Below are 144,179 nucleotides of genomic sequence, written 5' to 3'. Positions count from 1 at the left end.
TAAGGCTAAAATCCCTGGGCAGGACGCGACTTGGCTTAGTGGGTCGTGACATGCACCCAAGTCAGAGACCAAAAATCCAAGTTGTAGGGGAGGTGGGCCGCGACATGCCTCTCTAAGTCGCCCCCACCTCAGAGAGCATCCCAGGGCCAAAATGGCCACACACGCTGCGGCGCCCCAGAGTTGGGTCGTGGTGTGCCCTTTCGAGCCCAGAAATTTTGGGTTCCTTCCACAAATTTTCTAGCCAATTAACCCAGAAGTCAAACTCAAAAGAACCTCCCAACCACAATCAAGCTTAGCTATAGGTTTGGACCTTTAATGACCTATTTTAATCATAAAATCACTACAAAACAGATTGAAGTTTCTACCCTAATTCATCAGCCATTATCACCCAAAAACCCAGTCTAATTATACTCAAATACCAGAATTCCTTTACATAATCAATAATAAAGAACTTACCTCAATTGTTATTGATTCTTCCCAAGCTACAACCTCCAAGCCTTGAGCTTAAATTCTAGCTAAACCCCTTGGTTTCCACAACTTTAACTCATCTAAAATCCCTTCAAAATCCCAGCTTCAAGCCTAAGTTCTTCCCCTTAAACTCGTTCAGCTCCAAAGCTCAAGTTCTTCTATGTTCCTTCCTTAGCTTCCAAGGCACAATGAGAGAGAGTGAGAGAGAGTGTACCCAAGAGAGAGATGAGATGAGGGAGAGTACTGAAGTTTCTGCCACTTTCTAAATTAATCCTAAGTATTAATTGAGTATGTCCCTTGCCTATCAAAAGACTATTTTGCCCTTCTAGGTTTACCAGTCCTCAAGTTGTCCCTAGGGGTAAAATAGTCATTTTCCCCCAATTCCCGCTAATCCCTGAAACGTTCCTAATATTTAACAATTAATCCCATCATCCATTTAATTACCATTTATTTATTTAGTATCCAATAATTCCCAAGATATTCTCTAAATTCCCAAAAATACCCCTAGGCATTTCCCGAGCCGGGTATTAATTCCCCGTTGTGACTATTCTGCTAATCCGCTCACTAGGTTCGTCTCGAGCCATACGCTACAAATATATCCACATAATAATGTGGTCTCAACAATTTATCACATATTATCACATTTATGCCCTCAACGTGCCAAAATTACAAATATGCCCTTATAAGCTATAAATGGCCCACATGCATATCTAACACTCACAAACATGTATGTCATGTAGTCATATAATCATATAAATCATGCATGCCACATAATCATGCATTAAACCATTAAATCACACATATACCAATTATGCCCTCCTGGCCCGCTAATCAAGGCCCTTTAGCCTTATTAGTGATTTTGGGTTGTTACAACTATCCCCTCCTACTGAGAATTTCGACCTTGAAATTTACCTGAATAACTTGGGATACTGATCTCGCATCACTGACTCAAGATCCTAGGTCTCTTACTTGACCCTGCTATTCCTCCATATAACACTTTGACTAGAGGAACCATCTTGTTCCGTAGAACCTTGTCTTTCATGTCTAAGACCCGAAACGGTCGCTCCTCATAAGCCAAATCTGTCTGCAATTCTAAGTCCTCATACTTCAACACATGAGCTGTATCTGAGACGTACTTCCAAAGCATAGAAATGTGGAATACTTCATGAACTCCTGACAACGACGGTGGCAGTGCCAATTTATAGGCCACCTGATCGATCCTCTCCAAGATCTTAAAAGGCCCAATGAATCTAGGGCTCAGCTTGCCCTTTTTCCCAAACCTTCTCACCCCTTGCAATGGTGAGACTCGCAGAAACACATGGTCCCCTACTTGGAACTCCACATTTCTACGCTTAGGATCAGCGTAGCTTTTCTGTCTGCTATGCGAAGCGGGCATCCGAGCTCGAATTTTCTCGATAGCCTCATTAGTTTTTTGAACCATCTCCGGTCCTAAGTACTTCCTCTCACCGATATCATCCCAATGAATGGGCGATCTACACCTCCTCCCGTACAACATCTCATATGGGGATACTCTAATCGTTGATTGATAATTGTTGTTGTACGAAAACTCAATCAACGGGAGACACTTACTCCATGACCCCTCAAAGTCTATCACACACGCTTTAAGCATGTCCTCCAATATCTGAATCGTTCTCTCAGACTGTCCATCAGTCTGAGGATGAAAGGCCATGCTGAACTTCAATTGAGTCCCCATAGCCTTCTGCAATCCACCCCAAAACTTGGAGGTAGAGATAGGATCCCGGTTTGATACTATAGACTTGGGAACCCCATGGAGACATACAACCTCCCTCACATACAACTCTGCATACTGTTCCACGGTATAAGTCATCTTCACTGGCAGAAAGTAAGCTGACTTGGTGTATCTATCTACTATCACCTACACCGGGTCATGAGCCCCTTTATCCCAGGCCACCAATACAATGTCTGTAGATCCTGATACATCTTCGTGGTGCCTGGATGGAGTGAGTACATCATAGTATGGGATTCGTCTAATATCTCACATCTAATCCCCATATCATTCAGAACACAGATCCAATCCTTGTATTGTAGCAAACCAATCTCAGAAATGGAATAGTCCTTAGCCACTCCCGCTAAGACATTCCCTCTAACTTCCTGCAACTGTGCATCAACCATCTGATCCTCTTTAATCCGCTCTAATAGGGTTGACCATTTGATCCTTGCAATGGACATCTCCCCTGCCAATTCCCTCGATATCTGTGCAAAGATAAACAACTGTCCCAGGCCCCTCTGGCTTAACGCATCTGTCACTACATTGGCTTTCCCTGGGTGGTAAAGGATATCACAATCATAATCCTTCACTAACTCCAGCCAATGCCTCTGCCTCATGTTCAGATCCTCCTGGTTGAAGAAGTACTTCAAACTCTTTTGATCGGTGTATATCTCGCATTTCTCCCCATACAAATAATGTCGCCACACCTTTAGTGCAAATACCACCGCTACTAATTCCAGATCATGGGTAGGGTACTGCTGCTCATACTCCTTTAGTTTCCATGATGCATAAGCTATAACCTTCTCATTTTGCATCAACATGCATCCCAAACCCAACCTCGATGCGTCACAATATTCCACAAACTTCCCTCCACCCGAAGGGAGACTCAACACTGGTGTTGTAATCAGCCGTTGCTTCAATTCCTGGAAGCTATTCTCACACTTTTCTGAATAGACGAACTTCAGATTCTTCCGTGTCAATTCTGTCATCGATGCAGTAATCTTTGAAAATCCTTCCACAAATCTCCTGTAATAACCCGCTAATCCAAGAAAGCTCCTACCCTATGAGGCATTCCTTGGCCTCAACCAATCTCTCACTGCCTCCACCTTAGATGGATCCACCTCTATCCCATCCTCACCAAAAATATGTCCAAGGAATGTCACTTCTGGTAGCCAAAACTCACACTTCTTAAACTTGGCATACAAACGATGCTCTCTTAATCTCTGCAAGACCTGCTGAAGATGTTGTTCATGCTCTGCCTATGAACTGGAGTACACTAGGATGTCATTGATGAAGACAATCACAAACTGATCCATGAAGTCCTTGAACACCCTGTTCATCAAGTCCATAAATGGTGCTGGGGCATTGGTCAAACCAAATGACATGACCAGAAACTCATAATGCCATACCTCATTCAGAAGGCCATCTTTGGCATATCCTCGTCCTTGATCCTCAGTTGGTGATAACGAGATCGAAGATCAATCTTTGAGAACACTTTCTTTCCATACAGCTGATCAAACAAGTCCCCGATCCTTGGTAAGGGGTATTTATTCTTGATGGTCAACTTATTCAACTCCTTGTAGTCTATACACATCCTCAGAGTCCCATCCTTCTTCTTCACAAAAAAAACTGGAGCACCCCATGGCGAGTAGCTAGGCCTGATAAACCCCAAATCAAGAAGTTTCTGCAACTGTATCTTCAATTCTTTCAGTTTCACCGGAGCCATCCTATATGGTGCCCTCGACACTGGCTCTGTCCTTGGCGCTAAATCGATGACGAACTAAATCTCTCTGTGTGGCGGCAGCCCTGGTAAATCTTCAGGAAACACATCTAAGAACTCACGACTAATCTGATATTTCCCAACCTTGTTGGAAAAACTCTGGTAGAATCCACCACACTAGCTAGGAAACCTATACAATCTCCTTGTAATAGGTCCCTAGCTCTCAATGCTGATACCATGGGTATGCGGGGTCCATGTACTGCACTCACGAAAACAAAGGGATCCTCTCCCTCAGGCTCAAAAGTCACCATCTTCTTCCTACAATCAATGGTAGTCACATACCTGACCAGCAAATCCATCCCTAGAATCATGTCAAAATCATTCATACCTAACTCAATCAAGTCTACTAATAGCTCCCTGCCATCAATCATCACTGACAGTGCTCTAATCCATCTCCTAGACACCACCGGTTCCCTTGTGGGCAGTATAGTCCCAAATCCTGCAATACAATACTCACTAGGTCTACACAACCTATCAATTACCTTACTAGAAACAAACGAATGTGTAGCACCAGAGTCAATCAATACAATAAAAGGAGAGCCAGCGCTAGAAAGTTGACCTATCACCACCGAGGGACTAGCCTCGACCTCTGCCTGTGTCAAGGTGAACACTCGAGCTGGAGTCAAGCTCCCACCATCCCTACTTCCTCTTTCTTTACTGTTGGGTAGTCCTTCTTAAGGTGTCCCATCACCCAACACACATAACAGGCCTTTGCCCGACATTCGCCCTGATGGCGTCTTCTGCTCCTCGTGCACTCTGGGTAGCTTCTCCATGTTTCGTCGCCTCTCTGGCGCACACCCTGAGCACCTCGATCCCTCCTATTAGGACCAGTAGCGATCGAAGTGTCAGGGGTCTTCCTCTTTAGATCACTGGGGCCTCCGCCCCTACCAGAACCTGAATATGGAGGCACCATCCTGTGAACCTCCTGTCTCGCAGTGTTCTCCCTCCAAATCTTATTCTCTGCCTCCTCAGCGGTAAGAGCCTGGGAATAAGTCATGCCCCCTGGTACTATTGTAATTCTCACATCTCGGGCTATCATAGCATTAAGCCCTCTAATTAATCTATCCTGTTTAGCTGCATCAGTAGGCACTAGGTCTAGTGCAAACTTTACAAGCCTATCAAATTTCAGAGCATGCTCTGTAACTGTCATGTTGCCCTGTACTAACCCCTCAAACTCATTCACTTTCGTCGCCTTGACGGCAACGTTATAGTACTTCTGGTTGAACAAGTCTTTGAACCCATCCCAACTCAGAGTAGAAACATCCCTGGTCTGTGATGTCACTTCCCACCAGATATGGGCATCCTCCCTTAGCATATAGGTGGCACAAGCCACCCTGTCATTACCTTCCACCCTCATGAAATCTAGGATAGAAGTAATCATACCCATCCACTGTTCGACCTTCAGTGGATCTGGTCCTCCCTCAAAGGTTGGAGGATACTGCCTCCTGAATCGCTCATACAACGGCTCCCACCTGTTCCCAATCTCAAGTGCATGTACAACTGGTGCCACAACAGGTGGAAAAATAGGTGCAGCACTTCCTGATGGAGCCTGCTTTCTCAAAAGACAGATCTGCTCTTCCTAGCTTTATAGCCAGGCTTGCATGTCTGCAAGTATCTGCTACTAGTTCTCAGGGATTGGCGGAGGGTTCTGGCCCTAGTCATCATTTCTAGCCTTAGACCCTATGTCGGCTAGCCGTATAGATCGCCTTGGACGCATAGGTATCCAAGTTTATCTACAATCAACGACTCGACGGTCAGGCAATGATGACTGGGTAACAGTCTTTCCATAGTCCACCATTGGAACTCAACCAACCACAAGAAATCAAGATGCAAATAATCATTTCAATATTCACTGACATGCAACAACGATGCTAATAAGGAGGCCTCAATATCATCACATGACAACCAAGGGCCAAGCCCTATCAGTATCTCATGCTTCCTATTAATCATGTAGTAAAGCATTTATATTTCATTCAAGTGCTTAAGCATATAATCACATGTATGCAATTACCAAACCCTGAGTCGAGCTTGTCATTAGCGGCGAGTGTACATGTCCAGCCAGTCTTCATGAACCCTTAACCTAGACCGCTCTGATACTTAGTAGTAACGCCCTGGATAACCAAGACCATTACACTGTGTATTTAAAAAAGTTCCAGACTTGCTAATCAAGTCATTTGAATAAAAATGTGATCCTAAAGTCATAATCAGGTTAGGGTTAAAAGATTTTGATCATAAACGGTTAATTTTAACTAAAATAAATGTTTGGAACATGGGATCCCAAAAACAGGGTTTAAGGAACAATTTAACAATTCTTAAAAGTATGTACAAATCAGAGGCCATTCTAATGGAAAAATACACATTTTAGGTTCTGTCCCTGTGCAATCCCTCAGTCGTGGTGGATGAGCAGCTGACAATGTACACCTTGCCCCAAAGCTCTAAAACTCATGGTTGGTCCAGCTTACCCTTGCCTTTACCTGCACCACGTAGCACCCGTGAGCCAAGGCTCAGCAAGAAAACCACAACAATAATACATAATCAATGATGATAATCAATTAATTCAAAAGACAATTAATCATACATTCAAGAAGCCATAGCATCAAGCTAACAACTGTAACGATCCAAAATTGCTAATAAGGCTTAAGGGCATTGATTAGTGTGCCAGGAGAGCATAATTGGTATCTATGTAAATGAATGATTAAATGCGTAATTGTATGGCATGCATGATCAAATGAGTATATGGATATGATTAGATGCATGACTATGAGATAAGCATGCTTATATGATTATATGAATATATGAGTGCATGACTATGGGTATTAGTATGCATGTAGGCCCTGACTAGGTTATAAGGGTACAATTGTAATTTTGGCTTGTTGAGGGCATAAACATGATTATTTGTGATAAATTTCTGAGACCACAATATTATGTGGATATATTTGCGATTTGAGAATCAAGGAGATCCTCGTGAGCGATTTAGCGAAAAAGTCACAGTGGGGATTTATACCCGGCTCGGGGGGCCTGGGAGTATTTTTCGGAAATTGGGAAATATATTGGAGACTATTTGCTACTGGGGAAAATAATTGGTGACAAGTTAGGTGTCGGGATGTAAACGGTAATTATTAGGGACACTCGAGGAATTAGCGGGAATTGGGAGTAATGACCAAAATGCCTTTAGAGTGTTTTAGAAGGCTTGATTTAAATGGGAGGATAAAAGAGACATTTGCCTATTAAGAGATATATTTGTTATATCTGATTATTTGGAGTTAGTGGGAGTTGTAGAAGGTTATAGAAACTTAAGGAAATAAGAGGAGAAGGAAAAACAGAGACCTCTTTCCTCCATTCGGTTAGCCATCTCTCCACCATTTCTTATGGCTGTTGGAGCTGGAAACTCAGGGAAAAGGCTAAGCAAGGTCTTGGGGGATTTGATTCTTGGAGGTGGTTGAGAGGATAACTGGAAATAACAGCTAATTAAGGTAAGGATTAAGGGTTTCAACTGAATTTTCCTGGGTGTGTTAGGTTGAATTCTGATTTTGGGTTATTGATTGAAACTATGGGCTTGAACATGGGGATTTGAGGAGCTAAAGTTTGGAAGAGCATCTAAGACAACCTAGGGTTGAATTCACCCAGCTAAGGTAACTAATTCTAACTTTGAAGTTCTGGGTTTCTGGTTTCTAGTTTCTATGGTGTTCTTGAGTTCTTGGGCTCAAGAGTGATTTTTGTGTTTGATAATGTTTTGGCCGAGCTTTTGATGTTGATGGGTTGTCTTGGTTGAGTTATAGTGGGTTGTAAGGTAAATTTTGAGGTTGGGTAAGTTTTGGAGTGGTTTGGTAGAGCTTTGGCTCAGGGAAAGTTTGAAGGAAAAACTCAGAAAGTGGGTTGTGCTGGTTGTAGTGCTATAGCGCTAGCAGTAGGGCGCTACAGCACTACACTTCGTGTTCTAGGGGGAATTTTGCTCTGTTTGTAGCGCTGTAGCGCCCTCCTTAGGGTGATGTAGCGCTATCCTGTTCCCATAGGTGGGTTTTTGAGTTATTTCTTAGGGTTTTTGCCCGGGGGCTCAGGGTTTGATTCCACCACCCCGTTTGGTGGAATTAGGGATTCCCGAGGGCTCGGGATTGGTCCTGAGGCTAGGTTTTGGAATTGAAGTTCGGTGATGATCCTAATTTGTGGCTGTGACTAGGTGTACGCTAGGGCTCGGACGAGATCATGCTTGAAGGTCAATTTTGCTAACCAAAGCTATCAGAATCTAAGGTAAGAAAACTGCACCCGGTTAGGTGGTTAAGTTGGGACTAAGTGTTCCCTATATTTGTATACATTACTTTATGATTGTGATATGTGATTGTTCTGGGACTAAGAGTCCCCTTTATTTGTATATAATGTCATGAGGTGGTATTGCGCCACATGGACATATGATAATCGGCCTAAGAGTACCGAAATCAATATTTGTGCACAGGGTGCGACTCAGCCACTAGTAGATGAGGACAACTTATTAATCACTGAGCTCGGTTAAGCTGGCCGAAGTTAGTGGGTATAACACTGGGGGCAGCCTAAGTGAGCTGAAGACAGTGGGTTAAATAGAGGGTGCGACCTAAGGGCACCGACCCTGAGAATCATTTGATGGTTGTGATAAATTGTTGATTATGAATGTGATTAATGTTGTTAACCTGCTGAATATGATATGTTGATTATTTGGATGATAAATTGTTAATTTGTCATTTGTTATCATTGAATAGGTGAGTTTTATGAATTGTTAAATATTTGGTCATGCTTGTGAAGTATTTGATTATTGATATTGACGGTGTAGCGACATTATGTTTTCTTGCTTGGCCTCGGCTCACGGGTGCTATGTGGTGCAGGTAAAGGCAAGGATATGTTGGATCAACCATGAGTTGGAGAGCTCCGGGGGCATGATGTACATTGTCAGCTGCTCGGCTGCCACGGTCGAGGGTTTGTACAGGGACGGAAACCTAAAATGTGCATTTTTCCATTAGAGTGGCCTGAGTTATTTACGACTTCTGGAATTTTTGTAAACGTGTCTTTTAAACCGTGTTTTGGGATCCCATGTACTAAATAATCTTTTTATAAGAAAATTTACCTATTTATGACTAAAACCTTTTAATCTTTGCCTAATTATGACTTTAGGATCACTTTTTCAGCTATATGACTTGATTAGCAAGTCTTGCACCTTTATAGCCACACAGTGTAACAGTCTTGGCTATCCAGGGCATTACAACTTGGTATCAGAGCCGTCTAGGTTTAAGGGTTCTTGAAGACTGCTGGACATGTACACTTGCCGCTGAAGACAAGCTCGACTCAGGGTTTCATAACTGAATACATGAGATTATATGCTTAAGTGATTAAATGGAATATGAATGCATTAACTTGTGTGAGCAATAGGAAGCATCAGATTCTGATAGGGCCTGGCCCTTGATTGCTGTGTGATGATATCAAGGCATGTTGATTAACATTGCTATTGCATGTGGATGGATATTTGGATAACGGTTTGTATATTGATTATAAGTGGTTAACTGGTTAAATGGTTAAATTGAATTTGCGTGTTTTACCTGTTTAATGGTATATGAAAAGCATGATGAACATGATTATATTTAGTGGCAATGAAGTTGTTAGTTAATGCATAGTAATGTAGATTGATGTTTGTTATGTTTTATATGTGTATGGCTATTGTGATTGTTTGGATATGAACATCAGGGCTGAGGGGTTTAGTCGGTAATGGCAGGCAAATTCAGACTGTTTTTGCTTAGAATGGTTAAATGGACTTGGTAATGATATGGTAGGAGTTGCAGAAGACAGATAAGGAGTTGGAACCCTCCATTTTCCCCTGAAGGTCGCAGTGGATGTTCGCAGGTATGTAAGTAAGTTGTGAGGTCTGGTAAAGAAGACTAGATGGGTAAAATAGCAGGTTTTTGGTTTGGTATAGTGTAACAGCAGGGGCACAAGTATTGGTTGACTTGAAGACTTGAAGATAAAGGCATAATTCCCTGGTTTTGAGGAAGGGTTGGAGTTTCCTAGGAATTGATTAATGGATGAGCATAGCTAATTCCATCCTTGGTTACATAAAGATGATAGGCTGTGATAGATCGGTTGCGTCAAGTAGTTGTGGCAAAAGAATGCACAAAAATGGTACCACCGACGTGGTCGGAGCTTCAAGGACTAGTAAGTTTATGAATATGGTTTAGAATGGTAAGACAAAAACAGAGTAAGTCCACAAGTTTGGTGAGTTAGTCAATCTGCTTTGGAAGTTGACACAAGCGGATGTAACCAGAAATGATGACTCACTTAAGGATTAAACTCTGGAATGATCTAGAGCATCAGGGCCGCTCCGGTGAATGAGGTTTTCATTAGTGCCTGGGCAGCAGGGACGACCATGGTATCTGAGATATAAGGAATGAAGTATGGAGCGTGAGTGTTGAAGGGGAAAAAATACGGATGACAGTGCTTCCATTGGTGGAACTCGGTCAGGGCAGATACTCAGTGATCAGAATAAAAGAACTTCTGACAGTTCCCGGTCTTTTGGTTTTGACAGGAAGGGGTATAGTTTACAAGATAGTCGTCAGGATGGTGACAAGGCTTAGTGAAGATTAATCAGTATGCACAGGATGCAGGAGATGCCAACTGGAAAGATATCAGATAAGGACACGTTCTCTACATGGAATGGTTCAGTACGTTAGGGCCGAGTAGGGATTGCCCAGGATTAGAGAATGGAGGATTGGAATGCCTTGTTACATTTGAAGCCCGGGGCTAGTTCCTTGGAGGTGATCGGTTGACTTGATAATCCTTGTTTCTGGTTACATAATGGGCTGAAAGGGTTCGGTGTGGTGTATCTCCCAGGAAATATTTCTATATGAAGAACATGCCTCAAGGTTATCATACAAGTGGCTAGAGATATTAGCGTTTGTTGGAAATGAATTAGAAACTTCTAAGAGAAGAATGTAAATGCGACTGATAAAGATGTTTATAGTGAAAGCGATTGAGCCTGCCATAAGAGAGCCAAGTGAGAGCTAATTTGTTAAGAGACAACCATGAATTACGGGGGACATTTGTTGAAAGTATATAAGTTGGATTGAATGGAAACTGAAGTGATCAGTAAGGATTCAAATGGGTATGTAAGGAGTTGTTGAGTATGCTTCAGGAGTCGCCTAAGAACAGATTCAGTATCAGGGACAGTGTGAAGAATGGTATCAGGTTGGTAGAAAGAATTACTAGTTCAGCGGAGGGAGTATCTGGTTTAGGGATGAATTAGACAGAGTGTTGTACCGGGGAATTCATTGTTATCATCTGTTAAGAATGAGGAGTTAAATGCCCGGTTACAAGACAGGACAATGTCTTCAGAAATTGATCTTCGATCTGGTTATTACCAGCTGTGGATCAAGGAAGGAGACATTTCAGGAGTTATCACTTGTACCAAGTAGGGTGTGATGGATTACCAGTAGAGATTCTTGACTGACTTGTCAAGAATGCATTGAACTACTTTCCAGCTTGAAGCAGAATGCGAACAACTACTACAATAACGATACTAAGACTGAAGAAGCAGGGTAATAGGTAAGGCTCCAGAAAGTGTCAGTTACAATCTCTCGAAGGGTATTCAAGGTCATGCTACAGGAAGAGAAGGGATCGGGTATGAGGAGGTTCAGTCAAAAGCCACAGAGAGATTACTGAAGAACGTCTGAAGGATAAGAAGCACAACAAGACTGGTGAATATGTCATCTACTACATAGGTATCTTTGGAGGACGGCCACATTAGAGATTAGAACAACAAAAGAATCTAAGGGTAAACTGAATGGACAACTTTGTATTAGATTTTTGGAAGGCGGAATAAGGATTGGTTAACACCTCGTGATATAGAATCCCGTGTGTAACGAATGGTTACAAAAGGGTAGTGAGAAGGGACTTGACTTTGTGTAAAAATATGAAACTGTGAGCGGCACATCAAGTTTGGGACATGCCCAGATATAGTTTGAAGAAATGATAGTTTGAGCCTCGCGGTAGGTGAAAGAAATAGAAACATGGCCGGTGTACAGAGAATACTCAGTTGACAGTGAAAGTAGAGCGTAAGAGATTTAAACGCTTGGTTGTTTGTAAAGGAATAATTCTGTGACCGGGATCCGGTGAGACTTACTGGGTAACTTGCATTAGAAATCCTTGACTGTGTAAAAAGGAAATTAAGTTGGAAGTCGATCTCTTACTGGGAATGGTATGTGTTAGATAGACATGACGCTGCAGGTTATAGCAAGGTCAGATACAATAACAATGGGGATTGGTATGGTGCCGGTGATGGATTGTGGATAGGTATATGTCTCGATGGGCAATGAAATTCAGGAAGAGAATTTTATGAGAATAGTTAAGAAACCTACCATTGTGATATGAGTTAAGAAATAAAGATCGGGTGAGTGATCTGATGGAACTCAATGTTAAGGTGAAGATCCTAAAAGTAACAAGGTATAGTGGTGGATCATTAGTGTGGACCACGTTGGACTATAAGTAGGGTAATTAGACCTGAAAGGTTATAACTCAACAAATTGAGTTAATACAGTTTGGTTCGTATGAATGAGTGACATAGTGTGACAATTGATGTTAACGGATGAGACTCCTTAATTCTCCAGGTTCTGGAAAGAAATTAGAGAACGAAGGGGATAGGATTGGATCTTGGAGTTGATGGTTGTCTACGGACAAAATGACAATCTAAAGGATCGATGGCTATTTTATAAGTGCGTAAGTGTTTGGAATATTAAGAAAACTATAGCTCTTTGGTGAGTAGCCACAGTGATGAATGCTGGCTTGCAGCTGAGGTAACACAACATAAGATATGGTAAGATAGGAGGCATGTGGTGTTGATTCTAGATAAGAAAACGAAAGACAAAGAGTGTTATGGTTCAGTATTGGTTCGAGGGAAAACCAGCGAAGTTATGAGAATTGTTAGGGCAGGAGCATCTGCCTGTCCGAAAGGACAAAATGGTTCGCAAGAATCAAGTGTCGGAGCACGAAATTCTAGAGCGGGAGACTTGTAAGTCTCCAAGCAGTGCAGACAAGAAAATGTATGATGGTATAAGAAAGAAAAAGGGAGTTTGATTCTCGGTTTAACAAGAATTCTGAGAGCGTACCAAGAATTAGGCCAGGGGCCTACAAGTTTGTCTTACCCTGGTATGGGTAATGACTTATGGGTTTTATTGGTGTCAATAAAAACACGGAAAATGATCACTGATGAGAGGAGTAGACTTTGGGGTTCAGCAGAGTTTTCGAAGCGAGAAAAGGTTAATGAGATTACAGTTATAGGATAAGATCTTGTGGAACAAGACTGTCACTCTTGTAAGAGGGTTTTTGCGGGATCAAAGGTAAAGAATTGGACTCTGGAGTTATGGTCAGAGGTATAGGAGTTGTCACTTGATGGGGGTTCGAATAAATTTCAAGGACGAAATTGTTATAAGGAGGGGATAGTTGTAACGACCCAAAATTGCTAATAAGGATTAAGGGCATAATTGGTATCTATGTGAATGAATGATTAAATGCGTGATTGTATGGCATGCATGATCAAATGAGTATATGGATATGATTAGATGCATGACTATGAAATAAGCATGCTTATATGATTATATGAAAATATGAGATGCATGATTATGGGTATTAGTATGCATGTAGGCCTTGACTAGGTTATAAGGGTACAATTTTAATTTTGGCCCTTTGAGGGCATAAACATGATTATTTGTGATAAATTTCTGAGACCACAATATTATGTAGATATATTTGCGGTTTGAGACTCAAGGCGATCCTCGTGAGCGATTTAGTGAAAAAGTCATAGTGGGGATTTATACCCGGCTCGGGGGAGCCTGGGGGTGTTTTTCGGAAATTGGGAAATATATTGGAGAATATTTGATACTGGGGAAAATAATTGGTGACTAGTTAGGTTTCGGGATGTAAACAGTAATTATTAGGGACAATCGAGGAATTAGCGGGAATTGGGAGTAATGACCAAAATGCCCTTAGAGTGTTTTAGAAGGCTTGATTTAAATGGGAGGATAAAAGAGACTTTTGCCTATTAAGAGATATATTTGTTATATCTAATTATTTGGAGTTAGTGGGAGTTGTAGAAGGTTATAGAAACAGAAGGAAAGAAGAGGAGAAGGAAAAACAGAGACCTCTTTCCTCCTCCATTCGGTTGGCCATCTCTCCACCATTTCTTATGGTTGTTGGAGCTGGAAACTCAGGGAAAAGGCTAAGAAAGGTCTTGGGGAATTTGATTCTTGGAGGTGGTTGAGAAGATAACTGGAAATATCAGCTAATTAAGGTAACGATTAAGGGTTTTAACTGAATTTTCCTGGGTGTGTTAGGTTGAATTCTGATTTTGGGTTATTGATTGAAACTAAGGGCTTGAACTTGGGAATTTGAGGAGCTAAAGTTTGGAAGAGCATCTAAGACAACCTAGGGTTGAATTCACCCAGCTGAGGTAACCAATTCAAACTTTGAAGTTCTGGGTTTCTGGTTTCTATGGTGTTCTTGAGTTCTTGGGCTCAAGAGTGATTTCTGTGTTTGATAATGTTTTGGCCGAGATTTTGATGTTGATGGGTTGTCTTGGTTGAGTTATAGTGGGTTGTAAGGTAAATTTTGAGGTTGGGTAAGTTTTGGAGTGGTTTGGTAGAGCTTTTGCTCGGGGAAAGTTTGAAGGGAAAACTCAGAAAGTGGGTTGTGCTGGTTGTAGCGCTATAGCGCTAGCAGTAGGGTGCTACAGTGCTACACTTCGTGTTCTGGGGGGAATTTTGCTCTGTTTGTAGCGCTGTAGCGCCCTCCTTAGGGCGCTGTAGCTTTACCCTTTTCCCATAGGTGGGTTTTTGAGTTATTTTTTAGGGTTTTTGCCCGGGGGCTCGGGGTTTGATTCCACCACCCCGTTTGGTGGAATTAGGGATTCCCGAGGGCTCGGGATTGGTCCCGAGGCTAGGTTTTGGAATTGAAGTTCGGTGATGATCCTAATTTGTGGCTGTGACTAGGTGTACGCTAGGGCTCGGACGAGATCGTGCTTGAAGGTCAATTTTGCTAACCAAAGCTATCAGAATCTAAGGTAAGAAAACTGCACCCGGTTAGGTGGTTAAGTTGGGACTAAGTGTTCCCTATATTTGTATACATTACTGTATGATTGTGATATGTGATTGTTCTGGGACTAAGAGTCCCCTTTATTTGTATATAATGTCATGAAGTGGTATTACACCACGGGGACATATGATAATCGGCCTAAGAGTGCCGAAATCAATATTTGCGCACAGGGCGCAGATCAGCCATTGGTAGATGAGGACAACTTATTAATCACTGAGCTCGGTTAAGCTGGGCAGAGTTAGTGGGTATAACACTGGGGGCAGCCTAAGTTAGCTAAAGACAATGGGTTAAACAGAGGGTGCGACCTAAGGGCATCGACCTTGAGAATCATTTGATGGTTCTGATAAACTATTGATTATGAATGTGATTAATGTTGTTAACCTATTGAATATGATATGTTGATTATTTGGATGAAAAATTGTTAATTTGTCGTTTGTTATCATTGGATTGGTGAGTTTTATGAATTGTTGAATATTTGGTCATGCTTGTGAAGTATTTGATTATTGATATTGATCGTGCTGCGACATTATGTTTTCTTGCTGGGCCTCGGCTCACAGGTGCTACATGGTGCAGGTAAAGGCTAGGGTTGGATCAACCATGAGTTGGAGAGCTCCGGGGGCGTGGTGTACATTGTCAGTTGCTCGGCCGCCACGATCGAGGGTTTGTACAGGGATGAAAACCTAAAATGTGCATTTTCCCATTAGAGTGGCCTGAGTTATTTACGACTTCTGGAATTTTTGTAAATGTGTCTTTTAAACCCTGTTTTGGGATCCCATGTACTAAAAAATCTTTTTATAAGAAAATTTACTTATTTATGACTAAAACCTTTTAATCTTTGCCTAATAATGACTTTAGGATCACGTTTTCAGCTATATGTCTTGATTAGCAAGTCTTGCACCTTTATAATCACACAGTATAATAGTCTTGGCTATTCAGGGTGTTACAACAACAGTAAACATTTATATTCAACAGTTTATCTCAATCAATATGCAATACTCAGGGTCAACACCCTTAGGTCGCACCCTCTGTTTAAACCACTGACTCTGGCACGCTTAGGTCGAGTCCAGTGTTTATCTATTTTACCCCGGCTCACAGTGGCCGAGCTGCGTCCTGTGCGCAAATTATCAACCCCCGGCTCTCTTAGGCCATTCATTTCATGCTCACATGGCATTATCATAATTATACAACATATGTATTCAAATACAAGGAATATCAGTCCCAGCATAGTCATACAAGGGTGCAATTTTCTTACCTTTAATTTCGAACAGAGATAATAGAATGGTCCCAAGCATGATCCTCAGTCTTGAGCCTTGGCGATAAACCTAGTCATAGTGTCCAATGGGTGATTGTTAACTTCCAATCCAAATAAATACTTAGGAGACAGAAGCTAGCCTCCGGGACCTCAATTTCTACTAAACCGGGTAGTATAAATTGTCACGAATGCCTAGGTTTGAACCACCATGCCTTACCAATTCTAAAAATCACTCTAAGGATAAAATCCCTGGGCAGGTCGCGACTGGGCTTAGTGGGTCATGACATGGCCCCAAGTTAGAGACCAAAAATCTAAGTTGTAGGGGAGGAGGGCTGCAACTTGCCTCTCTAGGTCGCAGCGTGTCACGGGCTGACATTTTGACAGCGGAAATGCCCGTGCGGCACCTTGACTCCTTTGAGCCAAGGTCAGCCTTCCAACCATTCGAATACCAATGGGCACATTTTTCGCGCGACCGTGTGCCTCTGCACACTTCCGTCTCTCGAACAACTCTCGGTGAGTCATGCTCTCAAGCATCTATGAGTGTAATCAGGCATCAAGGCTATCTAGCCAAGACTAGTAGCACACACTAGACCTCTGTCCTGCTCAAGCATAGTGCACCCTCCAATGCTTGCATGCTAACAAGTCCCACGAATGACTTCCCGTGCCATCTCGTGTAGAGATTCATGGCCATGGCACGCCATGACATCTCTCGAAGGTTTAGGCCACGTTCCATGCAAGCGGCATCCCGGCAAGCCAAGGGAACCGTACCCTTAAACCTTTGGCAACACACTTTGACGCACTACCGAGGCGGCCCGGTAATGTGTCCCCTTGTGGTAATGTCCATGAGTACTCCTACTCATGGAGACATATGAGTCCCCTCGTGGTCCTCATATGCCCGCCCTACTTGTCCTCCCAACTAGTAGTAGCTCACTTGACGCACCTGCGCCAGGGGGTGGTGGAGAGCTGACACCAGGTGCTCCCCCTACAAAGAGCCTTCTGAGCTTTTAGCCTTCTACCAGGAACATATATGATTTTTGCTTGGGAGACATATTTGGCTTCCAGCTCGCCAATTCTCTGAATCTCCCAAATCCGATCATACCATTGCGTTCATTGACCTTTCAATATGGAACCTACCAAGTCCCATCCATTTCCGGGAAATATTGAAGATATTTACGAAAATTCCACTTCAATACAAACTAGGCATCAACATGCTCACCAGCCTGCACCCTCGCGTGTGCATCTGACCGAGCGCCATCCTAGCTTGTAACATGCCCTCAAGGCCGGCATGTTACACTCTCCCACACTTTAATTGTCAATGCCCTCATCGACAGACCGCTGGCCAATCTTCCTTCCTCGACTCCTAAGCTCACTCCATGCTTCTTCCGAATCTTGAGTCTGCACTAGTCCCTCTACCACTGTAGAACCACTAACTTGGTGATGATCTCCCACGTCCACCCTTGGACTCGATCAAGGACCCCATGCCACCGTTGCCATTCAGAATCCTCCCATGAAGTAGTGCTGCTGCACTCGAATACTCCTTGCATACATGAACTCCTCCGAGTCCATCACGATGTCCCTCCAGTCAACCAAGCAGCCCTTGCAACACTGACCCCAAATCCAACACATCTTTTGATTGTTGCTTTCCCGCCAATTTTACAATGCCTACTCTCTTATTGACAAGGAGAAAATTAAGGTGCACCCCCCTCAGGGTGAGGTTCGCAAACCAACGGCACCTACGAAACATCCTTCCATTGAAGGCATGTCTCTCTTCAACATGGCACTCATGCCAATTGTAGCCTTTATGCAGTATCTAGTGCATCCTTGCACACAGACTTCGCGAAGTAGTCTCTCAGACTTTTGGCCCTCCGGCCTTACTGCATACCCATGGCTTGATGCTAAATGGCCACTCCTGACCATAACCATAACTGCTACTCTGAGCTTCTTCAATGTGGTCAATGATCTGACATCATTCGAAATCACTGCATTGCCTTCTGGCTCGTGCTCATGCTGACTCTCACCATCGTGCCTCAAGTTCTGCCCCCAAATCAACCTTGCCTAACTCTAGAAGGCCTGTTGAATCTTGATCAACTTAACTGCACTTTACCTCACCCTTGAGGTCTGAAGTTGTCCCAATCCGCTATCTCCCTTCATCATATGTTCTCTGAATCATTCGGCTTGTGTTCCCATAAACATGTGTCCCCATAAAACACTAAGCATGTCCCATAATATGCTGCAAAACCTGCCCAATCTTGGTCTCAGCCTACGCCCATGCATACTGTCTATCTGCAGTTTCAATTGGTCGCCTGACCTACTCGCATCAGTCATGCATGTCTTCGCACTGTACAACCCTTCTGTTGTTGTGTTTCTCTCTAGATTCACACACCAAAATTGAACAAGTACCCTGATCCTTCGAACATATGATTTAGTGGGCTCCCCCACTTCAACTTGGGAATAACTTCTCTTCTCAAGGTATAGCTCACAAGCTAACCGCTTTTCTCGTGCGGTCCCTCGTTCCATTTATCACTTTTGAAGATGATGTTGAACTAATTGTAGGAAAAACATTACTTATATAATACTTGAATAAACGCAATATGATAAATACAATATTTATATCTACTAAATTAAAGATACATAAATATTATAATTATAAATAATACAATATAAATAACTTATAATATATATAACAATATAATATTATAATTATAAATAATATAATATAAATAACTTATAATATATATAACAATATTATAATTATAAATAATATAATATAAATAACTTATAATATAAATAACAATTATAATTAATTTACACAATAATTATAAAGAACAAAATTAAAAGCCGAGGCCTGTGTAACACACAGTTTCCTTAAAACAGATTCGCCGCCTCTATGAGGTTTCGACGTCTATCTCCCAGGATACAACGGTGAACGACAAGTAACTTAATTACTTCGCCGAACCAAATATACCCGAACTCTATCACACTAGAACAGATCTAAGAACTCTAAAGAGTAGAAAGGAAAAAATAATATTGAAAATATATATATCTCACTCTTCAAAGGAAGACAAATATATATAAGTATAAGTTTTGGTGTAATTTAAACTAAGACCACTAATCTCTATATATAGAATTTTCCGAAGGCACAATTTTATTCCCAAGCAATGTGGGACAACAATCCAATTTTCTTTTTCATTCAAAATATCCAACACTAATGTCTCGGCCATTTTGACTCTTCGCTTCTCGACATCTCTATGTTGCCTTAGTACCTACGTCCTGTTGACTTTCACCTTAGGCAAACGTTGCACTGATGTTACCTTAGTACCTGAGTCCTGACAACTTTCACCCTAGGTAACTGGCTCTGTCTTTGTCTCTGAGTCTCCTTGACTTTGCATTCTGAACAACTAACGATCTCCATGATAACTCATCTCGATGCTTTCGTAATGGAACATTGGTCTGCTATTTGGATGTCTGAACCATGAAGGTCTCTCCCCCACTTCAACTGTTGGCGTCCTCGACAACTTGCCCACACGCAAGAATTCGTGTAGCACCATTGTCGATTCCCCTATGCGTGAGCTCTCCACATAGCTATCCATCTTCTACATACTAGCATCTTGCCCCTCCGGGTAGCTTCTCTAGGCTTCTATAGTCACTAAATCCCGATAGCAAGGCCCTCCGGCCCACATTTGAACTCCAGCACCATCTCTGCCTCCTTAAGCCTTCTTGTAGCACTAAGTTTCCTTGACGCGGCCCTCCAGCGCTCTCGAAACTCTAGTACTATTCTGACCACTGCGCGCGGTCTACTCGGCCTTGCTGGCCTTTGATGCATATATTCCGCAACTCAGCATCTCCCACGATGCCACAGCGTTGCCCACACAGTTAATCACTGTGAGGCAACACGTTCCACTCAATTGTCTCGGCGCCTCCCTTCTTGGGCGAAACAAGTTAACATGTAGACACCTCCAAGTACGATTGCCCTCTGACGATCGCGGCCACGGCCACCTTGGTCTCCCTGTGATGCCATTCGGCACACAAGTAGCAACTGAAGCATTCCATGTTCATCTTTATCTAGTTCCCCAAAGCTATCCACTCTCGACTTCTGTCGTGACTGACAAGCGTCTGACGACCACTATTATGCTCACCCACTCTTGCGTACAAGTTCCCTTTTCAACAACAGTGCTCCACGTGACTTACACTGTCACTCAGGCAAACCTGAACTAGTGAACCAAGTATAAAACCTTGACCTCTCGATCAAACCTTATCTCATGTCAATGAGTTCCAACTCTTTTGTAGCACCTCTCAACAATTGCACGTGGTTGTTGTCTTTCTAGCATCACTGAGCTTTGATTCAAAGTAACCATAACTTGTCCCCTCTCTAGGATGTCCAGTATTCCCACGAAGAAGAGCAACCAAGTCTCATCTCGTCTTAGCCTACTGATCCTTTCTAGGTGACAAAAAGGCTCAACGACATCTGTCCAAGCATTCAGGCCTTTATGGTCCTTCAGCACGCCTACCTCCTTTTTAGGATGGGCCAACCAGGTTCACCCCAACTTGAGATGAACTTGGCTCTGATACCAACTGTCATGGGCTGACATTTTGACAGCGGAAATGCCCGTGCGGCACCTTGACTCCTTTGAGCCAAGGTCAGCCTTTCAACCATTCAAATAACAATGGGCACATTTTTCGCGCGACCGTGTGCCTTTGCACACTTCCGTCTCTCGAACAGCTCTCGCTGAGTCATGCTCTCAAGCATCTATGAGTGCAATCAGGCATCAAGGCTATCTAGCCAAGACACTCACACTATCCATAGGTTCTTACTATGGCGAGGCAAATCCCAACACCGATGCTCACCCAGACATTCGCAAGTCAAGGTAGCATGTGTGGCCAAGAGCCAACACCAAGCTGACGTGCCAACACCTCTCATCATGCCCCATTCGATACTATCCGATTAGCTCACATCACAGACCAAGGACTTTAATACGTCCATGGTCTAATCCTCAAGGCACCATACCATCTTGCATGTTGGCAGGCCCTCGAGACTGGCTGCCAGACTAGTAGCACACACTAGACCTCTGTCCTGCTCAAGCATAGTGCACCCTCCAATGCTTGCATGCTAACAAGTCCCACGAATGACTTCCCGTGCCATCTCGTGTAGAGATTCATGGCCATGGCACGCCACGACATCTCTCAAAGGTTTAGGCCACATTCCATGCAAGCGGCATCCCGGCAAGCCAAGGGAACCGTACCCTTAAACCTCTGGTAGCACACTTTGACGCACTACCGGGGCGGCCCGGTAATGTCCATGAGTACTCCTACTCATGGAGACATATGAGTCCCCTCGTGGTCCTCATATGCCCGAACTACTAGTCCTCCCAACTAGTAGTAGCTCACTTGACGCACCTGCGCCAGGGGGTGGTGGAGAGCTGACACCAAGTGCTCCCCCTACAAAGAGCCTTATGAGCTTTTAGCCTTCTACCAGGAACATATATGATTTTCGCTTGGGAGACATATTTGGCTTCCAGCTCGCCAATTCTCCGAATCTTCCAAATCCGATCGTACCATTGCGTTCATTGACCCTTCAATATGGAACCTACCAAGTCCCATCCATTTCCGGGCAATATTGAAGATATTTACGAAAATGCCACTTCCGTACAAACTAGTCATCAGCATGCTCACCAGCCTGCACCCTTGCGTGTTCATCTGAACGAGTGCCATCCTAGCTTGTAACATGCCCTCAAGGCTGGCATGTTACACAGCGCGCCCCCATCTCAGAGAGCATCCCAGGGCCAAAATGGCCACATGCGCTGCGGTGCCCCAGAGCTGGGTCGCGGTGCGCCCCTTCGAGGCCAGAAATTATGGGTTCCTTCCACACATTTCCCAGCCAATTAACCCATAATTCAAACTCAAAAGAACCTCCCAACATCAATCAAGCCTAGCTACGGGTTTGGACCTTTAATCACCTATTTTAATCATAAAATCACCACAAAACAGACTGAAGTTTCTACCCTAATTCACCAGCCATTATCCCCCCAAAACCTAGTCTAATTCTACTAAAATACCAGAATTCCTTTACATAATCAATAATAAAGAACTTACCTCAATTGTGATTGATTCTTCCCAAGCTACAACCTCCAAGCCTTGAGCTTAAATTCTAGCTAAACCCCCTGGTTTCCACAGCTTCAACTCATCTAAAATCCCTTCAAAATCCCAGCTTCAAGCCTAATATCTTCCCCTTCAACTCCTTCAGCTCCCAAGCTTAAGTTCCTCTATGATCCTTCCTTAGCTTCCAAGGCATAATGAGAGAGAGTGTACCCGAGAGAGAGAGAGAGAGAGAGAGAGAGAGAGAGAGAGATGATGGAGAGTACTGAAGTTTCTGCCACTTTCTAAATTAATCCTAAGTATTAACTGAGTATATCCCTTGCCTATCAAAAGACTATTTTGCCTTTCTAGGTTTACTAGTCCCAAAGTTGTCCCTAGGGGTAAAATGGTCATTTTCCCACAGTTCCTGCAAATCCCTTAACACATTCCTAATATTTACCAATTAATCCCATCATCCATTTAATTACCATTTATTTATTCAATATCCAATAATTCCCAAGATATTCTCTAAATTCCCAAAAATACCCCTAGGCCCTTCCCGAGCCGAGTATTAATCCCCGCTGTGACTATTCTGCTAATCCGCTCACTAGGACCGTCTCGAGCCATATGCTACAAATATATCTACATAATAATGTGGTCTCAACAATTTATCACATATAATCACATTTATGCTCTCAACGGGCCAAAATTACAAGTATGCCCTTATAAGCTATAAAGGGCCCACATGCATATCTAATACTCACAAACATGCATGTCATATCGACATATAATCATATAAATCATGCATGCCACATAATCATGCATTAAACCATTAAATCACACATATGCCAATTATGCCCTCCCGGCACGCTAATCAAGGCCCTTAAGCATTATTAGTGATTTTGGGTCGTTACACGTTTGCTCTGAGTAACTAGCCATAGAGCTAGCCCAATACCTTTGGTTTTTCAACGGCCCTATGGTTGGCCAACGTAATACTACATTGCTGATTTAGGCCTAAGCCTTTCGACCAGCGTGCACTACGCTTTTGCCGTCCTAAACTAATAAGTCAAACCCTGATCCAGGTATTCAAACTTCAAAATAGAAATAGATATAAATAGGCATATCCCAACAAACCGAGCATGTATGTATGTTAAACACATAACACCATCGAGTAACTGTACTCATAATACTATTCATACTTATTTAGTGGGGCCTCAGGCCCTAACCATAGAATTCATACAACAAACATGAAACACTTAAGCAGGTATAGAATATTCAGGTAGGATCAATCGACATGTGAAACAATAGCTTAAACATAAACGTTCTCAGGGGCCCAAGCCCTAATCATAATAATTGATAACAGTTGGGTCAAGCCCTGATCACATTTAACACGTATTGGGTGCAGTTTTCTTACCTCATGTCCGAGTATAGCGTAAAATAAGGACAACCCTCGAGCACGATCCCGGTTCCGAACCCCTAGTGATAACCTAGTCACAACCATAATATAGGATTCCATCAATAACGAACAATAAAGGCTACCAGACCGATTCCTAGCCTCTGGGGCCTCGAATTCCACTAAACTAGGTAGTGGAATTGATCCTTGAGCCCTAAGGAAAAGGTTCTCGTCCTTAAAAACTCCCCAAGGCCGAAATTGCCTAGGCGGGCCGCAACCTGACCTTGAGGGTCGCAGTGCGCCCCCTCTTATTCAAGGCCCTCTCCCTCTGACGAAGCGATGCAGTCCATGACCTGCCCAAGAGGGTCGCGACGCGCCTCCCAGGCAGAGGCCTCCCAGGGCCATGGGTTCAGCTGAGTCGCGGCCCTTCAAGAACATAGCCACGATTTGGCCCTGAGAACCCATATATTCTCCATTTCCCAACAGCCAAATCCAACCTAAACTATCCCAATTTCACCACAAAACCATAATTAAATCACCATAATAGTTCTAACATCCTCCCAGCAGAAAACCCAACAAGAACCTAGTTATGAAACTCATTAAAACACCAAATTCAGCACTTGAGCTATAAAGTTCAAGAACACCTTAAAACAGCCAAACCAACACAGATATTCAATGGAAAACATGATCTAAAGCTTACCTCAACTGGAAGTTAATCTCTCAAGTTGCAACAAAACTAATCCCCCAAGTTTAGGCCTTCAATTCCCTAGCCTTCAGCCAACAATTCTTCAAGAAATCCTTCTTAATTCTCCCAAACCAGCTTAAGGAAGCTTAGAGAGAAAGAGAGCGTGAGAGAGAGAGAAAGCGTGAGTCGACCAGTAGAGTGTTTCTTTTTTTTTTCCTAAGGTTAAGTTTCACTTTAGTTAATCCCGAGGCTCGGGGTACCAAAACCATCCCCGAGGGAAAAATTGTCAAATTCCCTAGTATTCCCTCCTAAACTCACTAACTTCAAATATATCCCCAATTAGTCATTTCGATTACCCGATAACCCAATTAAATGCCAAATACCCAAAATACCCCTTGACTCGCCCCGAGTCGGGTATTGGGTCCCGTTGTGACTTTTCCGCTAACTTGCTCCCTAGGATCGTCTCATGCCGAGTAACTCAAATAAACCCACATAATACTGGGGTATCACACACACACACACACACACACACACACACACACACACACACACACATATATATATACAATTATGCCCATAATGGGCCAAATTATCAAAATTGCCCTTCTAATAAGAAATGGGCCCACATGCATATTTAATACCCTTAAACATGGAAACTACTTATATTATCACATAATTCACATAATCACAATAAAATAAACATATAATTCCATATATTGTCCTCCTGGCCCCATAATCAAGGCCCTAGCCGTATTAGTTAATTTTGGGATGTTACAACTATCCCTTCCTTGTAAAAATTTCATCCTCGAAATTTTACCTGAACAGCTCGAGATACTAAGTCTGCTTGCCTTTCTTACCGAACCTACTCACTCCTCACAGAGGTGAAACCCTAAGGAAGACATAATCTCCCACTTGGAACTCGACGTTCCTTCACCTTGGGTCTGAGTAACTCTTCTGTCTACTTTGAGACGTGAGCATCTGAGGTGTAATATTCTCGATAGCCTCAGTGTTCCTCTGAAATGCATCAGGACCCAAATATTTCCTCTCACTCATCTCATCCCATTGAATGGGCGATCTGCACTTCCTACCATACATCATCTCATAAGGTACCACCCCAAAGGTAGACTGGTAGTTGTTGTTATAGGAAAACTCTATCAGAGGCAAATATTTACTCCAAGACCCTTCAAAGTCCAACACACATGCTCTCAGCATGTCCTCCAATATTTGGATAGTCCTCTCAGACTGGCCATCGGTCTGAGGATGATAAGTTGTAATGAACTTCAGCTGAGTACCCATCGCCCTCTGCAAACTTCCCCAAAACTTGGAAGTAAAGATAGGGTCTCTATCTAACACGATAGACCTCGGAGTCCCATGAAGTCGAACTATCTCTCTCACATAGAGGTCTACATATTGGTCAACTGTATAATTCATCCTCACTGGTAGAAAATGAGCTAATTTTGTATACCGATCCACGATGACCCAAATAAAATCATGCTGGCCCACTGTCCTGGGCAATCCTACCACGAAATCCATTGTGATATCTTCTCACTTCCACTCTAGAATATCCAGAGGCTGTAACAGCCCTGCCGGCCTCTGATGCTCAGCCTTAACCTGCTAACAGGTCAGGCACCTTGTCACATACTCAGTCACATCCCTTTTCATCCCAGGCCACCAATATAGAACTCTCAGATCTCGATACATCTTCGTGGTGCTCGTATGTAGAGAATAGGGGGTAGTATTAGATTCATCCAGAATCTTTCATCAGATTCCAGTATCCATCGGAGTGAAAATCCGATCCTTATATCTCAACATGCCCATGCTTGACACTGCATAGTCCTTAGCTATTCCAGCTAGAACGTCTCCTCTAATCTACCCCAACTGTGGGTCATCAAATCGCTTCTCCTTGATCCTCACCAAAAGAGTAGACTGCAGGGTGATGTTGGGTAGTTGGCCCACTACTAACTCAATTCATGCTCTTGTCATATCATCAGACAACTCCCTAGATATCTGTCTAGCACTATATAAATGTCCTGGACCCTTCCGGCTTAAGGCCTCTGCTACCACATTGGCATTCCTAGGGTGATAGAGGATCTCACAATCATAATCCTTTACCAGTTGTAACCAACGTCTTTGCCTCATGTTCTGATCCTTCTGGGTGAAAAAGTATTTTAAACTCTTATGATCATTGTATATCTCACACTTCTCACCATACAAGTAGTGCCGCCACACCTTTAGTGCAAAAACTACTGCTGCAAGTTCTAAATCATGGGTAGGGTATCTCTGCTCATATTCCTTCAGCTGACATGAAGCATAGGCAATCACCTTCCCTGCTTGCATAAGTACATAACCCAGACCCTGCCTCGAGGTGTCACAATAAACTATAAACTTGCCTCGATCTATAGGAAGGCTCAAAACCAGAGCAGTGATCAAACTCTTCTTGAGCTTCTGGAAGCTGTCTTCACACTTGTCTGACCATACAAACTTCTAATTCTTGCATGTGAACTCTGTCAGTGATGATGCAATCTTGGAGAACCCATCCATAAAGCATCTATAATACCCTGCCAATCCCAAGAAACTCCTGATCTCTGAAGTGTTCTTCGGTCTTAGCCAATCTATGACCGCCTCAATCATTGATGGATCCACCTTTATCCCATCCTTACTGACTATGTGGCCTAAAAAAGTCACCTTTGGCAACCAGAATTCACATTTCTTGAACTTCGCATACAGCCTGTGTTCTCTCAACCTCTGTAGTACCAATCTGAGGTGGTGCTCATGCTCTGTCTCTGTCCAAGAGTATATCAATATATCGTCAATAAAGACAATCACAAACTGGTCCAGGTAATCTTTGAACACCCTGTTCATTAAATCCATAAATGTTGTCGAGGCATTAGTCAATCCAAACGACATCACCAAAAACTCATAGTGCTCGTACCTGGTACGAAAAGCTGTCTTCGGTATATCCTCTTCTCTGATCCTCAACTGGTGATAACTAGATTGAAGATCTATCTTAGAGAATATTGTTCTACCCTACAACTGATCAAACAAATTATCAATTCTTGGCAGTGGATATCTATTCTTGATAGTCAACTTGTTCAATTCCCTGTAATCGATACACATCCTCAGAGAACCATCCTTTTTCTTCACAAAGAGAACTGGTGCGCCCTATGGTGAGAAACTGGGCCTAAAAAAACCCAAGTCTAGTAACTCCTGTAGTTGAACCTTTAGTTCCTTCAGCTCAGCTGGAGCCATCCTATAGGGTGCCCTAGACACTGGCTCTATCCCTGGCGCCAATTCAATTACAAACTCAATTTCCCTATGTGGAGGTAACTATGGCAGATCCTCTGGAAACACGTCCAGAAACTCACAGACTAGTCGAGTTTATTTTGGTCCCACTGGTATGACCTAAGTGGTATCCACCACGCTAGCTAAGAACCCTATGCATCCCCCCTGCAATAGGTCTCTAGCTCTAAGTATTGATATCATAGGTATACGGGGTCCACCCTCAGGCTCAAAGGTTACCATCTTCTTTTGCAATCTATCGTTTCCCCATACTTCTCTAGCCAATCCATACCTAGAATTATATCAAAATCTGTCATCACCAATTCTACCAAATCAACTGATAATTCCCTGCCATCCACTGTAACTAGTAGTGATCTAACCCATCTCCTGGAAACCACTAACTCCCCAGTAGGCAACATAGTACCAAACCCCACAGGATAGAAGTCACATGGTCTACACAATCCATCTATAATCCTACTAGCAACAAAGTCACATGGTCTACACAATCCATCTATAAATCAAAATAGTATAGAAGGTTCCAGCACTAGAAAGTTGACCTGTAACTACCGAGGGACTAGCCTCAGCCTCTGCCTGGGTCAAGGTGAACACTCGAGCTGGCGTCAGGTTATCCACTTTCTTTAGCTCCTCCTTTTTGGCTCTTGAGCAGTTTTTCTTCAGGTGCCCCACACTACAACAAACAAAGTAGGCTTTTGCCCCAAATTCCCCATTATGGCGCCTCCTACACCGAGTACACTCTTGGAATGCTATCCTGGTCTCACTGCCCCGTGGCCTCCTATCTGGCCCTGTAGCTGAAATTGTATCTAGAGTCTTCCTCTTCTGATCACTGGGGCCTCCGCCCCTACCAAAACCTGTAAATGGAGGTCAAGGCCTCCTAGAATCCATTCTGGTTTTGTCACGCCATATCTTGTTCTCTACGCTCTTAGCTGTAAGCGCCTTCTCCATAGCCTGTGTATAGGTTGTCAATCCTGGCACAGAGGTAATACGAACATCTCGGGCTATCATAAGTTGTAGCCCCTGAAGAAACCTCTCTCTTCTTGTCCCATCAGTGGGCACCAGATCCTCGACAAACTTTGCCAATCTGTCGAACTTCAGGGCGTAATCAGTCACTGTCATGTTACCCTGAAGTAACTTGCTAAATTCCTCAGCCTTCGCAACTTTAACTGCGTCGTTGTAGTATTTCTCATTGAACAAGGATCTAAACTTTTCCCACTCAATGGTGGTTACCACTCTAGTATGGGATACCACCTCCCATCATATTCGGGTATCCTCCCTAAACATATAAGTGGTCTAGGCCACGATCTCGTTACCACATACCCTCATAAAATCCAGGATAGTGGTTATCATGGTCATCCACTACTCAACCTTCAGTGGATCTGAGCCGCCCTCAAAGACTGAAGGATGTTGCTTCCTAAACCTCTCATATAGGGTGTTGACGGTGAGAACTCATCAACTAAGTTAAGTTGGAAAAAATTGCAAAGTAAAGATTATCAATAGAAAAGCCTTAGAAATTTAAGTATCAACTCTAAGAACAATTGCAGAAAAACAATGGAGAAATTAATTTTCATTCACTATGGTGCACTTTCTACGGTAAATTTTCCAACCCCCCCATAATGTGGAATTGGGGTTCATTTTATAGGGGGCTCTAATGGCCCCTGATACATGGTGGTCCAGGGGACCAGATGGTACATGAGTACACTAGTAGGAGAGTGGTTCCAGGGGTAGTGGTGTCGGCTCCAGTACATGGTCAGAATCCGTGGGGATGTCTCCACTATCTACTGAGTACGAGTGTCAGAGGTTGTCTGGTGTATGCCTTGATCCTTGCAGGCAGGTACGTACCTATCTAGAGGTACCTTGTTTGTACTTCTTGTCTCTTGTGGGCTACCTTGAACGACATACTTGGTTGGGCTTCCATATTCTAACCCGATACCAAATCATCTCGGGGTATTTCTCCTATCTGTGAGTTAGTCCTCCCCTTGCACATATTCATGGAGTTCCAGACTTGGTACCTCGTAAGAGGTCCCGATTGGCTGGATGGAAAGGGTTTACCTCGTTGGTGGCCCCAACATCAGCGAGTGGTGTAGGGCCTTTTCAACGAGGAGAGAGGTGCATGCAACGAGGCTAGTGAGATCTCATACGGACGTGGGGAGGAGAGACCATGGACTCTTTCATGGATGCTCAGAGGCGAGGTTCAACGTTTCTCATGGACATAAGAAGGTCCTGGCACTGTATGCACTCGTGAGGCGTGAGGCGTCATATGCACCTACAACGCAACATGGGCGCGAGGTGCTACATGTACTCGCGAGGCACCGTATGCATCAGTGAGGCACGAGGCGCAATGCACGTCCGTGATGACGTGGCCTCGCGAGGCGCTTGGGTGTGTGAGGCATTAGTAGTGCACGAGACCCATGGAGGCGTGCGAGGTGACGAGGCTTGCAAGGCGCTTGGAGCGCGCGCGACCCATGTAGGGGTGCAAGTCGACGAGGCTCGCGAGACGCTTGGGGCGTGCGAGGCGACGGCCTCGCGAGCCCGGGTGCGGCTGGTGTGCGGTGGTGTGAGGCTGAGCCTCGCGTGGGCGCGCGCGGAGAGCGAGGCGGGGCCTCGCGTGGGCGCGCGTGGAGAGCAAGGCTGGGCCTCGCGTGGGCATGATGAGAGCGAGGCGGGGCCTTGTGTGGGCGCGCGCGGAGGAGCGAGGTTGCGCGCTGACGAGCGAGGCTGGGCCACGCGTGACCCCTCGGATCTCTTGGTGCATCTTCATCAAGGCTTCCTTTGAGACACGGGCTGAGGGAAAAGTATCGAGTGGCTCGGATTTCCTGAGGCTAATGAGGGTCGACCTCCATATTTTCCCTTGGTGGAATTTGAGCATCCACAACTTGTATTCCAACCATGGACTTAGATATTTTTTCTTTTTGGTGGATTGTTGGCATCCACACTTGCCCCCCAGTCTATAGGGAGACCTTTAGGCGTTCTTGTAGACTCTTCTCTTCCTTTTTATTATCCCTCTTTTTTTTTTATCATGCTCGAGGTCCTTTGGAACCCACGCAAAAGGGGGTTCGATAGGTCTGTCTTTGGTGCACCTTGATCGTATCTATAAGGATATGTTGACCCCTTGGGTTCTGGTTGTCCTTTTACATACTTTTGCGAGCGCTTATTTTTTCTTACGAGAAGCGTCCTTCTCGTCATTAGGCATAGTACTATTTTTGCAAGCGTCTTCTTTGAGACCCTTTTTCGTAAGCGTCTACTTTTGAGACCCTTTTTGGTGGCGTCTACTTTTGAGACCCTTTTTGCAGGCGTCTACTTTTGAGACCCTTTTTGCAAGCGTCTACTATTTAGACCCTTTTTGCAAGCGTCTACTTTGGAGACCCTTTTTGGAGGCGTCTACTTTGGAGACCCTTTTTGGAGGCGTCTGCTTTTGAGGTGATCTCCCCTCGGGTAGGGACTTTCATGGCTAGATGGTCTTCATTTGATCTCAAACTTGGTCAGTGACCCCTCTAGCACGATGCCCCCTTCTATATGGGATCTCCAGACTTATTGGTAGTATGGCCACTGGAGGAAGGTTCACTTTCTTCGACATGGAAGTTTTTATGGCCCTTTTCCACACGTATGTACTTCTGTGCTCTCTCTCGAAGTCATCCAAATTCGAAACTTCTCTTTTGAGCATGCTACCCCATAACTTGCTTCCTGGACGAACTCTGGCTGTAATAGCCATCTTGAGCTCCGCTTTGGTTAAATCTCCCACCTTTGTTGCTTCTATACTGAACCTATGGATGTAGTCCTTCAGACTTTCATCCTCGCCTTGTTTTATGTTAGCGAGGTTGGTAGTTGGCATGACGTAATCACAGGCTGCATGGTGCTGCTGAAGAAATTCATTAGAGAATTGTTGCCATGACTCGATTGTTCCTGGCCTTAACCTCTTGAACCACTTGTACGCCACTCCTTTAAGCGTAACGGCAAAGCAATGACACTTTGCCCTATTGTTGACCCCTCTTAACCTCATCAAGTTATTGAAGGAGTCTAAGTGATATTTTGGGTCTGTAGTACCCTCGTACGGAGTCATGCGAGGCTCTCTGAAGCCAGTGGGCACTTGCTTAGCCTGAATCTCCCTTGGGAAGGGTGAGTCACGGTCGAATTCTTCATCATCCATGTGCCCCCCAGGGGCAGTGGTGATCTTTCCCCGAGGGCTTCACATTTTGGTGTCTAGTCCCCTCCTCTTTTTGCATAAGGAGTCTTGCGGGTTCTCGGGCTGATCCCTTGCCTTGGTTGTGTTCCTCGGGGGAACCGTGGGGGGTGCGTTTCTTACTTCTGACCTCTTCCCATGGAGCTCTTTTCTTAGGCCAGAGGGTGCCTCTTTTGAGGGGACTTCGGCCTCGTTCTTATGACCATCATCTCTTCTCTGCCTTTGCTCCTGGGGACATTTCGTTGGCCTAGGTCCCCCATGGTACTTTGTCTGGGGGGTTTTACTGGTGGAAAGTTGGGTTCCCCCATCGTCTATGGGGACAGTGTTTTCCCCTTTTTCATGCTCCTTCCCTTTACGCTTTGGGAAGGGTATGCTTGACTTCCCTTGCAGTAGGTCGTTTAAAACCTCCTGCATGTTCTCTATCATGGTTTCCAGCCTTCGAGTCTTTTTATGCAACTCGTGAATCTCATTCTTGTAGAAGCGAGTCCTTGAGCAGGAACTTACCGAGCGTACCCCGGGACCCTTGCCTGGCCAGTGCGTCGAGGGACTTGGGTCCTGGTGGCCTGAGCGTGGTGTCAACATGGGCCGATTAAGTGGATACACTAGTGGCTCTGAATGACCTCCGTCGGGCTGGATAGCTGGGGACGATGCTTCCCTCTCCTTCCCTGGGAGAATAGGTTCCTTTGGTCTATCTCCATGCTTAGACGGAGGGGGATCTTTCTTGGAAGCCCTCCGCTCTACTTCATTCTGGCGAACCTCATCCTCTTGTATTTGCCGTAGGCGTTTTGAAGATCTTAGCATCTTTCTTTGTTGGAAGTGATGGAAGAACACTGGCTTGATGCTTGTTCTTCGAACAGACGGCGCCAAACTGTTGACGGTGAGAACTCGTCAACTAAGTTAAGTTGGAAAAAATTGCAAAGTAAAGATTATCAATAGAAAAGCCTTAGAAATTTAAGTATCAACTCCAAGAACAATTGCAGAAGAACAATGGAGAAATTAATTTTCATTCACTATGGTGCACTTGCTACAGTAAATTTTCCAACCCCCCCATAATGTGGAATTGGGGTTCATTTTATAGGGGGCTCTAATGGCCCCTGATACATGGTGGTCCAGGGGACCAGATGGTACATGAGTACACTAGCAGGAGAGTGGTTCCAGGGGCAGTGGTGTCGACTCCAGTACATGGTCAAAATCCGTGGGGATGTCTCCATTGCCTACTGAGTACGAGTGTCAGAGGTTGTCTAGTGTGTGCCTTGATCCTTGCAGGCAGGTACGTACCTATCTAGAGGTACCTTGTTCGTACTTCTTGTCTCTTGTGGGCTACCTTGAACGACATACTTGGTTGGGCTTCCATATTCTAACCCGATACCAAATCATCTCGGGGTATTTCTCCTATCTGTGAGTTAGTCCTCCCCTTGCACATATTCATGGAGTTCCAGAATTGGTACCTCGTAAGAGGTCCCGATTGGCTGGCTAGAAAGGGTGTACCTCGTTTGTGGCCCCAACATTTGCAAGTGGTGTAGGGCCTTTTCATCGAAGTGGGAGGTGCATGCAACGAGGCTAGTGAGATCTCGCACAGACGTGGGGAGGAGAGACCATGGACTCTTTCATGGATGCTCAGAGGCAAGGTTCAACGTTTATCATGGACATAAGAAGGTCCTGGCACTGTATGCACTCGTGAGGCGTGAGGCGTCATATGCACCTACAAGGCAACATGGGCGCGAGGTGCTACATGTACCCGCGAGGCGTCATATGCATCACTGAGGCACGAGGCGCAATGCGCGTCCTTGATGACGCGGCCTCGTGAGGCGCCTGGGTGTGTGAGGCATTAGTAGTGCGCGAGACCCATGTAGGCGTGCGAGGCGGCGAGGCTTGCGAGGCGCCTGGGGCGCGCACGATCCATGTAGGCATGTAAGTCGACGAGGCTCGCGAGACACGTGGGACGTGCGAGGCACTAGTGGGAGTGCGAGGCGACGGCCTCGCGAGCTCGGGTGCGGCTGGTGCGCGGTGGTGTGAGTCTGAGCCTCGCGTGGGCGCGCGCGAAGAGCGAGGCAGGGCCTCGCGTGGGCGCGCGCGGAGAGCAAGGCGGGGCCTCGCATGGGCGCGCGCGAAGGAGCGAGGCTGCGCACTGACGAGTGAGGCTAGGCCTCACGTGACCCCTCGGATCTCTTGGTGCATCTTCATCAAGGCTTCCTTTGAGACACGGGCTGAGGGAAAAGTATCAGGTGGCTCAGATTTCCTGAGGCTAATGAGGGTCGACCTCCATATTTTCCCTTGGTGGAATTTGAGCATCCACAACTTGTATTCCAACCATGGACTTAGAGATTTTTTCTTTTTGGTGGATTTTTGGCATCCACATAGGGGTTCCCACCTATCTCCCCCTGCCTGGGGCTACAATACTACTGGTACCTCTGGCTGTATCACTCCCGGTACCGCGGGTTCTGGGTTCCCTGCTGGAACCTGTTGCTATCTCAAGAGGCATATCTCTTCATCCTGCCTCTCTAACCTAACTTGCATGTCAGCAAGCATCTGCTGCCAGTTTTCTAGAGTTGGCGGTGGGGCCTGGCCCTGGCCATTCCCTTCACTGGCCTATAACTCTTGGCCAGCCAATGCAACGCCCTGGATAGCCAAGACCGCTACACTGTGTGTTTATAAAGTGCCAGACTTGCTAATCAAGTCATTTAATTAAAACCGTGTTACTAAAACTGTAAAGGAACTAGGGTTTAAAATGGTTTGGTCTCAAAAGCCACATTTTCATTAAGAAACATTATTTGTTTACACGAGATCCCAAAAATATAAGTTTAAAGTTCGTTTACAAAAGTTATAAGATTCAGATACAATAACCAGCCATACTAAGGCAAAACAAGCAGTTAGGTAATCCCTGTCCTGATCCACTCCTCGACCATGATGATCAAACGGCTGGCTATGTACATTCCACCTCGGAGCTCTCCATCTCAGGCTTGGTCCAGCTTGCCTTTGCCTTTGCCTTTACCTGCACCACGTAGCACCCGTGAGCCAAGGCCCAGCAAGAAAACACAACAACAGAGCATAAGCAATCAACAGACAAATCCATATCCCACGTTGCATCACAAGTTCTCAAACATGTAATCATTCAGCATGACCAAGTATTCAACATACTAAGCATATCAATTCATATCACATGTCACTGCACAAATGATAACCAGGGCTAGCGCTCTCAGGCTGCTCCCTCCGTTATCCCACTGGCTCCGGCCCACTTAAGCTGAGCTCAGTGAATATTCTCGGCTACCAGTGGCCAAGCCGCGCCCTGTGCGCAAATACTATGTACGACACTCTTAGGCCGCTTTTACATGTCCCATGGCGTGATACCATCATTGACACGATACAATTCTCGGGAGCACTTAGTCCCATCACAAACACATAATCGGGTGCAGTTCTCTTACCTTTCAATTCACTAGCTTTGATCCCTTGATTCCTTGAGCACGATCCCCCTCGAGCCCTAGCGCTCACCTAAACACAATCATGGCCAAAGTCATTATCGAACCTCAAGTCCAAAACCTAGTCTCGGGGTCAATCCCGAGCCCCCGGGAAGTCCTAGTTCCACCAAACAAGGTGGTGGAAACAAACCCCAAACCTTAGGTCAAAAACCCTTGCAAATAACCCTAAAATCCCCTTCAGGAAGCAAGGTAGCGCTACAGCGCTCAAGGAAGGGCGCTACAGCGCTACAGACAGAAGCCAAAACCCCCTCAGCACCATGGCCTAGCGCTACAGCGCCCAAAGGCTAGCGCTGTAGCGCTAGTCACAGACAGACCAGCTCCAATTTTTCTCTTCTGCGATTTTCTCAAACCAACCTCAACCAAACCTCTTCCAACTCCTTCCCAAACTCAAAAACAACCTTATGACCATACTCCACTCATCCCAAGCATCCCAAATACCTAGAACTCAAGCTCATGCATCCACAAACTCATAATTCACCATAGCCACTCCTAAGCTCTAAAACTCAGTAAAAACCAGCTGAACAACAAAGTTAGAGTTTAGAGTTTATACCTCTGGTGGAATTTCGACCTCAAGGTGCCTCTAGACTTCTTTGGCTTGCTTCTCCACAACCCTTGGCTCCAACTTCCCTAGAATTCCCATCAACACAGCTTAGACAACTTGGCTAGGAACCCAAAACCAGAGTTGAAGAAACTTACAGAATTTTACCTCAAGTGCTAATGAACTCTTGCTAAACCCTTGTCAAATCCTCAACCTTAGCTCAATAACCTTGTGGCCTAATTAAACTAGCTCTCCTCTGAATTCTACTCCAGAAATCCTCAAGAAATTGGTGAAGGAAGCTTGAACCGACTCAGAAAACTCCCTCTGTTTTCTCTCTTTCTTTTCCTTCCTTTTTCTTCTTTTTTCAGACTTCTATAATATTCTACAAATCCCACTAACATAAAGCCTTAGTAATACCCATCTCTAAAAGCCAAATGACCTTAATGCCCTCCCTATTAATTCTAAACCCTTTAATCCACTTAGGGGCACTTTAGTCATTTTACCCAATTCCCGCTAACTCCTCGAATGTCTCTAATGTTACCCGCTTAATTCCCGTTACCTATTTAATCACCAATAATATTCCTCAATGTCAAAATAGACTCTAGTATATTCGCTAAATTCCCATTTATACCCCTAAGCTCACCCCGAGCCGGGTATAAATTCCCGCCATGACTTTTCCACTACTTTGCTCACTAGGATCGTCTCGAGTCACAGATCACAGATATATCCACATAATAATGTGGTCTCGACAATTATCACATATATCAAAGCAGTTATGCCCATAATGGACAAAATTACGATTATGCCCTTCTAACCTAATCAGGGCCCACATGCATACTAATACACATAGTCATGCATCTCAAATACTCAGATAGTCATATAACATGCTTTAACTCATAATCATGCATCTTAATAATTAAAACCACACATAATTCCCAATATACCCTCCAGGCACACTAATCAAGGCCCTTAAGCCTTATTAGTGAATTTGGGTCGTTACAGCCAACGTCTCCGACCTTCGAGGATTCATACTGTTACTCAATCCACCCTACAGTGATCAAATCGATTGTTAGGTAAGTAATAATTATACCTCTTACCGCCTGACAGTCCAAGATCAAACAGATAAACAACAGTGCAATGCTAATAAGCATGCCATCACTCAACATATTCATTCATAGTGCTAATAAGCACCTCCTGATATCCATAAGCAAATAAGAATGCACATATACATATCCAAGCATTTACACAAGTATAACATTGCTAATAAGCATGTTCTTTTAATCCCTGCTAGTGTTAACAGTGATAATAAGCATTTCCTGACCTATAAACAAATAATAACGCTAATAAGAGGTTCCCTTGCATTCACAAGCAGTAACGATGTTAATAAGCATGTTCTTTATCATTCATGCAGCAGTAAAGGGCCAGGCCCACCAGATTATCTCATGCTTCCTAAATAGGCATGCAGATAAGGCATTCATATCATGTTTAAACATTTAAACACACAACCACATAATAATTACCGAACCATGAGTCGAGCTTGTCTTTAGTGGCAAGTGTACATGCCTGGCCAGTCTTCAGGAACCCTTAAACCTTGGCAACTCTGAAACCAAGTTGTAACGTCCTTCTAATCCAAGAACGTTACACTGTGTACTTTAAACTGTGTCAGACTTGCTAATCAGGTCATTTGGCTTAAAATGTGTAACTATGGTTAATGTCAAGGGTTAGGGTTAAAATTTTTGGTCAAGGGAATCGTTGACTTTTATTTAAAAAGTTTCATACATTCGTGGGATCCCAAAATATTACAACCAAATTATTAAAGAAGTGTAGGTATATCAAAAATTACATCAAGCCGACCTAAGCAGCAAAAACAGGGCTACAACCCTTGTTGCTCTGAGATATCCTCGGCCGTAGTGGTTAAATAACTGCATATGTACACGTTGCCACCGAAGCTCTCCAACTCATGGTTGCTCAAGCTTTCCGTTCCCCTTACATGCACCACAAAGCACCCGTGAGCCAAGGCTCAGCAAGAAAACTATACATGTGCATAAACAAAACAATACAGATTCCTGGATACTTATCTAGCATGTCCAGCAATAATAACCTACACATACAATCATTCAGTTACAAACAAATGGTCATTAGACCAATTTGGGGCCGCTTCCCTGAACGGTTGACCACAGAGCCAACCCCGAGGCCTATGTCGTAGCTATGTGACCATAGAGTCACTTGGGGCCCTTGCCCTTAGCTCCGAGTAACTAGCCATAGAGCTAGCCCAACACCTTTGGTTTTCCAACGACCATAGGGTCAGCCAACGTAATAGTACGTTGCTGATTTAGGCCTAAGCCTTTCGACTAGCGTGCATCTCGCTTTTTCTGTCCTTGATTAATAAGTCAAACCCTGAACTAGATATTCAAACTTTGAAACAGAAACAAATATAAATAGGCATATCCCAAAAAAACGAGCACGTATGTATGTTAACCACATAACACCATCGAGTAACCGTACTCATAATACTAATCATACTTATTTAAAGGGGCCTCAGGCCCTAACCACATAATTCATGCAACACTTAAGAAGGTATAGAATATTCAGGTAGAATCAATCAACAGGTGAAACAATAGCTTAAACATAAACGTTCTCAGGGGCCCAAGCCCTAATCATAATAATTGATAACAGTCAGGCCAAGCCCTGATCACATATAACACGTATTGGGTGCAATTTTCTTACCTCAGGTCCGAGTATAGCGTAAAATAAGGACGACCCTCGAGCACGATCTCGGTTCCGAGCCCCTAGCGATAACCTAGTCACAACCATAATATAGGATTCCATCAATAACGAGCAAAAAAGGCTTCCAGACCGAGTCCTAGCCTCCGGGGCCTCGAATTCCACTAAACCGGGTAGCGGAATTGATCTCGAGTCCTAAGGCTAAGGTTCTCGTCCTTAAAAAGTCCCCAAGGCCGAAATTTCCCAAGCGGGCCGCGACCTGACCTTGAGGGTAGTGGCGCGCCCCTTGTTATTTGAGGCCCTCTCCCTCTGCCAAAGGGATGTGGACCACGACCTGCCCAAGAGGGTCGCGGCACGCCTTCCAGATAGAGGCCTCCAAGGGCCGTAGGTTCAGCTGAGTCGCGTCCCCTTAAGAATAGAGCTGCAACTTGGCCCTGCAAACCTAGATTTTCTCCATTTCCCAACAGCCAAATCCAACCTAAATTATCCCAATTTCACCACAAAACCATAATTAAATCACCATAATAGTTCTAACATCCTCCCATCCACAAAACCCAACAAGAACCTAGTTACAAAACTCATTAAAACACCAAATTCAACTCTTGAGCTATAAAGTTCAAGAACACCTTAAAACAACCAAACACCCACGAAATTTCAATGGAAAACATGATCTAAAGCTTACCTCAACGGGAAGTTAATCTCTCAAGTTGCAACAAAACTAATCCCCCATGTTTAGGCCTTCAATTCCCTAGCCTTCAGCCAACAATTCTTCAAGAAATCCTTCTTAATTCTCCAAAACCAGCTCAAGGAAGCTTAGAGAGAAAGAGAGTGAGAGAGAGAGAGAGTGTGAGTCAGCCAGTAGAGTGTTTCTGAGTGTTTTTTTTTGTTTCCTAAGGTTAAGTTTCACTTAAGTTAATCCCGAGGCTCGGGGTACCAAAAACGTCCTCGAGGGCAAAATGGTCAAATTTCCCAGTATTCCCTCCTAAACTCACTAACATCAAATATATCCCCAATTATTCATTTCCATTACCCGATAACCCAAATATCCAAAATACCCCTTGACTGGCCCCGAGTTGGGTATTGGGTCCCATTGTGACTTTCCCGCTAACTTGCTCTCTAGGATCGTCTTGTGCCGAGTAACTCAAATAAACCCACATAATACTATGGTCACACACACACACACACACACACACACACACACACACACATATTTATACAATTATGCCCATAACGGGCCAAATTATCTAAATTGCCCTCTAATAAGAAACGGGCCCACATGCATATGTAATACCGCTAAACATGCACACTAGTTATATTATCAAACAATTCACATAATCACAATCAAATATATCAAATAAACATATAATTCTATATATTGCCATCCTGCCCCCTAATCAAGGCCCTAAGCCTTATTAGGTAATTTTGGGACGTTACACGCAGCCCTTTGGTAAGCGCTCCGGCACTTGAGAGCCTTAAAAAACACCTACTCACTAACTTCTTTGGAGCTGTGACTCTATTTCTAGGCATCGCGACTCAAAATACCATTTTTTAAAATTATTTTTATGATTTTCACAGTTCAAAATTAAGAAACTAAAGATTACAGTGTAAAATTTAAACCTTCAAAACTAAGCGGAAAAAAAAAAACAAAAATAGTTCCCAAAAATCCAAATTGATCATAAATTGTAAAGCCCCCTATTCTATTACTTTGTAAAAATGTTACTTATCTCATAGATAATTAAAAAAAAATATCACTTAAAAGATAAACTCAGTAGGGCCTTGATAAAAGATGCAAGTTTGGGCCCAATAGTTTAAAATAAAAATAAAGTATTCATATGCAATGTTTAAAGAAAATAAAAGTTTAAGTCCCACTGGCATATTTAAAAATAAAAGCAGTAACATAGTTTCTTTAAATCTCGGCGCTTATATTGATCGTTTATTCGTTCATAGGAAACCCACACGCCATACACACTCAGATGTCGAAACTCCCCAGATCACAGCGCATGCCAGAGAGAAACCCTATTATTTACCTGAAAAGTGGAAAGTAAGGGGGTGAGCTAAAAGCCCAGTAAGGAAGTACAAAAAAATCAAAGAAAAGACAAGAAAGACATGTGTTATATAATAGGGCAGTTCATAATATCATCATACCCATATCTCATAATCATAAATGAAACATAGTCATACATCACATTCATTCAACATAAGAATACTCTTTGTGATCATGACACCTCTGTTGTCCGTGTCACATCTTGAGGTAACCAGTATAACTGGGTTGGTAAAACCTCCTCTATGAGGTAAACAGGATCTCAGGTCCTTGAATAACCTCAGCGCTGTCTGCCCTTTGAGTTACATCATATCCTTAGTAACTCATTTGTTGCGTTGCATTCAACACAATTGCAACTTTTTCTTTTCATTCATCATACAAACACATGTAATCTAGTTCACATCAAAGCAAAGAAAATACATGTTGCATCATACTTGTCATAACATATCAAGATAGAATTCTAATATTCCATATCACTTGGTTTATCATCAAAATGTAGCATCATAATTTACATAGCACATTATTTCTTGTAACATACAAGTCTTACCATTTCATACCATAAACATAGAAATTCTATCTAACTTCATTATCTCAGGTCCGAGCAAAGCAAAATGAGAAAACTTCACAACGAGCCTATATTCATAACCAAATGTTCGTCACTTAGAATCACGTAAGAATACTTATGCCCAACATATATACCCCACGTGTACATCGGCCATGCACATGTGGCACGAGTTGCACTACCATTGTAAACATACAATAGTTTCACATAAAATCATAAAAGAATAATGTTAATTCTATCTATTAATCCTTCATGGTTACAAAGTAAAAGTCATGTATTTGAACAATATGCATATATTTGAACGTAAAAATGCATTTACATGCAACATGCATACGTGAGAGCGTTCTTAAAATTTAACGTTTTTAAAACGATGATTTCTACATGCTTATTTCTTGCCTCTATAAACTAAATTCAGCAACATACTTTATTTACCATTTAATTGTTTCTTTAACCACAAAATTTTTATACAAAACTTTAATACAACATATTTACATTATAAGATAATCCATTTAGTCTTTTCTAATTTCTCATAAAATAATAATTAATTTATTATTTAAATAACATTTAAAAAAATTGTGACAAAATTGTAGCTATTTAGTAACTAAATAAATTTCTTGTTCTTTATTAGAAAAAAATAATTTTTACTAATCTATAAAAAAACTGTGTATTTAAAGATGTGAAATTACATGAATAAAGTGTGAAAATATTACATGTTAATATATAAAATTTAAGACTAATTTATTGGAGTGTATGACTAACTTATCATGATTTAAAAGATATTTTCTTGTAATAACCCAAAGTTTTAGCAACTAATAATTTGTTTAAAATCACAAATGAATTTAAACCATAATCTTTTCACATTTTAAACAAACAAAAATCTACACATATATAATAGTGTGAAAATACATATTTACATTTTGAAAATATCATATTCATCATATACATAACTTAAGGTTCAATTTATCTGATGCACTTGTTTTACTTATCTCATATAAAATACTTTTCTTACTATTAACCAAAAATTTCAACAACTATTTTATTAAATTAAAATCACACACTTGAATTAAAACTATATTTTCTTTCATAAAAATATACAAAAATCTACATGTATTTAATTTGATAAACACCATTAACATGTGAAATAATATGTCTTTTTGTTTTCATAAAATCAAATACCACTTTGAAGGGTTATATGTGCATTTCAAAACATTATTTTACCATTACCATCATAGTATAATAATAAAAAAAAAACAGCAAGCGTAAAATCACCAAATCATGTTTAAAAAATGCTCATAAAATATTTTTATCCATTTAATAATTGACCCTAACATTCTCCTACACTTGTACACCGCACTATTATATTTAGCATGAAATTTAATCAACACAACAATCAAACATCAAATATGACCCTATGCCGAAACCCTCATGATCAACATCTCATATTTCTCTTGCATTTTTACAAGAATATTTAAAAGACAGCATTATCATAACATAGGCCAAACCAAACTTAAGCCCTACCACGTGTCTATTAGCATTCTTGTTACATAAACCATTAGATTTAAAACAACCATGAAAACATAACCATAAGATCCCATACTTCATGCATGCCCAAAAATTTCTATTCATGCTTGCCTATATACACCACACACCCAAGCATACTCAAACACATAAAATCATAGATCCCACATGCCTAGGCCATATACACTTCATAGCAAATCCTTTTGTTATCCCCATTTCCTGGAAGGGCTTCGGGCCTTCGCCCTGGCCCGCGGTCAGGGGACTGACTCGGCATTCGAGCCTGGCCCAGGAACTCCAGGTTGGGCCCGTTTGGAAGGGTCCGGGATGTCCCTCCGGGTTCATCTTCAGCTTGGAATGTCCCGGGGATGTCCGGGGCGCCCGGAGCGTCGCGGCCTATGCGTCTCCGTCCCGGAGCCTGGAATGGTCCAGGCCCGAGATAAATGTAGCAGGCCAAAGGTAAACGGACCTGGATCGCCTCCTCCCCAGTTGAAGGGCCGGGCGCCCAGGATCCTGAGACCGCCTCAGTTCGCGTGGGCATTGTCCCCCCACTTTTCGCCTGCAGAAAAGGCAGCATTGGGTTTGTCCACTGATGTGTCAGGACTGCGCAGCCAAGTACCCTGACCGGTCTTGTCTCCTGAATCAGCCTCGTGACTCGAAGTGATCAGAGCCAAAGCGTCGTTTTGTCGGGCGAAGGCTTGTGTCTCAGGTCAGCTAATTGGGCCTTAGCTGGTTTGTATTTTGTGCATTGTATATCTTTTTGTGTTGGGCCTTCACTAGAAAAGGCCCCTCTACACTTTCCTCTGATGGGCCTGGGTCGGATCCGGCCCAGACCCGATGACCCCCTCAGCTTATAAATATAAGCTGTAGAACAACATAAAAGAGGAGGGAGAAAAAAGGGCAGAAACTCTGTCCAGATATAGTTAGAAAACTCCATTGTAAAAGCTTCTTCTTGCTCTAATATATGGACTCGTGGACTAAGGCTAGTTAACGCCCCAACCACGTAAAAACCTCGTGTCGATTTCCCATTTTCATTATTATCACTAGCAAACAGTATTCATTAATATAGTTGCCGAAAATCTCGGTTAACACCTTTAATGAACTACTCAAACCTAATCAATATGCATATTCTCCAAAATGCTCTTATATACATCAAGAAAGTAAATATCAAAAGAGAATAATGAACATAGACCAAAAACCCTATCCATTGGCCGAAACTCAAACCATAAAACACAAATATATCTTCAACATATTTCCCATCAAATCATGGATTCATTTACAAGGAAAAGAGTATCCACAACACATATTCATCACCCAAAACCAATATTACAAATCAACATGCTTTTTCCATGAAGACCACTCCAATCAAAAGAACACAACAACACATCAAGTAAAATATAAGAGCACTAGAATCTCCATTACCTCCTTTGATAGAAATCAAAACCCACAAATAAATGTAGTCACCCTCTTGATTGCTAGCCTCCAACACCTTATCATCATCATCACCAAACCATTAAACCATCTAAACCAAAATCTCATATCAAGCAACATAAAGGACTAGATAAAAAACTTACCCTAGTAGGCCGAAAGCCTAGGCCAACGCCTCCCTATGCTCTTGTGAGATTAAATCCTAGCATCACCATGAATTCCACTAAACTTAGAACCAAGAAGAGGAGGAAAAATGAAATCATAAACCCAAACTCATACCTTAGGGGATTCAAAGCCTCCTCTTCCCTTCTTCTTTTCTCCTTCTTCCCTCTAGGTTACGGCAGCCACAAGACCCAAACAAGCCTTCAAGCTTTTTTCTTATTTTCTATTTAAAGGCCCTAATCACCAAACCTAGCAAAGGAAAAGGTAATTATCATTTTCCTTTATTTTCCACAAATCAAAAATAAAATTAATTAATAATTATAATCAGCCAATCAAATCCCTTTGACAATTGACAGCCCACTAACTTCTCTCTTTCCATCATTGTCACACCACACTAATAAGGAAAATTTTAATTTTTGTAGTTCTAGGGTCCTGCCACTTGGGACTCGAATTTGACCCTTATTTGTTGCATTTTAGGGAAAATAATATTTGAAAAAAAATTATAGATAATTTAATTAACTTTCTAACGGTACCAATTTTGTCTAAATCAAATATCTACAGCTCAGGTTATTACTATTTTACTGAGGGTGGGTCCAGGGTTACGAGAATTCAAAATGACAACTCTATCTCTTCTTACCATTTGTTTCCCACTACTTTCTTGTGTGAACACAAGCCTTCTAGAGCCTTCTCTCTTTATTTCTCCTATTATTTTCCTTTTAATTAAATAAAAACTAAATAACAAATAACAAATAAGATGAAAAATCTAGAATAATGCATGGGAAAACTACTGCATGCTCACCATGCAATCATGCACATGCACACACACAAGTGCTAAGGTGCATTTCTACTAACCATGCACCTTGGTGGATACAACCAAAACTCATTCACTTACAAATTTAAAAAAATTAAATAAATAATTAACAAAAATAAATTCACATAATTTCTACCAAACAATTAAAAAATAATTTCCTAACACTTAACAATTAATAAAAAAAAATAAAGCACAAAATTAATTAAACTATAAAAAAATTTGTGCGCTACAATAACAAAAACTTAACTAAAATTAAAAGTATCCATTAGGATGCCTCCCAACTTCACTATCGTTAATGTCATTTAGTCGGACGTTGAGTTCATCTTTAGATTCAACTCGGATCAAGTCCACCCCTCGAGTCCTTAAGAGCCATAGTGTCAGAGGTGGAAGCCCGTCTTTTTATGTTGCAAATATTAGGATCCTTCCACCGCTCATGCAACATTCAAATCATCCCACTAAAGAACCTTTTCAAACGATGACAAACTGCTCGACCTTAATGCCACCTCCTGTTATCACATCCACTCTACAGGAAGTTGGAATTTCAGTTGTTGCAAAAACATTAAATGTTACCTCGTCTTGTTGCACACGCGGCTTCAACTCCCCTTTTTGTACATCAATTAGCACCTTTCTGGTAGCTAAAAATGCCCTCCCTCGAATAATCAAAATATTTTCATCTTCCTCCATATCAAGAATAATAAAGTATGCAAGAATGATGAATTTGTCCACTTTCACCAATACATCCTCAATCACTCCACGAGGATGTTTAACTGAACGATCCGCCATTTGTAGGGCACGGTAGTAGGGCGAGCTTCTCCCAATTTCAACTTGCGAAAGATCGATAGAGGCATTAGATTCACACTAGCCCCTAAATCACATAAAGCCTTTGTCACCACTGGGCCCCTTATTGAGCATGGAATAATGAAACTTCAAGGATCTTTAAGCTTTGGTAGTAATTTCTTTTGCAAAATTGCACTACATTCCTCAGTAAGTGCAATTGTCTTGTATTCCTCCAACTTCCTTTTCTTTGATAAAATTTCCTTCAAGAATTTAAGGTAAGTTGACATTTGCTCAAGTGCCTCAGAAAATGGAATATTTATGTGAAGCTTCTAGAAGACTTCTAAATATTAAGCAAACTTCTTGTCAAGATTATTTTTGAGGAGCCTCTATGGATACAAAAATTTTATATGGTGCTCAAAACACACTGGAAGCTTCTTCTTCTCTAGGTTCTCAATAACATTTTCTTCTACCATAACCTCTTTCTCAGAATCCATTTTCAGTGGAAGACTAGACTTCTCAACTGGCTCTTCCAACTCCTTATCGTTCCTTAAGGAGATTGCATTGCACTGCTCCTTAGGATTTAACTCAGTAGTGCTAGACAGGTTTCCTTTAGTCCTATTTGTCATCAAAGTAGCCAACTGACCAATCTGAGTCTCCACATTTCTAATAGATGCCCTTGTTTCAGTCATAAATTGATTCAAAACATCAGGTTGTGTGTCAAGTGGCTTCATCATAGGTTGCGGCTGTGCTGGCCTAGCCTGTGGTTGATAGAATCCAGGAGAAGGTTGTTGGAAAGACTATTGTGGGAAAGGTTGCTTGTTTTGCGGGAAAGTCTATTGTGCTGCTTGATTATCTTTCCATGAGAAGTTAGGGTGGTTCCTCCACCCTTGGTTGTAGGTCATAGAAAATGGGTTATTGGCTGGCCTTTGGAAATTTCCTATGGCTTGAACTTGTTCCATAGAGATATTGTTCATATCCACACCAGGACATTGATTTAGTGGATGGGCGCTCCCACAGGTTTCACATAAATTTTGTAGTTCCATGGCCTGGGCTGAGAGGTTGTTCTGTTGTAACTGTTTCGTCAACGTTGCCACTTGAGCTGTAAGCATTGAGATGGCATCTAATTCAATCATTTTAGCCACCTTCTTTGTATTTCCTCTCTTAGTAGGCCATTGGTAGTTGTTTCATGGGCATCAATAAATGCTTCATTAGCACTCTTACTCATGAAAGCACCCCCTGTTGTTGCATCAATGATGGTGCACGTAGTACCACCCAACCCATTGTAAGAGTTGTGGACCAACATCCACTTCTCAATACCATGATGGGAGCATTTCCTTAACAACTCCTTGAAGCCCTCCCATACATCTTATAAAGACTCCCTGTCATTTTGATGGAAATTATTAATTTCACCTCTCAACTTTGCAACTTTAGTCAGAGGGAAGAACTTGGCAAGGAACTTTTGGGCTAGTTCCGCCCATGTCATGATTGAGTTGGCTTGTAGCAAAATTAACCAACTATTTGCTCACACCCTTAATGAAAATGGGAACAGTCTCAGTCGGATTGCATTGTCACTCACCCCATTCATCTTAAACGTTGCACACAACTCTATGAAATTAGATAACTGCAAGTTTGGATCCTTAGTAGGTAATCCACCAAATTGGATGGTGGACTGCACCATTTGTAAAATTGTCAGCTTGATTTCAAAGTTGTTAGCGACAATAGTGGGGTATTGGATGCATGAATGCATTCCCGTGACAGTGGGAAGTACATAATCTCTTAGTGTCCTTGGTCCTTGTTCAACAGGGACTTCTGCAGCAATTGAGATCTCAGCAGCAACTGCTGGCCCTTGAACATTAAAAACAACATTGTTTGCTGCATTCCCTTGATTCTTAGCCATGGTAGTCTCCAACCTCTACTTATTTTGGTTCTGTCTGCAAGTTCTTTCTGTTTTAGGATTCACTGGTAGCATTTCTCGCTATTTAACACGTCGCATAAACCAATAGTTCCCGAAATCAAAAGATTAAAACACCAACCGAATTACAACGATAAATAAATAAAAAAAACCAAGTTAGAATAAAAATTAACTATTTTGATATTAATAACACAGTCTCTGACAACGACGCCAAAAACATGTTGTGGATTTTTTAATACACAAGTGCAAGCAATCGAACAAGTAGTATATTTAAGTAAAGTGTCAAACTCGCAAGGACTGTTTACTAATTACCAAGAATCAATATTTATTTCTAATTGATTTAGAAAAGATTAAATTGTAGAAGATATTAAATAAATTAAATGAAATAAATATCAAGAACATAAAAGAACTCAACAATAAAAATCTAATTCAATGGACAAAATATAGGGTTATCAATTTCATCAACAATCCACCTATGCTACTTTAACACAATTTCCAGAATTCCTATCTCTATCGTGATAGCGGATTTCAATTGCAAATTATATTCTCATTAGGACATATAACTCTCTACTCTAAGAAAACTTCCTACATCTCTGTAGTAAATTAAACAAATTAAAGGCATTAAACACATAATCCCTAAGCTACACAAATCATACAGGTACTCTTGTCCAATACAAATTTATGATTATTTGACTAAAGCATATTTAACCTTCACTTTTCAGATTTTAGGTTAACATCATATAAATCCTGCAGTTGGAGGCCAATCAATCACAAGAATTAAACACAAATCAAATAATTCACAATATTGACAAGAAATTCATAAAAATTACATTAAATAATCATAAGGTTTCAAGAAGAATCCATTAACACCCTAACAAGAAAATCAGTTCATGTTGAACATAATAAAATCCATAAAAATAGATCTAAACATCACTATAGCAGAAAATAAGGGAAAAAGAGAAAAAAATAGTGAAAAATATTGAATCTTCAATCCTTAGCCTCCGCCGAGCGTTTTCTTGAGTCTCTAGGTTTTCCCCTTCAAAATTTGACATAATGAAGCTTATATAGTTGCCCTACGTGTTATATGTGAAATACCATTTTTCCCTAGCTAAAAATGTCATTTTCTGTACATTCACAAACTGAAGCCACTCAACTCAATAATGAAGCGTCGCAGCCCGTCTACGATATTGAAAATACCAATCGTCTCTGCCTCAATAAGCGTCGCGGCCCTTAAGTGACTGCGTTGCGGGTCAAATTGCTCAAACAATACTGCCACAACTCAAAAGTCCAGCACCACTGCCCTTGTTAAACCCAGATTTTTGCCTTCTCTGTCTTCCACATCACCGTGGCTCTAAAGACACAGCGCCGCGACTCAAAATCATTTTTTCTAAAATTTTCCTTTTCAATCTTGAGAACCTCACCGAAGGCCAAAATCAATCCAACAAAGATCTCTTAACCTCAGTTTCTCCAAATTAGGCATTTTATGCTTAGACACCCAGGATATCTCCATATTTTTGTCCATTTATTTATTCCGCATCGGATCCTAAAAACACTAGCAAACACAAGCATCATACTACACAAACACAACCAAAAAGGCATATGGACCCCCTAAAATTGCTCTCCTAAACTCTGTAAAAACAATCCTAACAAACCCCACACAAATATGTTACTAACTTTACAATCAATTCCTAGTTTAGTTACTTAGATACTAAATTTGTTAGTTTGATTGTTCGAAGTTTGACTTTTACTACAAATGTATTTTAATTATGTCTATTAATAACTTATAGTTTAATTTAAGCATGAGAATAAAAGTTGTAATGCATAAATAATATTGTTGGTGCCAACCTACACAAATAAGGTACCAACTTCACAATTAAATTCATAGGGAATGACTACGGTGTTGAATTTTTTTTGTTTTAAGCATATGGATAGTTATAATCCCATTTTTTTTTATAATATTGTACATTATAGTAATTTAGATCATCCCACAAAGTTTGAAGAAATTCTGAATAATTTACGGTGCCAAGAATAAGGTTTAAACACTTGAATTTTCTACGCGTGCCTCTTTTTGAGTGCATGTGTGCAACAAGTTGTTTGAACCTTGTTTTCGGCAGCGTAAATTATTCAGGATTTCTTGAAAATTTGTGAGATGTTTTAATGACAACAATATACACTGTCATAATGAAAAATTAGAATTTATAACTATCCACATGTCGAACCCAACTTTTGTCAACACCAGTGTTGACAAAACACTCTCAACACCGTAGTTGTTTTTGTTGCTTAGTTACCAAATTAGTTAGTTTAACTATCTCAAGTTTGACTATTACTACTAAGATATTCTAATTATTTTAACTAATGACTTGTAATCTAATGCAAGCATGGAGATATGAGTTTCAATGCATAAATAATAATATTGGCACTAACCCCACAAAAATAAACCAACTTCAAAATAATTATTCCTATTTTGATTACTTAGTTACCAAATTAGTTAGTTATAATGTCCCAAATTACCTAATAAGGATTATGGCCTTGATTAGGGGGCCAGGAAGGAAAACTATAAAACACCATAAACTACTACTTATCAAAATGTCTCCATACTCATAAAATTATAGAGGAAAACTACTTAACATATGAAATCCAGTGGGGCCTTCATAAAACATGCATTTTATGCTCAATAGTTTAAAATAAAAATAAGAGTACTTATGCAACGTTTAAAATAAATAAAGTTTACGTCCCACTGATAGTTTTTAAATTTATGTCCATAACATCATTCTTTAAAATTCGGCATTTAAGTTGTTCGTTTATTCATCCATAGGATACCCGCACGCCATACACACTCTGACGTTGGAACTCCTCACATCACCACGTGTGCCAAAGAGAAACCCTATTTATTACCTGAAAGGGAAAGTAAGGGGGTGAGATAAAAGCCCAGTAAGGAAGTACAAACAACATACAAAGAAAAACACAACAAAAGTATAATCATATTGTAAGTCTCATACAACATCATATCCATACATCGTCATACATCATACTTAAACATCATCATCATACATCATACATAAACATTATCATCAGTCATCATCAATATACATCATACATCATTAGCATATTCAAACATCATCATCATAAACATCATAATCATAAACATCATCATCACATCATACATCATTAGCATTTCCAAGCATCAACAACATAGACATCATCATCACATCCTTGTGAACACGGCCCCCTCTCTTGTCCATGTTACATCTTGAGGTAAACAAGAGGCTCTGGTCCTTGAATAACCTCAGCGCGCCCGCCCTATGAGTTACGTCTTTATATCCTTAGTAACTCAGGTTACGTCTTATATCCTTAGTAACCCCTTTGTTGTGTTGTGTTCAACATGCTAACAACCATTTTCTTTTCACACAGCATACAAAACACATGCAATCCAGTCATATCAACACAAAGGAAATACATGATTCATCAAATTCATCATATCATCTCAAAATATCATTTCATACTTCATATCACATATTACATCATCATACATAGCATATCTTAATCCTCATACAAACTGTTTACCGAGTTTTTCGGAAACGAATACGAACGGAATAATAAAAAGACAAGAGCTATAAAAGTGCAGAAATATAAATAAACAAACAGTGTTTTTACGTGGTTCAGGCGTCAACGAGCCCTAGTCCACGAGTCGATGTTATTATACTTGTCGAGAATAACAGTCAAATAGCTGGTGTATAAGGAACTCACAACCTCACAGTGTTTCTCTCGGGTTCTCTTGGAGAAGATGAAGCTAGAGAGATTTTAGTAGAGTTCTTGCTATGTAATTTGTTGGCCGTCCCCCCTATTGTAAAATGAGGGGGTCTTTATAGCTAGGGTTTTGGATTAGGGTTTTTCTCTACCTCCATGAGTCTCAATTACACCAGCCATAAATAGGGGATACAATTACTGTAGTAGCATGGCTACAAGACTCTATGTGGGTATATTTACGTGAAAGTATGGGGAATACACAAAGTCAGCCGTCTTTTCCAAGTTGTCAGCGGAACAGTAGGCGAAAAGGTACCCTTAGGCGTGCTGGGATGTGTGCGGCTTTGACCTGTCGGGCGTGTCAGCCGGGATCCTGTGTCAGGTGGATATCATTCCAAATATGCCTCCTCCACGACTCGACCGCCTGGTCTTGTTCCGTGCGAGGCACGGAACTGTTTCCGTGAAGACCACTTGAAGAGCTTCTCCTGGAAGGAGCTTCCCCGAAGGATACCCCTTCGGGAGCTCCGGGAGAGTTGACGAGCTTCCGTGTCGCGTTTGCTTGAAAGAGTAATCCGGACACTAAACGGGAGAGGCGAAGCCTTTCTGTCCATCCGCGAGCTTTGGTCACCTACCGTGAAAGACGTTGATAATTCTGCTTCCCCGAGGATATCCATCTAAACGCTATACGGAAATCTGGATAACATTTACCCCCCAAGGTCACGGAGCTTTGAGAGATCCGGGAGCTTGTACAGTCCTCCGGGTATTCCGGTTTCTTAGATTAGGCGAGGGGCCACCTTCTGTGTTCCCGGAATTGTTCCTTTTTCCCGCCTGAGTGTTAGTATGAAAAAGGAAGGGAATTTTTTATGTTTGAACTCAAGTACTCAAGTGTGGCAAGGGCCACGCGTCATGCCAGGAATGGTTCTGCGACCAAGACGTGTGCGTGAGGCGACTGGTTGAGTATGCGTGCGTCAGGCATCTGAGTAATGATTTGACGGTTTTTAATGGTACTCCGGGCCCGAGGTGGTATAATGATGGGAAATAAATACTTTATTCCCATCCAAGGATTCATAAATAGGATCGTCGCTTCATCTCCAGCCGTTGGATCTGATGCACACGGAATGGGAAGATCAGGACCGTTCATTTGAGGAATTCGAAATGACTTATTCCCTGCTATAAAAACGAGGGAACAGACCTTTCTTCCTCTTTACGCTTTCAAATTCTCTATCTTTCGGATTTTCAGATTCCCAAACCTTCGAACTCTCAGGTTTCCAAGCTTCCATTCCTTCGAACTTGCCACCTCTTTTGGTAAGGGATCTAGAAACTTTTCTTTTGATTTGGCAGTGGGTTTATTCGCCGAAGTTCAGGGTTTGAATCGCCGTTCGTCTTTGCAGGTTTTACTTCTCGCGATCGTGCTGTGCAGCGATCCGGTTACTCCTTCAACCTTCAACTACCCGAATACCAGTAAGTATTTCTACTTTGCTCTTTCCTCCCAAACCTTAGGTTGTTGGTAATTGTTAGAGTTGAGGTTTCTGCCATTATCGCCTATGTGCATGCGTGAATAGGGCTTTGATAGGCATGCGATTGATGTGAGTCGATAAGTAGTCTCTTTTGCATGCTTTGACGATTTGCGTTTGGAAAGTCGTTCCTTGTCTTGCTTGCGTTGTTCTGGTTTGCTGTTTTAGGGCATAAGCATGAACGCCTTTAGGGTGTCTTTCTCTGGAGAAACACCTCTCTCGGCGGGCTTAGGCTCGGAGTCTGAGTTTGGCTCCTTGCTGTCCTTCGGGTGGCATGGTGCCAACCCTTCGGCAAGCTCGGTGGGAGCCTCTCCAAGCAGTTTTCGGGGGGGGGGGGGGTCTCCCCGACGCCTTTGATACCACTAGGGTATGACAAGGGTGCTGACTGCTTAGAGTGTTTTCTTCTTTGTTTCTTTTGTTCAGTGACGAACGTCTCAAAGGAACAACTCCTCGTTGTGGCGGAGGCTGATTCTGCCCAGGAGGAGGGTTCCCTTGTCGCCGGCGCAAAGGGGAAAGGAAAGACAAAAGTGGTCGCGGCTAGCCCACCAACTACCAATAGTTCAATCTAGGAGATGGACCAGAAGCCGAACCTGTTCAGGAACTACGGCATGCTGGAGCTGTACTCCTCAGAGGCAGGCCTGAAGAACATCCCAGGCCTGATGTGGCACCGTCTGTCGGTGCTGGGCGAGTCGGCTAGTCAGAGCCACGAGGGTTTTGGTGCCTGGAGCTGGGCACACATAGTGTGTGGGGCGCACTTGCCCCTAAGAAGTTACTTTGCCAATTTCTGTGTGAAGGCGGGGATTGCCCCCTTCCAGTTGATTCCCCCCAGCAACAAGCTCCTAGCGGGGTGGTTCATCTTTTGCAAGTCCCAGAAACTGGAAGCTCCTACTCCGGAGGAGGTGCTGTACTTCTACGGGTTGAAGTCTCAGCCCATGAGGGGTCATTCAGACAAGGTGGGATTTTACAGGCTGGAGAGGCACCCGGACGTGATGTGTCCCACCTGTCATACCGCGAGGGTTCCAGACCTCCGGGAGTACTGGTTCCTGACGACTGGCTTCCCACTGAAGAGGGTGCCAGCCCTATCTTTGGACTTCAAAATCCCTGGTAAGTGCTCCTTCCTCTCCTTTTCAACTTTGTTTCTTTGCTTTTGCTTTGCCTTTCGGGAGGATCTCTAATGCTTGTATTTGAATTTTGCAGAAGTCGTTCCGCGGACACCTCGCTGTGCGGAGATGATAAGGAGGTCCAAGTTCTACGAAGGGCTCTCGGAGGAAGAGTTGAAAGTAGAGGGGCTTGTGACCTCCGAATCTTTGAGGGAGTATGGGCTACTCGCCTCTTTCCAAAACATTGAGCCAGTGAGTGGCAGGGGGCAAAGTCAGGTGTCAGCTGACATCCGGGAGCAGATTGCCCTGGAGCTGTCCAAGGTGATCAACCAAGCAGCCCGGGACGAGAATACTTTATCCCCTAGTTGGGCGGAGAGGTTCCCCGACCCTCAGCCGGAGGAAGAGGAGATCGAGGCTCGCCACGCCGCAGCTTACCCTAACGAAGGGACTCCGGGGGCTGGTACCTCCGGGAGAGGTAAGACTAGTTTTTGATTGATCCACACCCCCAGCCTGTCTGAGGTTTCCCGGACCTCTCAGATGGGGTTCGATCCTCGCTTCCTTAGGCTAGATCCGCGTAGGATACCCTTTGACAGATATTGCGATAGGGTAGATGAGCTCCTCGGGTGTCTGAGTGACGGTAGTCTGGCAGAAGGTGTCATCATGGTTGACCCTTCTTCCCTCAGCATGTCATTCCCGGACTTCAAGGAGTACGGGAGCTTCCTGGAGCAGGAAACAGTGTTTTGTTTTGCTCGGGGAAGGCCATCCATGTTTCTCGTGCATGGTCGTCCCTTTCAAACTTTTCTTTTTCTTGTTTCTTGTTCCCTGCTGGCGGACTTGCTTGTGCTTTTATGTTGTTGATTGTCTTGTCTTCTGCTTATCTTCTTTTTCACTGCTTGTTGGTTCGTTAACCTTGCTCCGTATGTTTCTTGCAGAGTACCCAGAAGCCAAGATGCTGGGGAGAGTCACCTTGCTCATTAAGAAGGCTGCCACCAGCCAAGACCCGTCCAAGGGGAAAGGACGGAAGGCCCAGGCTGGTAGGGGAGGTAAAGCTGCCACCCCCAAGAGGACAAGTGGCGAGGCGCAAGCGTCTCCGGGGGTAGAGAAGTCTCCTGCCGACAGGCCTTCCGAGACCATGATGGTCTCGAGTAGCAGCAGCGACGGGGAAGGGCTTGTGTTCCCCGTGAAGACGACTAGGGTGAGCAAGCGTCCCGGAGGGGATGCTGAGGGCGCCAAGAAGAAACGCCTTAGACACTCTTCTCCTGGTCGAAGGCAACAACAACAGCAACGACAGCAACCACAACTACAACAACAGCAGCAACAAGAACAACATAGACAATCACCAACGCCACAGCGGCAGCAGCAACAACATCCAAACCAGCAGCAACAACAAAGGAAATTACTTCTGTTGCCGCAGCAGCAAAGGCAACAACAACAACAAAGGTAGTCACCTCAGCCACCGCAGCAGCAAAAACAACAGACCGGGGCCTTAATACCCCGTCTGCCTCCTCCTCCAGCCCAAAGGGAGTCCACCCTTTCGGGGTCTCCTTCTTCTCAGCAAACAAACCTTCCTCTGCCTGGCCTGAAGTTCCACTTCCCGCAGAAACCAACCCGTTTCCCCACTGCCCTCCTGGAGGGTGTAAGACGGGCCGATAATTTTTTGAAGAGGCGGTTGGAGGCTGAGAAGGCCATTACTCAGGGAAGGGCAGACAACTTGTCTGCCGTGAAGAGAGCTGAGTTGGCCGAGGGGGTGAGGTCTCTTCACCCGGCTGGAGCAGTTTTGGATGGCCCAGCCTTGGAGAAGAGGCTGGTGCCTAGGCTTGGACGTGCATTGGCGCCGTTCGGAGCGGAGATGATGGAGGACATGGCCCTGAGCTTGTGCGAGCTCAATTCTGAGAAATGGGCCATCAGTAGCAGCAAGGATCCGCTGCTGCTGACACATGCCGTGAAGCAACAATTGTCCGGGGTAAGCCGTCAGTTAAGCTTTGGGATCATCTGTCTTAGCACATTTGGTTCTGCTTAACTCATTGCGTTGTCTTTCCGTGCAGGCCTCTCTGATTGCGGAACGCTCGTTCCGGGAGGTGGGTGCAGTTCCGGTTCAGCTGGAGGAGAGCCAGGTGGCTCGCCAGGCCTTGGAGGCGGAGAAGCAGAAACTGACCCAACAGGCCTTGGAGGCTTCGGAGAAGATTGACCAGGCCCGGCGCACGGCTGAGGAAGAGGCGGACAAGAAATATCTCGCCAAATATCAAGAGTACCGGGCCAACGCAGAGAATGAGTTCAGATAGCGGTCGGATGAGATGAAGGCCGAAAACTCCAAGTTTCGGGAAGAGCTGTCCCAAGCCAGGGTGGAGAAGGATACCTTGGAAGCCCGCTTGCAATCAAAAAATGATCTCCTCCTTAAGCAGCAAGAGGAATATTCCACTCTTCAGAGTAAGCTGCACGAGGAGGAGTAGCTTCATAAGAGGAGCAGGGATCTCGTGTCTATGCTGAAGTTGGGGCTCGCCGAGAAGGATAAAGAGATCGGAGCCTTGCAATTCACTGCCAGGGGGCATGTGACCGAGAAGCAATCCGTGCTGAACCAAAATAGGGAGCAGCGCAAGGAGATTGATTCTCTTAAGGGAGAGCGGGATGCCTCCAAGGCCGAGATGGACAAACTAAGGGCTCAATTAGCTGTCGCGGAGGCACAGCTGGCAACCTCCGAGGCGGAGCGCTTGAAGGAGAAGGAGGATGCCGAGGTGATACTGAACAGGACGATTAATATATCGCATGTGGTCCTCATGCATCAACTCTGGAAAGTGAACCCGGAGGTACTAGGCTATCTGGGAGAGGATGCCGACGCCATGAGGGAGAAGCTACAGGTGTGGGATCAAGGCCCAGAGGCGTACGTCCAAACTTACAACATTGACGAACGTGCTAGAGCCCCTGAAGCGGGAGATCCCGGAGAGGCGGGGACCTCTGAACCTTCCCGTGACAAAGTTCCGCCTTCCAATGAGCCGACTCCACCAGCCTCAGTTGAAGCCGATGTCCCCGAGACCGCGGTCGTGGAAGCTGCAGCTACCCCCAATGCTTGAAGGGGTTTTATCTTTAATTATTTTTCATTTGAGTTTTTCATTGCAGACATATTTGCCATACTTATAGCATTCTCCTTTCTTTTCTGCCGAGTTCTTTATTTAACTTTGCGTTTAGGGTAGACTTTTATACGGTAGAAACTGTTGTAGGGGCGCATGAGGTTTTGGTTCCAACGGCCAGAACCTATGCACATCCCACTTGAGGCTCTAACGGCTGATGTCTTTTCCCGCGTAGTTTCTAGGTTACGAAGGTTTCCTGGTTCCAACGGCCAGACTCCTTTCACCGTATTTTATCTTTCCTAAGGCAAATAGCCAATCCTAGGACTTGTAGTTATACTGTTCGCTGGGATTGCTAAGGTGAGCCGTTCCATGGCTCGGAATGGGAGTTCTTTTGGTGAGCGTCGCTAGACTTAAGGTTAGATCTTTGCGAAGAAAAACTAACTGTCGTTGCGAACCTCATGGTGGCTGGCTTCAGGGACCTGGCACGGAGCTCTGCGAAGCAAGGCTCGTTGCTGTCGGGGAAATTGCCACGCCTACCAGGTGCGATCCCGGAGCAGGGGCTTTGCGAAGCAAGGCCTGCTGTGAGTGGGGGATTGACCATGTCTGCTCCTGGAGCAGAAACTTGCAGTGGTCGAGGAGCTCGCCATGCATTATTTTGTGAGATCCGGAGCTGAAGCCTGCGAAGCACGGCTTACAACGGTCGCGGATCTCGCCATCTTTCGCCTTACGGGACCCGGAGCTGGAGCTTGCGAAGCAAAGCTCTACAGCGATCGCGGAATATGTCTGCAAAGGACTTGTCAGGGAGTTAGGGGTGTTTCGGCGTAGCTCTCTGAATGTGCCCCACCCCCCAGTCCTGTTCATCGCTGTGCTACACAGGAGATAATTTTCATGATGCATAATGGCAGGCATTTCAATGGCAATTTTCACATAAACACATAATTCACGTAATGCAAACATGTTCATGGCAACAAATTAACCTAAGCTTAACAATTTAAAAATTTCAAACACAATGCTAGCACATAAGTGGTGTTCTGTGTATGTTTTGTTCAAGGGGCGTATGGCTATGCCTTAGCCATGTATACCCCCCCAAGTGAGCGTGGGGTCCGGACGTCTCCGGACCGCGTGGTCACTTGTTAAAACGCAGCTTTGAACACAAGGATAAAAAGTGCAGTAAAATTGGAGTGAATCTCTCCGTGTTTCATTAAATTAGCCTGCTAGGCACGTGTTTTACAACAGGGAGGATTATTTCCACATTTTTCACTTTTGCTAATTTCACCAAGGACTTCCGACTAGATCGCCCGGGGCCTACTGGTAGTAACGGCGGAGGTGCTCCGCGTTCCAGGCGCGTGGGACTTTAGATCCGTCGAGTCTCTTTAAGTGATACGTCCCATGGCCCACTTTTTCTTGAACTTCATAGGGGCCTTCCCAGTTGGGTCTGAGGACTCCCACTCCCGGATCCTGCGTAGCAGGAAATACTCTCCGTAGGACAAGATCCCCAACTTCGAATGTACGGCTCTTGACTCTCGTGTTAAAGTGTCAGGCTATCTTGCCTTGGTACATTTTTAGTTGGACCTGCGACTGCTCCCGGAGCTCTTCGATCATGTCCAGGGAATCCTGGAGAAGGGCGTGGTTCCGGGTAGGGTCGTAGGTATCCTGCCTGTGAGAGGGGATCATAGTTTCTACTGGGATGACGGCCTCGCAACCGAAGGTCATGGAATAAGGCGTGTGCCCCGTCGAAGTTCTCTCTGTTGTGCGATAGGCCCAAAGTACTCGGGGAAGTTCTTCCGGCCAGTGAGCCTTGCAGGCTTGGAGTTTTTTCTTCAACGTGGTCTTTAATATTTTGTTTACAGCCTCCACTTGCCCATTAGCCTGGGGTCTGGCGACTGCGGAAAAGCTTTTGATAATTCCATGCGAAGCACAGAAGTTCGTGAAGTGTTCACTGTCAAATTGCTTCCCGTTGTCGGACACAATTTTTCGTGGAAGCCCAAAACGACACACTATATTCCTGATGACAAAGTCCAGTGCTTTTTTAGATGTGACCGTGTTCATAGGTTCAGCCTCAGCCCATTTGGTGAAGTAGTCTACCGCGACTATGGCATACTTCACTCCACCCTTTCCAGTTGGGAGGGAACCTACTAGGTCAATGCCCCAAACGGCGAACGGCCAGGGGCTGGTCATTAAGGTAATTTCTGTAGGCGGCGCTCGCGGAACCTTGGGGTACCTCTGGCACTGCTCACACCTTCTGACATAATCCACACAATCCTTCTTCATGGTGGGCCAGAAGTATCCTTGTCGAAGGATCTTTTTGGAGAGGCTCGGCCCGGAGGTATGGTCGCCACAGAAGCCTCCGTGAACCTCATGGATGATGGCGCTGACTTCGGTTCCGGCAACACACCTAAGGAAGGGTATGGACAACCCCCTGCGGTAAAGCTTTCCATCCATAACCACGTATCAGGGAGCTTGATACTGGAGCTTTCTTGCGTCAGCTTTATCAGTGGGGAGCTCTCCGGTGGTGAGAAATCTGAGGATGGGTCCTATCCAGGAATGGGAATGGTCGATGATGGCATTTACCCTCTGTGTCTCGGTAGTGGGTGCTTCTAAGTGCCCGATGGGCACCAGGCCATATTGTTCAATCTCCGGGTCTGTTGCAAGCTTGGCCAGCGTGTCCGCGAGTGAGTTCTGGTCCCGGGGGACCTGGCGGATTTGGTAGCCTTTGAAATGCTGCAGTAGGCCGCGGGAGAGAGACACGTAGGCAGCCATTTTTTCGCCTTTCGTCTGGTATTCCCCGGATATTTGGTTTACCACAAGTAGGGAGTCGCTGTATACTTCGATTTTTTGGGCTCCGACCTCTCTGGCCAGTCGTAATCCAGCTAACATGGCTTCGTGCTCTGCCTCGTTGTTGGATGCTGGGAACGCGAAATGGATGGCGCTCTGGAGCTGATGCCCTTGGGGAGATATTAGGATGACCCCTGCTCCAGCTCCTTTTTCATTTGAGGCTCCGTCTACGTAGACCTTCCATGTGGGAAGTTCCGGGACAGGATCTTCCGGGAGGTCATTCATTCCCGAGCATTCCACAATAAAGTCCGCGAGAGCTTGTCCTTTTATGGAAACACGTGGTTGGTAGTGGATGTCAAACTGGCTCAGTTCCATGGCCCACTTAAGCAATCTGCCAGAAGACTCTGGTTTCTGCAAGACTTGTCGGAGAGGGTGGTTGGTGAGTACTTTGATGGTGTGCGCCTGGAAATATGGCCTTAGCTTCCGCGAAGCAATTAGCAAGCAGAGGGAGAGTTTTTCGATCATTGAATATCTGGACTCGGCGTCCAGTAACCTCTTGCTTACGTAATACACAGGGAGCTGGATACGGCCATCTTCTCGGACGAGAGCGGCACTCACTGCGTGTTCTGTCACAGCTAAGTATAAGAACAACGCCTCTCCTTCGACAGGTTTGGACAGAATGGGAGCCCGGGTTAAATGTTCCTTGAGGTGTTGGAAGGCTGCTTCGCATTCGGGGGTCCATTCGAACTTCTTGTTTCCTCGCAACACATTGAAGAAGGGGATACACTTGTCAGTGGCCTTGGATACGAAGCGGCTGAGAGCAGCTATCCTTCCGGTAATGCTCTGGACATCCTTATGCTTCCGGGGGGAAGGCATATCTATGAACGCCTTAATTTTCTCAGGGTTGGCTTCCACTCCGCGGGAGCTGACAATGAAACCGAGGAACTTCCCAGACGAGACCCCGAAAGTACATTTCTTTGGATTCAGTTTCATTCCGTACTTTCGGATCACGGTGAAAGCTTCCTCAAGGTCGTCACTGTGGTCCCCGGAGGTCTTGGATTTTACCAACATGTCGTCCATGTACACCTCCATGTTCCTCCCCAGTTGATCCTTGAACATCCTGTTTACTAGACGCTGGTACGTCGCACCAGCATTCTTCAAACCGAAAGGCATGACCACGTAACAGTAGACACCCTTGTCCGTGAGGAAGCTGGTGTGTTCCTGGTCCACGACATGCATCTTGATCTGGTTGTATCCGGAGTACGCATCCATGAAGGATAAGAGTTCGTACCCGGAAGTAGCGTCTACCATCTGATCGATTCGCGGAAGAGGGAAACAATCTTTCGGGCAGGCTTTGTTTAGGTCCGTGAAGTCAATGCACATTCTCCAGGACCCATCGGGCTTCGGGACCTGAACTGGGTTGGCCAGCCACACGGGATAGTGTGACTCCTGGAGAAAGCCTATGGTCATCAGCTTGTCCACTTCAGCTTTGACGGCTTCGGCCCTCACTGGGTCTAACGGCCTCCTCTTTTGGCGAACTGGAGTTGCAGATGGGTCTATGTTGAGTGCATGGCACGCAACATTGGGATTAATCCCCGTCATATCAGCGTGGCACCATGCCAGGATATCCTGGTTATTCTTCACAATGGCCACGATCTTTTCTCGAATGGCCGACGGCAAGTTTTTCCCCACCTGAATGACTTTGGTGGGATCTCCCGGGTTGAGGATCACCTCTTCGACTTCCTCCATCGGCTCTATTGCTTTCTCGATTCCCACTCTTGGGTCGAGTTCATCAAAGTATGCCTCTTGAGCACCCCCAGTTTCTGGTAATTCTTCTGCCAAAGGGATGGCAGCAACCGTCTCCTGGACCGTGTAGACGGATCGGACGGAGACGTTATAACAGCTTCGTGCACTTCGTTGGTCTCCTCGGAGGGTGCCGATACGCCCATCGTCGCATGGAAACTTCAAGCATAAGTGGCGTATCGAGGTTATGGCCCCACAATCTATTAGGACCGGTCGGCCTAGGATGGCATTATACGCCGTGGGGCAGTCGACCACCACGAATGTGCTGTGCTTGAAGGCACAAGCGTCGCTTTCTCCTCTGAGGGTGACTGGAAATTGAATTTTGCCTAATGGCATGAGTGCATCCCCATTGAACCCTTGAAGCTGGATGGGGCATGGGGTCAGGTCTGTCTCGGTTAATCCGATCGCGTGGAAGGCCGCTTTGAAGAGGATGTTCACGGAGCTTCCATTATCGACCAAGATCCGTGAGACCTTCTTATTGGCAATCTGGGCTTCCACCACGAGGGGATCGTTGTGGGGGAAGTGCACATGTCGAGCATCGTCCTCTGTGAAGGTGATGGGAAGATCCATCATTCGAGGACGTTGAGCCGGTGATTGAACCAAGGCGCACATCTCCCCGGTGTGTTCTAACTCTCTCAAGTACCTCTTCTGGGAGTTGCGGGTGCTTCCGGCAAGGTGCGGTCCTCCGGAAATGGTGTCTACGTGTCCGTCAACGGGTGGCGGAGCAAGGCCAGGCGGATATGGGTTGCCAGGCCCTGGAGCCAACAAGGCAATGGGTGCCGGAGCGGTTGGAGCAGGAAGCGCTGGGAACTGAGACCCGGGAGCTTGGGGGTGACCGGCTCCAGGAGCACTAGCGGTCCCCCTCTGTCCCGGGGAATATGCAGCTTCGTGAACTACTCCCTGTCCGGGATAGATAATGGGTATCCTCACCCACTGACCGAGGTGTCCCGCTCTTGCCAGGGACTCGATCTCATCCTTCAGCTGAAGGCACTCGTTCGTGGTGTGCCCCCGTCTCCGTGGAACTCACACCTCTTATTGGAGTCTCGCGGACGCCTCCCTCCGTGAGACACTTTCGGGGGCTTCCTGTAGTTGACCATATTACAGGTCGCCCGATAGACATTCTCTCGCGAGTCTATCAAACTGGTATACTCCGTGAACTTGGGCTCATAGTCCTTCCGGGGTTTCTTTGAATGGTCTCCTCGGTTGGAGTTTCTTCCGCTTCGTTTGCTCCGCGATTGGCTCAAATTTCGTTCTGGGGCTTCCGCTTGCGGCTGCGGCATGCCAGGAACGATACTACATCCGGTTTGTACAGCTCCGTACCCAGAGAAATGGGTTTGACTCGGCGTCTGAGCGGACGCGGAAGGCCCATACACACTTGGAGTGAATTGGGCTCCTGGAAGCGTGAGAGCTGGTGCGGGAGCTTGCGAAGCAAAGCTCGGCGCAGTCACAGAAGGCGTTGGAGCTGGGGGAACTCCAAAGGCCTGCTGGTAGGCATCCTCAAGGTTGATGATTCCCTGAGCTTTTGACATGAATTCGGACAGCGTTTCTGCCCGTCTCCTTTGCATTTCCCCCCATAGCAGGGAGCCGACAGTAAGGCCCGATTGAAGGGCGATCAGCTTCATGTCATCGCTGAACTTGGTCTTTGCAGCAGCTTCCATCATTCTCTGAATGAAAGCTTTGAGGTTCTCATTGGGTTGCTGCTTGATGTTGGTTAAGGAACCAACTTCCATGTCGTGGTCGCGGGCAGCAATGAACTGCCTCCGGAATGCGGACTGTAGCTCCTTCCAACTGTGGATTGATCCGGGAGCTAATCTTTTCCACCAATCCTCCGCGGACTTGGTAAGGGTGAGTGAGAAGCACATGCATTTGGCGTCCTCACTGACGCGCGCCACTTGCATCATTTTTTTGTATTTAGCTAGGTGGGTACGCGGGTCTGTCCTCCAATCATATAATTCTATGTGAGGCATTTTGAAGTTATCCGGGAGGGACGTTTCCGCGATCCTCCGAATACATGGTTCCGGGTCTTCCTCCTCAGAGTCTGACAGGGCCCCACTTTGCTTCCGGACCAACTTGGTCAAGGCAGCAATCTGTTCCTCGAGCCTCTTCGTATCACTCTCCGGGAGGTCACGTCCCCGGAGCTTGTCATTAATATGATTTCGGAGGTCATCTCCGCGAGGCCGGGCCTTTTCTCCTTTGGCTTTTTCATACTTGGCCTCCAACCTTCTTCTTAGGTCTACCGTGGACCAGCTATCTTCGGAGTGCGAGTTCGCAGCCCGACTGTCCTGGTTGACAGAATCACTGGGGCGGTTGTTCCTTCCCCTAGGCCTGGGTGCCTTAGCACCGGTCCCTTTAGGCACGGAGTGCCCCCTTGGGGCTGAAGGACGTCTGGGCTTAGGAGCGCTAGAGACCTTCTGTGCGCGGGGGGGGGGGGGGGGCAGTCGGCCTGGTGATTCACGCCTTTAGGAGGTGCAGGGGCGTCAGCGCGTACAGGCTCTCCAACTTTTTATTTGCCCTTGTTAGGGGCGGCTTTGGATGGTCCAGCAGCGGCTGGATCCGGCATAGCGGCATTAGCACCACCTAAAACAGAGGCGTCCTCGTCCGAGTCGCCTAGGTCTCTGAACTTGCTTTGGAGGCGCTCCATCATGCGCTGCATTTTTTCGGAGAGACGCTCCTGCTCAGTAAGCTTGGCTTTGGTGACCTCCAGTTCTTCGGCTACTTGGACCAGTTCTGGGTCCTTCTCATAGTAGCAGCCGTCCTTGTAATAATCGTCTTGGACATACTCTTCTTCGTCTTCTAAGTATGTCGTATCTTCGGTACTGACCCGATCCTGGCGGGATGTCGGGTCTTCACCTTGGTAGTCCAAGGGTTCGTTTTGCACCGCATCTTCCATCATAGTATCGGGGTTGACCCTAGCATTTTTGTCAACCGCGGATTTTCTCGTAGTCACCATCTTTTTAGCACGGAGTGAATACGAAAAACGTACACAGAAAAAGAGCTGACTAACAACTTCCTACAGCTCTCAATGAAAGCACCAAAATGTTTACCAAGTTTTTCGGAAACGAATACGAACGGAATAATAAAAAGACAAGAGCTATAAAAGTGCAGAAATATAAATAAACAAACAATGTTTTTACGTGGTTCAGGCGTTAACGAGCCCTAGTCCACGAGTCGATGTTATTATACTTGTCGAGAATAACAGTCAAATAGCTGGTGTATAAGGAACTCACAACCTCACAGTGTTTCTCTCGGGTTCTCTTGGAGAAGATGAAGCTAGAGAGATTTTAGTAGAGTTCTTGCTATGTAATTTGTTGGCTGTCCCCCCTATTGTAAAATGAGGGGGTCTTTATAGCTAGGGTTTTGGATTAGGGTTTTTCTCTACCTCCATGAGTCTCAATTACACCAGCCATAAATAGGGGATACAATTACTGTAGTAGCATGGCTACAAGACTCTATGTGGGTATATTTACGTGAAAGTATGGGGAATACACAAAGTCAGCCGTCTTTTCCAAGTTGTCAGCGGAACAGTAGGCGAAAAGGTACCCTTAGGCGTGCTGGGATGTGTGCGGCTTTGACCTGTCGGGCGTGTCAGGCGGGATCCTGTGTCAGGTGGATATCATTCCAAATATGCCTCCTCCACGACTCGACCGCCTGGTCTTGTTCCGTGCGAGGCACGGAACTGTTTCCGCGAAGACCACTTGAAGAGCTTCTCCTGGAAGGAGCTTCCCCGAAGGATGTCCCTTCGGGAGCTCCGGGAGAGTTGACGAGCTTCCGTGTCGCGTTTGCTTGAAAGAGTAATCCGGACACTAAACGGGAGAGGCGAAGCCTTTCTGTCCATCCGCGAGCTCTGGTCACCTACCGTGAAAGACGTTGATAATTCTGCTTCCCCGAGGATATCCATCAAAACGCTATCCGGAAATCTGGATAACACAAACCAACCTTACTGTTCCATAACATAAATAAAAAGATTCTATCTAACTTTCTTACCTCAGGTTCGAGCAAAAAAAAAATTGAAGAAACTTCACAACAAGCCTACAATCATAATCAAATAGTACTCTTTAGCATCACATGAGATTTCTTGTACCCAACACATATACCCCATGTGTGCATGGGCCATGCACACATAGTGCAACCTATACATAATTTCTCAAACACGTGCACATTTTTCACATAGAACGAGAAAAGAATAATGCCAATTCTACTTATTATTCATGCATGGTTTTCAAGTCAAAATTATATGGTTGAATAATAGACATATATTTGAACGTAAAAATGCATTTGCATGCGACATGCATATGCGGGAGTGTTGTTAAAAATTGACGTTAAAAATGATAATTCCTAGATGCTTATTTCTTATTCCTAGATGCTTATTTCTTACTTTTTCAAATAAAATTCAGCAACATGGTTTCTTTACTATTATTTGTTTATTTAGATCTCAAAGTTTGATTAAACCATTTAATACATTATTTTTACTTCATAAAAATAATTCATTTAGCTTTTTCTTAATTCCTCATAAAATAATAATTCCAATTATTCTTTTAAATTGCATAGAAAAATAACATAATATGTAGTCATTTAGAAATATTCATTAAATTTCTTGTTTCCTTTAGAAAAATATAACCTTTCTAAATTAATAAAATTACATGATTAAAATGATAATTCAATATTTTAAAGTGTGGGGAAAATGTATTTCACTTATATTATTTAAGGCTTGAATTACGTAGGTAAAAGCTCCTTTAATTTTAAACAAAATAATTATATTAACTTATTAACATAAACTTTTTGCAACTCTTTATTTTGTTTAAAACTCATAAGTGAATTTAAACTAAAATAGTTTCCTCATTTAAATAAATAAATAAATAAACTACACTTTAATAATAATATGAAAATTCATGATTATATATATTTTTTAAAATATCATTTTTACACATATATAACTTAGGACATAATTTATTTGATACACTCACATTATTTATCTCATTTAAAAGACATTTATTAATTTTAATCAAAAATTCCAACAACTAATATTTCATTCAAAATCACAAACTTAGATAAAAAATCACATTTTTTTCTTCACAAAAATCAACATGTGTTAATTTGATAAAACTTCATTTAAATGTGAAATAAAACACCCTTTTATTTCAATAAAAATTAAACTATCATTAGAGACATCACATGAGCATTTAAAACATTGTTTCACCAATTTTACTCGCCTATTAAAAAAATCAGCAAGCATAATGAACATGAAATTCATCTTTAATTCATGCTTTTCAAAAAACCTCAAACCATAACCTTCATGTATCACTAAATTATCATTTATAAAAGACCCAAGATTAATTCTCAATTTAACCAATTACCCTAGCATGTTTCTAATGAGTATAGGTGACACAAAACAAAAAACAACACAAAATGCATCAAAAATCAAATCATAGCTTTCAAAGGAGATTGAATCCTAGTGTGCTTGCTATTCAAAATATTAAACTCACACTTTTATTCATCATAGCAACATTATGTTGAAAACATACTAGAACCCTAGATCATAAACAATTTAATGATAAAATCAAACAAAAAATTAGCATACATGATCTAGACTTTGGAGATGAAATAAGAACATCAACACATGCATAACATGAAACCCTATCATGCTTTTCTATAATCATCAACCAATCAAGAAAGGAAAAATATAACAACAAACTTTCCATTACCTCCTGATAGTAAACACAAGATTGATCAATCCTTGACAACCTAGGGATATTCAAAATACACCACAATGAAAATAATATCTTAGAATTAAGAAGAAGAGGGCTTAGACTTAGAGGATTAAAAATCAACACAAGAACACACGTACCCCAAATTTCGAATCCTTCTTTTTTTCTCCTTCTCCTTCTTTCTCTTCTTTCTTTCTCTAAATGGGTGACCAAACGTTTTCAAAGATGGTAGAAAAGGGCTTAAGGACCTAAAATAATAAAATTTAATTTCTTATAAATTTATTTAATTCCACTAACTAATTAAATAAAAAAAATACATTTTGATTTACCTAATAAGGCAGCTGCAATTGACCACTCCCCCTTTCCTTCCTTGGCTATCTACACTAATAAGGAAAAAGTAATTTTCGTAGCTCTAAGGTCCTGCGACTTGGGGCTGGGTATTGACCTATTTTTGTTGCGTTTTAGGAAAAATACTATTTACAAAAAATATTGATAATTTCATTAGATTTCTAACAGTACTAGATGTGTTTAAATCAAATATCCACATCCCAAGTAATATCCGTTTTACTGAGGCCGGGTCCAAGGTTACAGGAATTCAAGAATGACAACTCTATCCCTTCTCAACATTTGTTTCCCATTTTTTTTTTTGTGAACACAAGCCTTCTAGAGCCTTCTCTATTTATTTCCCTTTATTTTTATTTTTATTTCTTTTCTAAAAAAAAATAAATCTAATAAAATGTGTAGAAAATCTATTGCATGCACACTATGAAATCATGCACATGCACACACACAATCACTAATGTGCATCTCAACTTACCATGCACCTTGGTACATTCAATCAAAACTCATTTTATTCACAAATTAAATATATAAATAAATAAAATAATTAACAATTAAATTCACACAATTTCTACCAAGCAATTCTAACAATGAAAAAAATTAATTCATAACACTTAACAATTAAATAAAACAAAGCACAAAATTAATAAAAAAAAATTGGTGCGCTACAATATACCATACTTAAAAGGAATTTCGTCCCGAAATTCTTTCTTGCCAAATAACAAAGGGCATTTTTCTCTCATGCCCTCCTCCAACTCTCATGTTGCTTCTCGTTCTGTACTATTCTTCCACATGACCTTAACTAATTGAATCCTTTTGGATCTCAGTTCCTTGATTCCCTTTTCAATAACACGCTCTGGCTGTTCATCATAACTCAGGTCCTGCTTTAGCTGTAACATCTTGTAACTCGAAACATTAGAGGGATCTGACACGTACTTACACAACATCGAGATGTGGAAGACATTATGCGTTTCAGCTAGTCTTGGGGGCAGTGCTAAACGGTATGCAACCTACCCTACTCTGTCCAAAATCTCATATGAACCTATATATCTCGGGCTCAACTTCCCTTTCTTTCCTAAACACAAAACATCTTTCATCGGCGAGACTCTCAAGAACACAAACTCGTCCACTGAAAACTCGATGTCCATTCTCTTAAGGTCCGCGTGACTCTTTTGCCTACTTTGCGCGGTAAGCATCCTTTGGTGAATTTTCTCGATCGCCACACTGGCTTCCCTAACTGCCTCGGGGCCTAAAATGTGTTTATCCCTAACCTCATCCCAGTGCAAAGGAGATCTACAGTTTCACCCATAAAGCATCTCATAGGGAGCCATCCCAATAGCGGATTGATAACTATTATTATAGGAGAACTCCATTAGGGGTAGGTATCGGTTCCAAGACTCAGAAAAGTCCAAAGCACAACATCTGAACATGTCCTCTAGAATCTATATAGTTCTCTCAGAGTGCCCATCAGCCTGGGGATGGAACACGGTACTAAACTTTAGCCTTGTTCCCATAGCTCTTTGTAGTCCCTTCCAAAAGTTCGATGTGAACACTGACCCTCGATCAGAAATTATCGACTTTGGAACCCCATGAAGTCTAACCATCTCACTCACATATAATTCTGCATATTGGTCAGCCGGTAGGTAGTCATAACTGGTAGAAAATGCACGGACTTAGTGAGCCTATCCACTATTACCTAAGCAGAATCATGCTGCTTTATGGTCCTTGGTAGCCCTACCACAAAGTCCATTGCTATATCTTCCCATTTTCATTATGGAACGTAAAGCGGTTGAAGTAACCCTGCTGGCTTTTGGTGCTCCGCCTTGACTTGCTAGCATGTCAACCATCTAGCAATAAACTCAACAATATCCCTCTTCATTCTAGGCCACCAATACAACACCTTAAGGTCTTGGTACATCTTCGTCGACCCTAGGTGTAAGGAATAGGGTGTTGTATGCGCCTCTTTCATAATACTTTCCTTAATCTCATCATTGTGAGGCACACAAATCCTATCCTTATATCGCATCAATCCACTGTTGGACATTGTGAAGTCACTGCTACCACTTTCCTGTACCAAAGACTCTTGCTTTATTACGGCTTCATCCACTTTCTGTCCTTCTCTAATTTGTTCCAATAGGAAGGATTGTAATGTAAGGTTCGCTAGGCCTCCTGTCACGAATTCGATGCTGACGTTTATAATCTCCTTCTGGAGAGGCACCTCCATTGTGCTCAATGTTGGACACCCCCATGTCCCCGCCTACTCAATGCATCTACAACCACATTGGCCTTTCCTGGGTGGTATAGAATTTCACAATTGTAGTCTTTCACTAGTTCCAACTGTAATGCACCAAAATCCCTAATGAAGTTTAATGGTTGGATTAGTAGGCTGGGAGGGCCATAATTGATTTATTATGCCATTAAATGATCATATGCATGTTTATGTGAATTATATTATAATATGATGTTAAATGCATGCATGTGGGTCCACATTTCATTATAGAGGCATTTTGGTAATTTGGCCCGTTGAGGGCATAATTGTGTATGTTCATGCATGTTGGTGAACTATTGATGAGGCCACATTACAATGTGGATTTGTTTGAGCTATTCAGCATGAGACAATATTTTAATACTAGTTAGCGGTTTGGTCATAACGGGGTTGATTTCGGGCTCGGGGTGAGTCTCGGGGTAATTTGGTGATTAGTGCATTACTGGGAATTAAAGGGTAATGGGATATGATTTATTAGCATTTGAGAATATTGGGAATAACGGGAATTGGAGGGTGTTAGTTATAATTAACGAGATAGGGGAGAAATGACGGTTTTGCCCTTGGTGGCTGTTAAGGGTTTTATTTAAGCTTGGGGGTATTTTGGTCTTTTGACCTTAAGATATACATAAACCATTAGAAAGTTGTAGAAACTTGCAAAAACAGAGTGTCTTCTTCTTCTTTTCCCGTTCATCTTTTATCTTCCTTTTCTCTTTGAATTTTTTAGCTTTATTTGAGGAGTCAAGCTAGGGAGTTAAGCTCTGATGGTCTAGGGTTGTGTTCCACCTTTGAAGAGGGTTCCATACTGAGCTTGAGGTAAGTTTCAAGCCATTAAAACTCTAGTTTTTTGCCCTGTTTTCCTTTTGGTTTTCAGCTGGATTTTTAAGGTTGATAGATGAGAATTGATGGGAGTTTTGGCAAGGGTTGCTTGGGTTATGATGCCTAGGACATGTAGAGTAGATATTTGTGTTCATTTGGGGGTTTGGATGGAGTTTGGGAGCATGTCTTTAAGGTTGGAAATGGAGAAATCAAAGGAGGAAAAACCAAGGTTGTTTCAGCCTGGTCATAGCGCTATAGCGCCTAAGGGAGGCCGCTACAGTGCTGTCCCAGGGCAAACAACTCTGCTTGTAGCGCTACCTTGCTTTTCCAGATTCTATTTTGAGCACTTTTGAGGGTTTTTGGCTCTGAGTTTCAATTCCTAAGGCTCAGGATTGAATCTACTCACCGTTTGGGTACTATTCGAGGTCCTGGGAGTGAGGTTTAGGTCAAGAACCTTTCATTGCTCATTTTCATTGATGGAAGTTATATTTGGTTATGACTAGGTGACCGCTAAGGAATCAAAGGATCAATTGTTCTCAAGGGTCGTTCTTTTATTACTTCTCGCTCAAACCAGAGGTAAGAAAACGGCACCCCATATGTGACATGCATGGTTATTCATGAGGCATGTTGAGTGATGTATATGTGGACATTAATTGCATATCAAATGCTTAGAAAATCTTGATTACTTGTGTATGGCACTGACCTATGAGTCAGAAATCGGCAATGGTATCAATATTAACTGTGAAGTTGTGACTTATTAGTCAAGTTTGATAGTAGTACTGAGCACTGGTCGTATGTTATTGGCTTAAGAGTCAAGAACAACATTGATGTGTTGAACATAAGCTGAAAAGATTAGATCTAATTGACATAAGCATTGAATGATTCATCATGAACATTATAGCTTGACCGACCTCAAGTTCAATGAAAATTAAAAGTGCTTGTCTAGTCTAATGGCTAGTTACCTAGAGCTGGGGCCAGAAGGCCCAGGTGACTGCATCGTCACACGGCTGTTGGTGCTGAGCCCAAGTTCGTGACTCACACATGAGCCACTTATCTGATTCAAGTATGTGACTTCATAGTCACTCATATGGTTAAAACTAGTGACTTACTCATCAGTCACTCATCTGATTAGGGCTACACACTCCAACATGATTATCAAAATCTCGATATTATCTTATTAGGGCTACAAGCCCTAGCATGGTTACCAGAACCTTGAAGTGATATTCACTCATCTGTTTAGGGCAATAATCTCTTTATGATTATCATGATCATCATTTGATATTATATACATGCAGTAATGAGTTTTCTTGCTGAGCCTTAGCCCACGGGTGTTATGTGGTGCAGGTAAAGGGAAAGAAAAGCTCACCTAGCCTTGAGTGGAGAGCTTAGGTGGCGATGTGTACATATGCGGCCGCATGACCACCACGGCCAAGGAGTTTCTCAGAGGAACTAGGGGTTAAACCTATTTTCGTCACTTAGGTTGGCAGGTTGTAATTTTTACACTGTAATGACCATTTTGAGTTGTAAGTAACTTATAAATGCTTTAATGGGCCCATGTACAGTTTTGTGTTTTAAATAAAATATATCCTTTCCTTTTGATCTAGTTTTTCACCTTAGCCTATTAATAACACTTAGATGCATGTTTATAACCAAATGACTCGATTAGCGAGTTAAGCACGGTTCAAAGCTCATAGTAACAGTCTTGGAGTAACCAAGGCGTTACACCAACCACCTTCGCTGTCTCATATTCAGTTCTTTATGAGTGAAGACGTATTTCAGACTTTTGTGGTCAGTATAGATTTCGCACTTATCCCTATATAGGTGATGTCTCCATATCTTTAGTGCGAACACCACTATTCCCAACTCAAGATCATGAGCGGGATACCATTGCTCATAGTCCTTGAGTTGCCTGGAAGCATAAGCTACCACCTTCCCATCCTGCATCAACACACACCCTAAGCCGTTCTTTGATGCATCACATTACACCACAAATTTCCCGCCCTCTGTGGAACACAAAGGATAGTCTCAGAGATCAACTTATCCTTCATGGTATGAAAGCTTTCTTCACATTTCTTGGTCCATGCGAACTTTTGATGTTTTCTGGTCAAGTTGGTCAAGGGTGTGGCAATCTTTGAAAAACCCTCGACAAACTTCCGATAATAACCTGCTAACCCTAAGAAACTTCGAACCTCTTAGGCATTCTTTGGCTGGGGCCAGTCTCTAATGGCCTTGATCTTTTACGAATCCACTGCTATCCCATTCTTGGACATTATATCCCCTATGAAAGTTACTTATTCCAGCCAAAGCTCACACTTAGAGAACTTAGTGTATAGTTGATGTTCTCGAAGTCCTTTTAGGGTCAACCACAAATGCTCCTCATGCTCCTCCTTGGTCTTCGAGTAGATAAGGATATCGTCTATGAACACTACTACAAACTTGTCAAATAGTCCTTAAATACCATGTTCATCATGTCCATGAATGCTGCCGGGGTGTTAGTGAGTCCAAAAGACATCACTAGGAACTCATAGTGCCCGTAGCAAGTTCTGAAAGCCATCTTCGGAATGTCTCCCTCCTTTACTTTCAACTGATGATCTCGGATCGCAAATCAATCTTTGAGAATACTGTTGCCCCTTGCAGTTGATCAAAAAGTTCATCTATCCTAGGCATAGGATATTTGTTCTTAATGGTGACCTTATTGAGTTCTCGGTAATCGATGGACATTCTCATGCTCCCGTCCTTCTTTTTCACAAATAGGACTGGTGCTCCCCATGGCGAATGACTAGGTCTTATGAACACTTTATCCAACAATTCCTATAGCTGGGTCTTGAGTTCTCTCAACTCTGCAGGTGTCATCAATAGGGTGCTTTAGAGATCAGTGCTATTTCTGGTGCAAGTTAAATCACGGATTCGATTTCTCTGTCCGGGGGTAATTCTAGTAATTCCTCGGGAAACACTTTCGGAAACTCGCAAACAATATTGTTTACCCAAAAAATGGCTGCTGATGACGTGGCAGGGATTTATCCCACATGGTTGACACGTGGCGGAAGTGTTGTTCGACTATCGACCAGAAGCACATCACTTCGTCACGCTTAACTTTTAGATACGATCAGGCTGGCTGTATAATTTGATTTGTTTCCTTCTAAAGTTGTAATCTTATAATAATTGCATTGAATATTTCCTCATTATTACCTTGATACGCTGTTATTAAGGAAAGATATGGCCTGTTGGCCCGTGTAACCCTCATTGACTCTATAAATATACATGAAATAGCTCAAGGAAGGGACTTTTTGATCCCTGAATCATTTTGCTAAGATAGAGATAGAAAGAGATCTATAGTGCAATTATCCATCATTTCATTGTATTTCTTCCAAGATTTGTGAAACTCAAGAACCCTAGTTCTTTGATCATGACTTTGATATTCAATATTAATAATAGCACTAAGTGGACGTAGGTCATTACCATTCTTTTGGGCCAAACCACTATAAATACTTGGTGTTTTCTTCTTTTCCATTGGATTAAATTCTTAATTGTCATTTTATCTTTTGTTGTACATTTGACTCCGTGTCGTTGGCCAAATCAAGGTTCAACATTTTGGTGCTTTCGTTGAGAGTTTGACAAAAAAACTGTGAGAAAATCTAATAGAAAAAACATCCAAATAGACTGGACAGGCTGCTGGCGCTGCACCATCCCAACCTCCTCCCCCAAATGTGGTTGAGAATGAACCACATTTGGAGTTTGATGAGGAGGAGTTAGATTATGAAACACTGAGGGCAACTGTAACGCCCTAAACTCCAGGGACCGTTACAGTGTGCCTTGTAAACAGTGCTAAATTCACTAATCGAGTCATTTGGCCAAAATCGTGTAACTAAGTATGATTAGTGGTTTAGGGATTAAATTTTTTGGATAAGATATAACGTCTCATTAGAACGTTTAATATATATATGTTGGGATCCCAAAATTATAATTTCAGAGTCTACTACAAGAAAATATTTAAAACAGGGTTTAACCCTAGTTCCTATTCAACCTCGGCCATGGTGGACGAGCAACTGGATATGTACACCTCATCACCTAAGCTCTCCAACTCAAGGATGGTCCAGCTTTCTTTTGCATTTACCTGCACCACATAGCACCCATGAGCCGAAGCCCAGCAAGAAAACACAATAAAGTATGGTATAATATCAGCAATGATCGTAATAATCATCCAGGACCCTCAGTCCAAACAAATAGGTGACAGTCGCAACAGTCACAAAAGTGGGTACAGCCCCCTCTAGCCATGTGACGTTAGGGTCACTCGGGCTTAATTGATAAGAGAACCTTTCGTAAGTTTGAACAGGATAGGTGCATGGTGAATAGTCACCAACATAACCTTCCCCATGACTTACAGTCATAACCTTGGAACAGCATTCCCTAGCCATGTGACAAACAGTCACCGGGCCATATGCCCTGGCTCTGAATAACTAGTCTCAGACTAGCCAAGCGCTTATAAGTTCATCGACCTTAGGGTCGGTCCAGCGTTAATACCCCATATGAGTCATTCTTTGCTGATATTGATTAGATCTAATCTTTATTTGGCTCGACGTTCATGACGCTATGCCATTTCTGACTCTTAGGTCAGTAAAACACGACCAGTGTTCAACCCATTGTGAACTTGACTAGTAAATCATAGCTTCACACATGGATCTAACACCATTGCCGATTCTGGCTAATAAGTCAGTGCCACACACAAGTAAGCCATGCCACCAAACATATATCATAATCCAAATATCCAAATAAAGGCATTCAGCATGCTTACTCAATAATTACAAGCTCAATTAGGATCATGCATAAACACAGAGGCTCAAGCTCTGAACAATATCATACTCAGTATATAAAGCATGCCCTAATCACATGTTTCTCATGCATTACACGCATCACACATAAATATCCAACATGAATCAAGTACAACCATGCATGTCATATATACACAGGGTGTAGTTTTCTTACCTCAGATTCGCGTTAGAATTAATAAAAGAACGACTCTTGAGAATGATCAATCCTTTGGTCCATTAGCGGTCACCTAGTCATAACCAAATATGGAATCCCATCAATAAAATAAAACATAAAAAGGTTTATAATCTAAAACCACACTCTCGGGATCCATCCCGCACTCTCGGGAATCTTAATATACTCAAACGGGGCAAACGAACCAAACCTCGATCCTTAAAAGTCATTTCGAGCCCTAAAATAGGCTTGCTGGAAAATGGACCAGCGCTACTGCGCTATTTCCAAGTCAGAGAGCCCAGCTCTCTACCCTGCCTAGCGCTGCTGTGCCCTGAATGGCACTGCTGGACCAATTATAGACCAGAAACTTTCTGGTTCTTCTTCCTTGCGATTTCTCTTAAAACCAACCCTCCAAATCAATCCCAAACATCCAATTCAACCCCTAAACTTCATCTACATCACACCCTCACCAAAACCCAATCAATTTTACACAAAAACATCCCTTAATTCCCAACTATCCACATCAAAACTATAAGTTGAAAAATATAAAGAAAAACAGAGTATGGCTTGTTTTTCATGGATGAATTCTTACCTCAAGCTTGATTTAGATAGCCTTCAATGATTGAACCAAGGTCCTAAACCCTCAAGCCTTGCTCTCCTAGCTTGCTACCTCAAATTGGCTCTCAAAAATCAAAAGGAAGAAGGAGGAGGAATAGGTACGGGAGAGAAAGAGAGATGAGGATGATGATGCTCTGTTTTTTTTTACACTTCCACAGCCTTCTAAACTCAAAGGGCTGATATATATCTTAGGGGTGAAAAGACTATTTTGCCCCTAGGTCAAATAAAGGCTTCTAAAGACTCCCAAGGGTAAAATCTTCCTTTCCCGCCTATCTCGTTAATCATAAGTAACACCCTCCAATTCCCCATTAATCTCAATATTCTCAAACACCAATAATTCATATCCCGCTACCCTTTAATTCCCGGCAACTTTTTAATCACCAAATTACCCCGAGACTCACTCCGAGCCCCAAACTTAATCCCGTTATGACTAGACCAAAAGCTTGCATTCCATGATCGTCTCATGCCGAATGGCTCAAACCAATCCACATATAATGTGGTATTATTTATAATTCACCCATATGCATGAAAATACACAATCACGCCCTCAACGACCAAATTACCAAAATGCCCTTGCAATTAAAATATGAACCCATATGCATGCATTCACCATCATATAATAATATAATTCACATAAACATGCATATAATCATTAAATACCATAATAAATCAATTATGGCCCTCCCGGCCTCCTAATCAAGGTCCTAAACCTTATTAGGAAATTTGGGGCATTACAGCAACTCTAGGAGTGTTGCAAGATGAGTTGGCTAATCTGAGGGCCAATCAAGAGAATGTTGCGGAGACGATGGCGCTGCAGCAAAGAGAAATAGAACGCTAGTGCCAGGAGCTGAATGAGCGGTAGGCAGACATGGATCGTTGTCAGAGGGACGCCATGGCCGCTCTTGAGGCAGCCATCCAATTGGCTCGGAGTCAGGCTGTGCCAACCTCCCAGCCAGATCAGCCACCGAATGCACCACCTCAAAGAGGTCCCAATCCAAGCCCTCGCTCCAGCCGGCAAGCCGTCAAAGGCCAGAGCAGCCATCTGTGGCTCAGGATGATGTCCCACCTAGGGATCCTGAGCAGCAGCCTCCATCTCAGGCTGGTCGAGGCAATCCCCAACGCCCGATGCAGAATAGGGCCGGGCAACCGCCCTGCAGCCCTAGGCGCCCTGGGCATGAAGAGCCAAATATACCGAGCAGGGGGCAGCGTCCTTCTGCCAATAGGAGGAACACCGAGTCAGGCTCTGCAGTCAGGGGCCCCCCACGACATAACAATGCATGGGGACCCAACGACTAGCGCAGGCCTCCCCTTGACGCTCGGGAAATGCCAGCCCGAGGAGGAAATAGCGTGAACATCTGGTCATGCCATAGTCAGCCACAATTCAGAGATGTCCATGACTATAATGAAGTTGATTCCGGCAGAAGAAATGTTGGTCGAAGAAATGAGGAAAGAGGTGGAGGCAGAAGCCCCCCACCTAGAGAAAATAGACCTGCTAGCCACAACGCTGGGGGGCAACCCAGGCAGCAGAACGTCTTTAGTCGACTAGGAGTTAGCGAGCACAAATGTAGAGACGATGATTTAAGGGACGTACTTAACGACCGCCGTGAGAGGCACGACGAGTACGCTCCCCCGGCACTGGCGGCCCCAGCAGTCCCAGCAGCTGTTCAGGCTCAGATTAATGCTCTGAACCAGGCGGTACAATAACTGGTCGGGGGACGAACGTCCCATATCGAGTACGATAGGAAGAGGGGCACCCCCTTTGTACAGAGGATTGTTGCGGCTGAAACCCCCATTAAGTTCAAGATGTCAATATTGCCAAACTTTGACGGGTACAGAGACCCAGTATCTCATGTTAATAAGTTTGAGATACAAATGGATATACAAAAAGTGTCGGAAGATGCCCGCTGCCAGATCTTCCCTACGACACTGTCTGACACCGCCCATGAGTGGTTCTTCAAGTTCCTTCCTGCTAGTATAGTATCTTGGGTAATGTTCGTGAAGGAATTTTACGGACAATTCTACGCGGGTCGCGTACACCTCACAAAGGCCAACCAACTGGTCGAGATACGCCAGAAGGAGGGAGAGCCCTTAAAAGAATATGTCCAATGCTTCATGCGAGCAGCAACTAGAGCCAAGACAGTGGGCGAAGGTAAGATAATGGCTCTAACTGCTAGGGTTAGGCGCCATTCACCCCTCTGGAGTAGCCAGAAAGAATGGGGTAAGAAGTACCCAGGAGTATTTAGATTGGGTTGATCGATATATCAAGCTCGAGGACGCGATTACCAATGAAGGAAAATCACCAACAAAAGACAAGGGGCCCAAGGAAGAACCCGCCAAAGCTGCCAACGGGTCGGAAAAGCCCAATGGCAATGGCAATGGCAAGGGCAACGGGAATGGCAATGGTAGGAACGGTGGAAAATGGACGAACAATGAACCCTCAGCTTCTGAGAGTAAACGTCCCAAAGGCAATCAATACGAGCCGAGATTCACCAACTACACAGCCCTTGTCGAAAGCCGAGCTGAAGTCTACCAGGCGACCAGCTCAAGCGTGCCTTACAAACGACCCGCATCTATAAGGAAAGATATCTCCAAGAGAGATACGACAAAGTTCTGTCGTTTTCACAACGACTACAGGCACGAAACCAATGAATGTAACCAGTTGAAAGACGAGATTGAGTTCACGATCAGAAAGGGACATTTAAGAAGATATGTGCAAGCCACAGGAGGGTCTCAACGAGAAGCTCAAGGTGGCAACGAGCAGGTGCCTGCACGTCAACGCTCGCCACCTCTACAGCCAGCTCATATGGCAGGCACTTTACTCACCATCTGCAGAGGCCCACATCTTGCAGGAGACAGTGGGAAGGCAAGGGAACAATACGCTCGAACCCTACGCCGTAACCAGGACATCGAGATGATGAGTGTGGAGGATCGAGAACCAAAAAAGGCTCGAATAGAAGAGGGATTAACAACCTTCTCTGAAGACAATGCCCAGCACGTGCGATTCCCACACTCTGATCCATTGGTCGTAGATGTACAAATTGACAACAAGATGTTGAAGAGGGAGTTGGTCGACACAGGAAGTTCGGTCAACATCCTGTACAAGTCTTTGCTTCGCTGGAAAGAATTAAGCTGTCCATCAAAGACCTGGAGCCATGCAACCAAACAATTTATGGTTTTTTTGGTGAAGGGCTTGCCCCAACAGGGTCGATCAGGCTTCTAGTTACAGCAGGTACTGCACCTGCTAATAGGACATTACTCACTACTTTCATAGTAGTTGATGTCCTTCAGCATACAATGCTATAATTGGGAGACCAATTCTAGTCGACCTATGGGTCGTCACTTCAATATGGCACTTTGCCATGAAATTCTCGACAAACGCAGGGGTAGGATGCGTATTGGGAAATCAGCGGGAAGCAAGGGAGTGCTACAATGCTTTGACCATAAAGGCAAAGAAGGGTGTATCGAGAGATGTTCCCGGAAAAGAGTTGCAAGTGGAAATTGATGCTCAGGCCCACTCAGGCGATAATGTCACCAAATAGGGCGTTGCCCAAAGTGAGGATAGAGACTTGGATCCTCTCTTTGGGGATTATGAGGAAGACATAGGACCCATCGAGGACCTTGAAGAGGTCCAACTCGATGAAGAAAATCCGACCAGGGTTGTGAAAGTCGGTAAAAACTTAGAGAAAACAACAAAACAAGCACTGGTGGAGTTTTTAAGGAGGAACCAGGAAGTCTTTTCTTGGTCGCACAAATACATGGTTGAAATAGACCCTACCGTCATCAACCATGTCCTGAACATCGACAAGAGTTTTCCATCGGTGCAACAAAAAAGAAGGCTGCTCGACAAAGATAGATCAAAGGCCTTAAAAGAAGAAGTCGAAAAGCTGAAGGAGAATGGATTCATCAGGGTGGCGTTTTATCCATCATGGGTCTCTAATCCCGTGCTAGTTCCCAAGCCGAATGGAAAATGGCGAACGTACATGGATTTCACAGACCTTAATAAAGCCTGCCCCAAAGATTGTTTCCCACTCCCAAGAATCGACCAGCTGGTCGGTGCCACTGCAGGGCATGAGATTCTCTCATTCATGGATGCATACTCTGGGTATAATCAGATTAGTATGCATCCCCCTGATGAGGATTACACTAACTTTTAGATTGATATAGGGCTTTACTGTTACAAAGTAATGCCTTTCGGTTTGAAAAACACTGGTGCGACTTACCAACGACTAGTCAACCACATGTTTAAAGAACTGATCGGCACAAACATGGAGGTCTATGTCGATGACATGTTGTTCAAGTCGAAGAAGGTAGAAGGGCATATAAACGATTTTCATGAGTTCTTCAACGTCTTGAACAAATATCAGATGAAGTTGAATCCCCTTAAATGCTCCTTCGGAGTAGGATCATGGAGGTTCTTGGGATTTATAGTTAACTCGAGAGGAATTGAAGCCAATCCTGAGAAAATTAAAGCCCTGATCGATATGAAATCGCCAGCAAAGATTAAGGACATTCAAAGTTTAACCGAAAGAATTGCCGCTCTTAGTAGATTCATTTCGAAGTCAACAGATAAGTACGTTCCATTTTTTAGTCTGCTTAGAGGAACCAAAAAGTTTGAATGGACAGAGGAGTGCGAGCATGCTTTTCAAGCATTGAAAACTCATATGGCGCAACCACCGGTCCTATCGAAACCGGTTGATAAAGAAGCTTTGTTCATCTACCTGGCGATCACGGAATATGCTGCTAGTGCCATTTTAGTAAGGGAGGAAGAAGGGGTGCAAAAGGCTGTTTATTATGTAAGCAAGAGGCTAATTAGAGCGGAGCTGCGGTATCCACCTATTGAAAAGTTAGCCTATTGCTTAATTTTGGCCTCCAGGAAGCTACGACCTTACCTTCAAGCTCACCCGATCGCGGGTTTGTCCGACCAACCTCTACGGCAAGTCCTGCAAAAACCAGAGGCTGCGGGTAGATTGTTAAAATGGGCAGTCAAACTTGGGAAGTTCGATATATCTTACTTGTCGCGAGCAGTGATAAAAGGGCAAGCCCTGGCTGGCTTCATTGTAGAGTTCACTGAACTTACATATAGCGAGCAGACTGAAGAGCCTAATGAACCTGAGTCTCAAAACCAAGCTCCCTCGTGGAAATTATTTACAGATGGTTCTTCTAACAAGTGCCATGTCGGAGCATGAGTGATATTGATAACACCGGAAGGGCATCGATTTCACTGTGCAATTAGGTTTGACTTAACTGCTTCTAACAATGAGGCCGAGTATGAAGCATTACTCGCCGCGTTGCGGTTAGCCAGGGACATGAATATAAAGGTGCTCGACATCTACAGTGATTCTCAGCTGATGGTGAATCAAGTCATGGGAGAATACCAGGCACGAGGTTTAAAGATGGTTGCCTATTTAAATAAAACAAAAGATCTATTGGCTCAGTTCGACAAATACACCTTCCAGCAAGTACTTCGCGACCAGAATTCCAATGTTGATGCTCTGGCCAAGTTAGTAAGTGCGAAGGATGCTAATACTCTGAATAAAGTACCGGTTGAGCGGCTGTCTATGCCAAGCATCCGAGCAGAGGAGACCACTATGGTGATCCAGATGGCGGATACATGGATGGCACCATATATAGAGTATCTGACGCAAGGCGTGTTATCAATGGACAGAAACAAAGCTAGGACCCTTCAGCGACAAGCTGCTAGGTATATCTTGGTCGATGGAATCTTGTATCGAAGGGGATACTCAATGCCACTCCTCAGATGTATTTCAAAAGAGAAGGCCAAAGAATTGATGAAAGAGGTACACGAAGGCTTCTGCGGGGACCACGCTGGGGGGCAAAGCTTGTCGAAAAAGATCCTGAGGCAAGGGTACTTTTGGCCAACAATGAATGAAGACTCAATGGAATTTGTACGGAGATGTGACAAGTGCCAGAGGTTCTCCAAAATCCCACGAGCAGCCCCTAATGAGCTTAAACAGATGCAAAGTCCGTGGCCGTTTGCAGTTTGGGGCATAGATCTAATCGAATCTTTGCCCACAGGAAAGGGTGGGGTTAAGTATGTTGTGGTTGCCGTCAACTACTTCACTAAATGGGCCGAAGCTGAGCCGCTCGCAACCATAACGACCAAGAAGGTGCTAGATTTCGTGATCAAAAACATCGCTTGTTGCTATGGATTGCCAAGGAAAATCGTCTCGGATAACGACACCCAATGTGATAGTGATTTATTCACGGACTTTTGCGAACAACATGGTATTATCAAGAGCTTTTCTTCAGTCGCTCATCCCCAAGAAAATGGACAAGTCGAAGCAGTCAACAAAACGCTAAATGATACTCTGATGAAAAGACTGGAAGAAGCTAAGGGGGCATGGCCAGAGCAATTTCCTGAAGTCCTTTGGTCGTACAGAACTTCCCACCAAACAACAACAGGCCATACTCCATTCTCTTTATCCTATGGGTATGAGGCTATGTTGCCTGTTGCGTTAGATCCGCCTTCACATCACAGAATAATGTACGATCAAGGTTCAAACAATCAGCTATTGATGGAATCCTTGGACTTGATCGATGAGAAACGTGAACATGCCCAACTCCGAGTAGCTGCGTACCAGCAAAAAGTCGCTCGGTATTTCAATTCTAAAGTGCGAGAAAGGAAATTTAATGTCAGAGATCTAGTACTTCGAAGAGTTTTCCTAAACACCCACGACCAAGCTGCTGGAGTACTCGGACCTAATTGGGAAGGGCCTTACCAGATTGAAGAAGTCCTCCATCCAGGCACCTACAAACTTGCTCGCCTAAATGGAGATCTCATTCCTCGCTATTGTAATGGAGAACACCTGCGCAAGTACTATCAATGAACACTCCTTCTTAAAGGATTGGCTTGTATTAATTTTACTTTTTACAAGTTATGAAAAAGGGTTGGTCATTTTATGTGACTAATCGCTTATAAGTGTAAGATCTTTTTCATCACTCGTACAGACACGTTTTTTCCATTTATTACAAGAAATATAAGGGACTATTCGCAGCCAGTCATTCTTGCCAATTATTGTATTTTATACAAGTATTTGCTCATTATGTGTGTTGTTTTGCTGTATTACAATTTTAATTATTTTGCTCCGAGCAGTATTGTTCGAACAGGTTTTGGTCAAGGCAAGTGACCAAGGACCTAAAGCTCCTCGATCACTTGGAAGGCACATAAGGTATCTAGTAAGAAAAACACATCGAAAGGTATGTAAACACATGAGCAAAATAAGTGAAAGCATGCTAGGGTACTTAGAGTATTTTTCAAAATTTTGTATTTTGTTAAATCAAACCAAAGTACTATGCTAAGTTCGGCCATGCGAACAGATGTTAAAATAAGTTGCAAATATATTATAATATCAAAATGGATCCTTTTACACCGCGAGCAGTCGCTGCTCGGATGTAATTATTCAATTAAAAGTAAAAGCTGCCCATGCAGCAATAAAAATTCAACTTGAAAATAAAAGTATCTTTACATCATGACCCATAGGTCGTGTACTTAAAAGATTAAAGAGAAAGAAAAATAGCAGACTATGAAGCTGGAGGATCTTGAGGGGTGCCTTGGTCGACGACAGCTGTAGCTTCATTGTCCGCCCCGTCGGGCCAGTGGCCAAGGAGATTTCGGGCAAGGCAGGTACCCTTGCTCTCTCTTCTTCCGCCAATCGATCAACGCAGTGGGCTATCTTAGCATGCCTTGTGCACTCGGGAAGATAGTTGAAATTAGCCTCATGGTTGTGTTTCCAGAAGTCATAGAAACACTTAACCATGGCATTCTTATACCTTTCCAAATTGCTGGCGTTAGCTTTTCAAGCTTCTCGATCCGGACCTCCAATGTTGTAGTCTCCTGTCTGCTCGCGGTCAATTCCTCCTTGAGCTTTTTAGCCTCGCGGTAGTTGACGCGGTTAGACTCCTTGAACTTGTCTCTTTGCTCGACGACCTTATCCAGAGCAGCCTGCTTCTCCCTTAACTCCTCAGCCAGTTTGTTCTTCTCCTCAAGCACTGCCTCAAGATGTTTAGCGTATTTCACTTCGGCAGCTTTGAGTTCTTCAACGTGTCGTTGCTCCGAATCCCTGGACTGCTTGGTGATAGCATCCGAGCGGAGCCGGCTGGCAGTAAGGGTCAGCATTGCCTGCGATCAAAGAAAAAGTTAAACTGACTGTAGAGTATAAAAGGGTTGTCTACGCAAAAAAAGATAACTTACACTGGAAAACTCATTTAGTGCGCGGGTTAAGATCTGGTCGACATCCATCATCTCTGTCACAGGAATGGCCTCTCGGCAACGTTTGTGTTTCAAAATTTTGGCCACCCTGTCTTTGACCGATCTTAAGGCACGACTCGATATGTCGCCCTGAGTGGAAGCAGGAGCAACCTGCTGAGTCTGGTCGATTGGGGCTAGTGGAGAAGGTGTCGATTCGTTAGGAGCAGGAGGAGTTTGCTGCTTGAGAGGAGAGGGAGGAGGTGTTACATTTGTTGAAGGTCTGTCTGCGAAAGGGTCTGCAGTACGGGTTTTCTTGGCCGAAGGTGCTTTACTACTTTCCCCGGGATGCCACTTGCTCGTTTTCTTCTTCCTCAAGGGAGCTTCAGGAGCATCAGGGGCACTGTATATGTCGAACACATTCCCGGAGTCCATGTCTGTAAGAAAAGCACATACACGAACAAAGAGATAGTATAAATGATTGAGTATGTTATGTCAGGAAAAGAAACAAAGAAAATTGTAAGCGAAATACCCGAGCTATCATTACTGGTCGCTACATTATATACTCTACTAGTGTTACACTCACTCTCTGGCATGAAGAAGTCTGAATCTAAATTGGGAGCGTACTTAAAATTGTCATCTCCGTCAAACAAGTGACCGGGAATTGGCAAACTATCTAAGAGCGAGAGATCAGTACCGTTCTTATTCGAAGATTCATCGAGGGGATCAAGAGGTTCGGTGGCTTTCTTTTTTCCCTTTCCCGTTGGGGCGGGGGGAGCAGCAGCTCCTGGGGTGCTGGAGGGTTCCCTGATTGCCACTCCAGTTGCCCTCCTCGGAGGGGGTTGTGACACGTCTGGGTGCTGCTCGAGAACCTCTCCACCAGTGGCACTTCCCGCTGTTGACTCCCTCACATCCTAGTGAGGGGCCAAAAGGCCGACCAGTCTCAGATTGGCCTCTGTGACCAGCAGTTTGACACTTTTCTCTATGTCGGTCATTCTGGCCAGGAGGGCTGATCGGATCTCCATGTCCGGAGTAGGCTCTGGTCGCAACCATGGGCCTGAAACGCATTAAATTTCTAAGGGAAATGCAACAAAAAATTGAAGAAAGATAAACAACCAGTGGTACAAAGACTTTACCTCCTTGTGTAAAGGCCAAGTTGTTCGTGACCATGTCAGTGGTCAGAAAGTACTCCAGATGGTGCATCCCCATGTTCGAGATATAAGTGGTGTCAGTCATGAAAGTGCGACCTGTTTCCTGGTGATAGAAGTGGAAAAACCCCGTGTTTTCCTGGTTGGGGTTAGATTTTAGGTCGAACAGGTAATTGACCCCATGTAGCGTGGGGACGGGCCATTTCTTATGGCTATAGAGGATATTGAGTGCAGCAAGCATTCTATATCTGTTAGGAGTTATTTGAAAAGGAGCGACCCCGAAGTAATTGGCCACTGCCTAGAAGAAGGGAGGAAGAGTCAGGATCGCTCCTACCTCGATGTGATATCTCGACCAGGCGCTGAAATCGCCTCCAGGCAAGTTCGCCCATTGGTCTTTGGTGGGTTGGACTAAGGTCACCCCAGGAAGTCCATATTTTTTAATGTAATTAGCGATCATCCTAATCGTAACTCGACTAAAAGGGGCGACATACCATTCAACGTCTGGTTGAACGACGTTTAGAGGCTGAGCGCGAGTTTGAATGTTAGGGTCAAGGATATTTCTTTTCCGACCACTTGTCGAGGGAATTCCAGCCTGAGGAGCAGGCTGATTTGAAGGGTTGGAAGGTTTCTTTTTCTAGGCAGTGGATTTTACTCTACCCATGGCTGGAAGGTTTGACTGAGGTTTATTGGGTGGGGTTCGAGAAAAAGGAATTTCTGGTATCAACAACGATGGTTGCTCCTCGTCTTCAAGTAATTGGGCAAGCAAGTCATCGTCGATAGGCCTTTCACCTCCCCACGGATCTTGCATGAAAAGCTGCGAACAGAGAAAGGGGGAGGTGAGAACGTAAAGCCTAAAAATCTATGTCGAGAGTTAGAATAACGTTGCTTGCGTATAAAAGTTAAGCTTTTATACGGCTAGCAACATTCTAGCAAAAACACTAAGTTTTATACGAGCAGTTTGAAAAACAGATTGAAAAGTGGAAGTAAAAAAAAATTCGGGAAAAAAGCTTTTTCGAATCCGAAGGGGCGGGAGAAACCCAATTTTTCAACTAGCCTAAAAATTGAATTTTTACTTTGATTTTATGCCCTAAATCTACAATCTCGACTACCAAAGTGTCTCCTAACTCCTATCATATGTTACTTCACTACCCTATCAAGCATCTATTGATATACACACAATCCCCATAACAGTTTCAGCCAAGAGCATGCAAAGGTTCAAAAATAAAAATAAGCACAAAAAACAGTTTTGCATGGCAACTCAAACGTCTAAGAAGTTCGTGAAACTTACTTAGATGAAGAATAAAGTCTGAACACGAAAGCTTTCGAGCGTCCGAATGTGAGTTCATGGGAATTTCTAGGCTCTGAAGACGGAAGTTCTTCGAAGTTCTTCGAGAGGAGATGGCAAGTGAAAAGTAAAAAGTAAAAAATGTGGATTTGGGGTATTACTTATAGTGACTGCGACACGGTAGAAGAAGTAATCATGAATTACCTTTCTAAAAGCATGGGGAAGTGTAATGGCCGTCAGACAAGTTATTGGGAAACCGAAAAGAAGCACGGGCGGCTCTGACAGATTTTGTGGGGTATTCGAAGGGTCAGTTTCCTAAGTTTACTTATTGTTGGTCGCAATAAATAAACTTGGGGGGCAAATGTTTACCCAAAAAACGGCTGCTGATGACGTGGCAAGGATTTCTCCCACGTGGTGGAAGTGCTGTTCGACTATCGACTAGAAGCACATCACTTCGTCAGGCTTAATTATTAGATACGACCAGTCTGGCCGTATAGTTTGTTTTATTTACTTCTAAAGTTATAATCTTATAATAATTGCATTGAATATTTCCTCATTATTACCTTGATATGCGGTTATTAAGGAAAGATATGGCCCGTTGGCCCGTGTAACCCTCCTTGGGCCTATAAATATACATGAAATAGCTCAAGGAAGGGACTTTTTGATCCCTTAATCTTTTTGCTAAGATAGAGAGAGAAAGAGAGCTATAGTGCAATTATCCATCGTTTCATTGTATTTCTTCCAAGGTTTGTGAAACTCAAGAACCCTAGTTCTTTGATTACGGCTTTGAGATTCAATATTAATAATAGCACTAAGTGGACGTAGGTCATTACCATTCTTTGGGGTCGAACCACTATAAATCCTTGGTGTTTTATTATTTTCCATTGGATTACATTCTTAATTGTCGTTTTATCTTTGGTCATACATTTGACTCCGTGTCGTTGGCCAAATCAAGGGTCAACAAATATGCACATTTTCTGGTTTTAACTCTGTTTCCTTGGATTTATCGACCACACTAGCCAGAAATGTCGAACACCTATGTTGTATCATATTTTGTGCTTCCAGTGCCAATATTATGGTTGTACAAAAACTCACTACCTCTCCTTTAAAAGAAAGATTTCCCCTTCTACTGGTCTAAACTCCACGGTCTTCTTCCGACAGTCAATCGTCACCCCATGTTTGGATAACCAATCCATGACAAGTATGGCATCATAGTCTGGTCTATTTAGTTTTATAAGGTCTGCCGGGCACTCCCTGCCCTCTATTGTTATAGGTGCTGAATGTAACCACCTAGTTGACAACATCATGTCTCTTGACGTTAACATTGTACTAAAACTATGTTCAAACAGTTTATAAGGCATACCCAACTTATCAATCACATTCATGGAAATATAAGAGTGAGTTTCTCTAGAATCAATAAGGACTCTACACATCATACTAGAAATAGGGAGCTAACCTATGACTATGGTGTTACTATTGGCTGCTTCATTATGGGTTAAAGCAAAAACCCATGCTGGCACTAGGTTGCTGTTACTATTCTGTCCCGCTTTCCATTGTGGGCAATCCTTTCTTAGATGTCATGCCTGACCGCACTTGTAACATTTGTTGGTGTCGTCCTAACATTAAACTATAAGTCGTCTTGAGCATTTAGGACAGTTGGGGTCTTCAACTTTATTGCTTTGGTGATTCCCACGGTTTCAATCATTATTACGACTGTTACGGTTGCTGTGATTTCCATTTGGAGCAGCAACCTTGGGCCTTTTTTCAGTGCCACTATTTTGACCCTATTAGGCCTTCTCTTGTTACTCTCTTGAAAGACTTTACTCTTAGTAGCCTCTCTCCTTGCAACACTGTCCTTCCAAATACAACTCTTCATGTACTCAGTGTCTAAAGCTTTGTCCAGAATCTCAGCATAGCTAACTAGCTCTGTACTGGTCATTTTGACATCCCTGGCAATCATAGGCTTCAATCCCCTTATGAATCCTTGAACACTCATGACTTTTGTTGAGACTATCTCATGTGCAAACCTTGTGAGTCTGTCAAACTTCTAGGAATACTCTGTGACTGGAATACTACCTTGTGTCGGTGTCACAAACTCATTAACTCTAGATGTTAGTACTGTAGCATTGTAGTACTTTTTGCTGAAAACTTGTACAAAGTCAGCCAAGATCATGGTGTCTAAAGTTTGTGTCTTCTTAACCATGTCCCACCAAATTCTAGTATCCTTCTTTAGGATTGCTAATTATCTTGCTTTCCTTGGAAATCCTTAGTCTGTACTAGTAGCCTTTGTCTTATTTTGTCATGTCGCAACTCATTACTTATCCTCATTGTTGCATCAGTTCGTAGCTTGTCATTGTCCTCTATGTTGAACTATGTTATCGTGGATTTACTCGCCTCTCCGCCTCCTTAGTCTCCATTTACTCTATTGAGGTTTTGCTGTTGTTTGCTACTAAATATTGTGTCCACTTTGTGTGCTCCTCTGCTACTAAACATATCTATCTAGTTAACAACATCACCTCACAAGATAATGTCACGGAGTAAACTCCCTAACCTATGTATTTATTTATAATCACGTCGCAAAGCTTATGTGTCATTTGATCTTGATAGTGTCCAGTTATATTATCATTGACGTATTCCATTATTCGCTTTACTTGAAACTTGATAGTGTCATACTTGCGATTTCCTATGATGCATCTCATCCATTAAATACTTTCATTCACAACAAACATCTTTCGGGGAGCTGATAACCACTCATCTCCATCGTTTACATCATCTTTATGAACCCTAGAGATCACACTGATCTCATCGAGAAGTTTCCTTCTAGAAGTCCTAATTACTAGAGGCATACTTTCTACACAGCAATTACAAAACTACAAAATTTAAAAGCAGAAAGAACACGATAACATATAGAACAAACACTTACGATGCAATGAGGTGAAATTTTCCCATCCTTAATGTGTATGGGGAGGACCCTTGGAAACATGGACGACCTGGCTCTGATACCATTTGTAAAATGCCCTAAACTACTACTTTGCAAAACATCTCCATACACATAAAATTATAGAGGAAACCCACTTAACATATGAAATCTAGTGGGGCCTTGATAAAACATGCAAGTTGGGCCCAATAGTTCAAAATAAAAATAAGAGTACTTATGCAACGTTTAAAATAAATAAAGTTTAAGTCCCACTGATAGTTTTTAAATTTATGTCCATAACATCATTCTTTAAAATCTGGCGTTTAAGTTGATCGTTTATTCGTCCATAGGATACCCCCACGCCATACACACTTTGATGTCGGAACTTCTCACATCACCACGCATGCTAAAGAGAAACCCTATTTATTACCTGAAAGGGAAAGTAAGGGGGTGAGCTAAAAGCTCAGTAAGAAAGTACAAACAACATACAAAGAAAAACACAACAAAAGCATACTCATATCGTAAGTCTCATACAACATCATATCCATACATTGTCATACATCATACTTAAACGTCATCATCATACATCATACATAAACATTATCATCATTCATCATCATTATACATCATACATCATCAACATATTCAAACATCATCATCACATCATACATCTTTAGCATTTTCAAGCATCAACATCATAGACATCATCATCACATCCTTGTGAACATGGCCCCCTCTCATGTCCATGTTACATCTTGAGGTAAACAGGAGGCTCTGGTCCATGAATAACCTCGGTGCGTCCGCCCTATGAGTTACATCTTTATATCCTTAGTAACTCGGGTTACGTATTATATCCTTAGTAACCCCTTTGTTGTGTCGCGTTCAACACGCTAACAACCATTTATTTTTCACACAGCATACAAAACACATGCAATCCAATCATATCAACACAAAGGAAATACATTATTTATCAAATCCATCATATCATCTTATAATAGCATTTCATACTTCATATCACATATTAGATCATCATACGTAGCATATCTTAATCCTCATACAAATCAACCATAACATTTCACAGTATAAATAAAAAAAATATTATATCTAACTTCCTTACCTTAGGTCCGAGCAAAGCAAAAATGGAACAAACTTCGCAACGAGCCTATAATCATAATCAAATAGTACTCTTTAGCATCACATGAGATTTCTTGTACCCAACACATATACCCCATGTGTACATGGGCTATGCACACATGTTGCAACCTATACATATTTTCTCAAACATGCACATTTTTCACATAGAACCACAAAAGAATAATGCCAATTCTGTTACTTATCCATGCATGGTTTTCAAGTAAAAATTATATGGTTGAATAATAGGCATATATTTGAACGTAAAAATGCATTTGCATGCGACATGCATACGTGGGAGCATTGTTAAAAAGTGACGTTAAAAACGATAATTCCTAGATACTTATTTCTTACTTTTTCAATTAAAATTCAGCAACACGGTTCCTTTACTATTATTTGTTTCTTTAGATCTCAAAGTTTGATTAAACCATTTAATACATTATTTTTACTTCATAAAAATAATTCATTTAGCTTTTTTTATTTCCTCATAAAATAATAATTCCATTTATTCTTTTAAATTGCATAAAAAAATAACATAATATGTAGTCATTTAGAAATACTCATTAAATTTCTTGTTTCCTTTAGAAAAATATAACCTCACTACAAGAAAAAATGCTTTTAATAACACCGAAAATGTGTTATCAAAACATACGATAACACTTTCTGATGTGTTAAGACCGACTATGTTATCGTAGGTCAGGGTACTTTACATAACACTTTATTAGTGTTATACAGATGTATTATTGTACTGTCAATGATAACACACTTTCTGTGTTATTTTAATATATAGATAAGTGTTTAATTATGTTATTTATAGTCGATTATATAACACATTTCAATACTTATAAATTTGTGTTATACTACACTTTAGTATAACACTTTTTTTGTGTTATACTACACTTTAGTATAACACATTATTTATGTTATATAATGAAGTATGCATAACAAAATTCTTTACTTATAAAAAGTGTTATTATAATAGATATTATAACACATTTTTTGTATTATTTTAATATTTAGATAAGTTTAAATTCTCATTATATATTCATTTATATAACACTAATTTATTCTATTATATTTTTATTTTTTATTTATATAATTAAAATTAGCTTTCTAATATATACTAGCATCATCAAATAAACTTGATTTTCAAATAACAAAAAGTAAAAACATTCAACATTGTATTAACAATCCACAAATTAGTTTAAAATATTCAACACTGTCATCAACAACAAAATGTTCTTTAAGTATTCAAGTATTCTTAAATATTCAACATATTGAAAAGTTACTATAACAAGAAACTTGGAGAGTATTGTCTACTATAACATCCTCCAACTCTCACTCTTGCTTTGGCTCGTTCTCTCCATTTCCCATTCCAACTGTTTCATATAGCTTCACAGTTTTTGCATAGGAAATAAGCAACCACAAAAGTCTTTTTTAAAAAATACTTTAAGAAACTATGCTACAAAAAAAAAAGTTATGCAAAATAATACAACTTCACATATATTCCTAATGGAATTCCTCTAGACTGTTGTAAGAGTGAACTTTAGAATTGAGTGCTCTATATGTCAAAAACTCTTAAAAGATTACACTATGTATATAAATAGATTCAACAAGGGGAAAGGAGTAATTTAGCAGCATTGGACTGGGCTTAAATTTATATATAGGATATGTAGAATGTGGTTTCACAAATTCTCAATCTCATGCTTCTTTGGCCTAACCACATCATATATCTGAAATAATTGTTGCTTTAGGCCTTTTCCAAAATATGAAAGGAAATATTTGAACAACTATTAGTAAGCTGGAAAAACAAGTTAACAAGCAAAAATGTGTTAAACTAAAAACAGTGACTCTTCCCAGGCCAATCATAACAAAACACTCAACATGCTATCAAAATTTAATGATCCAACTGTATCTTCAAAACCATTGATGTAACATACCTAACTTAGATCCTTAGAAAGATAAACATCAATTTGTTGTTTCTTTTTAGCTAGTTGAATCTCAACATATGGCTGGCATTTTGTTTTTGGAGGGGTTTCATAATATTTAGATCCAGAAGGAAAAAAAAATATACTAGTTCCAATCAGTTGATCATGTTTCAACTAGTGAAAAACGGATGTTATACTGTGACTAACCTACCCTGCTCCCTCAGCAACACAGACCACTGCTGATCCTTTTGTCTCAATGAGGTATTTCAGATGCCGCAAAACACCATGAGGACCATGTAAATGGAAAGGTACCTTAAATGTATAAAACCAGTATCAGTACAGAATCTCAAAAATAACTAACCAATTAGTAAGTGTCACAAATACCTCTGGTATCAAGCATATATCGATTTGTCCACTAGCCAGGGATGCATGCATAGCAATAAATCCACTGCTACGACCCATCAACTTTACAATTCCTATACCATGGTATGCACTATGTGCCTGTAATAAGGATTGAGAAGTTAACAAAGACTGTTTTTCCCACTGAATTCTTTAACAATTATATTATAATGCATGAAACTTAAGCAATCAAAATGAAATCGAACAAATCACAAAATATAATGAAAATTTGTACCTCGATGTAAGCTGAATTAATGGCTCGTTGTGCTTCCTCAACAGCAGTGTCAAACCCAAAAGTTTTGTCCATCAGCAAAATATCATTGTCTATAGTTTTGGGGACCCCAACAACAGCCACCTTTACCCCTCTTCTATAGCACTGAAATGAAAATAGGAAAAGTAGGATATGAGACCTAAATAGAAATGGCAGGCAAGGTCGAGGCAAGATAAAGGGAAACAGCTTACAAATGCAGCAATCAAGTAAAAGTAGTTAAACATATCCAATAAGATGATTCTAGTGGCACGGTCATCTATATGGCAGTAAAGTGCTTTCTAATTTATACGAAAACATGAACATATAAACATGGTAATGAATCCTAAACTAAAAGCAAAATGAATTCAAGTCATCAGGAATGCATCAACTTTTAATTCTTGAGACAGCACTTTACATCTACAAATTTAGAACAACTTGTACCAAAGCAATTTATATCCCAAAAGATTTCTGCTTTAAGTAATCTGTTCAAAAGTGACCTTAGTTATGAATGCATGCCAGATAATGAGATAAGAAACACAGGAATGTAAACAGATACACGCATAACTACCTCTTTGTGAATTACATTTGCCCCAGCATGAGTTCCGTTCCCACCCAGCACAAAAAGCATGTTGATTCCTCTTTCCTGATATCAAATTAATAAATGTTTTCAGGTCAGCACAAAACTATAAGTTGCTTACTAGCCAGGTCAGTCAACTAAAGGCTACTGTATTAACATGTGGCACAATATATGTAGTCTAAGCTAAACCCATGATATTCCTCCACGAGAAAATAGTTTATTGACAAAGTTATACATATTCTTATTCATTTCCATTTATAAAAATAATATGACCATATTAACAAGGAAAGCATCTCAGAAGATTAGAACCAAAGTTATGTATATATATATATATATAATATAATATCATTTCTTCTCAACAATGCAAGAATAAGCAACAAGTTTTGCTATTCTATTGATATGAATCATGATTTTTTAAATACCATTTAGCAGAGGTTTATTATAGTATTAGTTTAATATATATACATACATATACATATATGGTGTGTCATTAAAAGGGTTTTTTTAATACCTTGGTGATGGTAGGGCGCCATTTTGTGAGTGACCTTATGCAAAGTGATGCAGCAAAGGCAAGTCTTTTCAGCTGAGTAATATCATAGGCCCCTCCCAGCTTTGGATCAATCAGTTTTCAATTTCTCCTCGTTTCAATATTAATTTGGCCTGTTCAATTCATAATTAACAATTATTAAATTCAGTTCAATTACATGTGCTAAAATATTTTGTTACCAAGACTAAGCAAAGTCTAACACCAAGAGAAAACTCCAATATTAGACATTTACCAAAAAAATATGGCAAATTGGTAATATAATAAATCAAGTGGCAACTTTTTCATTGTATAATCATAAGGAAAAAATGGGACTTTCTTTAATTACCCAAGTGTGTAAGCTCTGGTGAGAACCATCTATAATATGTCTCTAGTGTTTACTTGTATCACAGCAACACCATTGAAAACGTTTGTAAGATAAAATACAAATAAATTAAGCTAAAACCACTCACACAATATCAATAGCCAAGAACAAGAAAATTACAACTAATCAACTAACAGAGAATAAAATTTAGTCAACTTAAAACTAACAAATACAACTACTGTTATATATAATAAATATACCTTAACTATACATTATTATTTGGAGACACATTAAAAATGAGAGAATAATGAGAAATTGATTCTTATTATTGAAAATGAACCCAAGTGATGAGTACAATTAGGTTAGCCAATTAGCTTTATTTATAATCTGGCTAGCCGATCAGGAGAATTCAATCAAGATAAGCTCAAAAACAATTACAGGTCTTACATGAGCTCAAGAACAAGTGAAGAAGCTCCCCCGCCACCGTTGGATATGGCACCAACCCCGTACTTTCCCTTTTTATGTCTCAATACCTGCAACAACATTATTCTTATTTCAGAAATTCCAAGTAAAATATATCAGAGAGAGCATAGTTACCAATGTCTCTTTTATTCCACAGCTAAACTCTCAACAGAAATTTAAAAGAATAAATGAATAAAAGTGAATGGTAATGAGACGGACTGAAATAATTCAACACATGTAACCTTGTATCTAGAAACAAATTATACCTGTCAAGTTCACAATCCTTATGAAGACATTTGCAAGACTTGATGGTATTCCCACTTTCTTAAAAACAGTCGAAGAGAAATAAAACACAGCATTTATACCAGATAGCTGTTGTAAAGCAAATAGGGTTGACCCAATAAAATCAACTGCAAAAGGAATGCGTGAATAATAAAGAACTTTCGGAGAAGGAACAAAGAAAACAGATGAACGGAAGTGTAGCATTACAGATTTTGAAAACAAGGAAAAGAAGGATACATATTCTTATATAAAATAGATGAATGGAAGCTTAGAATTATAAATTTCACAAACAAATGAAATTACCAATCATACAAGACAGTATCTTATCTATACCTCTAAAATGAGGACCAGATAACAATTCTTAAATCTTAACAGAATCTATGTCATCTCCTCTGTCTAACTTGGCCAGCTCTGTCATTGCTACTTTGACATGTCCTACTCCAAAAAGCTTCTCAAATTCAACTTCCGCTTCTGCAGCTTTTCCTTGCTATCAAATAAAATAATAGTGAGAATGCTATAGGATGTTTCAATAGAGCCGCTGACATAATTTTCAGATTATGCAAAACACGTATTTTTTTAACTAATTTTATGTGTTTTTTGTATTATGTCTACATAGTAGAAAAATAAGTCGCTTTCATGTATGTTCTGTTTAAGAATAGGAAAAAAGATACGATAGACAAAAGGAGAAGGTCTCAGCCAAAGTGAGAAAAATCCCAGGAAATTTATCATTGTTCAAAAAAGAGATGAAATGGATACATAACCAAATGGAACTAACTCTCCTCGTGAAAATAAAAACATAATAAAAAAAGTCTGAAGACCATCTTCTTTTTGCTAGTCAAACATAAAGCTGTTATCTTCTGTGCAAAAGATGAATGCATGCAAACCTTATACAGCCAAGAAGGACTTTCTGCACAGAAAATCATGGCAAGAGCAAGTATTGTAGCTGGAATTGTAGATACCCAAAAACAAATGTGCCACCTGAGAAAATAAACTATAATGTACTTTCAAACAATTAAATATATAAAACCAGAAACAGGAAGATCTGGAATTCATTCTTACCAGCCAGCAATATCTTTGACAGGGATTCCAACTAAAAGAGCCCCCATGATCCCAAGGCATGTAGCAATTTGGATTAAGCTTCCATAAGTACCCCTAACAAAAGCAGGTGAAACCTGCCAACGATAAACATTGGAAAAATTGGATGAGATAAAACTACACCTTTGAGATAGTGGAAAAACACACGCCAACACCTGCGAGAAAGATTTAATGGTCCTCATACCTCAGTTACATAGAGAGCTATTCCTGCACATTTTTTAAACTATTTCTTTAGAATGGAAGTCTTCAACTGAAGAGTATCAATTATAAGAAATGGATGAAAGAGAGAAATATAACTACTGAGAGCACTTCTATATTTATTTATTTATTTTTTATAAAAAAAAACATATACTAAACTTGTGTTTAAATATGAAAAGGCCACTAGGAAATTAATTGATGCAAACACATATAAAAAGCTCAAAACTTGACAAACTAAAATCTGTGTATTATACAAAATCAATTTATTAATAATGAATTTTTCCCCCTTTTAAATGTAATAGGCTAAATTGACCGATTGGTCAAATTGTTCACTACGTCGTGTGTCAAATCTTAAACACAGTCAGTGAGCTTATAGATGAAAAGCAAAAAACTACTGCATTTCTTCCCACAAACGAAGGGAGAAAATGAGGATATCATAGCTACATCGTAGGAGTATCAAGGAATGTACCCACCACCGTAGAGTAACAAGTGCACATATATGATATATCATAAAGAAATAGTTTCAGAAATGTACAGGAATAGATTCTCAAACCACTATGGTCTTAAGAATAATGTTTGTTAAGTGCTCAATCAGAATGAAATGATTTTGATAGTAGTTGCTTTATGGAACAATTACATGATTCACATCACCTCATAGCAGCACCAATAATCATAGGCAGTGCACACAGCTAAAATGCCCTACGACGCCCAAGTCCATCAGTAATCCAACCACTGAACAAAGATCCAATAAAGGCTCCACCCAGACATGTACTCACCACCAGACCTGTACATGAAAAATTAAAATGTTATAGAAGAGGAAGCAGACTTCAAATTAAAAGTTGGAGAGCGCACCCAAAGGGGGGAAAACGAAGAGGATGAATAATGCATCTCACCTTCTGCCAATGTATTACCACTGAAACCAAGGTCAACAGAGATGCTTTCAAGTGGTTCATTTACTACTCTGCACATCATAAGCATGGAAAGAGAACGCATGTCATTAGTGCAATTTCTTTCTTATATATGAAGGGTCGTGCAAATAACAGAGTGAGCGATTATATAGCAATTTCTTTCTTATATATGAAGGGTCATTGCATACTCTATAAATTCCTCTTGAAGACACAAATGTACAATTCCTCTTGTATCAACTAAACTCCCTAAAGCATTCTAATACTTACCAAACATAATACTTTTTTTAAATCTATTAGATTTTAGTGTTGTTATTAACACAATAACAAGTTAACTAAATCTTTGTTAAGACAATTATTAACATAACAAACCAACAAAATTATAGTTTGAAGGGCACCATCAAACCATTTTTCGAACCGAAAGATGCACATTTACACAATCCACCAGTTTGATGCAATTTATTTTACAATAACCACTGTCAAACATACTTAATAAATTAAACATGTTTACAATTAAAGTGTAAATAAAAGCTGCTCAAACGAATGGTTTCTCTTCAATGATTTTAATTGCTAGTGCAGGATACTTGCGTTAAAGTTTCTGAACAACAAGCCTAAAATGAATAAACTGCTTAAGTTGCACAAGACAAAACATGAATGAAGAAACCTAACCTCAACAGAGCATTGTCTATCAAAGATAGTTAGAGCACATGTTTAGACTCTTCATAAGAAATATCATCAAAGAATTCCATTAAGTAACAAGGCACCAGCCAAATTGAAATCATATTTAAACAACTATTTACTAGTAATACTTAAATTAATAAGATGCTTTGAGACTTGAATACTTAGCTCATAGATATTTAATTACTGGATATGCCATTAGCCAAGTTGATGAACCAGAACAAGTAAAAACATAGTCTAGTTGATTAAATACAAAACTTTTCTCTAAACCAAACTACTGGTCAACATAGATTTGTGGAATTAATTTCTCGTTTATGAACCAATGACGGGAGTAAAACTAGAATTCATGTAAATAACAGTTGTTAAAGCTTACGAGCTGTTTTCATGACCAGATGTGCTCTGAAAGTAATTGCTGATAAAAAAAAAAAAAAGTTAAAAGACACAAATATATTGAATTTTGAAATGCTTATGGTTCAATGAATATGGAAATAAATGAAAGAAAGGAAGGAAGGAACTCTTACAAATGATCTTGACAAGTTGATGGTTTAGATATCTCCGAAAAGTTATTGTAAGATATATCTATGTTCCTGAACACAGTAAGAAACTTCATCATTAGCTAAATATTTTTAAGTGACTTTGTTTTCATATTGGCACAATTATCTTCTTTGTTACATCTTCTGTTTATTAGGATAATATATCAAAAAAAATTATTTTCAACAGTTAAAGAGTGAGCTTAGAGTTGGGGTTTGTAGGTCATCATTCTTCTTGGTAATTTTGTTCTGGTTTACACATTTTTATAAAACATAGCATTGGTAACTTACATGGGTGCATCTCCGAATATGTTCCTCCACGCTGGAATAGGCCCACTGAGTAAGTTACTTGTTAAATATCTATTCAATGTGCAACACCATAGCATAAGAGAAGTTTAATTATAAAGAAAAGAGTAATAAAAAAAGGGACCAATGAAGTTTGAGTTACTTACATATAAAAAGGTAATATTTGAAAAGTTGGAAGTGGCCGTTCTAGTTTATTAAAGCTAAGATCCCTGCAAAATAAAGATCTTAGATGTATTTTAAATTCACTAAAAATTAAGTGTTTAAATTCCAAGGAAATGCTATACAGGAATAGAAAATTTGACAAGAGAATAATCGAACAATTACAAGACATCTAGCCTTCTCAAATAAAGAATATATTCAGAGATATTTCCTCTTAAATTACAGCTCCTCATTGTCCTGCAATTTCAAACATGGTCCAATAATTTAAAAAATAATCAAATATTAGGTTGAGTTCCATCACAAAATTTTATGTATATATGGAGCTTACAACTTAGAAAGGTCTGTCATTTTACTCAAGTCGGGAAAATCTGATGAGTTCTCCCCATTTAAGTCAGTTATACTTCTGCAAAGATTGCCTCATCACAAACGAAGTTAGCAAGCATATATATTAATATCTAAAGGAGACAGAAAAGTAGATAATGAAAAAGAACTTACAACTCTCTTAAGTATGCCAAGGTAGAAATACTAGGAGGAATTGGCCCACTGAAACCACTTGCTTCCATCTCTCTATGGAGAGTAGCATGTAAAATCAATGTAAATTGCTCATAAATTTTGAAAACCAACAAAGAGATCAGTAACTCTTACACATAATGAAGTTGTTTCCAATTGCCAAACTCAGGCATCCTTCCTGAGAAGTAGTTACTAGTGATGCTACTGCAATGGAAAACATGAGTCACCAAGATTAACATGACGATTGTTGAACCAAAATATGTTGGCTCATTTGAGCTATGAAGTTATAGTGCACATTGTCACTTACAGCGTGTATAAGTTGGAGAGATTGGTGAAAGACAGAGAGAACTGTCCAGTGAGATTGTTTGCATTTAAATTCCTGCAGCCACACCATGTCAGTTATATAAGACTAAATTAGTTAATGTCATTTCTACTACTTTTTTACTAGATGTGATGAAAAGGTTAGGGATTCTCACAAATAATCCAAGTTTACCAATTTCCCAAGCTCAGAGGGAATAGTTTCAGAAAACAAGTTGCTCTCCATGCTCCTGAATTTGTGAGTTTATTATAATTAGAAAATCACATGAGTTTAAAAGAGAGAAATTAAATGGGATAAGAAAGAGCATACAATAATCTGAGAGTGGTTATGTTTCCTAATTCGGCAGGGATTGGCCCTGATAAATTGTTCACGTCAATAATCCTGCATGCCCACATATGTTCAAACAATCAATTACTACAGGCCTTTTACAGCTTAATGTTGAATAATGGTTGGGATAAATGGACCCAAGTAAACAGTTCTATAAAGTCTCTAAAACTTACACGAGAGACAGACCACAACTATTTTCCGTTTGGTTGCCAAGAAAACAAAACGAAAGAGGGGAGAAAGAAAGAAAGAAAAATGTAACAGTATGCATAAAACTCCATTTCACATATATAAACTGACTCAAAACATGAAACAAAATCTCATTTACCTCAAATGAGCTGTTAATTCTACAATTCTCACACACACAATCACCCAATAATTCTCTTCAAGTTTCTCGGCAACCAAACAGGAAAAGAATTGAAAGCTCAAACTGTAGAAAAAACAATGAAATCAAAGGCATACCTGTATGAATTCCAACAAAACAAACGAAGCACCGGAACATGAAAAGCAGCGAAATGCAATCTCAACGAGGTAAGAAAGAAGAGAGGAGGTGAATTACAGAGGTGACGAAACGCAAAAACCCTAAAAGGCAGAGCAAAACTGAAAGCAGTGGTGAAAGAAGAACAATTCAAAAGCACACAATAATAATAAAGCGATGGAAAGAAGAACAATTCGGTGTCGTCGTTCGCCTCTGGTGTCGTGTGAGGGCTTGGGCCGGAGTGGTCGAAAATTCGACGGGTCTGGTGGGAGAAAGAGATCTGAGAGAGAGAAGAGAGAATGATGAGGAAAAAGGAGAAAGAATTGAAGGGAATGAATTGGGTCTCTCGGGTCTCACAAATGAAAAAAAAAAAAGCTAAGTGTGGCGGGATGGTGGAATTATTACCGCCCTTTTTTCATAAAGTGGCCCAATATTTTCCTCTTGCATAACACTTTTTGATTAGTATTATATTCGTGTGTTATGGAAATGGGTATTTGGTGTAGTTCCTTTCTAAATTAATAAAAATTACATGATTAAAATGATAATTCATAATTTTAAGGTGTGGGAAAAATATATTTTCACTTATATTATTTGAGGCTTAAATTATGTAGGTGAAAGCTACTTTAATTTTAAACAAAATAATTATTTTAACTTATTACACCCACATTATTTATCTCATTTAAAAGACATTTTTAATTTTAATAAAAAATTCCAGCAACTAATATTTCATTCAAAATCACAAACTTAGATAAAAAAAAATCACATTTTTTTTCTTCACAAAAATCAGCATGTGTTAATTTGATAAATCTCCATTTAAATGTGAAATAAAACACCCTTTTATTTACATAAAAATCAAACTATCATTAGAGACATCACATGAGCATTTAAAACATTGTTTCACCAATTTTACTCACCAATTAAAAAAAAATCAGCAAGCATAATGAACATGGAATTCATCTTTAATTCATGCTTTTCAAAAGAACTCAAACCATAACCTTCATGTATCACTAAATTATCATTTATAAAAGAACCAAGATTAATTCTCAATTTAACCAATTACCCTAGCATGTTTCTAATGAGTATAGGTGACACAAAACAAAAAATAACACAACATGCATCAAAAATCAAATCATAGCTTTCAAAGGAGATTGAATCCTAGTGTGCTTGCTATTCAAAATATCAAACACAAACATGCATTCATCATAGCAACATTATTTTGAAAAAATACTAGAACCCTAGATCATGCCTATGCCGAAACCACATCACCAAAATCCATAAACAATTCAATCACTACTAGAAATATAGGCTTTTACTTCGTTTTTTACACATAGAATATAAAAAAACTGAAGTAAAAGCCTTTCAATGAGTTTTTACTTCGCTTTTGGGAATGGTAGTACATAAAAAAAGACTCTTACTTCGGTTTCTTAAAAAAACGAACTTAAAATAGAAAATAGACAAGGGTCATGTTTGGTTTGCACACTATATTGGGATTTTTACTTCGGTTTTTATGAAAAAACCGAAGTGAAAAGTGGAGCAAACCAAATGTGGCCCTGAAGGCTTTTACTTTGGTTCTTATATAAAAACCGAAGTAGAAAGGGTACTCTCTACTTCGGTTCTTATACAAAAACCGAAGTAGAAAGATACTTTCTACTTCGGTTTTTGTATAAGAACTGAAGTAAAAGAGTTTTAATACCCTTAATATATAGCTCCCGCCCCTCATTCGTCTCTCTGAAGCAAAAATCTCAAACGCCAAACCCAGAAAACCTCCATTGTTGTCGTACTCCCACGAGGGTTACACTAAATATACCCTTTTTTTATGTTCTTTTTACCATTTGAAACCATTTTTCTTACTTAAAAACAGAAATATTAGTTCCATTTTTATTTTTGAGGGAGAAAATAAAGACTTTGGGTGTGGGTATTTTTAGGGTTCGAAAATGGGTATTGTTATTGGACTTTGACTGGTTTTCTTACATTAAAATAAGTTCTTGAGCTTCAAAAAAGGTATGAATCACTAAATCTTTGTTTGTATGATTTTTTTTATTTTCTATATTATTTTCATATTTTTTTTCTTATAGATATAATGTGTTTATTATATATAGGTTTTAGAGTTGCTAATATTGATTTAGAGGTTATTTTGAGCATCAAAGAAGGTTTGTTACCTTAAAAAACTTTGTTTGCGTTAATTTTTTTTATATTATTCCGAATTTAATACTTATTTTTTAGTATATTTGTGTTATATTTTTTTTATATATTTTGTTATTTTATATAATGTTATTAATTATATATATATATATTAGTAAAATTTAATAATTGTTGTGACTTGCTATTTAAATTTCTAAACATAGCTTCAATAGGTAATGTTGTTGCCAATGTTAGAACTTGAAATGTTTGGATTATTAGTGACATTTTTATTTTATTTTTTATAACTAGCTAGCTTGATATGTTGTTTGATGATTATGTAACTAGTTTAATTAATTATGTAATTGAATTTTATTTGTTTTTGTTTAAGCTTTTTAGTAGGGTTGTTGATTTAGTTGACAATTTGGTATTGATTTTGGGTGACTTCAAGAGTAATATTGGAGGTAAGTAATCTTTAAATTTTATTTATTACTATTGCAATATTTATTTATAAAATTAGAGTTAAATCATGCATGTTTTACTTTAATGAAGTAGGTTCTGGGAAATTTGTTGTTGGCAGTGATATAAGGATGGAATTATGTATGTTGATTTTGTGTTTGTTTGTGTTGAATTTATATATAACTATAAAATTGGTATATGCTACAAAAACAAAGGAAACTCTGCCAATTTTTTATAGATTTTATTAATTGTTTTCCTTTTTCAATTCGCACACTATGTCGAGATATTTTGTGCGTTATTTACAGGTTTTTAAATTTTTGGAGATGTTAAAATGCAGTTGTTATGCTGCCGAAATTTTGTTAGACTTAGGAAAATTTAATAATCAAACTTCAATCATGTTTGATGTCCTAGAAAAAAGAACTAGGAGTGGAAGATGTAGATGGATATGAAATTTGGATAAGAGCGCGAGAAACGAAGAAGACTCTTGTAGAAGATAATTTGGACAACAAAATTGAACAAAGAGTTGTAAGTGTTTTAAAGCAAAGTAGGAATTTTTTTTAAGTGTTGTTACAAGTTACTAATTTAATCTATCATTGGTTTGTTTCGTAGAATGAATTAAATGACAAAGTTACTAGTAGTCAAATTGTCGCCAAGGGTCGGGAGGACATCTTGCCAATCCAACAAGAATAGTTAAGCCGATTGATGACTTAAATTTATTAGTAAGACTATTTTGTTTATACATACCTTTAGTTTTATGTGAATGTATATATAAATGTTTAGGCTATTTTACTTAATTACAATTATGTGAATGTATATATGAATGATTAGGTTATTCTACTTAACAATTATGTGAATGTATAAATATTTAATTTTATAAGAATTTTAATTCTAAGTGTATAAATTTTGTAATTTTTATTTCTGTTATAAATTAAATGAAAATAAACCAATTCCAATTGTAAAAATATATATAACTATAAATTCATATAATTAGACTCTTTAAAAAAAATTAGGGCAAAAAATATATATATATATAAAAATACAATTGGGCCATTTAAAAATAATTAGAAATAATTATTAAAAAAAAAGGGGGAGGCTTTCTACTTCAGTTATTATGTAAAAACCGAAGTAGAAAGTGGGGATTCTACTTCGGTTTTTACATAATAACCGAAGTAGAAAGTGGGGATTCTACTTCGGTTGTTATGTAAAAACCGAAGTAGAAACCCCACTTTCTACTTTGGTTTTTACATAATAACCGAAGTAGAAAGTGCCCTACAAGGAAGCGTACCCCACTTTCTACTTCGGTTATTATGTAAAAACCGAAGTAGAATCCCCACTTTCTACTTCGGCTTTTACATAATACCCGAAGTAGAAAGCCTATTTTTTACTTCAGTTTTTAACTACTTTTTACTTCGCTCCGAACTACTATGGTTGCGAATTTTAGCAAAAACCGAAGTAAATCCAGCTTAAAAACCGAAGTAAAAGCCTTTTTTTCTTGTTGTGAATGATGAAATCAAACAAAAATAGCGTACATGATCTAGACTTTGGAGATGAAATAAGAACATCAACACATGCATAACATGAAACCCTATCATGCTTTTCTATAAACATCAACCAATCAAGAAAGGAAAAATATAACAACAAACTTTCCATTACCTCCTGATAGTAAACACCAGATTGATCAATCCTTGATAACCTAGGGATATTTGAAATACACCACAATGAAAATAATATCTTAGAATTAAGAAGAAGAGGGCTTAGACTTAGAGGATTCAAAAATCAACACAAGAACACACGTACCCCAAATCCGAATCCTTCTTTTTTTCTCCTTCTCATTCTTTCTCTTCTTTCTTTCTCTAAATGGGTGACCAAAGGTTTTCAAAGATGGTAGAAAAGGGCTTAAGGACCTATTTATAGGTGATGTCTTGGTTTTTCTAAAATAATAAAAGTTAATTTCTTATAAATTTATTTAATTCCACAACCTAATTAATTAAATAAATATATTTTAATTTACCCAAAAAGGCAACTGCAATTTACCACTCCCCCTTTCCTTCCTTGGCTTTCTACACTAATAAGGAAAAAAGTAATTTTCGTAGCTCTAAGGTCCTGCGACTTGGGACTGGGTTTTGACCCATTTCTGTTGTATTTTAGGAAAAATACTATTTCATAATAAATGTTGATAATTTCCCTAGCTTTCTAACGGTGGTAGCAGCTGTGTTTAAATTGGATATCCACAGCCCAAGTTATATCCATTTTACTGAGGCTGGGTCCAGAGTTACGGGAATTCAAGAATGACAACTCTATCCCTTCTCAACATTTATTTCCCATTTTTTTTTCGTGTGAACACAAGCCTTCTAGAGCCTTCTCTCTTTATTTCCCTTTATTTTTATTTATATTTTTTTTTCTAAAAAAAATAAATCTAATAAAAGGAAAATAATAAAATGTGTAGAAAATCTATTGCATGCACACCATGAAATCATGCACATGCACACACACAATCACTAAGGTGCATCTCTACTTACCATGCACCTTGGTACATTCAATCAAAACTCATTTTATTCACAAATTAAATTAATAAATAAATAAATAAAACAATTAAATTCACACAATTTCTACCAAACAATTCTAACAATGAAAAATAATAATTCATAACACTTAACAATTAAATAAAATAAAGTACAAAATTAATAATTAAAAAAGATTTGGTGCGCTACACAAACTATGGAAAATTATGTGTTTATGTGATATTTATGTGTATCATTTTATGATTATGTGAGTTATATTATGATATGACTTGATATGCATGTGGGCCCATTTCTTATCAAAAGGGAAATTTTCGTAATTTGGCTCATTATGGGCATATTAGGCATATATGTAATATATGTGTGAGACCACATTATTATGTAGATATATTTAGGTTACTCGGCACGAGGCGATCCTAGGGAGCAAGTTAGTGGGAAAGTCACAAAGGGACCAATACTTGACTTGGGGTTAGTCAAGGAGTATTTTGAGTATTTAGTACATTACCGGGATATTGGGTAATGTGAATGAATATTTGTGGATATATTTGGAGTTAGTGAGATCAGGAGGGAATTCTGGGAGTTTTGACTATTTTACCCTCAGCGACGTTTTTGGGACCCCAAGCCTTGGGTTTTACTTAAGGTTACTTGAGCTCGAAGTAACCTGACAGAAATAGATATACTTTCAAACACTTTTCTCTCTCTCCCATTATCTCATTTTACGTCGTTAGCATTTTTTAAGGAGACTCGAGTTTTAGGGCTCGGATTCAAGCAAGGTTAAAGTCATAACGATTCTAGGGACGATTAAAAGCTTGATCGTCGGAGGATTTAGCAGGAAAACGACATAATTATAGGTAATTTAAGCTTTGAATTTCTGAGTTTCCATATTCTTAAGTTTCTTGAGTTTTGATTTGGATTTCACGGTTCTGTGAGTCTTTGATCTATTGGAACCGCGTGTTTTGTAGCCTAGGAGGTTCTAGGGATGTTGTGTGATTGAATAGTGAGTTTGGTACGAATTTGGGGTGATTTTTTAGAGGATTTTGGGACAAGAAAACTGAGTTCGGAGGGTTGCGTCGTGGCCCTATTCTTAGGTGTCGCGGCCCTCATGAACTCAGGCATCTGGTGGTTTCTTGAAGTTGGATAGCGTCGTGGCCCTGGTCCTGAGTGATTTAGGGCTGGGCTCTCTGGTTGTGAGAGCCACAACTCTAAATGGTGGAGCGTCGTGACACTAATAGGGTGCACTGCGGTGCAAAATGGCTATTTTTGGCCAATGGAGGTTTTGAGTGCGAGAACTCAAACCTTACGGCTCGAGATCGATCCTACTATCCGGTTAGTAGAATTTCATGTCCGAAAGGCTAGGATTTGGTTCAGAAGCCTGTGTTTTCTCGTTATTGATGGAATTATATACTTTGTTGTGACTAGGTTATTGCTAGGGACTCGGGATCAAGATTATGCTCGAGGATCGTTCTTATTTTTCATTATACTTGGACCTGAGGTAAGAAAACTTTGCGCAATATGTGATGTACATGATTAAGGCTTGGCTTAAATGTTGAATACAGATTTGATTAGGGCTTGGACCCTTGTAAATGTGCATGATTATGATTATGCATGCGAATTATTGATTGAGCATGTTGAGTGCTCTGTATACGGAAATTTTTTATGCGATGAATGCCTATTAGCATTGTATAATTGGAAAAAGGCTTGGCTTATCAACCAAGGACAAAAATAGTGCTGATCGAAAAGCATTGACTTATCAGTCAAGGACCTTAATAGCGATGGTGGAACAACACATAGAGCGCTGATCGATATGGTTAGATCTAATCAGGAGCGCATCATATGCTTGTTCGATGCAATGGTCATGGGAAAATAAAGTGCCACGTACGCTGGGCTAGCTCCAAGGCTGGTTATTCAAAGGATAGAGCAATGGGCCCCGGGGTGTCTTATTAGTCTCATATCCTAGGGTTGGGCCCCAATGTGGTTTATTAATCATGTAACTTGGGAAACGGGCCCCGATATGATGCAGTTTATCATTTATTTAGGGCATTTGATCCCATAGGACATTTTAGTCATTTATATGAATGGTATGCATGCATAGTAGGGTTATTACTGCTAAGCATGCTTATTATGGTTTGACTATGTATTATTAACTCCTTGTGAGCATGTTTAAGTATTCTTGCTGGGCCTTGACTCACGGGTGCTATGTGGTGCAGGTAAGGGGAAAGGAAAGTTGGACATCCCAAGAGTTAGAGAGCTTAGGTGGCGACATGTACATATGTGGCCGCTTGACCACCATGACCAAGGTTTTTTAGAGGAACTAGGGTTAAACCCTATTTTTCCCGCTTAGGTCGGCGGGTTACAACTTTTGAGTTGTAATGAACTTTTTGGAACTGTAAACAACTTTGTAAACGTTTATTATGGGATCCCATGTACAACTTAACATTTTAATGAAATATCCATCCTTTTGATCAAAATTTTTAACCTTGGACTGTTAATTACATTTAGATGCATGTTTATGGCTCAATGACTCGTTTAGTGAGTTAAGCACTATTTAAAATACATAGTGTAATGTTCTTGGATAACCAAAGCATTACAATTTGGTATCAGAGTGTGCCAAGGTTAAGGGTTCTTGAAGACAGGCTGGGCATGTACACTCACCACTTAAGACAAGCTCAACTCAGGGTTCAGTAACTATTTATGTGGTTATGTGTTTAATTGCTTAAATAGGATATAAATGTCGTATCTACATGCCTTACTAGCTAGCATGAGATATTCTGATAGGGCCTGGCCCTTGACTGTTGCATGATGTAAAAGGATTTGCTTATTAGCATTGATATTGCTTGTGAATGCAAAGGAACTGCTCATTAGCATTATTATATGGACATGTAGGTCAGGATACACTCATTAGCGTGGTCATAGATACATGTATGCCACAAAATGTTTATTAACAATGGTATGTGGTTATGAATTCCAAAAAATGGTTATTAGCATTGTTAATTGTCATGAATATTAGGAAGTGCTCATTAGCACCAAACTTGGATATGAATATGAATCGACATGCTTATTAGCATGACTGTGGAATGTAAATGATTTTATGCTTTGTCTTGGACTGTGAGGCGGCAAGAGGTTTAGTTATCACTACCTAACTAACTGAATTGATTATTGTAGCAAGGTATAAGCTTGGAAGTATGCTTCCAAGGCAGATAAAATCATCAACTGGCATCAGAGCCAGAATGACAGACAAGGTCAGGATAATGATTAGGGTCAGACCCCTCCGCCAGCTCCTAAGAACTGGCTACAAGTGCTTGCTGATTTGCAAGCCAGGGTGTTGAGGCAGAAAGAAGAAATTTGTTTCCTGAGACAGCAAAGTTCATGTAGGGAACATCTTTCCAGAGGCACCACCTGTAATGGTGCCAACAGTTGAGCAGCTACTAGAGGCTGGGAACAAATGGGAACCTCTTTATGAAAGGTTTAGAAAACAGTGCCCTCCGGTCTTTGAGGGTAGTGTAGATCTGGCTAAGGCTGAACAGTGGATGAGCATGGTTACCACCATCCTAGATTTTATGAGGGTGGCCTATTCCACATGCATGTTTTGGAAGGATGCATGAATTTGGTGCAAGGTGATATCCTAGACATGAAATGTTAATGCCCTGGATTGGGAAGAGTTTAGAACTCTGTTTAATGAAAAGTATTATAATGAGTCCACTAGGGCTGCAAAAGCTGAAGAGTTCAACAAGTTACTTCAGGGTAACTCATCAGTGACCGAGTATGCCTTGAAGTTTGATAGATTGAAAAAGTTTGTCAGGAAACTAGTGCCCACTGATGGGACCAGAAGGGAGAGGTTCCTCCAGGGGCTACAACCTATGATATCCCGGGATGTTCGTATTACCACTGTGTCAAGAGTGACTACTTACGCACAGGTGGTTGAGAAGGCTCTCACAGCTGAGAGCGCAAAGAACAAAATCTAGTGTGAGAACATGGCCAAGAGAGACATTAGGAGGATGGGACCTCCATGTATGAGTTCAGGTAGGGGGCGGGGGCCCTAATGATTAGAAAAGGAAGCTCCTGATGTCTTTCTAGCTCCAGGCCCTGCTAGGAGACCACGTGATATTATAACAGGCCGCCAGGGTGGCAATAAGGGCTGGAGGAATTTTCCAGAGTGCTCCAGATGCAAGAGGTGCCATATAGGAGAGTGTCGGTCAAAGGTCTGCTTTTTGTGTGGGATAGTGGGACACTTGAATAAAGATTGTCTGAAGGCAAGAAAGCAAGAACCAAGAAAGGCCGACAGCTCGACCCCAGCTTAAGCGTTCGCATTGACACAGGCATAAGCTGAGGCTTGTCCCTCGGTAGTCACAGGTCAGTTTTTTAATGCTGGAAACCCTTATAATGTTTTGATTGATTCTGGTGCTACACATTCTTTTGTTGCTAGTAGAATTATTGATAGATTGTGTAGACCATGTGATTATTATGTTGTGGGGTTCGAGACCTTTTTACCTACTGGGGAGTTAGCAGTATTTAGGAGATGGGTCAGATCATTGCCAGTGACAATGGAGGGCAGAGAGTTGTCAGTTGATTTGATAGAGTTGGTTATGACCGACTTTGATATGATTCTGGGCATGCACTTGTTAGTGAAGTATGGGGAAACCATAGATTGTAGAAGGAAAATGGTAACCTTTGAGCCTGAAGGTGAGGATCCTTATGTATTTGTTGGCACTGTGCATGGACCTCGTGTACCTATGATATCTGTATTGAGGGCTAGAGGTCTATTGCAAAGTGGTTGCTTAGGATTCTTAGCCATTGTGGTAGAGACCACTCAGGTCATGCCAGTGGGACCAGAGGAGACTAGATTAGTCTGTGAGTTTCTGGATGTGTTTCTATAGGATTTACCAAGGTTTCCACCACACAGAGAGATTAAATTTTTTATTGAACTGACACTAGGGACATAGCCAGTGTCTAGGGCACCTTACCGAATGGCCCCAGCAGAGTTAAAGGAATTAAAGGTACAGCTGCAGAAGCTGTTAGACTTGGGTTTTATTAGACCTAGTTTCTCACCATAGGGTGCACGAATCCTGTTTGTAAAGAAGAAAGATGGTTCTCTGATGATGTGTATTGACTGCAGAGAACTGAACAAGTTGATAATTAAGAACAAGTATCCTTTGCCAAGGATAGATGATCCATTTGATTAGTTGCAGGGTGGGATGGTATTCTCAAAGATAAGTCTTCGATCTGGTTATCACCAGCTGAGGATCAAGGAGGAAGATATACTGAAGAATGCTTTTCGCACCAGATATGGGCATTATGAGTTTTTAGTCATGTCCTTTGGGTTGACTAATGCCCCAGCTGTTTTTATGATGAACTCAGTGTTCAAAGATTATCTAGATCGGTTTGTGATCATCTTAATCGATGATATTCTTGTTTATTCTCAGTCAGAGTCAGAACATGAGCAACATCTTAGGTTGGTTCTACAGAGGCTGAGGGAATATAGACTATTTGTGAAGTTCAAGAAGTGTGAGTTCTGGTTACCTCAAGTAAATTTCCTTGGTCATATTGTTAGTAAGGATGCTATCAAGGTAGACCCAACCAAGATTGAGGCAGTCAGAGATTGGCCAAGGCAAAGGGTTGCCTCAGAGATTAGGAGCTTCCTTGGATTGACAGGTTACTACAGGCGCTTTGTGGAAGGGTTTTCAAGGATTGCTATTCCATTGACTGAACTGACACGCAAGAATCAGAAGTTTGTGTGGTCAGATAAGTGTGAGAAAAACTTCTAGGAACTGAAGCAGCAATTGATTATAGCTCCAGTTCTGAGTCTTCCGGCATATCAGGAGAAGTTCATGATATATTGTGATGCCTCACATCAGGGTTTGGATTGTGTTCTCATGCAATCGGGGAAGGTGATTGCCTACGCATCACGCCAGTTGAAAGAGTATGAATAGAGATACCCCACTCATGATCTAGAGTTGGCAGCAGTGGTGTTTGCATTAAATTTATGGAGGCATTACCGTTATGGGGAAAAGTGTGAGATATACACTAACCACAAGAGCCTGAAGTACTTTTTCACACAGAAATATATGAACATGAGACAAAGGCGTTTGTTGGAGTTGGTGAAGGATTATGATTGTGAAATCTTGTAACCTAGGGAAGGCCAATGTGGTGGCAAATGCCTTAAGCTGGAAGGGTCCGGGACAAATATACAGTGAGAGATAGATATCCAGGGAGTTGGTAGAGGATATGACCAGAGCTGGTATAGAGTTGCTGGTGGGCCAGTTGGCCAACATTACGCTACAGTCTACGCTGTTAAAGAATAATGGAAGTTCAGTTGGGTGATCCACAACTAACAAAGATTAGAGGGGACGTCCTAGCTGGAGTGTCTAGGGACTATACAATGTCAGATATAGGCTTGCTGAGGTACAAGGCTCAGATATGTGTTCCGATGGACACTGTTATCAGACAGGATATTCTGCATGAATCTCATACTACCCCTTACCCTTTGCATACATGCACCACGAAGATGTATCAGGATGTGAGATCTCTATATTGGTGGCCTGGGATAAAGAGGGATGTGACAGAATATGTGGCTAAGTGCTTTACATGTCAACAGGTCAAGGCTGAGCATCAGAGACCAGTAGGGCTATTACAGCCTCTGGACATCCCATAGTAGAAATGGGAGGACATCATGATGGATTTCGTGGTGGGGTTACCCAGGACAGTGGGTCAACATGATTCAGTGTGGGTTATTGTTGATCGATACACCAAATCAGCTCACTTCTTACCAGTGAGGATGACATATACAGTTGACCAGTACGCAGATCTCTATGTGATAGAGATAGTGTGCCTTCATGGGGCTCCGAGATCGATTGTGTCAGATCAGGACCCTACTCTTACTTCCAAGTTTTGGGGAAGTTTCCCGAAGGCTATGGGTACACAGTTAAAGTTCAGTACCACTTATCATCCTCAGACAGATGGACAAGCTGAGAGGACGATACAGATATTAGAGGACATGCTACAAGCATGTGTGCTAGACTTTGATGGGTCCTAGAGTAAGTATTTTCCTATGATAGAGTTTTCCTACAATAATAGCTATCAGTCGACCATTGGGTGGCTCCTTATGAGATGCTATATGGTAGGAAATGCAGATCTCCCATTCATTGGGATGAGACAGGAGAAATGAAATACTTGGGTACTGAGGTAGTTCAGAGGACCAATGAGGCTATTGAGAAGATCAGAGCTTGGATGCTCGTTTCTCAAAGCAGGCACAAAATTTATGCTGATTCCAAACTATGTCTTCCTTATAGTCTCACCATGGAAATGGGTGAGGAGATTTGGGAAGAATGGCAAGCTAAGCCCTAGATTCGTGGGACCATTTGAGATCTTGGAGAGGATTGGTCAGGTAGCCAATAGGTTGGCCTTACCTCCACCACTGTCGACCGTGCACAATGTATTTCATATTTCGGCTCTTCAAAAATATGTGTCAGACATTACTTATGTATTGAGTTATGAGGATTTGGAGTTTGAGGTAGATCTCTCCTATGAGGAACAACCAGTCCAGATACTAGATAGGAAGGACAAGGTCCTGAGGAACAAAACTATACCTTTGGTTAAGGTATTATGGAGGAACAACAAGGTCGAGCAAGCAACCTGGGAGCTGGAGTCAAATATGCAGAATCAGTATCCCAAGCTGTTTAGGTAAAATTTCGAGGATGAAATTCTGTAAGGAGGGAATAGTTGTAACATCCCAAATTACCTAATAAGGCTTAGGGCCTTGATTAGGGAGCCAGGTTGACAAACTATGGAAAATTATGTGTCTATGTGATATTTATGTGTATCATTGTATGATTATGTGAGTTATATTATGATATGACTTGATATGCATGTTCAGGTGTATTAAATATGCATGTGGGCCAATTTCTTATCAGAAGAGAAATTTTTGTAATTTGGCCCGTTATGGGTATATTTGGCATATATGTGTGAGACCACATTATTAGGTGGATATATTTGGGTTACTCGGCACGAGGCGATCCTAGGGAGCAAGTTAGTAGAAAAATCACAACAGGACCAATACTTGACTCGGGGTGAGTCAAGGGGTATTTTGGGTATTTAACATTACCGAGATATTGGGTAATGTGAAAGAATATTTGAGGATATATTTGGAGTTAGTGAGATGAGGAGGGAATTCTAGGAATTTTGACTATTTTACCCTTGCGGGCCTTTTTGGGACCCTAAGCCTTGGGTTTTACTTAAGGTTACTTGAGCTCGAAATAACCTGACAGAAACAGATTTACGTTCAAACACTTTTCTCTCTCTCCCGTTCTCTCATTTGATGTTGCTAGCATTTTTGAAAGAAACTCGAGTTTTAGGGCTCGAATTCAAGCAAGGTTAGAGTCATAATAATTCTAGGGACAATTAGAAGCTCGATTGCCAGAGCATTTAGCGAGAAAATGAAATAATCAGAGGTAATTTAAGCTTTGAATTTCTGAGTTTTCGTTTTCTTAAGTTTCTTGAGTTTCGATTTGGATTTCCCAGTTCGGTGAGTTTTTGATCTATCAGAACCGTGGGTTTTGTAGCCTGGGAGTTTCTAGGGATGTTGTGTGATTGAATGGTGAGTTTTGTACGAATTTGGGGTGATTTTTTTAGAGGATTTTGGGTTGAGAAAACTTAGTTCGCAGGGTCGCGCCGCGACCCTGTTCTTGGGCGCCGTAACCCTCATGAACTCAGATGTCTGGCGGTTTCCCTAAGTTGGGTAGCACCACAGCGCCTGATAGGCTGCGCCATAGCCCTGGTCCTGAGTGATTTGGGGTTGGGCTCTGTGGTTGTGAAAGCCGCGAGTCAAAATGGTGAGGCGTTGCGACCCTAATAGGGTGCGCTGCGGCGCAAATGGCAGTTTTTGGTCAATGGAGGTTTTGAATGCTGGAACTCAAACCTTAAGGCTCAAGATCGATCCTACAACACAGTTTAGTAGAATTCAATGTTCCGGAGGCTTGGACTTGGTCCGAAAGCTTGTGTTTGCTCGTTATTGATGGGATTCTATACTTGGTTGTGACTAGGTTATCGCTAGGGGCTTGGGATCAAGATCGTGCTCGAGGATAGTTCTTATTTTTCATTACACTTGGACCTGAGTTAAGAAAACTGCACCTAATATGTGATGTACATGATTAGGGCTTGGCCTGAATTTTGAATACATATTTGATTAGGGCTTGGACCCTTGTAAATGTGCATGATTATGATTATGCCTATGAATTATTGATTAAGCATGATAAGTGCTCTGTATATGGACATTTTTTATGTGATGAATGCCTGCTAGCATTGTACAATTAAAAAAAGGCTTGGCTTATTAGTCAAGGATGACAACAACGTTGAGCGTTGGTCGAAAAGCATTGACTTATCAATCAAGGACGGCAATAACACTGAGCGTTGGTCGAACAACATTGGCTTATTAGTCAAGGGTGAAAATATTGCATAAAGCTCTGGTCGATATGGTTAGATCTAATTAGGAGCGCATCATATGCTTGTTCGACCCAATGGTCGTGGAAAACTAAAGTGTCGGGTATGCTGGGCTAGCTCCAACGCTGGTTATTCGGAGGACAAGGCAATGGGCCCCGGGGTGACTTATTATCACATATCCTAGGGCTGGGCCCCAGTGTGGTTTATTAATCATGTAACTTGGGCAACGGGACCCGGTATGATTCAGTTAATCATTTATTTAGGGCATTTGGTCTCATATGACGTTGTAGTCATTTCTATGAATGGTATGAATGCATGAGTAGGGTTATTACTACTATGCATGCTTATTATGGTTTGATGATGTATTATTAACTGCTTATGAGCATGTTTACGTTTTCTTGCTGGACCTTGGCTCACAGGTGCTATGTTGTGCAGGTAAGGGGAAAGGAAAGCTGGACTAGCCATGAGTTGGAGAGCTTAAGTGGTGACGTGTACATATGCGGCCGCTTGACCACCACGACCAACGTTTTCAGAGGAACTAGGGTTAAACCCTATTTTTATCGCTTAGGTCAGGGGGTTGTAGCTTTTGAGTTGTAATGACCTTTTTGGAACTGTAAACAACTTTGTAAACGTTTATTATGGGATCCTAGGTACAACTTAATGTTTTAATGAAATATCCATTCCATTTGACCAAAAATTTTAACCCTGGCCTGCTAATCACATTTAGATGCACGTTTATGGCCTAATGACTCGTTTAGTGAGTTAAGCACTATTTAAAATACACAGTGTAACGGTCTTGGCTAACCAGGGCGTTATAGTTTGATTATCCCAAGTTTGACTTTTACTACTAATATATTCTAATTATGTCCACTAATGATTTATACTTTATTGTAGGAATAAGAATAGGAGTTTGAATGCATAAATAACACGATTGATCCTAATCCCACATAAATAAGCTACTAACTTCAAAATTAGATTCCTAATTTGGTAACTAGTTAGTTTGATTATCCCAACTTTGACTTCCACTACTAATAGTCTCCTAATGACTTGTAGTCCAATAAAAGTATAAGAACAAATATTTGAATGCGTAAATAACATTATTAACCCTTAACTCCACAAAAATAAATACTAAATGTAGTGCACCAAAAAAAATTATTATTATTTTATTCAATTACTTTACTTGTAAATTGTTAGGAATTTTAATTTAATTGTTAGATGTTTAGAGTTAATTGTGTGAATTGAATTTTTTTTTATTTATTTGATTTATTTTGCAAATTTAATTTTGAGCCTTGATTGGGTGGATGAGAGTGCATGATTAGTAGAGGTAAACTTGTGTACTTATGTGTGGGTATGTACATAGTATACATGGTGAGCATGCATATTATTTTCCCTATTTTTTTTAAAGAAAAAAATATTATGAGGAGGAGAAATTTCTAGAACACTTGTCACACAAGTGAGAGTTGGATAAGCAAATGGTGTACATAGAAACAAAGAGAGAGTGGCGTGTGGGGGTAGCAAGGGAAGAGGATTTTTTTCTTAATTATGTATTGGCATCTTTTCTTCTTTTAAATTAAAAAAAGATAAATATTATTTTTATGAATTGCATTTGATTGAATTGAGTTTTATTTAAAATTGTAATAATAATTATTTGGATTATTAGAGATTTGTTTGAATAATTTTTCCTCTTGATTGGTGTTGTCATGAGTATATGTGTGGAGTTATGAGTGTGAGTAGTCAACTATGAGTTGTAGTGGAGGGCAAGGTTTATAGAAAATATTCTGGAAAGTTTCCTATTTATGGTTTGGAAGGAAATAAAGAAAATGCTCATTTTAATTATGAGAGGATATGGAAATTATCTAGGCATTATGGAGAGAAGATTTGTCAACTATGTGACTTCCCCTACCCTAAGCATTCGGCCAGCTCTTGTATATATAGAAAAAAAATGATTATTTTCACTACATCACACCAAGCCGCCAGCCCACATAGTGTTAAGAGAGAAAGAAAGAATAAAGAAAGAGAGAAACAAAGAAGAAAAAAAGAAGAAGAAGGAAGAGAAGAGAAAGGGGATTTCGAAATTACTAGGTATGAATTGATCATGGATTTTGGTTTTGATTCCCCTATGTATAATTTTCTCCTCCTCAATGTTAAGTTTTCATTTCTTTCTTTTCCTTGTGGTGTTCGAAATTACTAGGTGCCAAGATTGTTCTTTTGCTTTTGTGTTCTTGAACACAATCAAGGAAGGTAATGGATTTTTCCCTAATCTATGATTAATTTGATGGTTTGATTCTTGGATCATGGTTTTATAATATTGCTTGATGTTTTGACAATATATGTGTATGTTTTGATCCTTAGATTTGATGAGTTGTTGCTTTGTTTTAGATTAGAGGTTATTTATTGATTAATGAAGATTCTTTATGCATTTTGATGATGGTATACTATTTAGAAACATGCTAAGGGTGTTGTTATGGGTTTGAAAGATTTATTTGGGATTCTAATGCCTATAGGTTTCGACTAGAGTAAGGCTATATACGCTATTGATGAATCTTGATTTTATCTTGTTATTAGGAAGCATGTTAATATTCTTTTGATGTCGTATCTTTGTTTATGGCTCATATGAATTTTAAAGAGTTTTGATTTGAGTTTTTGGTTTAATATTGAAATATGATTATTCAAATATCTTTTAAATAGGTTTATCATTATTTTGAGATTAAGGATTTATAGATAAACAATCTTTGTAATAATGAAAGAATACAAATTGACACTAGAAAATGCTATAGAGGTTTCGACCATGCCTTGTTATAGACTCAGGGTTTCCTTTTTATTTTGTTGTTTATTTGTTCATTTATAAGAATGATGAATTGATGTATTTGATTTTAAAAAGGAAGCATGATTAGTTGTATTTTATATTTTATAGTTTATTTGACCAAGGCTTTATATTTGAATATGTGTCTTGAAATGGTTCAATTATTGATGCATGATAATTGAATTTTTGGAATGCATGAATCTATATAAACATGCTAGGTCAATGGATTAAAATGAATATGAGCATATTTTATACTTGCTAATAAGGCTTAGTGCCTTGATTAGTGTGTCGGGAGGGCAATAAATGGTTTACTTGCATTATTGTCTGATTTAATTATGATATATGTGTATCATTATTTGATTGCTTGAGTTATATTATAATATGACTAGATATGAATGTTTAGGTGTATGAAATATGCATGTGGGCCTATTCTGGTTAATAAAGGCATATTTGTAATTTTGGCCTGTTAAGGGCATAAATGTAATTATGTGTGTTATGACTGAGACCACATTATTATGTGGGTATATTTGCGATATTGGGCTCTAGGCAGTCCTGGTGAACGGATTAGTGGAATAGTCACAACGGGGTCAAATACCTGGCTTGGGATGAGCTTAGGGATATTTTGGGAACGTAATGCATATTCGAGGTTGATCGGGTAAGAGGTAGCTATTTGGCGATTATCTGGGTATGCCGGGATTAATTTGGGATTTATAGGACTACTCGAGGAATTAGCGGGAAACGTGGCTAATGACCATTTAGCCCTTGGAGGCACTAAAGAGCTAAGGATAGGACTAGGGGCCTTTTAGTCTTTTGAAAAAAAAGGATAGACTCAACCATTAGGACTCTGTAGAAGGAAGACAGAAGGAACAAAAGCTCTCTCTCTCTATCACACACATTCCTCTCTCTCTCCCTCCCTTAGGCTTACTTGTTTATTTTTCTTTCTCAATTTCTGGAAAAGATTGCTTGGGAGTTGAAGGAAGTGAAGCTAGGACTGGGTTTAGGTGAAGCCTAGAGGTCAAATTACTTAACTGAGGTAAGGTTTTAAACCTTGTTTTAGTGAATTTCTGATTGGTTTTGGATATTCTTAAGAATGTTTAGCCAAATTTTGATTCTTGAGGTTTATGGGGTTTTGGGTGCATTTCAATGTTGTTTTATGGTAAGGAGGGGTTGTATTACTATTCTTTGGCTAGGCTTAGGCTTGTAAATGGTTAAAAATTGTGTTTGGGGAGGTTTTGGCTAGGGAAAAATATAGGAGAAGTGTTGGAAAAAATTGGGTTAGCGGGGTCACACCGCGGCGTTGTTCTAGAGTGGCGCGACCCACATGAACTCAGAGGCCTAAGGGGGTTCGTTGAGCCGCCTTAGCGCCGCGAAGCTGGGCAAGGCGCACTGCGGCTCGTGTCTAGGAAAATTCATAGGTTTGCTCTCTGAGTTGTAGATGGCCACGGCACCTCTGAGGAGCGACAACACAAGGAGGCACCGAAGGTGATAGGGGATCGACCTCGGCTCAAATAAAGAATGTTGGACAATTAGGGGTTTTAAGCTCAGGAACTCAAACTTAGGGGTTAGGGAAGGATCCTACTACCCGATTTAGTAGAATACGAGGCCCGGGGACTAGAACTAGGTTCAGAAGTCTTTATTTACCTGAGATTGATGGATGTTCCATGTTATCGTGACTTTGGGCTAATCCGAGCATTTGATGGGGATCGTATCTAGGCCACTTACCCAGGGCTTGCGGAGTTCAGGTAAGGAAACTGTCTGTGCAGATAGATTAGGGCATGGCCCGATTATCTGTGCTTGTATTGTGCTTAGTGTTATGTGTAGATGTTTGCAACTATTATGTTATATATATATGTTCTGACTGAGAGACAAGGGCTTGGAACGGCAAGGGCCAGGAATGGCAAGGGCCGAAATCGGCCATAAGCATGTTGAGCCATGGCATGGCCATCTAAGATTGTGGCACTTTCCTGCTTAATTAGGACTGTGAACTTGGTGCCTAGTAATCGGCTAAGGTCATTGTTGTGAATTGTCTGTTGTGTCTGTTTAGTTATGCACTTATTGAAATTAATTGTTCTATGTTACGCAAGTTAAGTTTTCTTGTTGGGCCTTGGCTTACAGGTGCTCTATGGTGCAGGTAAGGGCAAGGGAAAGGCCGACCAAGCATGAGTTGGAGGGCATGGAGTGGTGCATACATGTTTGGCCTCCCTGGCTGCCACAGCTAGGGTAGTTTTTAGGAACGCAGTTTAAATGTTTGATTTTGTCGCCTAGGTCGATTGTATAATGAATTTTGAATTGTAAATATGTCTTAAACAACATTTTTGGGATCCCATGCAACTTTTCTATGATCTTAATGAACGTTTAAACATTTTATGGAAATTTTTATTAAACGAGTCTTCACTTTATTTTAATCACACCTTGATTAAATTAGTGAGTCAAATACACATTTTAAAACCACATGGTAACGACTCTAGGGTAGTAGGGCATTACAGCGAAATGGCTTCTACTACCTCTCAAGCTATCCAAAGGAAAAGCAGTTGTTCTAGGATATTCCCAATCATCCTTCAAACTTCAAAACCATCTTCTTTTGGATAGATGGCCTCGCTCCTTCCTGATTTTACTCCTTCCACCGTATTCGTAAGTATCTCGCCATGGTCCTTTTTTATTATCTTTTTCTTTTATTTTCGAGCTTGAAATTCTCACTCAAACCTTTCCTATAGCCAACTATCACCGACCACGACCAACAAAGGCCATGAAAGATCACAAGGAGGCAATTCTCAAGCTTCCTTACGGTTGGCGGTCCCCCACTTACCTCCTTCATGAGGATAAGCTCCGAGCTTGCGGTCTCCTTGGTGAAGGCGATTCCACCGATGACTCAAGAATCCGTATGTTCGCGAGATGGGAAGATGTCCCCATACCAACCACCAAGCTTCCCTCCAGAAGGAGACATTCGAGCTCGCAAGCCCGGGCCTTTGTTCCTCGTCTACTAAAGCTCCCATGCTTGGGAACTGAAGCTCAGGACAAGGCTTCATCCAGCTTAGCAGACAGAGGTAAAATAGTGTTAGACCTGTCCAAGTGGTCTCCCACTCTTCTTAGGTAGGAGCCTAGTGTAGTGGTTCTTTTTAATGACCCTAGGAATAATTTCATGGTCTAGTCAGGGGTAGTTTTTAAAGTCCATAGGTTTGATAGTTGGCTAGGGAAGTACCAGACTATGTATAGTATAAATGAAGTTTGGGACGGGATTGTTGTCTAGTATGGGACCAATGATTATAGGGATTTACAGAGGTTGTCTCCCACCTATAAAGAAGGAAACCCCTTAGAGTCATCAAAAGACATAGGGATTTCCTGGTCCTCGAGCTCAAGCTCATCAAAATCCTCCAGTTAGGTTTCTTTTCACCTAGAAGTCTCATCATACACTGTGACATATAATCAACTCTTGATGTTTTATTCTTCCTTTTTTTTAGGTGATATGGATTCAGACTTGAACAGCCTCCTTGACAAAATTGTTGGCTCAAGAGTAAATAAACTACACCGGGCGTCTCAAGAGGGGGTCCGCCCTTCCAAGCTCACCAAGAAGTCCAATCTGCCCCCATCAGTTTCGAACCCTTCCGACCTGGGCCAGGTCACCGATCCTACAACACTTCCGGAAGTCGTGGCCCCTCCTCTTGCGAGTCAACCAAAGCAAGCTCATCTTTCCCAACCTTCTATCCGAGACTGCCACCTCACTGTCACGACCTACGTGCCTGAGTTTGTGGTCGACAGTGCTGCCAGTACTTTTGGGGTCCAACTTGGTTCTGATGCATTAACCCGCGTGGGCCAATGCCTCAACAGCCTCGAGGCTCCCCAATGGGAGTTCTTGACCTCCTTCTAGAATGCCAACACTCTTTTTGACGAGTAGAGAGTTACTCTCTTTGGTAAGTTATCTTCTAAGGATTGATAGGCTTCCTGTCTCTGTGCTGTTGGCAAGCCAATCAGAGTGCTCAACGAAAATGGCGTGGTGGGCCCAGTTCATAATAATAATAAAAAATTTCATCTATCATATAAACAATTTATATGTTCAAGAAAATATCCAGAAAGAAACATTAATGTGCAATATTATTAATCATGAAACATATATATAAATATACACATACTTATATATATATATATCATATGCACATGTATACAAACATTCAAGAACCGAAATATTTACCTCTTTAAGCCTATCAAGTGTCATTGAGTCTTTTCATATATATATATCGATCTTCCTATCCAATGTTTTGAGTACTACAACCACGATCTTCCAGAGTGTTCTCTACACCTCAAGATGTGTGTGGGCATTGATATAATCATCAATATAATCATCCATCCATTTTAACATATATCACATATAATATAAAAATGCACATAGTCCCACACAACAATTAATAATATGCAGAGATTAATGACCTAGCTCTGATACCAATTGTTGGAAAAATAATCAGAATGCACAACGAAAATGGCATGGTGGGCCCAGTTCATAATAACACAAAAAATTTCTATCTCTCATATGAGCACTTTATATGTTCAAGAAAACATCCAGACAAAAATATTAATATGCAATATTATTAATCATGAAACATATATATAAATATACACATACTTATATATATATATCATATGCACATGTCTACAAATATTCAAGAACAGAAATATTTACCTCCAGAAGCCTATCAAGTGTCCTTGAGTCTTTTCGTATATATATATATATATATATATCGATCTTCATATCCAATGCTTTGAGTACTAAAACCACAATCTTCGGGAGTGTTGTTTACACCTCAAGATGTGTGTGGCCACACAGAGAACATGGGTTTGTAATTTAGAAATCACAAGTATATCTCAACACATGAGAACTTGGATTATGGCTTGAGATGGGTTAGAAAAAAAGAAGAAGATGACAATTTCTTGTCTGACAAATTCTGAAATTTTTTCTGAATTCTTACTCTCTTGTCATTGTATAATATATATAGAGAGAGATTATATATATTACCTTATTATTCCTAATAATAATAGTAATATATTATTAATATCATAATGATGATAGGAATGGACTTAGGAAAACATATAACTTACCAAATTTGAAAATATCTATTTTTAAATTATTAATTAAATAATTAAAAATAAAATAAAAACAATACTGATACCACATCAATACACTGCTACACGCATGACACAGTCCCTGGACAGTGTCATGCGAGTATAACAATATTCTTTTTCATGGATATTTTATTTTTCTTCTATTTATTTATTTAATTAAAATTAATCATTCCACAAAATATGGTATTATCTTTTTAAGGAAAATATCACAACCATATTTCAATATTTAAATTTTAAATTCAAAAATTCAAAATTCAAATTGATGATCATCATTATCATCATTTTTTTAAAATTCAATAAATCAAAAACTACTTTCGCTTACAAATTTTATTTTCTCCCACTCAAATAAAATAGTTAATTTCAAAAATTAATTAATTTATTTATATATATATCGAAATTATATATTTAAATTTGTACGCCCTGGTTTTCCCACGGACTGATTAGCAGGTCGAGCCTCGGACTAATCAAGGTTAGTCCGTAAACTTCCCCAGGTCGGAGATCCTGTTTTCCAGGTCGTACCCCCTTAGCTCGAGCTATCATCAAGAACTCTCCAAGGCTGCCCAAGAATGGGGGAAGGAGTCCTTGAGGCCGAAGGTCGGGTCAGGGAAGCAGCTCGTGGTACGAGCTACTTCTCATAGATCTCTGACTCTTTGTAAAGTCAACACACGCAAGATAAACGTGCCTATATCTGACATCACGTGTCCGATATCTCCCTGACTTCTCGGACACGCAGCAGGAACGTGCGTATTCAGACACCCACGGCTGGGTTGGGCCGTGCGGCCCATTATCTCCTCATCTATCGATTTGACCATACTCATGTGTCAAGTTTAGGAATTAATCATGAATGTCACAGAGTTGATATGACAAATAATAAGGTCACGGGATGACCTCCTTACCAACTTCCAGGTGCCTTCTCCTATAAATATGGAGACCCTGGGAGTTGATAAGGGTTGGAAAAACAATAGTCTCAAAGAGATATACACTTTGTAACCAAATACCCAGAATATATCAATTATATTGACTAGTGGAGTAGAAGGATTTTAACTTTTGAACCACTTAAAAACGTGTCTTGAGTCACCTAGTTCATCCTCTAAGATTTCATATCTGTGACGGTTCTATTTTCGGCACTAATCCCTTTCTCTCTTTCTCTTAATTACCTGTTGGCGAAGAACCGCGTCAACAGTTTGGTGCTTTCATTGAGAGCAAGTTCAATTAGTGCTGCCACAAACAGCCAATTATGGTGACCACTCGATCCAGGCATGGCAACGAAACAGAGCAGCAGGATGGGCAGGAGGCCCACCATATTGCCATCCCTGATGAACAAATTCCTGAAGTCCAACAGAGGCCAGGAAAGCAGCCGGCGGGCCAAGACGATACTCGTAGTTCGGCGCCCCGGCCACCTAATCTGAACCCGTGTTATTATACTGAGGTGGAGATGGAGAACGCTCAGCTGAGGAGCCAGTTAGCAACTGCTAGTCGGCAAATCCAGGATATTCTGGCCCGGCTACCCCCTCTCACAACCAACGTTAACACGGGAGAGAGGCAAGGTGAGGCTCCTAAGTCTCACCGGGGTAATCGGCCCAGGCATAGCCAGTCGGGTAGGCCTCATGCAGCCAACTCCACCCCTTCATCACACCATCAAGAGGCAAACTTCAGGGAAATGTCTGGGATCGGACAACAGCAATATAGCCGTTCGGTCAGGACGTCAACTCCTAGTTCTCAACCTTCCTCGAGAACGCCCAGGAGTGCTCGAGGAAATTCCCAAAGGAGATCCGGGGAGGGCCAGCGACGTCAGCCCGTCCCAGGAGACCGTCCTGCGCCTCGTCCAGCTCGCCCAGAGCGGGACCAGCAAGCTGGCAGGGCCGAAAGGCCCCCACCGAATTTGATCCGTCCAGACGGAACTAGGATCGCCTCCCCAGTCAGGCATCCTCCTTCTCCAATCAGATATCCGTCTCCTCAGCCCGTCCGAGACATCCCGGCTTACGGAAGTAGTAGGAGAAACCCACCATCAGCAGGACCTTCCCGACGTAGCAAGGCGCCTGGAGAAAGCTCAGGTCCTCACCACCACAGACGCACTCCGAGCCTGTCCAGCAGGAGTCATTGGACCGGCAGCCGCCGGAGTGATCTCTCCGGAGGAGACCTGCGTCAGCGACTGAGTTCGGCACAGAGCCACCAGACCACCTAGGGAGGCGACCTTCGAGATCGCCTCAACTCTCACAGAGAGGACAGAGCTAGAGATGGTAGCCCGGCCCGCTCGGCGGGAGTCCGATCCGAAGTACATAACGGAGGGAATGTCCCAAATAACCTATCTCAAGATAGGAGGGGCAACAACCCACCTAATATGTACAATGGGTCTGGAGCTGTGGAACAGCCCCGGAATAACCCAGGATCTCAGGACCAAACCCTCGAGCGCCTATCTCAGATGGAGGAACTGATGAGGAAGCTTCTAACAGAAAAAGAAAAAGACAAGTATGATTCGGGAGATGAAATGGAACTCTTCGCCCCCAATATAGCAGCGACGGCATACCCATCTGGTTTCCGTATGCCCCACTTGTCAAAGTTTAACGGGGACGGGGACCCGTCGGACCATTTAGGGATGTTCAACACCCTAATGATGGCCCATAACATTGGCCCAGAGCTTCGTTGCCTGATCTTCCCTTCCACACTGGCTGGACCTGCCAGACAGTGGTTCAAGCAGAGTAAAAGACAGTCAATCAGCTCCTGGAAGACTTTCTCAGCTGACTTCAAAAGGGCGTTCCGCGCCTCCCAGGCCGCCCGAGTCCAAGCCGATTCCCTAGCTAACGTGAGATAGCAGCCCGGGGAGACGCTGAAGGCCTACTTGAGCAGATTCACGAATGTCGCTGCTCAAGCCCGAGACGCTAACGATAGCTCTAAGCTCATGGCCATGAGAACCGGAATCTTGGTCGGGGGAGACCTGTGGAAAGATATTCAGAGGAAGGGAGTCAGCTCGGTTAATGAATTCCTTAACAGAGCCCAAGAGTGGATAAACTTGGAAGAAGCCGAGGCTTCAGCCGCGGGGACCAGCCAGGTTCCCGAGAAGCCCGCGGGAGCAGGGACAGAGATCGTGGTGGCGATCCCCGAGGTCGCGCAAAACAATCAGCCCCGTGGTGGCAAAAGAAAGGGGAATGGTGAAAACAGCCAACACGGTCAAAAGAAGAATAAGTCCGTAGATAAGTTCAAGCCCGTGTTCACAGTGTATACCGAGCTCACCCAGTCCAGGGAAAGCATCTTCCTGGCCAACTCTACTCGGGTCCCCTGGAAGAGGCCGGAACCATTGAAACACCACAAGGGAAAGAGAGATACTTCGAAATTCTGACGTTTCCATAACGACGTCGGCCACAATACCGACGACTGCAGGCATCTAAAAGATGAGATAGAGACTCTCATCCGAGCAGGCCCCTTGGCGCAATATTCGCAAAGCAGGGTCCCAGCTAGTCGACCCTCTCCAGAAATCCCAGTCAGTCAGCCCGGGCCTCGGGTAGACCAGGACGTCCCTCCTCCCGTGGTCGGGGGAGAGATATCCACCATCTCTGGAGGACCGCACATGGCTGGCACGAGCAGAGGCGCCTAGAAGAGGTATGTGAATGAATTAAAGGCCCACAACGGAGTGGAGTTCGTCCCGGAGCAGCGTCAGTCAAAGCAGCAGCGGTTAGAGAAGCAGCCGATTACTTTTACAGAGGAAGACGCAGGCCATATCCAATTCCCCCATAATGATCCCTTGGTCGTAGCAGTCCAGCTCGCCAACCGGAAAATGAGGAGAGTGTTGGTGGACAACGGAAGCTCGGTGAACCTCCTATTCTGATCCACATTAGAAAAGATGGGTCTAACCGTCGCCGAGCTAAAGGCGACCTCCATGATGCTATATGGTTTTTCGGGGGAAGGATCGGCAGCGATAGGGACGATCGAGCTGGTGATCACCCTAGGAGAAGAGTCTCGGACAGTCTCCAAGCTACTTGAGTTCATGGTCATTGACTGCTCCACTGCCTACAACGCCATTTTGGGCCAACCTACACTCATAGCTTTCGAGGCCATCACTTCCATTCGACACCTCGCCATGAAATTCCCTACTTCGACAGGGATCTGCACCATCAAGGGTGATCAACTCGCTGCCAGGGAATGCTACAGCATTTCCATGAAGGGAAAGTCCAAACCCGGGCAGCTGGCTATGCCCATTTCAAGTGAAGAGGAATCCCAGGAGCCCTTAGGGGCTCCTGAGATTGAAAAACCTCAAAACGCCCAAGGGGAAAGTGTCGCCCTTAGTGAGGACATTGACCCTCGAGTAAGCGAGGATAGATCCGAGCTCCAGGCTATTGAGGAGCTTGAGGAGGTGAACATTGATAAACAAAATCTGTCACGGACGGTTAAGCTTGGGAAGAACCTCTGCGACCAGAGAAAGGCGGAGCTGATTACGTTTCTGAAGAATAGCTTGGACGTATTCGCATGGTCCCATGAGGACATGGTGGGGATCAGTCCGAGTGTCATCATGCACACGCTCCATCTAGATAAAAGCGTTCCTGCCAAGTCTCAAAAGCAAAGGCGTTTAGGAACAACCCGAGCTGCGGCCCTAGAAGAAGAAGTGGCCCGGCTCAAAAAGTGTGGCTTTATCCGCGAAGCCAAATTTCCAATTTGGGTCGCCAACCCCGTGCTAGTTCCAAAGCCCAACGGGAAATGGCGGACTTTCATTGATTTCTCCGACCTGAATAAAGCCTGCCCCAAGGATTTCTTTCCATTGCCTAGGATCGATCAGCTGGTGGATGCTACGGCGGAGCACGAGCTCATGTCCTTCATGGACGCGTACTCAGGCTACAATCAGATCGCGATTAACCCGGCGGACCAGGAGCATACCAGCTTCATGACCCCAACGAATGTCTATTGCTATAAGGTCATGCCTTTTGGCCTGAAGAATGCTGGAGCTACCTACCAGAGGCTAGTAAATAGAATGTTCGCAGACCAGATCGGAAAGAACATGGAAGTGTATGTTGATGACATGCTCGTCAAGTCCAAGACTGCCGGCAACCATGTTTCTGACCTGGAAGAATGTTTTAAAATACTACGGAAATACGGCATGAGGCTCAATCCTCAGAAATGTACGTTCGGTGTCGCATCAGGGAAATTCCTGGGGTTCATAGTCAATACCCGAGGAATCGAGGCAAACCCCGACAAAATCAGGTCACTGCTCGAGCTTCCTTCCCCTAGGTCGCGGAAAGACGTCCAAGGCCTCACAGGAAGAGTGGCAGCACTCAACCGGTTCATTTCCAAGTCGACCGACAAGTGTTTGCCCTTCTACAACCTGCTCCGGGGAAACAAGAAGTTTGAGTGGACAGTAGAGTGCGAAAGCGCATTCCTCGATCTGAAGGCGCATCTGGCTGAACTGCCCGTTCTGTCCAAACCCAGGGCGGAAGAGCCTCTTTTCCTCTACCTGGCAGTCACTGGGGATGCAGCTAGTGCCGTGCTGGTACGAGAAGAGGACCAAGTTCAAAAGCCAGTTTACTACATCAGCAAGAGACTCCTCGGAGCAGAATCACGGTACCCACTGATGGAAAAACTGGCGTTTTGCCTAATCACAGCCTCGCAAAAGCTCAGACCATATTTCCAGTCCCACTCGATACACGTCATGACCGATCAGCCTCTAAGGCAGGTTTTGCAAAAGCCTGAAGCATCGGGACGTTTGTTAAAATGGGCGGTCGAGCTCAGTCAGTTCGAGATTTTCTATACTCCACGAACTGCCATAAAAAGTCAGGCGTTGGCTGACTTCGTGGCGGAGTGCATGGGATTCCAGGAGGATCCATCAGAAGGCCTACCTCAAGTCGCCTCGCCGCATTCGTCGTGGAAGATATTCGTTGATGGTTCATCTAACGAGAGTGGCTCCGGGGCTGGAATCATTCTAATATCCCCCGAGGGACATAGGTTCCACTCGGCGCTAAGGTTCGGGTTCAGGGTGTCCAACAATGAGGCAGAGTACAAAGCTTTGTTGGCTGGGCTAAGGGTAGCTCAGGAGTTAAAGGCGGGCTCCGTCCAGTGCTTCAGTGACTCCCAGCTCGTGGTAAACCAGGTTCTGGGCGAATATCAGGCGCGGGGACCCAAGATGGCCGCCTATTTGGCGAAGGTAAAAACTGAGCTATCCGCATTTGAGCGGGGATCGATCAAACAGATACCTTGGGAACAGAACGCCAACGCAGATGCTCTCTCCAAACTCGCCACCTCGGGAGAGACAGAAACCCTGGGATTGGTGCCAATAGAATTTTTGAAAGAACCAAGTATAGAAGGAGATCGGGCAGAGGTCGAGATGATTGATGCCAGGCTGACCTGGATGACCCCTATTCTTGAGTATCTCGTCGAGGGCAAGCTGCCTGAAGAGCGTAATGATGCACGGCGAATCTTGTATCAAGCTCCGAGGTACACGCTGGTCGATGGTGTGCTATACCGACGTGGACACTCCCTACCTCTCCTCCGGTGCGTTCATCCAGGTGAGGCGCAGGCCATCTTGCAGGACATTCACGAAGGATTCTGCGGAGACCATGCTGGGGGGCAAAGCCTGGCCATAAAGGTTCTCAGGCAAGGGTATTACTGGCCAACTCTGTCCAAAGACTCGATTTCATATGTGAAAAAGTGCGACAAGTGCCAGCGCTTCGCTGCGGTTGCACGAGCTCCTCCAGTCGAACTCAAAATGATCTCGGCCCCTTGGCCATTCGCCGTTTGGGGGATAGATTTAGTAGGCGCCCTGCCTACCGGAAAGGGCGGGGTCCGCTACGCCGTGGTAGCCATCAACTACTTTACTAAGTGGGCCGAGGCAGAGCCGTTGGCAACAATAACATCGAAGAAGGTACTCGACTTTGTGGTTAAAAGCATCATCTGTCGGTTCGGCCTGCCAAAGAAGATTGTCTCGGACAACGGCACTCAGTTCGACAGCGACCTGTTCACTGATTTTTGTGAAAGGCACGGGATTGTGAAAAGCTTCTCCTCTATGGCTTATCCTCAAGCAAACGGCCAGGTCGAGGCTGTCAACAAAACTCTCAAGGCGAGCCTCAAGAAGAGGCTAGATGAGGCAAAGGGGTTCTGGCCAGAACAGCTCCCCCAGGTCCTTTGGGCATACCGGACCTCGCATCGGACTCCTACGGGTCACACTCCTTTCTCCCTAATCTTTGGGAGTGAAGCAGTCCTCCCCGTGGAAATTAAAGTTCTGTCGCATAGAGTCCGGTCCTACGACCAAGATAGGAACCACGAGCTCCTATGCCATTCCCTAGACCTTATCGATGAAAGGCGAGAGGATTCGCAACTCCAGCTCGCCCATTACCAGCAAAAGATCACTCGCTACTTCAACACTAAAGTCAAAAAACGTACCTTTAGCGTTGGCGACTTGGTCCTAAGAAGAGTTTTCCTGGCCGGAAAAGATCCCAAGGATGGAGTCTTGGGACCGAACTGGGAAGGACCATACCAGGTCATTGAAGTCATCAAGGAAGGAACTTATAAGTTAGCTCGACTTGATGGAGGGGTAATCCCACGGACTTGGAATGCCATCCACTTGAAGAAATATTATCAATGATCCACTTGTAAGGCCTGGAAGGCCACTTTTTATGTATTAATAAAAATCAAGTTTTTCTTTTTATTTGCAAGTGTAATCTTAAAGTAACCACGAAAGACCCCTTCCCAGTTACTTGGGGGGCATATGGTACCTGCATATAACCAGGTCTCCTTAACGACTTAGGTGTGGATTCTTATCAATGTATAAGGGTTAACGCGAACTAAGTCCTATCCTGGTTTTAACCGGGTCATAAAACTTAGAAGTTAACTTAAATTTATTGATCGTGTTTCTTCTTAAAGAGCACGAGATATGGATAAATAGTTGACGCAAACTAAGTTTCCAAAATAAGCTCCTGGTTTTAACCGGGTCACAAAACTTAGAAAACTTAAATTTATTGATCGTGTTTCTTCTTGAAGAGCACGAGATATGGATAAAAAGTTGACGCGAACTAAGTTTTCAAAATAAGCTCCTGGTTTTAACCAGGTCATAAAACTTAGAAGTTAACTTAAATTTATTGATCGTGTTTCTTCTTAAAGAGCACGAGATATGGATAAATAGTTGACGCGAACTAAGTTTTCAAAATAAGCTCCTGGTTTTAACCGGGTCACAAAACTTAGAAAACTTAAATTTATTGATCGTGTTTCTTCTTGAAGAGCACGAGATATGGATAAAAAGTTGACGCGAACTAAGTTTTCAAAATAAGCTCCTGGTTTTAACCAGGTCATAAAACTTAGAAGTTAACGTAAATTTATTGATCGTGGTTCTTCTTAAAGGGCTCGGGATATAAATAACGGTTAACACAAACTAAGTTTATCAAACAACAAAATATGTGTATTATAGCCGAAAGCATGAAGAAATACACAAGTAAAAATTGCAAGGCAAATTGTTTCGAGGAAAAAATACCTCGTGCTAAAGATTACATAAAATACTTCAAAATAAAGAGAAGAAAAAACGCCCTAAGCCCCGTCGGTCGGCCCCTTGGAGGTCGCGGTCTCATCCTGCTCCGCTGCACCAGAGGCTTCCCCAGTCTCCGAGGGCGGCACCTCTTTGTCAAAGCGGGCTTGGAACTTCACCAACAAGCGCGCCCAGAGACCCGACGGCATGAAGGAGAAGTCAGCCTCCGGGTTGTGGGCCCAGCAGCGATAGAACAGTTCCTGCATGGACTGTTCCGAGGTGGCCCGTTCAGCTTCAAGGGCGTCCTGGGCCTCGGTCTTCGCTGCCTCGAGGTCAGTTCGCGAGGTGGCAAGGGATGTCTCAAGCTCTTTGACCTTCGAGCGGGTCCTCTCTAACTCGGCCTTCGAGGTCGCCAGCGCATCTTTCGCCACCTGAGCCTCCAGAAGGGCGGTCTGGCGGCCAGCCCTCATCTCCTCGAGCTGAGCTCTGGCCCTGGCGATGCCTCGGTGTACGGCAGGGATGCCCTGCGAGAAATGGGAGATAAATCGACTAAGTGGAAAAATAAGGCGGTGTGTAAGGGGTAAAAGCCTTGAAAGAGTGGGGCAGCTTACCGTTAGGGTCATGTCCATCGATGACTCTATTACGTGGACCGGGCTCAGTGTCTCAATAGCCCGGAGCTCCTTCTCTTTGAACTTGTAGAAATGTTTGACGGCATAGCTCGCCGATTCATACACCGTCCCCCGAAAGGCTTCTGGGATCTTCTCCAGATCCTGGGCGTCGACCGTGATGCGTACGCCGGGGGCCACTGCAGCCGGGGTCACGACCTCCGTTCCCACGTCCTGGACGGTTGATGGAGATCGCTGGGTCGGCGGGGGCATGTGTCCTATTCCGCTAGCAAGAAGAATTGCCCCCCCGACCTGTGATGGTGGGGTTTTCTCCTTCTCCTTTGCCGGAGATTTGGTGGAGCCCCCAGCTGTGCTCTTGGACCCTCGGAGCCTTTTCAATCTTGGCCCCGCCAGGGGACTCCCCCCGAAGTCTATGTCCCGCAGACTATCCTCGGGCTGAGACATCTCTTTTGCGAAAACAAAAAACATGGTTATTACAGGTTAGCAATCAGGCAGAAATAAAAGCAAAAGGTTAAAGGCAAAAAATATATGAATACTAAAGGAGCCCTACCCCCCGAGCTGGAAGAACCTAAGAAGATTATTTCCCGAACAGGCGCAAGTTCTGGGTCCGGTTCTGACTCGGGACTAGACTCTTCTACATGCTGCCTAAGCCCCGGAGCATAGATACACCTCTGGAGTGATGGCCATGTGCGTAAATTGGTCCCATACTCCTCAAAAATAATCGACCTAAAAGCTAGGGTGTTATCTACTACTATGGTACCCTTAGGCCGGCTATCTTGGTGATCCAGCACGAGCCGGTCAACACAATGGAGCAGGAGTGTGTTCAGGTCCAGATTCCTTCGGTGGCGATGGACGATCTGCCTAGGATTGAACCTAACCAGCCGAGGGTCTGGAATGGCCCTATCTACATTCCTAAGCAAGAAAGGGTTACCTTGGCCGGAAGGACCCGCGGCTGCCCCGGATTGGACCCTCTCCTCGTCCATCCCTTGGGTGACCTCCAAGTTCCTCTTCCTATTCCTTACGAGCGGAATTTCAGCCGTTTCGTCCTCTTCGTCCTCCTCTTCCGCGACCTCCTCCACGGTGATAGGTCTGTTTGCGTGAGCTGGGGGCAGCCCCCGAGTCCTCTTCAGGTTCAGAGTCTGATTTGGAAAAATCAGTTTGCAGAACACCATCGTCTCGTCCGTCACGAGCACGCGATAGTCCTTTTCACTGGGGGGCAAGCCCGCCAGTGTTTCATACTGACCCCCGAGGGTCGCAGACTTCTCGATCCTCGCGTAGATGGCTGCAAGATGGGGCTGGAATCAGAATGGAATACGGGAGGAGCTAAAATTAAATAACACTTAAAAGGTGAGCTAAGGTCAGGGTTCACTTACGAGGACGGTTGAAGTAATGGTGCTCACAGTTCCGGAACCTAGTTGACATGAAGAACTGGTCCTTGAAGTCATTTGGATGGCTTGGCAGCTCGATGACCGCCGCCGTATTAGGAAAACGGGTTAAATAGTAAAACCCGTCACCTCGCCCTCGCTGATCCGGGCTGGCTTTGAGACAAAAGAAATATAAAATATCAGCAGGAGTAGGGACCTCCACTTCTGCTTCTTGAACAAGTACCTCAACCCTGCCAGCAGACGGTAGGAGTTGGGGGGCAGCTGAAAAGGGGCCAACCCCACGTATTTCAGGAAGTCGGCAAAGTACTGGTCCAGGGGGAGGAAGGCCCCTGCCTTGAAGTGTTCACCACTCCAGGCCGCAAACGATTCGTCCAGCGGCGTGCAGCTTCGCTCACCCTCCGCAGCAGGTCGGGCTATTACTGAGGCTTTCCCCAGTGGGATCTTGTGGGTGAGGAAGAGTTTGTTGATCTTCACCTGATCGGTTACCTTTGAGATGATTCTCTCCGCCTCAAAGAATGCGTCGGGGGCCACCTCGACTTGTTTCTCCACGGCCGGCCCAAAGTGGGGGATCGGCGAGCTGGGCATCACCGCCTTTCCCTTCTCCTGCCGGGAGGCCGAGCTTCCAACGTTCTTCTGAGGGAGGTTCTTTTTTGGAGTCATCTGGTCGCCTAGTGAACACAAGAAAACATTTTAAAAAAGGCGACCCAAGCAGGAGGAAGAATAATTATTATTTGCACGAGCTGAGGAAAGCCCAGCTCGTGGGAGGTGGAACCACGCGGTTTAGTGAACACGCGCGTATACTCCCAACAGATCCCAGATTACTCGGAATTTGCGTGTCAGGAGGTTCAGAGTGAAATTTTCCTTGGGAGGAAAGTTTCAGTAGGTAGGAATTGCAAAACCGCCCATGAGGCGTGTTCCCTAAGCTACCCGGTTTTGCACCCAAAATTCCCAAAACTCCTACCCAGAAAATGTCCCAGAAAAAGCATCTTGAATCCCAGGCTCTAAGGCGATTTCCTACAACCAGTATGTCCTAGCCTAAAGAGGGTTGTCACCCTCCTTATCCACGCAACCCAGAAAACCCTTGCATGCGGCTACAGTAAATTTTTTACCTAAGCTACAGTAGCATGTTTTCAAAATGAACAGGGTCAAGAAACTTACAGTATATGGCTGGAAGGTTGAAGAGAATGCTGCGTTGATAGGAGCTTCATCGGTGAGATAGCTTCCAAAGCTTCGGAGAAACTCGTGCGCCTAAGCTTCTTGAACAATGAAAATGGCAGCAACGAAGGCGAGGGTTTCGTTTTTCTGAAAGTTAAAGAGGGAAGAAGGAAAGAAATTTGGGAAATTTTGAATGAAGGGTTGGGCCGTGCGTAGGGTGGCCACCCCCTTTTTTATATACGTGAAGGATCACATGTAGAAGGCTCTTGGATGACCCTCGTGAGGGATCCGAGGCCTTCCACTCGAAATACGAAACGACGGCTGGGCTTAGACTAGGCCATTAAATGCGATTCTCGTAAAACGTACCGTCACCACCCACGGCGTTCCACGTATCAGACGCCTGCACAAAAAGTGGAATGTGAAGGGTTGTGGGGAAGTCTAAAAGCCCCTACTGTGGTCTTCTATATATGACGTCATATACCACAAGCAGGAGCTTGGGGGGCAGATGTACGCCCTGGTTTTCCCACGGACTGATTAGCAGGTCGAGCCTCGGACTAATCAAGGTTAGTCCATAAACTTCCCCAGGTCGGAGATCCTGTTTTCCAGGTCGTACCCCCTTAGCTCGAGCTATCATCAAGAACTCTCCAAGGCTGCCCAAGAATGGGGGAAGGAGTCCTTGAGGCCGAAGGTCGGGTCAGGGAAGCACCTCGTGGTACGAGCTGCTTCTCATAGATCTCTGACTCTTTGTAAAGTCAACACACGCAAGATAAACGTGCCTATATCTGACATCACGTGTCCGATATCTCCCTGACTTCTCGGACACGCAGCAGGAACGTGCGTATTTAGACACCCACGGCTGGGTTGGGCCGTGCGGCCCATTATCTCCTCATCTATCGATTTGACCATACTCATGTGTCAGGTTTAGGAATTAATCATGAATGTCACAGAGTTGATATGACAAATAATAAGGTCACGGGATGACCTCCTTACCAACTTCCAGGTGCCTTCTCCTATAAATATGGAGACCCTGGGAGTTGATAAGGGTTGGAAAAACAATAGTCTCAAAGAGATATACACTTTGTAACCAAATACCCAGAATATATCAATAATATTGACTAGTGGAGTAGAAGTATTTTAACCTTTGAACCACTTAAAAACGTGTCTTGAGTCACCTAGTTCATCCTCTAAGATTTCATATCTGTGACGGTTCTATTTTCAGCACTAATCCCTTTCTCTCTTTCTCTTAATTACCTGTTGGCGAAGAACCGCGTCAACAAAATTAATAAACATATTTTTGAAAAATTAATAATTAATTTCAAATTAATTATTCAACCACAATTATCATATAACTGTATATTTGACCCAAAGAATAAAATTCTTCTCAAATTTCCAAATTACAGTTTTACCCATGTATCAACTCTTACCATGATATTGTGTTGATAGAGCCACCGTGGGGACCTATGGACCTATAATATCAATCTCCAATAAATATTACATTATTAATCAAAGCTCTTTGATTAAATAATCATATTTATTAATCTCATGATTACTCCACTATAAATATGAGATTGAACTCTTGATAAATATAGACATATTTACATAGTACTTTAGTAAAGAATAAAGTGTCCATTGATATAATCATTACATACAATGTTAATCCTCTATTAATGGTTCATAATTGAAAGGGAATAAAATTACCATTTTACCAATTTAACTATATCTTGTTCCTAGTGTGCCATTGACTTTACTAGTGAAGGTTGTGTCACAACAAGTTTGTGACGCGAGCGCTCATAACCTTTTCAGTTCCAAAAGTCAACCCAATAGGGAACCATTATTCAATCTATAAGAAGGTATAGATTCCATATCTATTAAACTATGTCCTCAGCCATATATATATATATATATCATTGAGTCACAAAAATAATTGTTCTTAGCCTGATCATTTTGACAAACCTTAATGCATGAATCAAATAATCAGATGACATGTATAGGAGTTCATAGTAACCTTAGGATTAAATCATCGTGTATATGATCATCGTTTGATGTGTTTTATTAATATTATGAAACGATGTTTAAACAATTATTAACAAATCACATCTGGTCCAGTTCTGTATATCACTATATATAAAGAACCTTCACTAAAGTGTCCTACTACACTAGTCACCCGAATCTAGGTTACTTGTATTCATAATACTAGCAGTAATTAATCTAAAGATTCCATAACTTTATTTTACTGCGAACTGTTTCAAGTTTATTACCTTAATCTTGATCCTCTCATACCAATATGAGACTAAGACCACATAGATAAACTTTGAAATGTTTTGATATTTACTTAATATTATCAACATAATATCGGACATAGTCTATATATATAATAATTGTATTCAATTATTTATTTCATTTAAAACATTTGTCAACTACAATTGCTTTAAGGGCACTATTCCCAATAATCTCCCACTAGGCATCTCTCTCATTGTGTCAATAGCATTATCCTGAACGAATTTGTTTAACAAAGTCTTTGTTAACAGTTTTGTAAGAAACTGTTTTGAAGCTATCTTCAAGATCATTACATTAATTATGTAAAATTGTCTTGAATTAAATGATACTTCATTTCAAGTGTTTTACTCTCTCATGATTTCTAGTTCTTCTAGAATAGTTGTATCTCCATGAATTTCGCAATGAGATACTAGTAGTTTATTCTACTCTGAAACCCTTTCTAGAATGGCAAAGAACTCAACTAAATCAAATAGCCTATTTAATTGCTCGTTGCTGTTACATTTCAGCTTCTACAGTGAAATATACAAATCTGAAATGTCTAATACATTTCCAAATTAATGTGTCTCCTCCACAGTTATGGAAATTGATATTGATATCAATATTTGAATATTTCTATCTTGTTTAAAATCAGTTTTATCCTTTGGGATTTTAGGTCACTGCCTAAATACACAAATATATAATCTCCATTATATTCAAGATACTCAAAAATTAAGTCCTTATAATTATTCAATGACTCAATCCATCATTGGATTGACAACTGCTGACTATTCCCATTATTTAACAAATATTAATTCGAAGACATATCATTCAATACATTAAATAGTCCATCACTAAGTTGTAGGAATACTGTCTCATGTCCTTCTTTTCTAGTAAAAGAATAAATGGACATTATTATTTAGATAATACATCCTCCTGACCGGGAAGGTAAAAAGCTTTTCTTGGATTTTTGTAAACTAAAGTATTTAAGTTTCTTATCTATATAAGTTGCTTGAGATAGTGCCAAAAGATTGTTCTTTCAATCTCTATAGATTTTAATGTATAGAATATTCTTGGCTTTTCTAAATCTAATATTCTGAAATGTTCAGCTAACCATTTCTTTTCTAATGATAATTTCTCTACATCATTCCCAATGATCGCACTTTATCAATATTAAGAATAAGAATCACAACATAATCTTTCTGGTCGAGATCTTCAAACGGTTTTGCATTGTCATCCATTCAGTAAAGACTACTTAGACATCCAATTAAATTAATCTCATAATCCATGCATAAAGCAATGGATAAGAGTATGTAAACAGATTTAAGCTTGATTACAGTAGAAGGTATTTATTCGATTAATAAATTCTTCCTTCTGTTTATAGCCTTAGGCTATTAACCTTACTTTGAAAAGTTTGTACTTTCTTCTCTTCCTCTTCATCTTGAATATCCCGTTTCAAACTAAAGTTTAATGAGATTTAGTTGGATGTTCAAGAATCTAGATATATTAGAATTCCAAATTCCATTTCTAGATTCATGGTGTTTCAACCATTGTTTTCTGTAAAAACTTTTTCATTACATACTAGTATGTGAATGAAATATAGTTGGATTGTGTTACACTACAATCCAACTAAACTTTATATTTGTAACAGAGTAGTTACTAACCAATGCTCCCACTACAATAATGCTTTACAGAGATTGTGATATTCTTTGGTTTTATCATTGTTAATTATTAGTAACTTGCTTACTTGACATGCAGTCATTATTTCTAGTTTAACTAGAAAAATATAGTGATTATAATAATCATGCTTCATTAAAGTAGCATTTAAGAGATACAAACACTTTTGTAATCTTTTATGATTATTAAATTGTTTTACTAAATGACTTCATGGAAATTTTTCAATTTATTCACATAACCACTTGTTAATCCCAACTTTTAAGTCTTTGATATTGTACAATCAAACATGTACAGAGTATAACAAGTGTGAAAATTATGTAAATAATAAAGTCGATAATGATTACTCATTATCTATTTAATCTTATCTAATATGATTATATTCAATTTCTAAAATTTTAATTTTGCTTAGCATTCTAGTTGTATGTGAGTTGGGTTTGAATTCCTAGTTCACATGCAAATTAGTTGGATTTCAAATTCGAGTTTGGCTTCCTTTTGATTAGATCAAACAATTCTATAAGTGACTTTACTTTGAATGTTGCATGAAAACTTTTAGAAATTTTCTTTGCATTCAAAAAAATAAACATATCTTAAATAAATGTCAATCAATATTGACTAACTATTAATTATCTCTTTTAGCTTTGAACATTAAAATGTTCAACATACATATCTATGTATTAGCTAAATGATTATGTGATTTTTTAGCGTTTATTAGAGAAAGGTCTTTTGGTTAACTTTAATTAATAGACTATTTAAATAGGGAGATAACCAATGAATGGTTCCAATAAAAGGTTGTCTTTTATTTGTTTTATGTGTCTTATTGATTACAAGCCAATCTAAAAAATATTTCACATATATGTTTCACTTAATTAAGTTTGAAATAATATGTCATATTTATTAAATCTATGGTTTGCACAATAATCAATAATTCATAATTATCATTTATACTTATTGATGAAATAGGTGGAACAAATATATTTAAAAAATAACAAATGAATTTATTATTCAAAATAAATATCAAATTTGTTCACTTATCAAATAAAGGAATCTAAAATATAGTTTCTAGAAAAAATTCTAGAACTAATTTAAAGAAAGAACTTATTAGTTTCTTTCATAATGAAAACCAACTATTTCAAAATGAAAAAAAATTAAATTGCTTTTAAAATAAACAAAATAAATTTCTAAACTAATATTTTCTTTATTCATTATTCTTCATCATTTCTTATTCGCTTTGGTTTCAATGCAATTATCTTTTTACTCAAAATAATTTTACATCCCTGAAGAAAAGAACAAATGAAAAATAATATTAGTGGCATTGTAACGACCCAAAATCACTAATAAGGCTTAAGGGCCTTGATTAGTGTGTCGTGAGGGCATAATTGGTTTATGTGTAATTTAAATGAATTAATACATGATTATATGATAAGCATGCTTATATGATTATATGGATATGTGAAATGCATGACTACGGGTATTAGTATGCATATAGGCTTTGTTTAGCTTATAGGGGCATACTTGTAATTTTAGCCCGTTGAGGGCATAAATGTGATTATTTGTGATAAATTGTTAAGACCACATTATTATGTGGATGTATTTGCAGCATAAGGCTCGAGGCGATCCTAGTGAGCGGTTTAGCGAAATAGTCACGGTGGGGATTTATTCCCAGGTCAGGGGAGCCTGGGGGTATTTCTGGGAATTTGGGAAATATATTGGAGATTATTTGACATTGGGGAAAATAATTGGTGATTAATTAGATGTCGGGATTCAAGTGGTAAACATTAGGGACACTTGAGGAATTAGCGGGAATTGGGAGCAACTGACCAAAATGCCCTTAGGATGATTAAGAGACTTGGATTTAATTGGGAGGGCAAAAGGATCTTTTGATTTTTAAAAGGGGATAAATGAGGTATTCTGTTCATTTTAGACTCTAGTGGAAGTTGTAGAAAGGGGTAGAAGCTGAAAAGGAAAGGAAAGAAACAGAAGGGAAAAACAGAACACTCACTTACCTCTGTTTCTCTCCCTCATGATCACTTCCTCTCTCACTCTCCCTTGAGAATTTTCAAAGCTAAGAACTTAGAGGAAGTCTAGACTTGGTTTGGGGTGTTGATCCTTGGCGAAGTTAAGGGATTCAGTTGGAGTTAGCTACCAATTAAGGACTTGAGCTTTGGGATTTGAGGAACTACAGGTGTTGATGCTCATAATCTCATCAAGAGAAAATATGAGGCCGAGGCAAGGCCCTTGGGCCACAGTCGTCTCAGGAAGCCATCGTACCATCACGACACGAGTCTGGGATCGTTCCTCGTGAAGTTGATGCCAGGTGGCCCACATTGGCAGGGCATAGGTGCCAAGGCTCAGTAGCCTCGCGAGGCCCCTCTCGCCCACACACCTCACCTCGGCCATACGCGAGACCCATCTCGCCAAGCCGTCTCACGAGGCCTCCATCAGCACCTCACCTCGGCCATATGCGAGGCCCATCTCGCGAGGCCTCCATCAGCACCTCACCTCGGCCATACGCGAGGCCCATCTCGCGAGGCCCTCGTCTCGCGAGGCCTCCATCAGCACCTCACCTCGGCCATACGCGAGGCCCATCTCGCCAAGCCGTCTCGCGAGGCCTCCATCAGCACCTCACCTTGGCCATACGCGAGGCCCATTTCGCGAGGCCCTCGTCCCGCGAGGCCTCCATCTGCGCACACCAGCCCATGGGCGGGGCCATCCATCTCGCGAGGCCCTCGTCTCGCGAGGCCACCATCTCGCGAGGCCAACACATGGGCGAGGCCACCCATCCTGCAAGGCCTTCATCCGCGCGCATCAGACCAGGGGCAAAGCCACCATCTCGCGAGGCCGACACTCGGGCGAGAGGCCATGCGAGGGGTGGGCTCCTCCGAGGACGCGACATATTGAGAGCCTCATATAACGAGGTAGAGCACTATATTGAAAGCATGCTTTGTGAGAGCTTCCGAGGAGGCTTGCGCACACCATCACATGGCCACTCGAGAGGAGGAGGGCCTCCTGAACAGCTAGGGAGCCACGCCATCAAGGGGGTCGGAAGGAGGGCGTCTCGTCACGCATCCTTAGACGTCTGCCAGGGCCACATGCCTATCGCCCAAACTCGTGAGTGACCTCGGGAGGCTTCAGTCATCTCATGCCAAGGACCCAAGATCTCCACCTCACACCAAGGGTCCCATTCCTTACACCTTGAGACCCCTATGCTTAGGGGCTCCAGTACGAGGCGAATGGGACATACTTGTACGACCTAGTACTGAGTACGGATACCAGTTCCAGTGAGTCTGTTGGGGTAAGAGTCATGGTCCATACGTCTATGGCCAAAGGTCAGAGCCGACACCACTACCTCCTGCACCACTACGCCTGCCACCACTCATCAGACATGGGTACAGACAAGTAGTGGAGGCATTCTCTTGACACCTGCTCCTGTACTGGATGTACGACCACAACCTCTGAAGCCACTCCCCTGACATAGTACTTATGTACCCCATGGTCTCCTGGACCACTATGTACCTAAGGCCATTAGAGCCTACTATAAAATGAACTCTAAGACCACCTGAAAGGGGGTTGGAAATTTTACTATAGCAGAGGCTTGAGTGTGAATGAAAGACTGAATTCTCCATTACTGTTCTATCATTGTTCTTGAGTTATTGTTCAAGTTTTTACAGCTTTCCGATTAGTGATCTTGATTTGATAATTTTTCCAACTCAACTTAGTTGACGAGTTCTCACCGTCAACAGTTTGGCGCCGTCTGTGGGAACGTTAGTTTCAAGCTACTGTTCCACCATTGTTTCCGGCAAGAAGAAGATGCCAAGACGCTCAAAGCGACTGAGGGAGCCACGGGAGGTAGAGGTTCACCTGAGCGGAGTCCAGCTGAAGGCCTCCATGAAGGACACTCCTCCACCCAGAGACGAGGAGCCCCCGAAAGACCCTGAGGTTCATGGAGGTGATAGGGTGGCCTCGTCACCAGCCGCTCCACCTGGAGGAAGTCCTCCAAGAACACCACCGGTAAACGCCGACGAGTTCCCTCCTCCAAAACCCCCGCAGGCACCGAACTCCGGACGGCAAGACCCGGGCCCTTCTGCTCGTAGGCATGATAAGCACCCCCGGGTCCACTCCGTGAGCTTGAGTTCGAAATCCCGGTTTTACGAAGAGGAAATACGTGAGCTCCACCGTAAGAACCAAAGGTTGGAAACCACCTTGGAAAACATGCAAGAGGTCCTGAACGGCCTGCTGCAGGGTAAGTCAAGCGTAACCTTGCCTAAGAGGAAGGAGAAGGGCAAGGATGGGGTGGAGACCACTGTACTGGTAGATGATGGGAGAACCCGACATTCAACCAGTAACACCCCCCGAACAAAGCAACGTGATCACCCTGAACTGCCTAAGCAGGCCCAGAAGCCAGCGCCGAGGACCAACGCTGCCCCTCGCAATGAGGACGAGGTCACCTCTAAAAGGGCACCCTCAGACTTGCGGGAGGAGCTCAATAAGAAGAGGGCGGGCAAAGGGACCACGCCCCCTGTGGCGCCTCGAGAAGGCAAGGGAAAGGCGGATCTTAGCCCGTCCGCTTTGAGGGACACTCTCAGCAAGAGGAGGCAGGACCTAGACACGGAGATGAGGAGCCTGCGG

The 144,179-nt window shown here is 41.9% G+C and overlaps 3 protein-coding genes and 1 non-coding gene across 4 annotated transcripts; 1 reads left to right on the top strand and 3 right to left on the bottom strand.

Annotated features, from left to right (window-relative positions):
• Positions 1-47,318: 47,318 nt before the first annotated feature.
• Positions 47,319-47,425, top strand: LOC133807755 (small nucleolar RNA R71). Its single transcript, XR_009879651.1, has one exon. It is a non-coding gene; the product is annotated as a small nucleolar RNA R71 (small nucleolar RNA).
• Positions 47,426-68,720: 21,295 nt separating this feature from the next.
• Positions 68,721-85,283, bottom strand: LOC133805950 (uncharacterized). The gene is made up of 3 exons (XM_062244097.1): positions 84,855-85,283; positions 84,434-84,782; positions 68,721-68,887 (listed from the first exon to the last, which is right to left on the bottom strand). Exons 1-3 carry the CDS (start codon positions 85,281-85,283, stop codon positions 68,721-68,723), a joined length of 945 nt encoding a protein of 314 aa, XP_062100081.1.
• An 8,171-nt stretch (positions 85,284-93,454) lies between these two features.
• On the bottom strand, positions 93,455-95,876 carry LOC133805948 (ATP-dependent 6-phosphofructokinase 5, chloroplastic-like). The gene is made up of 5 exons (XM_062244096.1): positions 95,865-95,876; positions 94,475-94,549; positions 93,892-94,032; positions 93,642-93,758; positions 93,455-93,569 (listed from the first exon to the last, which is right to left on the bottom strand). The coding sequence occupies exons 1-5, from the start codon at positions 95,874-95,876 to the stop codon at positions 93,465-93,467; spliced, it is 450 nt and encodes a 149-aa protein (XP_062100080.1). The 3' UTR covers positions 93,455-93,464.
• Positions 95,877-96,701: 825 nt separating this feature from the next.
• Positions 96,702-97,806, bottom strand: LOC133805947 (probable plastidic glucose transporter 2). Its single transcript, XM_062244095.1, has 4 exons — positions 97,764-97,806; positions 97,355-97,377; positions 97,135-97,247; positions 96,702-97,053 (listed from the first exon to the last, which is right to left on the bottom strand). The coding sequence occupies exons 1-4, from the start codon at positions 97,804-97,806 to the stop codon at positions 96,846-96,848; spliced, it is 387 nt and encodes a 128-aa protein (XP_062100079.1). The 3' UTR covers positions 96,702-96,845.
• Between the last annotated feature and the right edge of the window lie 46,373 nt (positions 97,807-144,179).

Source organism: Humulus lupulus, chromosome X, assembly GCF_963169125.1.
Source record: "Humulus lupulus chromosome X, drHumLupu1.1, whole genome shotgun sequence".
Taxonomy (NCBI): domain Eukaryota; kingdom Viridiplantae; phylum Streptophyta; class Magnoliopsida; order Rosales; family Cannabaceae; genus Humulus; species Humulus lupulus.
Note: the sequence above shows the minus strand (reverse complement) of the source record. Positions and strands in the feature narration are given on the sequence as shown.

Bases quoted from the DNA above. Each gene is read 5' to 3' on its own strand.
- LOC133805947 (XM_062244095.1), bottom strand. From the start codon at position 97,806: ATGATATCCTCATTTTCTCCCTTCGTTTGTGGGAAGAAATGCA. The intron at 97,378-97,763 runs GTAGTTTTTTGC...AAAAATGTGCAG, and splicing joins CGTTTGTGGGAAGAAATGCA to GAATAGCTCTCTATGTAACT. The intron at 97,054-97,134 runs GTAAGAATGAAT...TTATTTTCTCAG, and splicing joins GTCAAAGATATTGCTGGCTG to GTGGCACATTTGTTTTTGGG.
- LOC133805950 (XM_062244097.1), bottom strand. From the start codon at position 85,283: ATGGACTCCGGGAATGTGTTCGACATATACAGTGCCCCTGATGCTCCT. The intron at 84,783-84,854 runs GTAAGTTATCTT...CTTTGATCGCAG, and splicing joins CACTAAATGAGTTTTCCAGT to GCAATGCTGACCCTTACTGC. The intron at 68,888-84,433 runs GTATAAGAATGC...AGTACGTGTCAG, and splicing joins AACGCCAGCAATTTGGAAAG to ATCCCTCTAATGTTTCGAGT.
- LOC133805948 (XM_062244096.1), bottom strand. The intron at 94,033-94,474 runs GTAGTTATGCGT...TTTTCATTTCAG, and splicing joins CAAATGTAATTCACAAAGAG to TGCTATAGAAGAGGGGTAAA. The intron at 93,570-93,641 runs GTATTTGTGACA...TATACATTTAAG, and splicing joins ATATATGCTTGATACCAGAG to GTACCTTTCCATTTACATGG.